The sequence below is a fragment of the Mustela erminea genome, chromosome 15 (assembly GCF_009829155.1).
Source record: "Mustela erminea isolate mMusErm1 chromosome 15, mMusErm1.Pri, whole genome shotgun sequence".
Lineage (NCBI taxonomy): Eukaryota > Metazoa > Chordata > Mammalia > Carnivora > Mustelidae > Mustela > Mustela erminea.
The window spans coordinates 5,461,542-5,605,720 of NC_045628.1; the positions used below are offsets into that span (position 1 = coordinate 5,461,542).

At 44.7% G+C, this 144,179-nt stretch overlaps 2 protein-coding genes across 3 annotated transcripts; both read left to right on the forward strand.

Annotated features, from left to right (window-relative positions):
• The first annotated feature begins 29,240 nt into the window (after positions 1 to 29,240).
• On the forward strand, positions 29,241 to 55,087 carry ARGLU1 (arginine and glutamate rich 1). Of its 2 annotated transcripts, none has more exons than XR_004279098.1 (4): positions 29,241 to 29,835; positions 37,945 to 38,170; positions 39,976 to 40,545; positions 54,217 to 54,250. XR_004279098.1 is itself a non-coding variant. In XM_032314482.1 (4 exons), exons 1-4 carry the CDS (start codon positions 29,489 to 29,491, stop codon positions 54,379 to 54,381), a joined length of 822 nt encoding a protein of 273 aa, XP_032170373.1. In that variant the 5' UTR covers positions 29,243 to 29,488; the 3' UTR covers positions 54,382 to 55,087. The 2 variants fall into 2 exon arrangements, 1 of the variants encoding a protein (XP_032170373.1); XM_032314482.1 differs by having other exon boundaries at positions 29,243 to 29,835; positions 40,462 to 40,545; positions 54,217 to 55,087.
• A 7,350-nt stretch (positions 55,088 to 62,437) lies between these two features.
• On the forward strand, positions 62,438 to 105,648 carry EFNB2 (ephrin B2). The gene is made up of 5 exons (XM_032314423.1): positions 62,438 to 62,932; positions 84,773 to 85,056; positions 100,078 to 100,170; positions 100,906 to 101,019; positions 102,417 to 105,648. Exons 1-5 carry the CDS (start codon positions 62,811 to 62,813, stop codon positions 102,803 to 102,805), a joined length of 1,002 nt encoding a protein of 333 aa, XP_032170314.1. The 5' UTR covers positions 62,438 to 62,810; the 3' UTR covers positions 102,806 to 105,648.
• The last annotated feature ends 38,531 nt before the right edge of the window (positions 105,649 to 144,179 follow it).

Below are 144,179 nucleotides of genomic sequence, written 5' to 3' on the forward strand. Positions count from 1 at the left end.
GTGGGGACCAAGAAGAATATATTCGATTCCCAGGTAATCCACTGTGGGGTCTTTGCGTCCTCATGACCGGTGCTACAGGAAAGCCGACAAACGAAGCCGTCATAGCCGAAGAAGGGTGTTGTAAGCAAACACATAACCCTCTCGGAAATGGAGGTCACTTTACCAGGTAAGCTGCTCGTCCCAGCAGGGGGCCGACGGAGGGGGCAGGCCCCCTGGAACCTGTGACAGAGGAGGAGACGATGACTGTCCGTCATAGTCTCAAGATCAGCTGTAGCGTCTGTATTTGATCCTGCCGTGGGTCAAAGGTCTGTGTCCCCCCAAATTCACAAGTCGAAACCTAACCTTCAGTGTGGTGGTGCTGGGAGGTGAGGCTTTTGGGAGGTGATTATTAAGGATTAGTGCCTTAGAAGAGAGACCCCATGAATAGGATTAGTGCCTCAGAAGAGAGACCCCACAGAGCTCCCCGGGCCCTCCCCTCATATGAGGACACAGTGAGAAGACGGCCGACTGAGAACCAGGACACTCTCACCTGACACTGGATCTGCTGGAGGCTTCATCCTGGACTTCCAGCCTCCAGGACGGTGAGAAGTCGATCTCCCATGTTTATAAGGCCCGTGGTCTATGGGATTCTGTTACAGCAAATCAGATGGGCTAAGACACATCCCACTAACCTTCCTCTTATAATGTCTAAGAAAAGAAATGAAGCAGAGTCTTGAGGAAGCTGTGCCCAGAACCACTCTGTGAAGGTAATGGATACAAGAGCATAAGGAGTGGACTGTCACAGGAGCCGGGAGCCAAGCAGAGCCACCGTCCATCAGCTGAAGAAAGCGGCGCCCAAGTGCATGGCCCTCCCGGGGTGGGGGACAGGGAGCCCCGACTCCATGACCGGTCCAGGAGTGCAGAGGAATAGTAAAGGCCCACCCCGACCTCGGGGTGAGACAACGCCAAAACACCATCCAACTCCAGAGCGCCCCATGAGATCAGAGACTAAGGAAGAGGGGTTAGAAAGAAAAGATACAATAAACATGGAAGCAGGATCCCAGAAACAAGAGAAATTGCTAAAAGGAGAGTGTGCAAGTCTCTGGGGTTTTATTTAATAGAATGCAGTTAGAGGGCCAGAGAGGGCACATGGAAGCAGGTAAACAGGAACTGGACTGGCTTCTGCAGTTGTGAAGTTGGGTGACGGCCATAAGCAGTTTCATTTATAGTCCCTCTACTTGATAGATATTTGAAATATGCCATAGTAAAAAGTTAAAAAACAGAAAGGGAGTGAATATGAGTGACTGTCAATGCCATCTGGGTGGCAAATACAGAAAACCAGGGCGCCTGGGAGGCTCGGGGGGTTAAGTGTCCAATTCTAGATTTCAGCTTGGGTTATGATCTCAGGGTTGTGAGATAGAGCCCCAAGTCGGCTCCATGCTCAGCTCAGAATCTGCGTGTCCCTTTCCCTGCCCCTCCCCCTGGTTTGCGCACATGCTCTGTCTCTAAAATAAATTTTTAAAATCTTAAAAAAATAAAATGAAAGAAAGAAAACCAAGAAACCAAGACTTACCTTTTCCTCATCTCTGCAGCACTGTGCTGGGCACCAGGAATACAGCAGTGAACAAAACAGGTGAATATTCTTGTCCTTTATGAAAATTAGATTCTATTGGGGGGTAGACAGAGAATAATGAAAATAATTAGGACTGGGAAAGTGGCTTCGTGCCGTTCTGTGTTGACCCTGCCTTCCCCTCCCTCCTGAAGAGTACGGATGGAGGCTTGGTGACACGTGACTGGTTCAGGGATCGAGGCAGGACTAGAAAAATATTCTATGAGAGTACCAGCACCACAGATTGCATATACAAGTTCTTCCTGGACCGGGCTGGTAGGCAGCCCCCAACCCAGGGGTAGAGTAAAATAGAAATACAGTCTCCTCCTTCTCAAAGCCAGCAGGAGTTACAGCACAGAAAGAACCATCCAGAGGTCATCCAGAGCCAACCCTGCATTGCACTGGGTGGTTTTCCCTATGGGTTCTAAAACAGGTAACATGACTGTAGCAGTCTCACGCCCTACAACGTGTGCTATTCAAGTTGCCCGGGGCAGACCAGAGTCTCTTTCCCAAGACGGTAGGCTAAAATTCCTTTGTGAGTCATGGACCCTAAACCAACCATTGTCACCAGAGGATACAATACACAGACTGACTGAGGCTAGGTTTTATGCTCCTTTCCTGAGCTGAGGGGGGAGTCTGGCTCAAGGACTAATCACCCACTAGGAATGGCAGGATCTATTTTGACAGTAGAGTCCTCAGGACTTGATGATGAATTTTAAAGAATAGAGCGGTGATTTCCAAAGATGGCACCGCCACTCAGAAGGCAGTTTCGAAAGTCTGTGGGAGTATTTCTGATTGCTACGATTATTAAAGGGGAATGACTGGCACTTAGTGGGCAGAGCGGGGGACGCCGGATATCCTGCCTGACACAGGGCAGCTTGCAAAGAGAAGACAGGCCGGCGACCTGCACAATTTCCATACATCTCACCCAGAATTAAGCCCGAATATAGGCTCTACAACAAGACGAGTTGCAAAGAGATTGGTTTTCCGTGATGCCGTCGCTACCGTGACCCGTATCATAACGAAGAAAATTGTTTTGTTCCTTCACTTACAAATAATAAAGCTGAGCTCATTTACAAGATTACCATACGTCCTCATTTTTCACTTCGGGAGTCACCGTCTGTAAAGTGTCCTGACATGTTATCAACGGACCCACTCCAATTAAGGGTATTTCCCCCATCCTTGTATTTTATGCCCTTGTTGGGGAGAGACCACAGACTCTGAGGCCCCTGCAAGAAATCCCCCCGTGGTCATCAGAGAAGGAGGGGCCTCACACAGTCCACAGGGAAGAGGGGACATCCTGATGGCTCAGCAGAGAGGAAAAGCCGCAGCTGCTGTGAAAAGTTAGCACACATTTGAGGGGGAAGAAAAGCATTTAAAAGAGTATCGGAAATACGCATTTTCAAAAGATTACAGTATCTATTCAGGAAAACATTGAGGTTCTAAAAATAAATCACCCTGCTTGGCCCAAGGAAGCGAAATCCAGGATCTCACTGTCAGTTTTTTGTTTTTAAGATTTTCTTTATTTATTTGAGGGAGAGACAGAGAGAGAGAGCATGAGAGGGGAGAAGGTCAGAGGGAGAAGCAGGCTCTCCGCGGACCCAGGAGCCCGATGTGGGACTCGATCCCAGGACTCAGGGATCATGACCTGAGCCGAAGGCAGTTGCTTAACCAAAACTTTGCTGCCCAGTTACCTTCATTGTTAGTTCTTTAACTTAGAGTACAGGGCATGAAGATCGCGGGCCTGTCAAGGGACTGATTTTTTTTTTTTTTAGTATCCTTGGAATACATCTGGTTTTCCTAAAGCTAGTTTCTAATCTGACAGTGGTTTTTAATCAGTGTCTGCTTGGATCTCTGCTCTTTCCTGCTCCTGAGCTTTCCGTACGGATTGACTTCGGATCTCCCATCTCTTGAATGCAAATGCTTCCCTAGAAGCAGGGGCAAGCGTCTTGCCAGTTCATCGTGGATGGTTAGTGTCTCTGCCAGGGATCTCATTACCTCAAATTCAGTGGCTTAGAAGAACATCGGTCATCTCCCTGCGTGTCTGCACCGGGCCCTGCTTGCGCTGCCTCATCAGGTGATGGGAAGATGAGCACTAGAAGTGGTTGGAATAAAGGGCCATTGAGCCTCCTCCCAACCACAGGAGATCCTTGTAAGAAGGCATCTGCACTAAATGCCTTTTGCATTCTGTACGAGCTTATCTTTCAGAACAGGAGAAGCTTTGTCTTTTTCGCTCCTGTCCCACTTATGTGGAGGCAGAAGTCAGCATCTCTCCACGCTTATAGATCCCAGGAAGCAGAGGCACGAGCTAAAACAAAGAGAATATGAGGCAAATGCGTACGGCCCATCAGAGGGCTGAGTTAAAGAATTCCTTCCTTCAGAATTTTCATTGAATACCTTTCCTGTGCCAGATCTGTGCTGGAGGCTAGTTAAAATTCTAACAGCAAGATACGCTCCCTTGTGTGAAACTAGGTGAGGGGGACAGAAGAACCCAGGCAGAACTTCTTATGTAACTAATTTCAGACACACGATAGACCGACGTCTTGGTCAAGGTTAATTACGAAAGTAGGAACGTTTGACCCAGATGTGGAACGTTTTCCCCGGACATCCGTGATGGGATAGAGGAACGGTCTTACCTCGGGCTGCCGGCAGCAGAGCCTGAGAGAGGATCTCGGTTCAGGAGCTTACGTGGTGATCTTGGGGGAAGGGGAGCACGGGCAGCCGGCCGGGGCAGGAGGAAAGCAAGGCCCGAAGGTGGTTTCCTGGAGACGGGCTCCAGGCTGGCGCCACACGGAGGCCTGGGAGCGGAGCCTGCGCTCAGAGTTTGCCCTAGCGGGAGGCAGAGGCTGTGATTTATACCGCGGGGCCCTTCACTCAGCCACGGGCCGCGGGGATTCAGCAACCAGGCTGTCACTTACGACCTTAAGGACAGCAGGTCCAGCGCTGGGCGGGAGCACACGCCTCCTGAGCGCATTCAGAGAGAACAGAAGAGAGAAACTGAGGCAGCGGGGCTGCGGCTGGGGAGCACCTGCGCTCACAGGGTCTCTAAATGAAAACAGGGACCTGGTATTTCTCCGCTGGCAGGGAGAATCTAATAGAGGGGGAAGTGGTGATGCTGAGAGAAAGGGGAGGGTTGAGGGGCCAGGGGACCAGAAGCCAGGGGCCGGGTGGCAGCTGTGGCCGCAGCGAGGACAGCGCGCCTGCCGGGCCGGGAAGGACCGCACGACTTGGAGCGGGCGGGGTCGGCCACGGGGCGCGCCCTCCAGCCTGCCGCGAGCTCTTCTCCCGACCCGAAGGACGCTCCTGAGCACAGAGTGAGGCTGACGACAGAAACGGCGGGGAGGTCTGAGGACAGAACACGGGGGCAACGGGCACCCGGAGCGCGTGGAGAACGAGAACAACTCGGCTCATAAATAACTTCCTCCACGCGGATGGGTTTTTAGTCGATGTGACACTCCCTGGGGACACGGTCTGAAAGTAAGGACTTCTCGTGTGTTTCCTGTGCCCCAGCCCCTGCTTTCCTTCTGCTACGTTCTCATTCCCGCAAGACCGGGACGCACGTTGGCATCTGTCTCCTAAGTAGCTCCTTCTACCTGCATCTCCTCATGGCCGCGCCCAGCACCTGAGGACAAGCTGGTGTTTCTCGCCTGGACACTCCTGCAGCCTCGTGGTTGGTCTCCTGACGTCCTGCCGGGCCTTCATGCAGTCCATTCTCTCTTCCAAGAGCTGAGGGAGCTTCTCCACACACAGATCTGATCCTGCTGCCCTCACTCGAAACCCTGCAATGGTCCCCACCGCTCTTTGGTGGCCGACCCTCCACAGCCCGCCCCGCCATGTCTGCTTCATGTCACACCTGTCCCTTCATCCTGTCACACCTGTCCCTTCACTCCGTGAGCATGCGAGCTTCCTCTCGGCTTTGCTCAAGAAACCACATACTCTTCCCTCTGAAACACCCTTAGACCTGCCCACGTTGCTCCGGTGACGCCTGCCTCCATTAAGGATGAAAGAGAAGTTAACGAGAAGCGGAAGTTACATTGGGACAAGTAATGTATGTTTAATTGGGGCTCCAGAAGTCACGGGGAGACAGAGAGTAAGGGACAAGAATATTTGGAGACATATTTACTGAGAACTTTCCATGAAGACCTCTCCTCCCCCGCCTCTACGCACATACACACACGTACCCAACACATACAAACCCCATAAATAAAAAGAAACCCATACCTGGACACGTTATAGAAAAAAACAAAGAACAACAATAGCAAAGAGAAAAATATGTTAAAAAAAAAAAAAGAGGAACTGGAAGAAAAAAGACAGATTATCTTTAACAAAGTGGCAGTTGGAGTTTCAGATGATTCCTCAAAGCAACAAGGGAGGCCAGAGGACAGAAAGCGGCACCATCACCCCCTACACACACAGAAGTCGTAGACCAGTGGAAGCGTCTTGGAAGAACAAGGGAGACGTTTTTCGAGGACCGGGAAGCTGCCCCTGGCATCCTAAAGGCAGAAAAGGTGATCCGGATGGAAGGTTCAAGAGGAAAGAAAACATCAGGAGCAAAACGGTTAGCACAGAGCTGGCAACGTGGGGGACAGCAGTGGCGCCGCTGGGAAGAGATGGAATCCTCTGTGTCTTCTTGCTGTTGGGCTGTAGGAGGAAGCTGTCGATTAATGCTAGACTCTGACAATATAAGCATGTGACTGGACTTTTAACATTCCAATCTTTGCATTCAGCTGGACCACCTGCCTCACCTACATTCGATTGCTAAATTAAAGCTTAGCTGGGGAAGGCAAAATTGTGAAACACGAAAGGAACTGTGGAAGATATTTACGACCTCGAAATAAGCAAGCATTTTTTTTTTAAACAAGACACAAAGACCATTTATCATAAAATACAAGATTGATAAATTGGACCATATTAAAATTGAAGACATTTGTTCATAAAAAGATGCCATAAAGAAAGTAAAAATATAAAACATACAGTGGCTGAAGGTATATGTACAATACATATAATATCGTGAATATTACAGGATAAAAAGACTCCCACCATTCAACAGGAAAAGACAACCAAAAAAATGTAAACAAGGAATTTTACAAAAGAACAAACTCAATAATCATTTGAAATGTTTATAAATTTTATTGACATTTGAAATGTCAATAAACATTTGAAAAGACGAATAACCTTATTAGCAATATGGGAAGTGCAAATCAGGGCCGTAATGACCCAGCATTCCATATCCAACAGCTGGAGGAGGAAGAAGTCTGATGATACTAAGGTTGTCAAGAGCACAGAACAGGGGAAATTCTCCTGGAGTTTTTGGGTAATGGACTCTGTAGTGTAAGGACCTATTTAGCCAGAGCGACTCCATCTTGGTCAAAAGCCATTTTGTTGTTTGTGTAGTAAAACTTAAACTGACCCTGCCCCTCCCCACCCCAAGAAACTTACTTAGAAGCAAGTCTGGGAAACCAGTAAAATATGGTCGGTCAGTTCCTGATAACAGAGCCCAGAGTACAAGGACGAGTCAGGCCAGGTGGAGACATCCAATCAGTAAAAGTACACATACTGTCTCCCTAACCACCAAAGAATGTAAACTCCGCCTTTTGGGTGCCAAACTTGAGCGCCAATTCTGACCAGAGTAATAGGTTAGTTCAAACAGCTACTATAGGGTAAATTGTAATTCAATTGGCCACCTGCATATGACCTAACATGACTATGCAACTTTCTCTGTGTATTACAATCTCATTGGTCACCTATGTGTGGCCAGGCTTTTGCTCTATAAAAGGTAATCTGTAGGATGGGGAGGGGTCACTCTCTTCAGAGGTGGCCCTGACCGGTCACTCTGACTTCTAATGCTTAGCATAGAATAGAGCTTTGCATAACTTTCACCTTGTCTCAGTGTCGTTCCCCTGGCCGACCAGTCTAACTTCTAATACTTACCATAAAATAAAGCTTTAAGTAACTTACACTTTGTCTCAGTCTCGTTTCGTTTAATAACGGACCTAACATGTAGAACTACCTTCAGGAAAAGCTGGCAGTATCTAGTTAGCCGAGGAATGGAGAAGCTTATTACCCACCACTTAAATTCCTACAGAACCTCTTACAGTAAGTTACATACAATAATATTCACAGCAGCATGTTTTGTATTAGCAACAAAATAGGGAAAAACTGGAAACAACACACATATCTTTCAACTGCACAAAAGATAAATCGCTTGACTATATTCATGTAATGCCATACTAGACGTGGAACACAATTCAGCTACCCACATCAACACAATAGAAATTCAATAATGTTGAGAAAAAAAAAATCCCCCAAAAAACTAAAAAAGAAAACTAGTTTAAGATGTATACAATATATGTCCTATAAACCAGACGAAGTAGAAAATGTAGTGTAGGGGGACACACAATGTGGGGAAAACTGTAAAGAAAATGATTATCACAAAGTCTAGAAAAAGTGGTTCTTTCCATGGGGGCAAGGATTATATGACTCAGGAACACCCCCCGTAGGGTGTTCAGCTAACTTCAGCTAAGTTGAATAGTTACAGAAGTACATATAGAGTTTTTCAGAAAGTTTTGCTATGGAACAGTAGAGAAATGGTGTTGTAGCTAGACAAGTACGGTAGGTCCTTGAAGATTGTATTTAATTATCTGAGATTTTAAAGATTTTACTTATTTATTTAAGAGAGAGACAGAGCATGTGCACAGAAGTAGGGCTGGAGGGGTCAGAGGGAGAGGGAGAAGCAGACTCCCCACTGAGCAGGGAGCCCTGCGTGGGACTCGATCCCGGGTCCCTGGGATCATAACCTGAGCTGAAGGCAGAGGCTTAACCGACTGAGCTATCGTGGTGCTGAAGGTGGAAAGCAGACAGCCTGCTCAGGTGCCCGTGGGAATGAGCCTACAGAGCAGATGCTCTGAACGGTGCGTAGCAGAGGCAGACGAGCTCGGGAGTACAAGCCTCCAGCAGGTGGGTGGCCAGGCAGGGTGGCCGGGAAGGGGAGGAGCTTGCCCTTGAAGAAGGCGCTGCTGTCTTGCTCTTACAACAGGTGGGAGGGCCAGACGGGTGTGGGGCTTTGAAAGGAAAGAAAGAAAGGAAGGGAAGATGAGGGGCTGTCCATCGAACTTCTTGGACGTCCAGGCTGGAGGCTAAAAGGGAAGCAAGCGGAGAGGAGAGGATATAAGATTTCGAGAAGAGCTGAGACAGTGGGAAACATTTTTGAGAGCGTAGCAGAAGCCTGAGGGAGTGTTGAATGCCCACACAGGGCCTGGGGCCATGAATGTTCCCTGAAAACCCCTGGTGTGTGATTTTCCCAATCGCTGGTAACCTGTGGCAGGCGGAGCTGCAGAAGAGCTGGAGGGCTGGGTCTGTGGCGGAGGCAGGGTCAAGCTCAGGCTCTTCATTTTGTAGCGTTTCCCAAAGTCCGCTCATGCATTCGTCTGTTACTGTTCCTTGAGAGCCCAGCTACCAGGGAGTCCCGATCTCCCCAGTGCCCTTGAAGGTCTTTAGGATGCTTTCTACACCTAGCATTGTGTCACTCACCAAGGTGTGAGGGTTTCACTTAACATCTCATATTAAGTTACTGAACATTAAGGAAAAAAAAAAAAAGCATTCACTCTCACTAGTCACCAAAAACATACAGATCAATGGAAAAGGGAAAACAATGTTTGGCAACCAATTAGAAAACATGAAACAGATAATGCCCAGTGTGGTTAGGAATCAAATGAAACAAACACCACTCACAGCAGACACATTACACACACTATACACACAACACACAACAGATACAACACACACACCATACACACACCACTCACAACAGACATGGTACACACAACACACACCACACACAGAACACATACTACACGACATACACACCACACACACAACACACAATAGACACAATACGCATACCACACATACCACACACAACATAACACACACAACCCACTCACCCCGCACATAATACACACACACAAATATACCACAACACATATACCACATACAACACACAGCAAACATAAGATATATCCTAAGTACACACAATAGACACAACACATATAACATATACACGACCTACATACACACAATACATATAACTGCACAGTACACACTCGCATACACCACACACCATACCACACATACAAAACACACACACATCACACACAGCACAAATCATAGGCATAAAGTAAAAGTAAACACCTAATTCTCTGATCCGAAGTAAGTTATATTCCAGACAAATTACATTTGGTTGGAATATAACTTAATTTATTCATGTTTCTGTCATAAGATATTTGTCTCCATCTGTCACGTCCCCTCCCCCAAGTCTCTGCTGGGCTGGGCGTCCTGCAGAGTCTGTGACAAGGGAAGAAACCAGCGGGAGTGACTGAGCTCACTGTCAGCACTTCCTGCCCTCTCAGCCCGACCTGTCTCATCTGCTGTCACACCTGCCGCCTCCATTGGTTCGCTTCTTCTGAGGTCGCCTTCTTGAAATACGAAGATTCCTGATTCTGCCTTTCTCCTCTAACGCATCCAGTTACCATTTGGCATGGATTGTCTCACTTCGAAAAATGCGCTTATCACTCACCTGATATTGTCCCTTCTCCTAGTCTTTTTTGTTTTTGTATTTATTCTTTATACCTTTGCATTAAAATGACTTTGTTGTCATTCTCTTGGCGTTTAGGTGGGTGGGGTAGGTGGGACTCCTCTGAACTTGAACAAAGTCTCTAAAATAAAGTCTAAATGTGGAAATGACAAAGGGGTCTAGGTAACAGTAATGATGAAACCTATTCCTTCTCATCTGAATAAACTTTTGCCTTTATTCCAACCTCTAAGTTTTTCCCAATAAACACACACAAAAGCATTGACTTGCATATCCACCCCAACCCCCGTGCGCTGCTGAGCTTCTGAGACCAACCAAGGAGAACCACATTTCAAATAAAATGATCTCAGACTCTTGGCAGTAGGAGTGCCCAGCATGATATACAGTCTGTTTAGGCAGAAATAATAATAACTTTCCACACAGATATAAATTGACTCTAAGCATGCATGACTTTGCATTTTAATCCCGTCACTATCGGGCGGAACCAACTTTTATTAGACAAACTTAAGCAGTGGAAAGAAAAGTCAGTTATTTAAAAATGAGCTGGAGTCCCTACTCCTCCAAACAAATAAGAAAATCATAGACTTAAATTTCTGATAGCATCTGGTTTTGCCGCAGCCTTCGGACACCGTGCAGGTGAATCTGTAAAGCAGTATTTCCTGCAGATGAATCTCGAAAGCGACATTTTCTGCCATATGCCAGGCTTTCCAAGGGTGAAGTGACTGTCGGCTTTCCAAAGCTGCTGAGGCTACCACTCCAACTCAGCAATTTCACACCTTCCTCCCTTACCCACTACCCTCCGCTCCCTCTGCAAACACACACGCATTCAGCAATACCAGAAAGATGGTGTGGTGGGCCCATGTCAGAGGTTTTAGTGGTGCTGCTGATAGGAAATGCAAAGGCCTTTTTAAAAAAGCAGAATTGGTGTGAGAAGGGGTAGAGAGTTTCCAGGAAGTTGGAGAGAACAACAACAAACCTTCAGTTTCTTGTTCTGTTTTCTTTTAAAGATGATGGACTTAGGGGCACCTGGGTGGCTCAGTCAGTTAAGTGTCTGCCTTCAGCTCAGGTCAGGATGTCAGGGATCTCATGATCCCGAGTCCCAGGTCTGCTCAGTGGGGAGTCTGCTTCTTCCTCTCCCTCTCCCCCTGCCTTCCCCGCACCGGCTTGTGCTCTCTCTCTCTCTCTCTCTCTCTCAAACAAATCAATAAAATCTTAAAAAAATAAAAAGATGATGGACTTAAATAAGGACTCTGGGCTTCTTCAGCTCTAGCCCCATCGTGGACTCTGAGCAGAATGACTGAGGTCAGGAGCCTTGTCCTTCTTGTCATTGCTTCGTCTGCAGAACCCAGGATGCGTTTTGGTTGGGTGAATAAATAGAACCAGTAAAGGGAAAATAGCTCAGTAATAAGCCTGCATATATACTCTGAAATATTATGTAACACTAAAAAAATGACTTAAATCTATATGCACTGACAGGCAGAAACTCTAAGACATATGGTTAAGGCAAAAAGTTGAAGAAAAAAATATATTTGATAAATATAAGAAAAATTCTAGAGGCTTGTGTGCCAGATGTAATAGATGTTATCTCTGGAAACAGAAAGGCCAAGGAGACCATGTTTCAGCCATATTATTTGAATATTTTTAATAAGAGTGCCTTCACAAATTACTTGGGTAGATAAAAAATAAAGCAAATGATTCCAGTTGCCAACTGATATTTTTGGTTTAGTACTTGTGTAGTAAGCGTCCACATTTTTATTCATCTTTTTAATTTCCTCTTTGCTTTTCATTTTTCTTACTCTATGCTTTAAAAATTAATTTTTAGTAATTCCCATTTGCCCTGGATAACATATTTTTACTGTAACACGTAACATGCCTATTTTTTTGCTTTGATCTCGTGTAATAAACACACACTTAACAAAAATTGAACTATGCTATTTTCAATCTGCATACTTTTTAATTACATATTAGATTTTTCCATGTAAGTATCATAGTTTTATGTCGGGATTCATAATGACTTTATCCTATTCCTTTGCACAGATGTATTAAATTCCTACAGTGCCCTATTTTTAGATATTTATATTGTATTCTAATTTTTAAAATAGCAATTTTAAGAAATATAAGTTTGGATTTGATTAGTTTATGTTTTTTAAAAAGCTATAGTAGTGCCAGTTACTATCCAGAAAAGTTGCACTAATTTAAATTTGTAGTATACAGGAATTCACGTTCCCCTTTTAATACGAGGAAATTAATTTAGCATTTAAAAAAAAATCTTTGTTATATGGTAAGAGGGAAATAGAATCATGTTGTTTTAATGTATCATTCTTTAATTATAAGTAAAAAAAAATGTTAATATTTGTCTAATTCTTTAGAGAAGTACCTGTTCATGGGTATTCATTTTACATACTGGGTTTTCATTTTTCCTACTGATTTATAAGCTCTCTTTATATACTAAGGTTATTAGGTCTTTGCAACATATACCGAAATCTTTTTTACCAAGTTATATAACGTTAAACACTATCTCCAATTTTTTTTTGTCATAAGAAGCTTTAAGTTCTTATTTATTAAAATTAAGTAATATGTTCCCTTATTGGTTTTTCCTTAGGATTATGTTTAAACAATCACCCAGGATACACATGTAAGAAAATATAATTTCTCAAAGCACTGGCATAGTTTTGATTTTTAATCAAAATTTATACTTTAAATACTTAAAGTATAAATTAAAAAAATACACCAGGGTGCAAAAAACATAAAAACATAAATTTAAAACAAATTAAAAACTTTAAATCTCCTGGAATCACTTACTTACTTACTTACTTCATTTATATGCCTACCGGTAGGAAATGATATTTATTTTTTCCTAGGTGGTTAATTATCCTGATACCAGTAGATAAATGTCATTTACTTGTCTACTGTTTTGTGATGCCATTTTCAGTATATGCTAATTTTTTACATAAACCTGAGTCCATTTCTGCATGCTCCTCCCTTCCTTCCTTTCTTCCTTTATTCACTCAGCCAATTTTTCTTGAAGAAATATTGTGTTCTAGGCACACACGATTCAGCAGCACTGAATGAAATGGATGAGACCCCGGCCTTCTTTGATTTCTGTTCAACAAGTATCACAGGCAATGAACAAATGGGGATAAACAGGAAGAGGAGAAACAAAGCCAAGTAAAGCAGTAGAGCAACGGTGTGGACAGGAAGACAGCTATTTTAGCAAAAGTGATCAGAACAGGCCTCTGTGAAGGATGATAACTGAGCAGACGCCTGAAAGAAGCAAAAGGAACATGAAAAATGCAAGGGAGTCCCCCATGTAGTAGAGAAAAAAAAAACCGTGAAAGTCTGGGGGCAGAGGAACGGCAAGTGCAAAGACACTGGGGCAGGATCAGGTTTGGTATTGGGGGGGCAGGAGCACAAAGGCTAAAACTGCTAGATGGAAATCACTGAGCAGAAGTTCAGAGATTTACATGAGGGTCTTTGCAGGCTGTGGGATGAAGAGTCTGTTGCTACAGAGTGTGGTTGGATTTCCATGGCTGAAAAGAGCACCCTCGTGGAGCACTCCCTGGAGGTCAGGCGTGCAGGAACAGGGCTGGGAGGCCAGTTAGGAAGCACCTGGGGTCATTCAAGAGGGACAGAGGCAGCAGTTCTGAGGACAGTTGGGAGTGATCAAACTCAAACGTAGTTATGTTCAAGCTTACGGGACTGGGGGATTTGCTAGATGTAAAAGAAGGGCATTTGGATACCGTAACTGAGGTGCTGAAGACTGAGCTACATCAAAGTTCCAGGGAGGAACATCCAGAGCTTTGTGTTACATATGCTAGGGTTGAAATTCTTTCTCCCTGTCAAGTGGTGGCGTAGAGCAGGTGGTAGGACCTCCCTCAGGAGGAACGTTCCAGCTGGAAATACAAGTCTGGGAGGGTCAGTAGCATTCCAGAGTCTGCAGGGACCCAGGGTCTCCTGAACACAAAGTGTAAACATGAGGCTCAGAGGGCTGGGGAGGGAAGGAGAACACAGAGGAACAGCCAGTGCGGGAGGCCAGGGGATGGGTCCCTGAAGCCCAGAAAGGAAAGTGCTTTACGAAGGAGGGGACATCTGCTCCTTGCAAGCTGCTGAGGAGTGAAATGGGCACTGCAAAAGGACCCTTGGGTTTGGTCATTGGCATGGCCAGAGTTGCTGCAGTGGAGGAACAGGGCTCCCAGCTGGAGAGAGCAGGCGTGAAGACACAGACAAAGGGAAGATAGAAACAGGCATCTGGAGGGGTGCATAGTCATGGAGTTTTGTTTTGTTTTGTTTTGCTTTTTTAATGGGAGCTAACTCAGCATTTTTGTACATTCATGAACTAACTCAGGAGAAAGAAGAAGTTAGCCATGCCAATGAGAGGGGCAAAGGCAGGAACAAGGGAGGATGGGGGTGTCCGTACCCATCACGGGGTTGAGCTGTGTTCAGGGCAAGGACGTTTCTTTCCTTTCTGTTCCATCCCATTTATCTGTGGCTCAAACACTGGCCTAAACCCACTTAGTTCCATAAATCTGTGGAACATTTTAATGTCTGATAAAGCAGGAGAAATCTTGTTAACATTATTTTTAGTCCTCATTTAAAAAATTAACATATGTATTTCCAACTGACCTGTTTTTTCTTTTATTTTTACTTGTATCAAATTCATTTCACTTGAAGTGATCATATATTCATATGGTCCAAAATTCTGAAGTTACAAGAGGCATAGAAATGAAAAAACTCTCCCTTTTGTCAGTGTCTCCCTAATATGCATTTCCCCCCACCTGGAGGCCCACAATGTCACCATCTCTTGAATATTACATCAGAAATATTTTATGCCTGTACACACACTTATATTCCTTCTTTCTCTTTCCTTATTATATAATCAGTGACACAGAGGTCTGCCTGTTGCTTTCTTTACTTAATATAGACCAGAGATTATTTAATACCAGTAACTAAGGAACATTCTCATTCTTAAAAAAAGAATTCTAAAGAAAAAGTCTTATGAGTAAATGGAGAAAGACTCCCTAAGAGAAACAAAGGACCATAAGTAAGAAATGGCATGATTAAATAAACAAACAAACAAATAAGTAAATGGGAAAATCAAACAGAAATGAACATCAATTAGAAGGTCAACAAATGGAGCGCCTGGGTGGCTCAGTGGGTTAAAGCCTCTGCCTTCTGCTCAGGTCACGGTCCCAGGGTTCTGGGATCGAGTCCCGCATCGGGCTCTCTGCTCAGCAGGGAGCCTGCTTCCTCCTCTCTCTCTGCCTGCCTCTCTGCCTACTTGTGATCTCTGCCTGTCAAATAAATAAATAAAATCTTTAAAAGAAAAATACAGGTGAACAAAGGATACGAGATACTCAATAAAAACGGAGAGGAACAGGAGGTAGAAATGAGGAAAGTGAAGAACGGACACTGGAAGTTTAGAACCATCAGAGAGATGATAAAAGAGATGGAAGACTACATCAGAAAACAACGTCTGCGTGGCTAGACGCTCCCTATTTGTAATGACAGTAATCATAGTCACAGTAAAATGGGACATATATTTAAATACATAATTTAAAAGATTTCCCGATGTAAAAGAATGTATGATTTTAAATACCAAAAGCCCACACTGTGTCTGAGAAACTGATGAGAATCTTCAAGGAACATGTGCATCCTAGTGAGGTTACTCAGCCGTGAAGATCAAGACAGACAGCTTTGGGAGGGTGGGCAAAAGGATCGTCTGGCTTCTGGTTATTTCACGACAATGACCAACCCTGAGGACAATGTGGCAGTAACTCTGAAGACAATGAAGCACGAAGGAGAAGATTAAAAACAGTACCAAGAACAAAAAAAGCGCAGGACACAAGGATTTTATTTCCAACCAAGCTGTCCTTCAAACACAGGCGACAGGCACCTTTGAAGTTGCCCACATTCAGAGACCGTGACTCCCAGGAGACATTCCCGAGGAACTCTCTGAGGAGGAATTTCAGTTTACCGGGAGCACTGCTTCGGGACTGGTTCTGAACGGGGTGATAAAGGGCAAGGAGAGCAACGTGCAAGCCACACGTGCTGATGTGGAGGTCACTCGACCAAGGGCCACGTGGGGGATGAGAATGGGAGGGACAGGCAATGCCTTGGTGGTGCCTGGGGTCTGCAGGAGCAGAGTCTACTGCTCAAATATAAATACCGAAAAATATGTAATGACTAACAAAATCAGGCTATAGACGAAAAGAGGGAGGGGGAGATTCAAATGTCATCGATGACGTCTGAAAAATGGGAGGACCAAAAGTGTGGGTAATATTATATTTATACAAGGGTTAAGCGTCTGACTCTTGGTTTCGGCTGGGGTCATGATCTCGGGGTCATGATCTCAGGGTCCTGGGATGGAGCCCTGCATAGAGCCCCACCTCTGGGGATAGGGGTCAATGCTCAGCAGGGAGTTCCCTTGAAGATTCTCTCTTTCTGCCCCTTCCCGCTCTCAAATAATAAATCTTTCAAAAAAATATATTTGTACAAGTAGCCAATAAAATGAGACTAGATACCTTAAATATAAAGACTCTATACCAAAAGCAAAGAAAACAAACCATATAGAGTCTTTTTTTTTAAAAAAAAAGCCCTAGAAACTGAAATATAACTTAAAATAATGGGACAGCACTAATACCAAATGTATGTGTTAATTGTTAATGAAAATAGGATTAAATTGCTTACTAAAAGCGAAAGATCTTCAGGTTTTATCACAAAGCAAAATCCGACTCAACACTGTGCACGAAAGACATACCCCATAAAGGTGATTCAGTTCAGTTAAAGAGATGAGCAAAGTACAGCTAAGTATATACACATAAAAAGAAAACTGTGCTCCTGATGGGAAGTCAGGCAGGTTGGAATTCTGCCCCCAAATCATCAGAAATGACAAGAAGAGCGCTTTGTAATGAACTAAATACCCAGCAGCAACATTCACAGAGAAAAGGTAGGAGACTGAAGGGGAAACAGACACGATCCACCAGCAGGGAGAGATTTTAATTCAACTATAAATGTGTGTCAGATTCACAGGACAATAGGCACCAATAATCAAGACCCAATATATCAGTAAACTGGGGGGAAATATTTTCAGTTATGTCTGAGACAAAGGACTGAGCTTCCTGATATGAAAGAATTCTGAGAAATTGAAGGAAAAAACAAAAAATTTAAAAAGTGGGGGAAAAAAAACATGCGAAGGATGTGGACTGCTCACAGCAACACCAATGCCAATAACCCTTATGCATATGAAATGCCCAACCTCAGCCATGAGAAGAAAACTAGTTCTACAAATTACACTGAGATGCACAATTTCTCACCAAACAGGAAGTAGCTTCTCAACTTTCAAAATATACTGTGCGGGAAAGTGATTCTCTTACAGAGCTGGTGGGACAATCACAATGCTCCCGGTGGAGGCAGCCACGCTGGCAAATCCGGAAGCATTTCTGTCATGTCCGTGGAGTGTGATCAGGAGGCCCCCACATTCACGGGTGCAGCAGGAACTGCCTTGACAGAAAGAAAACCAGGAAGGATGTGCTGTTAGTGTGATGAAATTCAGCGAATAAAAATATAGGTCATCCCATTAAATCTGAATCTCAAATAAACAATGCATTATTTTAGTATACAGATGTCCCCTACAATAAGGAGGTCCCCTGCAGTAATTGTGACATACTCCCAGTATCACTGGTTAGAAATCTGTGGCAAGGCACTTGACACAGGACTTTGGTTAGTGAGGATAGGCCCGCCCTCCCACCCCTGTCCGCTTTTGGGGTTGATAACCACACCAACTGTACTTCGGGGTCTCTGGTGGAGTGGAGGTCCCCACGGTGAGGGGTGGGCCTGAGCAAAGCCACCCCTCAGGAAGCACTGAGGCTGGGCCTGCTGTGAGTACAGACAGCCAGTGAGACCAAGAAGTGGCCTCGGGCACTTGCGATACATGGTGGCCATGTCTGCTGGTAACCATCATAGGAAGGAGAGTTGAAGACTGAGATCAGACACGTTTCTGCTTCATGATAGCTTCCTCTCAGATAAACATCAGACGCACAATTCAAACGAGAACCTCTAAGGTTTTGGCTGGTAAGATGACAACATGAAAAAAATCAGAGCTCTGCGTGGAGCTCTGCAGTGGACCTCCTGTGGCCTCTTCTTCTGCAGTTAAGGATTAAGGAACATGAGTGCCAGGCAGGGTAGGTGTTTTGCTCAACTCAGACAGAAACTGCTGAATGTCCTTAGCTCAATGCCTCCCCATCATCCTTGCATGCCATGTGAAACATTTATTATTCGTAAAAGGTGTTGGGATGGTTTGTACACACACCTGCACACATCTCAGACTCTTGTCAAGAGGTGGAGTCTAGACTCCTCACCTTACTTACATCTGAGTTGACCTTAGTGACTCCCTTGTAAGCAATAGCATGGAGCAGAAGTGAGCAACATGGCTTCACCGGTGAGCAACGCAGGTGAGAAAAGGCTGTCTGGCTTCTGCTACCTTCATTCTTGGGTTGCTGACCTTGGAGCACTGAGCTACCACGAGGCCGCCATGTTGTGAGGAAGCCCAGACCACAGGAGGAGGCCACGTGTAGGTAAGACAGCTGACCACCTCCAAGAAGCACCAGCATTGATGTTTTCTTCCTACTGCTAACAATTATTAGATGGGAAGTGAAGAAGAAAAACTCATTCCTGGTCTCGCTTACCATCACTTGAGGCCAATGAAAGCCAAAATACTGTTTTTGCTTTGGGAAGATAATGAAATAAAACCAGGTTTTGAATTTTAACTTTTGGTAGCATAGAGCCTTCGGGAAACAAATAGAAGGCAATTCCAGGAGGTTGGTCTTTTTTAAAGGCCAGGAGATTTTCAGATGATAAACACTTGATTAGCAATCCAATTCCCAAGCAAATACCCAGGCAATTAATCACAGGTAGACAAGATTTTTCCTGCAGAGAAAATTTTGTTGTTGTTGGAAAATACAGCTTTGCTTTGAAATGTATTTGAAAAGAAAAACAAACCAGGGGCTTCTTTGCTCTAAAGTCCAATATGGCCGATTTAGTTTCATTATGTAAACACGCTTACTTTTTCCTGATTCTCACAAGCAAAATAAACAGTGAAGTGGGGCAAGGCCCTGAGTGGGTCTGAAGTTTTCTCAGCAGCCCCTGAACCTGCCTGATGACAATCCATCCAGAAACATGGAAAACCAAAGAACTGTATTCAATGTTTCTACCACTCTGGCAAACTACCTCAGCTTGGAAGCTTAAGATCACAGAATGTTATTTGCTCACAGTTTTGGAGACTAGCGTCCCCAGTGGAGGTGTAGGCAGAGCCATATTCTCCCGGAAGTCTCAAGCAGAGAAGCCTCCCCTGTCTTTCTAGCTTCTGGTGGTGTCTGTCTGGCAATACTCTGCATCCCTTGAGACGTGGTAGCCTTACTTCTCTCTCTGCCTCTCTCTTCACATGGCTCCTTCTTTGTGCATGTGTCTGTGTTTTCTTCCCATTGCTTATTAGGACACTCATCAGATTGCATTTAGGGCCTCTACTCCATGATGACCCCGTCTTAACCTGATTGTATCTATAAAGATCCTATTTCCAAATAAGGTCACATTGGTGGGTCCCAGAGCTCAGGACTTGAACACATGTTTTTGGGAAATGCCATTCAAATCATAGCAGTGTCCTAAACAAAGATCTAAATAGAGGGCTGCGGCTGTGGGAATGGCAGGATAATTAACTGCAAGACATTCCATGGCTAGAACTTGGATTCAAATCCTGACCAACCAAGAAGCTGTGTGATAGCTATGTATCCCCACAGTCTCAGAGGACTTATATGCAAGTGGGGATTAACTGAGACAGCTGTGGTCCCAGACCAGCAGCCTGGGCATCACCTCGTGAGAAATGCTAAAGTCAAATCCCAGTCTAGACCAACTGAGCTGGAGTTTGCATTTAAACCAAATCTCTAGGTGACTCAGAAGCACAGTGAAGTTTGAGGAGCACTTAACACAGTCCTTAGGATGTAATAGTTTGCCAATAAATGCTACCCCAACCCCAAAACACTATAAAAGCACTTCAATAAAACAGTTGAGTTAAAAAACAAGAGGTGCATAGGGGAAGGAAGAGAAAAATGAAACAAGATGAAATCAGAGAGGGAGACAACTATAAGAGACTCTTAATCATAGGAATCAAACTGAGGGCTGCTGGAGGGGAGCGGTGTGGGGAGATGGGGTAACTGGGTGATGGACCTTAGGGAGGGAATGTGATATAATGGGCACTGGGTGTTGTGTAAGACTGATGCATCACTGAACTCTACCTCTGAAACTAATACTATAATATATGCAAATTAATTGAATTTAAATTAAAAATAACAAGGGTAGGCCATTTTTAAACTGCCCAAAAAGAAATTGGTTGACTAGCAATAATAGGCTGGTAGTGAGATACTATTAGGACTCTGAAAATTTCAAAAAGTATATATTTTTTTAATTTAAGAAAATATTGGTCACACTAAATGGGAAAATGGAATCCAGAAAAGGGAGAGGGTTCAGACACATTTTTCAGACTGTGTTATCTGAGGGGTGCCCAGGTGGCTCAGTCAGTTAAGCATCTGTGTTTAGCTCAAGTCATGATCCGAGAGTCCTGGGATCAAGCTCTGTGTTAGTCTTCCTGCTCAGTGGGGAGTCCGTTTCCTTTCCCTCTACTCCTCCCCCTGCTTGCACATGCTCTCTCTCTTGTGTAAATAGAATCTTAAAAAAAAAAAACACTGTGTATCTGAATGAAATAGTTAATTTGGAGATTACTGGTGTATAATTTTTGTTAGAATTTTGAAAATTATTTAACTGTATAAACCACCACCTCCTCCCACCAAAGTTTGGAAGTCATGTCTCTCCCTCAGAACAACAAAGAAGCTGAACAAACAGAAAATCAATGACTTTTCTTATATTTACCAAAGAAATGAGTTCATGACATAAACCAGCACCCTGAAAACTAGAGAGACAGGTGAATGCAGAGACCACAGACCAGCTGATCTAAAGCAGAAGCTGCTGGAGTCAGAACAGGCAGGAACACATATGTGCTTCAGAAATTGCTGGAAACTGAGGGTGGACTAACTTACAAGTTAAAAGATCCTGGAGGGCCAGTTTAAGCAGGGATCCCCCACATTTTCACAGAGTTTTACTTCTGCACCCCCAAGTGGGTTCTAATGGTGAAGACAAGAGAAAACCCCCCTCATGTCTGGTTGTGTGTGGAGCAGGGGAGTAGCCATTCTGAAATAGCCCACAATAAATGCCTACCTATCAAGAGAAAAGACTTCCCTAGAGCATTCTTGGAGAAAGGAATGTTAGCCAATTCCAGCCAGCCCCCTCTAGCCTCCCCATCTCACCTCAGGGGAAGGAAAATTAGCTGAGAAACTCTTATGAAGGTCACAGACTCAGCAAAACAGTGAGACCTAATTATAGGATTACACAATGATTCCCCTCCCCATCCCCTTAGCACCAAATCAATAAGCTCCCCGTATAATAACAGGGTGTTACAGCTAAATGAACTCTAAGGCTGGCTCTACCTAAGGAGGAGGTCTTAGGGAAACCCAAATACAATGGAGAGACAAAAACCAGGACACTAGAGAAAACTGAAGTCTCTGATAACCTAGAGCCACAGTAAACACAGCCTGATTCCTAGCCAGATAAAAATAAACTTCACATCAAAGGCCTATCTATTCAATTCCTATTACCCAATATATCACATCTAGTTTTTAACAAAAAGTTACAAGTCCTTCCAAAAGGCAAGGAAAAACCAAAATCTGAAGAGACAAAGCAAACTTCAGAACCAGACCCAGATATGGCAGAGATCTGGCGATGATCAGATTGAGGATTTAAAATAATCATAAATGAAGAAGCTAAACACACTAAGAAGAGTAGATAACATGCAGAAACTGACAGGTAATGTAAGCAGAGAGATGGAGACTCAAACTCAAAGGTAATCATAGAAATCAAAATTGTAACCAATGAAAAATGCTTTTAATAGGCCCATTAGTAGACTGGACACAGATGAATAAAGAATCAGTGAGCTTGAAGACATGTCAATAGAAACTTCCCATTGAAATGCAAAGAGAAAAAAGAACGGAAAAAAAATTGAACAAAATATCCAAGAACTGTGGGACAATTACAAAAGGTATAACATAAGCTAATGAGAAATCCAGAAAAAAGAAGTGAGATAAAGAAACAGAAGAAATATTTGAAATAATATAGGCTGACAATTTTCCAATATTATTGACAGAAATTAAACCATGGATTCTAGAAGTTCAAAAAAAAAAAAAAAAAACCAACAACCCCAAAAAGAAGGATGATAAATACCAAAAAATCTATACCTAGGCATATTGTACTGAAACTGCAGAAAACCAAACACAAAGACAAAATCTAGAAAGAAGCCCATTGGAGAAAAAGACATCTCATATATAGAGAAACAAGGACAAGCATTATATCAGACTTCTCATCAAATACCATATAAGCAAGAGAGTGGAAAGAAATACTCAGATTTTTAAAAGCAACAAAACAAAATGAAACAAAAACACCAACTCAGAATTTTGTTCCCAGCAAAATTATCCTTCAAAGGTAAAGGAGAAATAAAGACTTTCTCAGATAAAACCTGAAGGTTTTTGTCATCGGTAGAACTGCACTGCAAGAAATGTGAACGTTTCTTCAAAGAGAAGGAAATAGATAAAGGAGTCAGAAATTCAGATCTATGTAAAGAAAGGACTCCAAGAAGGAATAAAGGAAGACTCTGAGGAAGCTCTTACTGCCAATAGCCACTGAATTTGAACTGAACCCCATGCTCCTGGAAAATAGCAAAGAATAAGAGATATTCCACCCAGATTTTACCTCCTGGGAAATGGCATATTGCAAAAAAACAAAAAACAAACAAAAATAACAACAAAAACAAAACAAAAAACAACAAAAATAACGTCCTCCACATATGACTTAGAGAAGACTCACAACAACCCCTCTCCCCGCCTTAATTATCTAGGACAGGACCAGACATAGACCCTCCAAATTCCCATTCTTTGCCTCATAAATGATCTGACCTGTTTTTTCTTCACTGATCAATGGGAGCAAAATGCTTGTTCATCATCCTTTGGTCCACCCTCAGCCTGAGCCAGATGGCAACCCCTTCTGAGACTAGGTTGACCTCAGACTAAAATATTTTCTAATGTACAATCCAATCAAGCTCCCCTTTCACCCACTCCCCACAAAACAACATCCTTCAATCCTTGTTTATCCCTCTTTATCAAAGAAACCCCTATTTGCCTAACTCTGGAGACACCTGCAGATGTTATGGTCATGACATTCTCCCCATCTCCATCTCCCCCTATTGCAATAGGCTTCATCCCCCACATGCCACACCCCACCCCTTGCAGTAGTTATTTTGAGTAAAGTCTCTCCTTTTTAAGTTCAGACTTGTTTCTTTTATGACATGGAATTTGGTCTCTGTTCTGCTTTGGCTCCATGTTAGAGCTTGTCAATCTCACGCTCTCATCTCTCAGAGATGGGATCTAGTCACTATCCAGTCTGGGCAAATTTCTGGAGGGGCTTTCTTGGCCCTTCTGTGCTCACAACACCAAGACTTTTTATGGCGTTCCTCTTCAGGCATTTGAGCAGAAAGGCAATCTCTGCATCTGTTTCTGTCTGTATGCGTTCTCTTAGTCTGAAGGTTTTTTTTCTTCTTTCTGAATAAAAAATTCCCTATCTGTTTCTTGGGCAAACTTTGTTTTTTTTGTTGTTTTTTGTTTTTTTGTTTTTCATAGAGGTGCACTTACAATTTTACAATTAAGCTTGTCTAGCATAGGGCCTCCTGACAAGACTTTTAGGTGGAGAATTAGAGTAACATTTGTCTAAGGGAAAAAAAAAAGATGGTATGTTTTGTATAGAACAGAACATTTTTAATTGAATCAGAATAGTTGTTGGAAGCTAGAGTTTTGCTGATTTTATTAACCGAACTGGGATTCAATCAGTTTACTCTATATTCAAAGTATGTAACATTCTGTAATTTTCAATTGTCAAAAGCAGTTTAAAAAGAAGCCATGTTTTAGTGTTGCTAGGAGAAACCAGACAATGCATCTCACGATTATTTACTCATTCAGATTAATTTGTTAAATGCCTCTCCTGTGAAAGTCCCATGGCATGATGGGAAAACAGCAGCAAACAAATCGTACGTGGTCCTTCCACCTTGAGAAGCTTGCTAAACAACTCTTCTTCTTTTTTAATTACAAATATGTATAGTTCTGTTAAGAAGAACTAACCTGCTAAGGGGTAAACAGTTGAGGGGGGCAGGGAGGGAGGAGTATGGCTGGGGTGTCAGCTCACGGCAAAGTTAGGCAGAAGACTTCTAAGAAACAACAATGAAAACTAATTGGTTGTTACGTGACCTATGGGGAGATTCGCACCTGGTGCCCGTGACTCTGCCTATACTTGGAAATGTAGGTATGACTCTATAAGCATTTCACACAGTATTTTGCACAAACTACATACTCAATATTCACGACCAGAATAAATGCGGCTTCATCAACATGTTACAGGACACACCTTAGATTTTGAAAAGCTGGCAAAAGGAATTGAGGATTACTAATCTAAGACTTAGGATGAAAGGTATATGTAGGCAGCTCTTTGGCATTTTTTTTTTTTTTAATATTAGGAGATTGTGCTTCAGAATGATCTGCTTCTAAAGGATCTGTTATTTACATTTGGCTATCGTGATTACTCAAAAATGAAGAGAGGGAAGGATTGGAGGAGGTGGGAAATTTAAACAGAAGCTGCAAGCTAAACAAATAAAACCAAAATCACACTCAAAGTAAAATGCACTCAAATCCTCATTATTCAACACGTTTTCAGTGTACATTACCAAGGTTAGCATACTAATCTAGGGGTGTCAGTGAACACAAAGCAGCAAAGGGCTCTAGAATTCAGATTCCAGTGGTGAAGGGAATCCATAAACAAGTAAATAAATAATGAAACAAGGTAGTTCAGGGAGTGTGAATGCTGAGACTTTAATGATATCATAAAGCAGGGGCATGAAATATGTATGCTACTCCCCCATGCTTTCCCTGTACCCTCAGAGAAAACCCCTAGTAATTTGGCTGGGGGCAGGGGGCTTGATGCACTTTTTTTTTTTTTTTTTGGTAGGTCCCCCCGGCCCAGGGGCAACAAAAAGACATGGTTTGAGTGAGATATATATCATCTTTTAAAGTTCCATAAATCAGTAGCATTGTCAACAATAGCCAAACTATTGAGAAAGACCAAAAGTCCATCAACTGATGAATGGATAAAGAAGATATGGTAATTACATATACTATGAACTATTACTCAGCCATCAAAAAGAATGAATCTGACCCTTTGTAACAACATGGATGGAGCTAGTGTATTATGCTAAGTGAAATAAGTCAGTCAGAGAAAGACAAATGCCATATGATCTCACTCATGGGCAATTCAAGAACACAGATGAACATATGGCAAGAGGGAAAAGAAAAAAAGGACGGAGAGAAACAAGCTATAACTGACTCTTAATTATAGAGAATAAACTGAGGGTTGATTAAGGGAGGTGGGAGGGGGATAGGCTGGATGGGTGATGGGGATGAGGGAGGGCACTTGCTATTATGAGCACTGGGTGTTGTCTACAAATGATGAATCACTGAATTCTACTCCTGAAACCAATATTGCACTGTATGTTAACTAAGAAAATTTGAGTTTTAAAAAGTTCTAAAAATGATCTTTAAGCCAACCCCAGAATACATGTCATCTAAATAGATAGTGTGCTTTGCAAGCAATCAGACTAATCTCCATACTCCTCCTCCAACTCTACATCCTTTTATGTAAGATGGAGGTATCATTCACACATAGAAATATAAACACACAGACATATTTTGATAAACAAAAATGAGATTGCAACCTGCACATCCTTCTACAACTTTCCTTTTTCACCTACTGGCTGTAATTATACTATGAACACACTTGCAAATCAGTCCATATAAATCTGTACTGTACTACATTTGTGGATGTATGGCAGATTTCTCATCCTTCCACGTTTCTTTGCAATTGTCTGACATCCAAACAATGCCCCAATGAAAATACTTACCCAACAGTATGTCATACATATTGTGTTATTGTATCTGTGAGACAAATTCTTGGAAGTTAGACTGCCAGCTTATGGGATGTAAAAGCTTAAAATGCTGATAGGCGTGGTTAAATCAACCCTTTGTCACACCACTTTATTAGTAATTTTTAAAAATAATTGTCAGTCTTAAAGGAAAACATACATACACATAAATAATTGTTATTTAAATTTGCATTTGCTTGGTTTTTAGTGAAGTTTAGATTCTTTTATCAGTTTTTTTTTTTAATTGGTTGTATTTCCTTTGTGAATTGCAGGTATACATTCTTTGGTCATTTTTCTATTGAGTTGTCTTTCTCTTATTATTAGGAACTCTTTTTTTTTTTTTAAATATTTTATTTATTTATTTGACAGAGAGAGATCACAAGTAGGCAGAGAGGCAGGCAGAGAGAGAGAGAGGAGGAAGCAGACACCCCGCCAAGCAGAGAGCCCGATGCGGGACTCGATCCCAGGACCCTGAGATCATGACCTGAGCCAAAGGCAGTGGCTTAACCCGCTGAACCACCCAGGCACCCTTTAGGAACTCTTTTTAAAAAACTCTTTATATAGTAGAGATATTAATGCTTTGCTTGCTAAATATTACAAATATGTTCTCCTAAAGTCTCAAATTTTATTTATATGGACAAATACATTAACCTATTCATTTACACCAGTGTTTATCAAACTGTTGCTGGTAGAGTACGTACTGGAGAATCATGTGGCGGGCTTGTTAAAAATGGAGATTCGAGGGCCCAATCACTGTATGAGAAGTTTGGGGATAATACACAGAATTTTGTGTGTCTTATCAAATCTCCAAGTTGTATATCCATTGCTCCTTTGTCTTATTTTTATGTCTTTCATGTTTATTAAAAAAAGCATATGCTTTTGAACACATTTAGATTTCAATCCATCTTAAATTTACCTTTGCTCCTGTTAGGATGCAAACTTTTTAAATTAACTGCATTTTATTTTTAATCTCTTTAATTATAACAACAGTATTTAATAAACCATTTTTTTCCCACTAAAGAATATTCTTTATCATTTAGAGTTTCTCACATTCCTATAGCTTTCAAAAGAAACATGCCTCATTTCTTTCTAAAATATTGTATATTTATAAAGAATTCATAGCATGTAGAAAGACAGTAAAGAGTTTTTTTTTTTTTTTTTAAATCCAACCTGTAGTAGGTTGACTAATGTCCCCCAAAATTCATGTCCACCTTGGACATGTGGTCTTATTTGGAAACAGGGTGTCTGCAGATAATTAAGATGAGGTCATATTGGATTAGGTTGGGTCCTAATTCAATAATTAGTGTCCTTGTAGGAGAACAGACACACAGTCAATGCTCTGTGACGACCGTGACAGAGACTGGAGGCAACCACCGTTTGAGAAGCATGAACAGATCCGCCCCGGCCACACAGCCCCAAAGACCTTAAAAGAACCAAGCTTGCCAACATCTGGATTCAGGACTTCTGGACCCCATAAGTGAGTAAGTTTTTCTTCTTTTATGCCACCAGTTCATGGTGCTCCAGGAAACCAACATATCAACTAATCAGAAATAACTATCTCTAACATTAGATGGGCATCCCACAGGGGGTGTGTGTGTATAAATATCAGACTGACCAAAATGATTTACGTTGTCATGGGGACAGGGCTATACAATCTGCATAATTAAGTTTGTTTTTGTTTTTCCTTGAATGTACCTGAAGAAAACTACTAGATCCGTCCTCCTGTTCCTCTATTTTCCTATTGCCGTGTCAGTATCTTGGTGCCCAGTTTTTGTAAGGCAAATGCTTCCTACCCTTTTTTAAAGGCTCTCCTGATAACTCACAGCCATGCGATCTTCTCTACAAACTGTCACGTCATGTAGTTGGTTGCAACACAGCCCTCGGAGAACTTGGAGCCCTCGGAGAACTTGGGGCTCCGCGGGAACGGCGCCCAGGCTGCGACTTCGCTGCAGAGAGCGCGCGGCATCTCGACCCAAGCGCGCGGCATTTCTCATTCACTCAGCAAGGGCTGCGGGACGGCCCCGCGAGGAGCCCGCGCTTGTTCTCGTTCCTTCCGGTACCCCCTCTTTTCGGCGGCCGTCGTGGATAAAGCCTTTTTTACGCTTTCTTTCTTCATGGGCTGTTACTTGATCGAAAGGGGGATTTCCCATTTTCTTCTTCCCTCTCTCGAGGTCGGCCTTTCACGGCGCCGCGTTAGAACGGGGCGCCGGTGTTCGGGGCTCCCCGTCCTCTCGGGCCAGCCAGGTCTCCTCCTCCGGGGCCCGGCGGTCCGGTCGGCGCAGCACGCAGGGCCCGGAGTCCGCGGCGAGGGCGGCGCGGTCGCCCCGGGATGTGCCCCGCGCTGCCGCACAGACACGCAGCCCCGCGGCCACCTGCTAGCGGCGCGACGCGGGCCACTAACTTCTTCCCCTGCGGGACCTCAGCGTCCCCACCCTCAAACGAGAAGGCAGCACCGGTCAGTAACCGCCAAGCCTTCAGGGCAAGCCCTGGCGCGCGGAGCCCGGGACGGAGCGTCGGCTTCCCCTCGGCGCCGACGTCATCTCGGCGAGCCCCGCGGCCGCGGCGTGCGGCGCGCGCGTCTTCACGGCGCCCGTGAGGAAGCCGAGCGCCCCGAAGCCAGGCAGCCGCTCACGGTCAATCTGACGCCATCTGGGGCTGCGTGACACAAACCCACCCCCTAGAAAATAATGCCGTCAGCCATTTCCTGCTGAAGCACCATTTCATTCCCACCAAAACGGGACGGGCTCATTCTCACGGCGTCGGCATCTCACCGGAAAGCAGACGTGCTCTGAAGCTGAGGTGCGGGACTCCCGCTCCCGACCGCCAGGCTGGCGAGAGCTGGCGAGGGCTGGCGGAAGGAGCCGAGTGCGCTCGGAGGCGCTCGCTCGGCCTTCGGCGACCATCGTCAGGGGGCGGGGCTCGCGTAGCGGCGCGTTCCGCGCGGGGCATTGTGGGAAGGGCGGCCGGTGCTGCCGCGGCTGCCATCTTTGCAACTCCTGGCGTTGCGGCCTTGTCGTTGGAGGCGGCCTTCGTGGCGGCCGTCGACCTAAGCGAGCGATATAAAGTGAGCTGGCTGACAGCTCTCCTTCCCCCGGTCTCGACAGCACGGCCAGCCGGCGTCCGGAGGCGGAAGCGAGGGCGGTGGGACGCGTGCGGGGCCCGAGGCCAGCGGTTAGTCACAGCGTCGCCCGGAAGGATGGGCCGGTCTCGGAGCCGGAGCTCGTCCCGCTCCAAACACACCAAGAGCAGCAAACACAACAAGAAGCGGAGCCGCTCGCGGTCGCGGTCCCGGGACAAGGAGCGCGTGCGGAAGCGCTCCAAGTCCCGGGAGAGCAAGCGAAACCGGCGGCGGGAGTCGCGGTCCCGCTCGCGCTCCACCAACACGGCCGTGTCCCGGCGCGAGCGGGACCGGGAGCGCGCCTCGTCCCCGCCCGACCGCATCGACATCTTCGGGCGCACGGTGAGCAAGCGCAGCAGCCTGGACGAGAAGCAGAAGCGGGAGGAGGAGGAGAAGAAAGCGGAGTTCGAGCGGCAGCGAAAAATGTGAGCGCCCGCGGGGGGAGGGGCGGGGAGGCCGGGGGTGGGGGCCGGCGGGCGGCGGGGCGGCGGGCTCGCAGGAACCCGCCGGGAGGCTGCCCCGCGGCCGAGCGGGAAGCCGCGGCAGCTCAGGCCCACGAGGCGGCCGGGGAGGAGCACGGTGGGGCTTGCGCAGGGCAGGCTCGGAGCGGGGAGCGCGATTTTGGCGCGAGAGGAGCCGAGTGCCGGAAGCAGGGGTGGCGCTGGGAGAGCGGTGCGAGCGGGGCTCGGGCCGGGGAGGGCGGGGTGCGCGCGTGAGACGGCGTGCGGGGCCCCGCGGGCCGGCCGGTGCGGCGCCTGCCCGAGTGCGCCCGCGGGGAGCAGGTCGCCGCCGGCCCGAGCGTTCTCGCACCGAAGCCTCCGTTTGGGACAGGGCTTCCGCGGGAGTAAGGCGCCAGGGGTCCCGCAGGACACCCCCAGATGCCTTTTCTGTTAGTGCATTCCTTTTGTTAAAGATGGTCGCGCTTGCGTTTCTTTTTTTTCGTCGAACCTGCTGGGTGTTTGTTATTTTGTGAGCTGTAGAAACAAAATGCACACACTCGAGACACAAGTACGATGAGTTTCGACACTTGAATGCACCTGCTTAACCACCGTCCCAATCAGAACTCTCTCGCATCCTTATACTTCTTATTTATGTTGCTTTATAAGCCTTTGTGGCAAACTTAAGTGCAATCCTACTGTTCGTTTTCCTTTTTAGTATACTTTTATTTAAAAGGCACTTGCGGGGCACCTGGGTGGCTCAGTGAGTTGAGTCTCTGCCTTTGGCTCAGGTCATGGTCCCCGGGTCCTGGGATCGGGCCCCACATCGGGCTCTCTGCTCGGCAGGGAGTCTGCTTCCCCCACCCCCACCTCGTCTCTCTGCCTGCATCTCTGCCTACTTGTGATCTCTTTCACAGTCCAATAAAAAAAAAAAATAAAAAAAAAATAAAAAAAAAATAAAAGGCACTTGCGTATTTGCTTTTACTTTCACATTGCTCACATATAGAACTTAGTTTAGGGAAAGTCAGCGTCACGGTAAGGTTCCCAGCTTGAAATATAGTTTAGGTAAAAGTATTTTTGAAAGAGTCATCTCTCGGGTATTTTTAGACCCAAGAGTAGGTGCAAATAATTGCAAACTGATCTTTTGGTTTTAAAATGCGGCGTTTTGTTTTGGTGTAAGACCATGGTCCTGTGGTTCTCTGGGTATTCATTTCCCAAAGTTAGTTTGCAAACTTTCCCTCCTTTTAACCAACAGTCTTCTTCAGTTCTTGAATTCATGTGTAGAAAAGTGCACATGAAGCAGGAAAGTTAACTGAATTTAGGATCTTCCTGGGACAGATACATGTGTACTGAGTTGTCTAGGGATTTTAAATTAAAAAAAATTTTTTTTTAAGATTTTATTTATTTATTTGACAGGCAGGGATCCCAAGTAGACAGAGAGGCAGGCAGAGAGAGAGAGGGAAGCAGGCTCCCTGCTGAGCAGAGAGCCCAATGCGGGGCTCCATCCCAGGACCCTGAGATCATAATCTGAGCCAAAGGCAGAGGCTTTAACCCACTGAGGCACCCAGGCGCCCCTAGGGATTTTAAATTCTTATATGTTTGGGTTTGTATTATGTAAATTTTCCAGCAGAGTGTTTCTTTTCTTTTCTTTTCTTTTCTTTTTTTTTTTTAAGATTTTATTTATTTGTCAGAAAGAGAGAGAGAAAGCACACAGGCAGGCAGAGAGGCAGGCTCCCCACAGAGCAAGGAGCCTGATTCGCGACTCAATCCCAGCACCCCGGGATCGTGACCTGAGCTGAAGGCAGCGGTTTAACCCACTGAGCCACCCAGGCGTCCCCAGCAGAGTGTTTCTGAGAAGCAAAGTTAAGAGGCATAGGACTGGAACACTAACAATACTACAGAGGAAGCAGTACCAGGAGAGTTATTTTGCTGCATACCTTTTTCTCTTTATGTACAACTGTTGATATATGTATCTGTATATGAAAACCAAATACAAGTAATTGTTTCACAACCTTGATTGTATGGAATCCAGGGTTTTTGGTCTGGAACAAGATCCTTCGCTGTAAAAATGCAGCTCTCAAATGTCAGCAGATGAATATCTGAAAGATTACTGAAGACATCTCTGAGATAATTTTTCCATTTGAAAACAGATGTCCAAAGAGAAATGATTTGCCATTCACTAGAAAGCTAAGACTTGTGGGAAAAATGAAAGAAACCTGGTATGCAAAGAATAATTAGAAGTGTTTAGCAAGCTACACATGAATAGTAGAGACAAAATACAGGGATTACATGAGATAATTGGGCAGCTGTATAGTTCCAAGTTGACAGAAGGAATGAACTGCCATTAGCATTTATGAAGGGAGGAGGGGGCAGAGCTAGCAGACATCTATACTCTGAATTCCTCTGCGCCATGCAGTAGGTACTCCTTAATTTGGTGTAATGTCTTGGAAATAACAGCGGGAACAATGGAAAGACCTAGGTTTTGGAGCCATGAAAATGGGCATAAGTAGTTGTAGGTCTACAAGTCTCTGTAGATTAGCTCATTATTCAGCTAATAATTTATTGAGCATTTAATAAGTGCCATATACTATCCTAGGTGTTGTTAATATAAAGATAATTGATCCCTGTCCAACAAGCTTTAAAGATTTAGAAGTAGCTACATTATAATACAGTGTGGTAAATTCAGTGATCATCATGTGATCATAAAAAGAGAGATGGTGGATAGGTAGGCACCTTCTAAGCATGGTGGGTGGTAGATAAAGAGAAAATAAGAGAGACTGTCAGGCGAGGCACAGGAAGGTTCCTGTGGGCCACAGTGGAGTCCCCTCCACTCATGGCAGAGTGCAGGAAGGGAGAGGGGAATGGCCCTAAAGAGCGGTTGAACAGTGAACGTCCAGTGGAACAAGGTGTGTAAGGACTAAAATCATGGAGTGACTGGGAGGTACATAGTGGCTGGGAATTACGAGAAGTGTCTTGTGTGCCTAATATTAAGGAGCTTGTGTGGGCTTTTTTTTCTCTCCCAAAAACCTGCACGAAATGCTGTAGGATTGATAACTAGTTGCAGTAAAGCCACATAGGTGTAGTGAGGTGGTGGTTATTGGAATGGAAAAGAGGGACAGGTTTAAGAAACACTTAGTGCAAATAAAACTGGATTGGAACATACGGGAAATAAAACATGAATGTTGGCTCTCATGTTTCTATTGTGGCTGTTGCACCTCAGCTACCAAATGTTTAAGTAACTGTGTGGCAGACGGTTAAAATGTCAGAAACCCGGTGGATGGAAGACAAGGAAAAATCAAGGGGAGCTTCCATTTGTCACTTGCACTGTGGGCTCTTACATCTGGATATGGTGAGGTTATCTCTGGCTGATACGGGAGACTGAGGCCTGGGAGAGGTGTTGGGGAGGAGATGAAATGACCCAGGAAGAGCATGGAGGCAAAAGAGCAGCTGGTTCACAGGACTGAAAGAACCTTAGGGAATGTTTGTTGGAGGAAGACAAGTGCTTCCTGGAAGCAGAGAAGGGATGTCAGGAGAAAGCACCGTGTCCGTGTGCTTGAAGCGATGCAGTGTAAGATGAGAGACCGCGGGACAGCAAAATCAGATTATTCTGTTGGGCTTAACCAATTAGAACGTTTGGTAATACTGGAAACCAAATTGCTTTGCTCTTTATAGTCGTGAGACCTTGAATAAATCATCTGTGAACTTGATTTCTTTTTCCTGAAACGCAGATACAGGTCTTGCTTATTATGAAGATCAGAAAAATACTGCATTTGCAGTATTGAGACGTACTTGGCGCGCAGTGGGTATCAGTAAATAATGTTGGGTCATAAAATTTATGTACATGGAACCAAATCGAGCCTGGTAAATTTAGGAAGTTATGAGTTACATTAATACTGTGAAAGGTAGACCTTAAGCATTAAACCTTTTTTTCCTCATTTTTGAATAGCTAATTCACATGTTTCAAAATTGAGTTCAAAAGTTCTACCTCTCTCCTGTGTACCAGCCATTTCTTATGTATTCTTTTGAGATGCTTTATGAGTGTTGTATTAACTGTGCATGTTGAAAAACACGGGTGGCTGTAAATGACTTGGAGCAAATCAGTAAATGTTAATGGTATAATAATTTACTGTAGCCTGTGATAATCTATGTTTGATTATGCTTAATGTTCAACTGCATGACAGATTAAGAGCCTTCTAAATTAAAGTATCTAAACTGAACTGGGATCTATACGAGTGATTCTCAGAATACTTGAAGAGCTCATCTTGAGAGCAAAGAGCAGCTTTTATGTGCAAATTCAGTATGTGGAACTGTGCCTTTCGGGGAAGTTAGGACTCTAAGACAAAGTATTAGGGCATAAGATCTAGTTGATGTTGATAAAAAATTTTTATGAATTTTTTAAACAACCAATTTGGTAGTTACATCTTCCTTTATGCTTTTGCCTTTCACTTTTGTCCTGGAGAAACAGTGTAGGGTAGTGTGGTGCTTGAGATGATGAGCGTTAGAGTCCACCTAGGTTGGGAGTCATCTCAGCAAAATGCTGTGAGCTGGAGCCCAGCTAAGAAATTGTTCTTTGCCTGAGGACCATCAGAGATGTAATCGATGACATGGTGTATAAAGCTGTTGGCACAGTATTTGGTCCCATGTCAATACCGAATTACAGCTCTTTGCTGATGTTATGAAGCACTTCCTAGAAGTAAGCTCCTAGGGTTGAGTCTGTGTTGAAAAATATTTCTATGTATATTATATTTAAAATAATAATATGGCCAGTTGCTGTATACAAAGTCATACTCCATACTGTATTGCCTGGCCCTTACTGTTTTAATAGTTGACATTTTAAATTGGTTGTGATTGGTGTGTTTAAATTTCCGAAAGCATGGAGAAAATGGGTGCCTAATGTTTTATATACTAGTTCCATTGAAAACGGAAGCTTCATCAGTGGTACAAATTCTTAGTCGGGGAATATATTCAGCAGAGGAGCCTGAGGAAAAGCTTAGGGACCCTAACCATCAAGAGAGTGACAGTTCCTGTGGGGAAGGTTCGCAGGAGCCGGTGGGCAGTGACACTAAATGATACTCTGTGAAGTACTTATGAACAAGTGTTTTTTTCCAAGAAAGCTTCAGGATCTCTTATGAGAGTGAGTCTCAGAGCTACTTTATCATTGATTATGATAATACATTTTTCATCAGTAATGACAGGCTCATTTTTAATTCAGTTGTACATTTTTTTTTTTGTTTGTTTGGTTTTTTACTTAAGGGAGGGGAGAGGGGAATTGAAGCAATACTTTTCAGGGCAGAAACTGAAAAATTTCTGTAAAAAATTTTTTTTCTGATTACTGAAATGGTAATTTTAACTATACTGAGAATAACAGCAACAACAGAAAATCCCATTCTTGATAAACTTGCAGGGGAGCAGTTTTGCTGTGGCGCCCTGACCTTGCCTGTCTCCACGTGGAACCCAGCAGAAAGGCTTAATTACAGTCACGGTGGTATGTCCTGTGGTTCCTCCAGGAACAAAGGGAGATAAGCAGCCTGGTGAGAAACTCCACTAGGCCATTTCTCATCCTCCCCGTCTCCTTGGAGGTTGGGACTTTCCCCTTGCCCTCCCTCAGGCTATAAAACTACTGCGCTGTCCTTAGATGGACTCCTTAGCAGCAGAGCTCCCCACTGCTCCCCACTTTTGTGGTCATCTGGCCCCTCCGGTTTGGTGTCCATGAGTGGGACCAGAGAGAGAGCTCACACTGTGCTGATCTGACTTTTGCAGTAAGTAATAAACTGAATTAATTTATTTAGTCTTTTTTCTCCTTACTAACCAACTCTGGAAATGTGGCCCCATTAGCCGTTGTGCTACTGCTGTTACCTAGGGACTGCTTGAAAAACCCTGAATATGTATCAAGTGTCTTCCATCTTTACCAAATTCCTAAGTTGTTTGGCAGTTTTTCTGATGATAATCTAACCTAAAACCTTCTCCGCTCTTCGCTCTCCTTTTACCTTATATTGAAAGTTTTAGTTGAAACTGTTTGACATTGTCCTTAAGAGTTGAATTGTACCATTTTTGACATTTTAAAATAAAATTTCTTCTTAGGCTTCTTTACATTTACTAATACCATAAGAACCAACTAGCAAAGAAAGTATGTTTGTGGTAGTCCTATATACATCTAAAACTTTGTATTACGTGAACTTAGAGATATATGCAAAAGTAGAGAGAATATTATAAGCCCAATGTGCCCATCATTCCTGTTCAGCAATTATCAGGTTTACTTATTTCAGCTCATATTTCTCTCTTTGGATGAAGTAGAGAAGCCAGAATCTTTATATTTGAAATGTAGTTTAATTTCTTCTGAAATCACTGCCTCATTTCCTTTAGATATTTCTAGCAATTCATTTTAGTGTTGGGAGTAGCTAGCTTTCTCTTTTATTGAGCTGCTATAAATAAAGGCTCCTTGAAACTACCTTAAACTGTATTTTTTTGGAAGTTCAAAAGGAAAAGGAGCATAGTTACATATTAGGCTTTCGTATCTTTTTAGATAAAAATCAGTAATTTAGTGTTGGGAGGAAATATTTAAGAAACAAGCAAGAGTCTTCAGAATGGGTATTGCATATATCTACAACCTAAAATTGTATTCTTTCAAGTAGCTACTATCTCCTTGACAGAAAAACAGATTATAAATGCAGGAACTGAAATGAATCAGAATGTTAGAGACACACTGGTATTAATATGGTATCACTGAGAATAAGTTAACAGAAGTTGAGAATGAAAGCACTTGAGTCAAATTGGCATCAACCCCCCAAAATAGAGTTTAGTTGAAGTGGATTTGGGTGTTTAAAGGTCACTTAGATGCTATAAAGTCTTTACTAAACACGTAAATTGAATGACTGGCTCATACATATTTATGAGTCATCAAAAGATACAAAGGTTACAGTTGTATTTAATTTTGTGGGTTGTGAGAAAGTTGAAAGCATTACTAATAACAAATTGTCTTATTGGGATTTAGATATACTTCCAGAGCCTCTGAATTAATTTAACACAAATTATTGTCTCATCTAGTGCAGTTTAATAGAAAATACAATGTGAGCTACATCTGTAATTTAAGAATTTCCAGTAGCCACATTAAAAAGAAACCAGTGAAATTAATTTTAATATATTCTCAGTTTTTAAGATGTTGTTATTTTAACATGTAACCAAATACAAATAGCTATTAGATTTCTTATACATTTTCTTCATACTGATCTTCAGTTCAGACTAAGCACATGTGACCAAGGAGCTATCATATTGGGTATCAGTGGTATAAAATGTGCATGGTTTACACTGTAGTGCCTTGGTAAATGTCAGTATTTTCAGTGCAGAATTTCGTTTTGAGTAATTAAGTTGTTTTCATAATCTCTAAATGTGATTAAAATAATTAAAACAGTATCATGCTTCTTTGAACTTTTTATTAGAACTGACAATATATTTTCATCCACTTTCCCATCTCTTGAAGAGCTTTTAATTGAAAAATCAATTAACCAAAGAAAGAAAAGGTACAGTAAAAGGTGTTTAGGTTCAGGACCTGAATTAAGTTGGCCTGTATTTTCAGTAAAAGTTAACACTACATTGCCTTAGCAGTCCGAATCTTTTTTAGTCTGTATTTATTTTGATTTTGCTAGTAGAAGTGGGGGAGAGGGGTGAACTTTGTCTGAATAGCTTGCTACATAATACTTTCTTTTGATTTCTGTAGCTTAACCCTCAGACTGAGTGCATTGGCAAATGAGCAAGTCTGTATACTTAACAACAGCTTGTCTTTTCATTATGAAGTTGATACCAAAAAAGTAGATTCTTGTTTCAGATTTACTGTAAGTTTCTAAATGAAAACTAATGAACTAAGCTCCTTTTATATACATACCAGTCATTTTGTACTTAGAAAGTGATAGAAAACAGAAATACTTCATACTTACTTGAATTTCTATATCCCTTAATTTGGGTATCTTCTATTTCCTTGAATGTTGCATGAAAATGAATTATAAAATTTTAAAATTAGGCTGTGTGTTTGACAGATTTATATCTTGTTTTGTTAGGTTTACTTATATTATCTGAGTCATTGTTTTTTCCTTTGTTTGCCAGTCGGCAGCAGGAAATAGAAGAAAAACTCATCGAGGAAGAAACAGCACGAAGAGTGGAAGAATTAGTGGCAAAAAGGGTAGAGGAAGAATTGGAGAAAAGGAAGGATGAAATTGAGCGAGAAGTTCTCCGAAGGGTGGAGGAAGCCAAGCGCATCATGGAAAAGCAGTTGCTCGAAGAACTCGAGCGACAGAGACAAGCTGAGCTTGCAGCCCAAAAAGCCAGAGAGGTAACGCTCGGTCGTTTGGAAAGTAGAGACAGTCCATGGCAAAACTTTCAGTGTTGGGTGTGCCTCCTGCTCAGTTCAGAAAGAGATGGAATACAGACTAATTCCTTTCTCATCTAAACTTAACATTGCTGCGAAAGTTAATTTTTTAGCCTTATTCAGAAGTGCTGACTGATATTTAAAAGTTATTTTCATAAAACGTATTCAAGGATACTTTTTGATTTAATGAAACTGGCTTACATATTTGAGAAGTGTTTGAAACTTTTGCCATGGCTGCAGGACTTACATTCTTTTTTGGGAGGGCGGAGGGAGACAGGGAGTGGTAAAGGGAAAAGGTTAAAATCCGCCTGTGGATGTGTATTCTTCTTCTCTGTGTATCATTCTTACTGCCTAGACTGTGAGAGGCGGTTTGCCTTCAGTCAGATTACAGAGAGCAGGGCCTGACATTGAGTGACAGCACCTGCTTTTGATACATAGGTTTTCTTGCTCTTCTTTTTGTCCTTTTATCCCTCACCCCTACCCTAAATCCTGCTTCAACACAATGGACTAATTCTAGCACTCTGATCATAAGGCCCTCCATTTTCCTAATGTGTTTCAAAGAATCTTTTTAGGAAAAATGTCCAGATTATTCATCCACTTTTTTAGTATCTACTAACAACTCCTTTTTTTCTCTAGAGAGTTATGAAGGAACAGGTTGTCCTTGTCTGGAGTCAAGCTAAACACATGATTTGTTTTATCAGCAGCTGGAGCAGAAGTTGAAAATGTCTTTCTGTGAGACAGTAATTTGCTACTGAAGCTTTATGGCTTATTTGCACTGATTACTCCAGGTTCCTAAAACTTGTTGAAAGTCACTGAAACACTTAAGGCAAATTACTTCACGGCCCTGAGTGTCCCTTGACGTAGTTTGCATAATGAATATGAATTCCATTGGTGTATGCCATAGAAAATCCTGTAGTTCTATTTTCTTGAACTTAAATGTTTGACTCAAAATATGTGTCTCATATCATTGTTAATCTTGGCCTTATTGTGGACAAGTTGGCATCGTATTAAATCTCTCTTATTTTCCAGTAAGCTTAGCTTTTCAAATGCATTTTCCCTTGTGCTGTCTTTAAGTAGATACATGTGTCTGTATTTGGTAGCTATCACAGACTGTGCAATTGAATGTATGAAATTTTATTTATATCAGTGCTTTTGATAATGAAGATAATTTTGGAGTAATGGTGCTATCTTGTAGCGAGTTATTAATCATAGGAAGATTTTTTTCTCTTCGTTTGCTTTTTGTTTCATATTAACAATTTTTTTTTACACGGACACAACCCTCTGACAGTCTTTCCAAATATTAAAATCATTTGAATATGTATGCTGTGATCTGAACACTGCCCAAACCATCAAGCAATCTTCATATAGTTTGCATTATAAAATCTCATTAAATTCTCCAATAAAAAATAAATTACAGAATTTTATTTCCGGACCATGCACCCCCTGGATTCCTGAATCTCAGTTCAGACTGTAGATGACAAGATAAGCTGCCTTTAGAAATTGTCAACATCTGAATGTTAAGTCCATTTTCCCCATGGAAGAGCCCTTAGTTCCATGAAGTATGGATTACCATTTGTATTTTTCACTAACAGTAAATGTATTTTTCTTATTAATTGTTTGCCTTAGGAATGATGAATTACATTTTTTGTTCCTTCTTACCATAAACATCTGCATTCCTCAGCTCAGCCTTCCTTGTATGTTGTTTCTTTATAAATGGTTGAGCTGCTGATGCAGGTATTGCCAAGCTAACAGTACAAATCATTTTAAAGAGGAAGCTGGCGCGTATGGCAGCCGAGGAGCACACTCTGCAGGACACTGGACAAGACAGTAAATATTCAACTTTTAATGCTGATTAAAGGAGTATAGGTAAAGAATACGTAGGTATACATAATTGGTGAGACAAATATTCACTTTATTTATATTTTATATATTATTTTTTTAATTTGGTAAATACTATCCAGTTTTGTAGTTGTCCTTGTTGATTTGTGTGATATTAAAGTATTAGTAATAATTGCCAGGAAACTGTCATTAGGGAGGGTTTAGTCGGTTGCTGTTTGGACTGGGAGGGATGATTTTAAATTTCGTGCTAGCAACAAATTTTAGTGGCTGCACAGTTTATCATTTGTCAGACAGAAGGTAGCTATATAGCTACCCTCTAAGTCAGATCAAAAAAGTTCAGAGGAAGATTAGTAAATATTTATCAGTAAAAATAAACATTTTGTTTTTCTAACATCTTAACATGTCCTCCCCTTTAGGAGGAAGAACGTGCAAAACGTGAGGAGCTAGAGCGAATACTGGAAGAGAATAATCGAAAAATTGCAGAAGCACAAGCCAAACTGGTATGTATGAAGCATACATGAAAACTATTTTATATTTGCTTTATTTTTTCAGATTTTATGGGATGATTTGTGCTCTATGACTGACATATTTCTTGGAGTTTTCAGGGCCCTTTTCAGGGATTTGAGGCAAGAGCCGGAATGGTTGACTAGATTTTAGTAAGTGTCTTCCAGAGGAATCTTACTGGGGCTATCCAGAAATTCTATATATGGAGAAAATTCTAAGATTTGCAGTGGTTTAAGACCGGTTTTCTGGGAGATTTGGACTAACCCCACTCCAAAGTTTTTCTTTTACATTTACACCTAAACAATAAAAACAAAGGTTTTGGAAGTATTTAAACTAAAATGCAGCATTTCACTTCACATTAGTTACCCTGTTTACTAGGTAAAGTAGGTAGCATATGTTTGGTAGTAAGTGTATCAGACTAAAAAGCTCTTTTCCTATTCCAAGTTACAATCTAGCAAGGAATATGGAGACTGAAGTAATTATAACCTGGGAATATAAAAGGTGATTCAGAGCAATTTAAACATTTTAATAAAGAAGCCAATATAAGAATATTGAGTTAGTTTTTTAAAAAACAGAAAAAGAACTAATCTGTTTTTTTCCTCTCAGTTCTGTTTTTTAGTGCTTTCTGAGTTTTTGGTTTGTTTCTTTGTTTTTAGCACAGACTAGCATTTGAAGTGGAGTGAAAAAGTAGAACAAAAATTTTGATGTCATAGGTTTTTCCATTTAAGAGTATATACTTTGAAGCAGTCTCTGTATGATAAAGTAAGCTAGAATTAAAGGACTGTGGATATAAGGAAACCAAAAAACAAAAGGAGAATGGGCTTTGGAAGGAAAAACTTTCTTTTTCCCTTGAAGGTAGCATATAGGAATTCTCTTTCACAGTAAGAATGTAAGTCAGAGATGGAAGGAATTTCTTAGGGTGAATAGGGGATGAGTGCTGTCGAGTGCCCAGGACTAGAGACATGGCCCAGGAGGTAGTCTTGGTTCTAGACATCTTCAGAAGTTTTGTCTAGTTAGAAATGTGTTGAGACTAATACAGTTATAAGAAGACACTTGCTGCCAAGTCAAACTGTTGACTTTGGGGGGTGGGGAGCAAGTTGTAAGCACCAGGTGAATGATTTAGAAAAAAAGAAATTCTAGTGACTGTTGATAAAGGCACTGAAAAAGATCTGAGTTGGGCTAAGTAATTAATTGACACTGAATCCCAAGGAGAGTAGGGGTGAAGGAGAAGGACCATAAGTAATGTGTCCTATAGTTGATACGGTAACTTTTTACATAAACTTAAAACTATGGAGCAATTAATTCTAAAGCATGAGGTTTTAAAAGATAGCATACCCCAGAGAAAAGCCAGTACTGGAAATACCCGAAGCAACTTAGCATGATGACACTACGGATTTTTCGCTGATACTGCTGTCCTGGCTGTTAAAAAGGCTGGCATGAAAATACCTTAAAACCTCTTAAGGTAGGGGACGCCTGGGTGGCTCAGTTGGTTAAGCAGCTGCCTTCGGCTCAGGTCATGATCCCAGCGTCCTGGGATCGAGCCCCGCATCGGGCTCCTTGCTCCGCAGGGAGCCTGCTTCTCCCTCTGACTCTGCCTGCCACTCTGTCTGCCTGTGCTCGCTCTCGCTCGCTCTCTCTCTGACAAATAAATAAATAAAATCTTTTAAAAAAAAAAAAAAACCTCTTAAGGTAGAAAAAGCCCTGTGGATGGTGATGCACTGTGAATGGATGAGGAGTAATTATAAGACATATCACTACATGATCATCAGTTAGTCTGTGATAATACCTTTTTTAGTAATGCTGTATGAGAAGAAAAACTCAGTGTCGGTAGGAAGGAAGGAAGATGGAAAGAAGGAACCTTAATTTGAGTTTGGAAGGTTGAACTTGAAAGGTAAATACAGAGTGGTTTTTAAGGCATGGATATTTCCAGAAAGGAGGAACAGTATAGTTGGTATTTAACATGGTGAATCAGAATTGCCAAGCAGGTGGAACAGAATTCCCCTTAGAGTGTGATAAAAAATTCGTTAGCCTGGTGAGTTCAGTTTTTGGGTCTCCTGGAATGCCAGTGACCTACAGAGCAGAGCTCCTCAACTTGTTAGGTCCTGCCGAGATCCCTTCTGATCTGGGCTGTCTGGTGCCTAGGGGAACTTGGTTGGGCTCTTTATATACCTTTTGGCAGCTTTCTTTGTTTACCGACATGGATCTTAAAATTAAAAATATGACTTCTGTATGTCATTACTGGGAAAAGATTATCAAGCTTACTCTAGAGCAGTGCTTCTTTGCAAGTGGTAGTAATTGGCCAATTTTTGTTCTTGTCTTTTAATCCTAATTTGTCTTAGACCTCTACTTTGCAAAATATAATTAAGATGAGTTACTAGAAAAATGAGGTCAAGTGGCTATAAAAGCTTCTTAAACACTTCTGGTTTCTACATATCTTGTTATAGATCCATTACAGTTTGCAGACTGTTGCTGATTCATGAGCTGTACTTAGACTAGTGGTGTTCTAGAACATTTGAGCTTGATAGAATAGGTTATATAGTGACATTATTTTGACTGCATGTTATCCGTAGACTTTAGTGAAAAGATATCTTGGAGAAACGAAGTTTGAATTTGAGAATATTTGGTAAGGATTTGGACAGAACTCATTTATTTCCTATATATATACTAAAGTTGAAGTTTAAGAAATTATTGTCCACGTTGGAGAAAATTAATTTTTACTTGGTTCTGTTGGCAGTGAGTCATAGGCTTGCAGGGAAAGTGGAGCATCCTTTGTGTTGGAGAAGACAAGGAAATGTTGCTGCATAAAGATGCCAGGCACATATGGAGATTTCTTTAGTTTTTGTTCATTCCTTATCCTCTCGATTTTGAGCAAGTTTGTTTTTATCTTTTTACCTATTTATTAGGAAATATTACATGGTCTATATTGAATGTTCCATTAGAAGAGTAGGTATTTAAGAGAGGAAGGAGAGTGTGCTCGTGTTGGAGGTAGCGTGGGGCTTGTCCTGGTTATGTCGGTAGTGCTCGTTTATCTTGTTGCACCAGCAGTTCCGTTTGCTTTGTGTCATCATAAATATGCCGGAAATGCGGACCGCTTCCTTGTGTGAGGGGAAGAAAGTGATGCATTCTTACTTCTAGAGGGCAAGGGAGGAAGAGGCAGTAGCCAAGCTTAACTATTCACATAATCTGTACTGAGAAGTTACCATGTCTAAAAAGCAATTTGGAAATAAAAATGGACAAGAACTTAAGTTCTCTTGAAGTATTTAATGTATTAATGGTGGAGACAGGGACAATCCCAAGAAAAGTTACAATCCAAGAAAAGTTAAAAGTAATAGGGAAGTATTTGGTAGTGGGATGTGTGGTAATTGGCGTAATTGCCTCAGGGTGGCCTGGGAACCTCCTGGAAAAAACACCCATGAGCCCAACCTCAGTGGCCAGTGAGGAATTGAATTTACAGTGGGTGCAGGAGTGTGAGGAAATGAAGCCTGGCAGAGGCCTTTTGGGGATTTTGTAGAATTAAAGGCAAGAGTGTGTGGGCTCTCCGAGGATGGTGGGCTAGGCGAAGTAATAGCTATGGTGGTAAACCAGATTTCTATGTAGTAAGAAGTTTGTGGGATAAGTAATGGTAGACGCTGTCTGAAAGTAGATTAAAGACAGGTTGGAAAAGATAGTACCCTGGGGGAGATTTCTTAAACAACATAACCATGAAAGAATAATGCAGCAATTTCTTACAAGTCAGTAAAGAAGACTGACTCCCGAATAGAAGAAGTGAAAGATATACATGAGAATTTACACAAGTAGAATGAAGAGTGCTATAATCAATTCTTGAAAATCCATCTCAGTATCCCAGCTTCTGTAGGAAAACTAAGAAGTGACTCCCCCCGCTACACACACACGCTTTTCTTTTTCTGTAGAAGTAAATACCAATAGAAAAGACTTTTTTTTTTCTCATTAGCACCAAGTTTTGGCAAGAATAAGGTATAAAGAGACCTTTTCTATGGTGATGGAGGGAGTGTGTAATGGCCCATAGCCATTTTAGAAAATAGGACTGAATCAGTAAATATCAGCAACCTTAAATCTGGTTCTGAGAATTTATCTTGTGAAAACTGCATCAGATACAAATAAGGTAATACAGAAAAAAATTCTCACCATGTTATTTAGAATAGTGAAAAATTTGCAGGTTTTTACATGACGTATAAGCTGTGCTTACAGTTGGCTTTTCAGTAGTCTAAAAGTATTTGGTAATACAGGGCAAAAGGCTAAAAACAAAATTATGTATACATGATCTTGCTAATTTGAAAAGTATACTTGCACAGTTTAGTAGATGGAAAAATATGCCAGAATGCTTAGTAGTCTCTATTGTGAGGCTTACATGTAACTGTATACTTTTCTCCAGTTCCTATATTTTATACAACTAACATACATCACTTTCATGATCACATAAAAATAATTACAAAAGTAAATATAAACCACTCTTCGATGGACTTATAAGTAGGTCCTTGTGACAAATGTTCACATTGATTGCAGTAATGACGGTAATGAGGACTGCATTAGCTTAGCCACATGGGCTCTCTTGTATGTGAAATTCTTTTCTCTTTTTTTAAAATTTTATTTATTTGAGAAAGAGTGTGGGTGGGGAGGAGATAGAGAAGCAGGGAGCCCAGTGTAGAACTGCATCCCAGGACCTGAGATCATGACCTGAGCCGAAGGCTGACGTTTAACCTACTGAGCCACCCAGGTGCCCCCCCGTATGTAAAATTTTTATGAGGTGTTCCAGACCGAGGGTAGTTTTTGTGCACATTCCAAATTGTTTGTCAGGATGCTTGATTTTATTGGTTCAGTAGGAGGCAAAAGAATATTACTCACTAGACACGTTTTATTCATAACATCAAACAAGAATTAATTCACACGTGGTTTGGCTTGACGGGATTTGGCCTTTTGGCAGATTGGTTTCTAGTTCTGGCTTAGTATTGGCAGTACACAACTATCTTCAAATATTTGAAAGGCCCTTGTTAATACAAGGGAGAATTTAAACTTTTTGAAGAAATGTTAAAAATGATACCTAAAAATTTTTTTGCTCCTCTTTTCCATACAGATTTTTTGTGATGTGTCTGGGAAAAGCCCAGGTATTATTTTGAAATGTGTAAGAATCTTACTTACCCAGAAAGGGAAACAGACTAAGAAAAGTGATAGGAGTTGCTTGGAATTAAATGTCATTTCCGGAGGCTATATCAGTAGAAAATGGCCCTCAGATTATTCACTGGTAAAGGAAGATGGTAGTAAAATGGAACCTGGTTAATTTGCATGTGAATACTTGAACTATAATAAGAGACTGACAATTTCTAATACAGTTATAAAAATTATTACGTTATGATATAAAATTAATTTTAACTGGGAACTTTTGATTTTTTTTTTTTTAAGATTTATTTATTTGAGGGAGTGAGAGAGTATGAGTGCACAGGCTGGAGGGACAGGGAGAGAGAATCCCCAGCAGACTCCATGCTGAGCACAAGAGCCTAATGGGGGCTCGATTTGGTGACCCTGAGAGCATGACTTGAGCAGAAACCAAGAGTTGGACACTTAACTGAGTCATCCACATGCCCTCGAAGTTTTAAAATATATGCAAATCATAAGTCTACAGTGTATTTTTGCTCCTTTAATAATGAAAATAGTTTTCTCCTTACCCACTTACCAAATAGGGGATTTACCATGTTCATCATTCCTTTGAGAAATGAAAAAAAATAGGACCATCTGTAGAAGTTGATTATATGTGAAAAGTGTTCCACAAACTTAAGGTAGATCTCAGTTTGCAATTTAGAAATTTCTCTGGAAAATAACCCCCCCACCAACAAAAAAACCATGTGTTATTATGTCCTGATCTCTGAAATCTGTGAATGTTACCTAATGTGGCCCCAAAAAAGGGTCTTTGCAATTATGATCAAGTTAAAGATCTTGAGTTAATCCCACATTATCCACTGTGCTCTTAATGCCGTCATATGTATCGTTACAAGAAGAAGGCAGAAGGAGATTTTTTTACCACACTGTGCATACAAAAGAGAAGGCTAAAGACAGAGCAGAGAGAGATTTGAAGATTCTGGCCTTGAGGATTGGAGTGATGTGGTCAGAAGACAAGGAATCCAGGCAGCAACCAGGAGCTAGAAGAAGCAAGCAATAGGCTTTCCCCTCAAGCCTCCTGAGGGAGCATAGCCCTGTTGACACTTCAGATTTTGGACCAGTGATCCAGATTTTGAATTTCTAGCCTCCAGAATAATTTTATATTGTTTTGAGCTACATAGTTTGTGGAAATTCGTTGCCTAAAAATCTGGAAGTGGTTTCGAAGTTGGACAGAGGTTGGAAGAGTTCTGAGGCATATGATAGAAAATACCTAGACTGCTTTAAAAAATACTGTCTGTAGAAATACGGACTTCAGAGGTGCTTCTGGTAAGGGCTTAGACAACAAATGAAGATGTTACTGGACGCTAGAAGGGAAAGGAGGTGCTCATTGTCTACTGGTAGAAAACCCAGCTGAACTGTGCCCTACAGCTGTGCAGAAGATGGAGCTTGTAAGGGTTGAAATTGGATATTTAACTGAAGGTATTTCTAAGTAAATATATATATATACTTATATATTCTAAGTAAAGTGTTGCGTACAGCCTGCTTTCCTCTGGTAGTTGATAGTAAAATTCAAGGAGATAAATAGATAAATATAAATAGATAAATAAACTGATAAACTAAAAAGGAATGAGCACTTGATGTTTGGAGGAAATTTCAACCTATCTAGATTACAAAAGATGCTAAAGTTGGTTATTACTGTTAGAAAAACTCTGGAAAGAAGACCAAGGTTATGAGTGGACAGCCATTTGCAAGGGCTGAAGAGATTATGCATGTGACTCATAGGTTCCCTCAGCCACTTTAGCAAATGCCGCGAGTAAATGAGATTATCCAGGAAAGATCGTTGAGGAGCCTCTTGTCTAATGGCCTGCCAGATGTGGGAGACCCACAGTGTTTTCAGGGTTGCTGTATCAGCAGAAACCCTGCCAGCTTGGACTGAAAAGGACAGGAGGACACAGTGATGAAAAGACTGTTAAGATTCCCAGTAGACTTCCATACAGGAAAAGTGACATGAGCACAGAACAGAGAGAGATGTGAAGATGCTGGTCTTGAAGATTGGAGCAATACATGTGGCAAGCCAGGAAGTCCTGGCAGCCGTTAGAAGTTCAGAGGCAAGGAGCACATTCCCTCTGAGAACCTGCAGGAGGAAGGTGGCCCTGTCAACACCCTGATTTTGTTCCAGTAATAATGATTAGGGACTCTGGAATAAATTTCTGTTCTCTTAAGGTATCCAGTTTGTGCAGCTTTGTTACAGTGGCTACAGGAAACTAATACAATCGGAAAGAGAACGGACCTTCTTTACTGCAGTGAGCATATAAAAGTTAAAAGCACAGTATTTAGGACAGTTAACACTGATGTATTTACACATTGTAAGAAACAGGCAAATATGGCATGGCATCAGATGTAAATGTCAATCAGATATTTTAATTTGGGCGCCGGGGTGGCTCAGTGGGTTAAGCCTCTGCCTCAGGTCATGATCTCAGGGTCCTGGGATTGAGCCCCACATCGGGCTCTCTGCTCAGCAGGGAGCCTGCTTCCCCCTTTCTCTCTGCCTGCCTCTCTGCCTGCTTGTGATCTCTGACTGTCAAATAAATAAATAAAATCTTTTTAAAAAAAGATAAATATTTTAATGTGAGGGTGGTGGCTCAAGTCAGTTAAGCTTCTGCCTCTAACTCAGATTAGGATTCTGGGTTCATGGAACCGAACCCTGTGTCAGGCTTCCTGCTCAGTGGGGAGTCTGCTTCTCCCTCTACCCCTGCTGCTCCCCCTGCTTGTGTGCCTGTGCTCTCTCTCTTTCCCTCCTCAAATAAAATCTTTTAAAAACTATTTTAATTTGAAATGAAATGGGGGAGTTATGGAAGGATGTGTAGTCAGTGAGAGGCATGTTTCTAGTTGATGAGATGAAAAGCTCATTTAAGGTTACCTTAATGTATTTTCGGCAACAGTTTTTTTTAAAACTTTTGGATGTTAGTGTATTGGCATCGTATAGGGTGGCTTGAAGGACATTGTCAACCAGAAACCCACTGAAAAACCCATCCGAAGATGGGGCTTGGATTGGTAAGGTGACTGTAGGAACCAAAGAGAGAATGAACTTGGTGAGTGATACAGTGAGAGGAGGAGGAAGGAGGAAGTGGAGGAAAAAGGAAGGGGAGAAGATCTGATCTAGGAACCAGAGATGTCATCTTGCTGACAGCCAAGTGTCAGGAGGCACTTTAGAAACTTCCACAAAAGCGAAAGAACGACCAAGACAAACGGAAGAACTGAGTTGAAAGAGAATTGGGGGTATAGAAGATTAAAAGAGCCACATCTGGATGAGATCATTTTTTGTGAAATTTTAGGACATAAATGATAAAATCCTGAAGGTTTGGGATTGCTCTTTTGGCAGTTTTCCAGAGCTGTCTCCAGACCTCTGGAGGACAGGGATTCTTGTACCGAGGATCCCGTGTCAATCTCAGTTGTCCATTCCTTGTCCTTTCCTTCTTGAAGCCGTGGTCTCCACTTCAGGTAATACTCAATCTCAGGAGATGTCACACTGGGTTGAAGTTCCAAAAATATATTTAAGATTGTAAATATATTTAATAACTGGGCAATTAAATTGAGAAGGAAACGGTCTAGGAAGAGTGGCTGGTGATAGGCATTCTTTTTAGATGGTAGCTACTATCTTATAATGACAGTATGTACTGTAAGAGTTAACTGTCAGAATAACCAAGTTGCCATGGGTAGGGATTGCTTTTTTTAATCCTTTTGTGTGTTACTTTTTTAACCTTGTATATTAATAAGTTTAGAACATTCTACTGATCTGTAGTTTGCTAAGGGTCAGAATTAATTATATCAAATTTCTTTTTAATATTTTTTCATTGCTTACCTGAAGTGGGATATACATTACTCTTGTTATAGAGGGGAGGATGAATCAGAGAATTATAAACGGCAGAGTGGAATAGGTATGTGTCTGGGAAGGTTAAAATGTAGAAACCCACTACTATTTCTGTGTAGCGGCAGGATTTCCTAATTTAATACTTTTCATTCTTTCCTATCGTTTTTGTAATTCCTTCTGATACCAAATACTTCTCTCTTTGTATTTTTAAAACTTTATAAAATTTCATATGTATTTTGAATAGAGGGTAGATTTCCACATCCTTATTTACTGAGAGAAACTGCTGCTAAGGATCACCTTGATGCACAGTATTCTAGAACATGTGAGAAAGAAAAGGCTTAGGAAAGAGTAATTTTTTTAAAGATTTAATTAATTTTTTTGAGAGAGACAGATGGTGAGAGAGAGAGCACAAGTGGGGAGAAAAGGGAGAAGCAGGCTCCTCTCTGAGCGGGGACCCTAATGCAGGCTTAATGCCAGGACCCTGGAATCATGACCCCTGAGTCAGGCAAACAGACACTTAACCAACTGAGACACCCAGGTGCCCCAGAAATGAGTAATTTTAATAAAGGCACTGGGCCCTCTGGGTAAAGGGGGAGTGGGGCAAAAGGTACTGGGAGAGTAAATAGGTCCTTCTGCTAGAATGGTCTAGTTTGCTCTCAGGTATTTCATCTCACCAGTCACTCTTCGGAATGGAGGTGCAAGGTTGAAGGCCCCCTTTGTGAGGGCTCTGGACTCATGGTGTAGGAAGGCCTACCCTAATTTCGTGGCTCTGGTGTGGTGGATGTTAGCTTTTTCTTGGGCCTCCGTGATGTCCATCGTGGAGTCCATGTAACAGAGCTTAGTATTGTCCGTCTGTATGAGTACCCATACACATTACCCCACCCCTGGAATAGTGCTTGCTTTTGCGTACGTTCGAAACAACAGAAGGCTAGAGGAGGAGGAGTGCATGTTTCGCAAGTGGGGTCATCAGGAAGGAAATGGCATGTCAGCTTACAGAGGGAGGCTCAGGTTTAGAAGAATACTTAGCAGAGAAGGTGTAGGTTCAGACCTCACAGACGGATTTTCATCATTTGAGAAAGCACTATATTAAAATAGGCATTGGGTTTTGCTTAGCTAGTCTGTCTTTGCTGTGGTGTAATTGAATAGCATTTATGCTTCGTTTAAAGCTGTAATGGAACAGAATACAAATATTTATACATAAAGACAGGATATATTCACCTGCTCTCTTCATTTTTAAAAATCATTTCATTATCAGGTACTTACAATAGGCACTATATGCTTAACACTAAGGGAGAACCAGAGAAATTCTGGCACCCCTTCCCCACACACACACACACACACACACACACACTCACTCACACTCTTTTATCTCCTGTATTTGTAGACGTCACTGAAATTGAAACTTGCTTTTTCTTTACCCAACTTAAAGTTAATTTCAGTGTAGAATTAGTATTTCCTATCTATGAAGAAAATGACTTTGCTTTAAAAATCTTGCTTGTTTTTAATTTAGGTCATGGGATCGCATCATTCAAATTAATTTTTCAGAAAAATAAGTGGTTATATCTTTTTCCCCATCCACCTACTTTTCATTACCATGTCTAAAGGGTATATTCAGTTATGTTTTTTGTCTTTTTTTTTTAGAGTTTAAAATGCATATTTTAGCAGATATAAATACATGTATTTTTATTCTCCCCTTTTTGCAGAGAAATAGTATACTATATATAGACTGTTTGGGACTTGGTTTTTCTTAACAGTGTAACTTGGGGATTTTTCCATTTCAGTATGTAGTGATTCCTATTTTTTGTTGTGTTTGTTTTAACTACACGGTATTCTATTGTATAGATTTTTCCATAGTTTAGAAGTCCCATGTTGGGGAATATTTGGGTGTTTCCAGTCTTTTGCAAGCTACATTGCTTTAAAAAAACGTTGTTCAATTTTGCATGTATGCAAGTGTTATTTATAGGATCTATTCCGGGAAATTCATTTGCTGGGTAAAAGCATTATGAAGATAGAGCTTTGGTAAGTAGTGCCGAAGTACTCTTCATGAGATAGCAGTGTGTATCTCTGGAATTTGTCAGTGTGATAGTAATTTTAGATTTCTCTTAAGGGTTAGGTGTGATGTTCAGATCCTTCTCAAGGTTCTAACCTGCTTTTCTAAGGGCTGAGTTGGAAGAGTAGGGAAGAGTGAGTCTCAGTGTTAATAGTCATAAGGGTTTCTCAGGCACACGGACACACAGTTAAGATTCTTTACCTTGATTTAATCGCACTTGCCAAACTCTTACCCAAATGTCTGATGATTTGTTACAAGTGGATAAAGGAATTGGCATATGAATTCCTAAAGATGATCAAAGGCAGTTAATTCTTTTCTCTTGTAATTATCAGTGGAAGTCTAAGCGCCAGAGTGGTGGTTTGAAGTGGGTGTACAGGCAAGGCTTCGGTAGGTGGGAGGAACGGCACGAGCAGAGGAGAGGGGGAGGCAAGATAGAAACCAAGCATAATTTGAGAAAGAACAGTGTATAGTGTATATACAGTGAGAGCCGGATTATAGAAAGTCTTAAATAGTTTGCTCGTTTGGGAAGTTAGTCCATATATTGCACATGGTGGAAGTCGCTGGAAGCTTGAGGGCATGGAGGAACAAAATGATGTTCCAAAACGGTGAGACTTGGTAGCATATTCTGTCGGGTGGATGAGGAGACTGGGAACACAGAAATCCCGTGAAGTCTCTGAAGGAGTTGGGCCCCACGCGGGTGCGGTGGCGGTGCAGATGGAGCTGCAGGTGAGACGTCGCGGCGGAAGAGCATGAAGGAGGTGGTGACCGACCGGTTGGCTGTTTGCTCCTGTCAGGGAGGAGGGAGGAGACAGAAGACAGCTGCAGAATATGCGTGGTGGTAGGGAAGGTCATAGAAAGGGCTAATTTATTCTGTGGTTAGGTTTGGGGAATTTGAATCTTGGACATGTTGAACTTTGAAGGTTCCCAGAGGTCTCCCTGATGTGTGTCCAGTAGCTACGCCTGTTAGCCAGCTGTAGCTTAGGGACAAGATCTGAGAGATGGAAGATCTATTTCATCTGTCTGTTGGGTTGTCCATCTTGCCAGCTGACCACATTCCCAGTTTTTTAAAAACTTGGATCTTTATCTTTGACCTTTACTTGGTTACAGTGGATTTTTGCCTTACTGTCTGTCTACCTTTTTGTCTACATCCCCACGATCTTAAAGTAAAACAGACCTCTTTGTGTTATGTTGGTATATAAAGGTCAGGTTTTTGGTTTGTTTTTTTGTAAACATTTTATGTTGCATACCAGAGTCCGTCACCTTTCCTGTCCTCTGCCATAAAGCCTGTAATGCAGTCACATTGAATGTTACTATTTCTGAACAAAAAGCCTATCAGTGGAGATAAACACGAGTGAACAGGTGGAGAGCCTTAATGCTTTGAGTCACCAATGTTTCGTGTTAACGTGGGAGGGGAGAAACTTTTTGAAAGACCTAATTTCAAATGAACAGAAGAATGAATAAAGAGGTCATTAAGCATTGTAGTTCTGACCATCTAGAAAATCATTTTAGTAGAATAGTGGAGATGGAAGCAATGACTTTAAAATCGGACTTTGGGAATAGGAAAGCATTCAGAGGATGCAGTGAATGTTTTTAAATTGAAGGTCAGATAGTGATTTTCCTGAGGTTTAAAACCCCAAATGAGAGCAGGTTTTCTCAACCTTAGGCCTGTTAACATTTAGGGTTAGGTAATTCCTTGTTGTTGGCGGCAGCGGCGTTGGGTGGGGGGGGGGCTGACTTGTGCATTGTCAGATATTTAATAGCATGCCTGTCCTCTGCCCACTAGATGCCAGGAGCCACCCCGCTACCCTCCTCACACATATCCCCCACACCGTTTCTGACATCGAGAATCACCAGCACATGTTGCCTTAATGTTCCTTGAGATGGGAGGGGTGAGAAATAAGGCTGTGGGTGTGGGGGTTGGTGGGGGCAGCAGGGAGAGACTTGATGAGAGGGAGAAGGAGAATTGCCTGAACTTCTTTTTTTGGTGAAGACGGGAAATGTGTATACAATACAGCACAGGAAGAGAGTTGGTTGTGGAAGACTGAAGGAGTTGAAGCCCTGCAGAAGTTAATTATGCCAGTGTCCACTTGAAAGGGAAATAAAAGCATTTTGTAGTCACCTAGGTGAAAAGGGTCTTGAAGTTTTTTCTCTTCAGAGAAAGGGGTCTTTAGTATTTCTTGGTTGTATATTGATAATGTAATGTAGCCCCAGTAGAGATTTTTCTTTTTAAACTCTTTTTATGTTTTTCTAATGATAAATCTGTAGTAATTGATAGATGACCTGCTTTTTGGGTCAATCTATGCCTTTATTCATGATTGAGAATCTCTTCATCTGATGCACTGAAAGTGTCAGTAGGACAAAATCTGTGCTGATCTTAAAACATGATTTTGAAATTGCCATTTTCAAAATAGGTGCTTTTTTTCTGATTTTTCATAATAAAATCGGAAAATGTAGGCAGAATTAATAAGAAGTTCTTTTCTAATTCCTCGTTGTTTTTTCCTTGATCACTTTGTGTGTGACCTTAGGAGGGTTTTATTCAATATACTGTTGTTTGTAAGCGGTCACATGGTCTCCCAGTATTACTATTAGAAGACAAATTCACAGAAGGTTCTAATGTTTACTTTTTACTTTCAGGCTGAAGAGCAGTTGAGAATTGTTGAAGAACAAAGAAAGATTCATGAGGAAAGGATGAAACTAGAACAAGAACGACAACGTCAACAAAAAGAAGAACAAAAAATTATCCTGGGCAAGGGGAAGTCCAGGCCCAAACTGTCCTTCTCACTAAAAACCCAGGATTAAATCGCAAACTGAACTTTTTACAAAGAAAAATGGAAAAACTTTGTATGGTAGCTTCATGTTGAAGTGGTTTTTTTGTTTTGTTTTTGTTTTTTTTGTTTTTTGTTTTGTTTTTTTTTTGTTTGTTTTTTTTTTTTTAATTCGGAAAATCTGGAAAAGTTAGCTTGTTCTAATAGGGGCTATGCTCTGCATTCCTTTTTATCCCCCCCCCTTAAACTTCCATTAAGTCAGATCCTTATCAGATCATTGTTGTCTTCTAGAAAGTGATCTATTTTTCATCTGTTTGGATTCTGTATTAGTGGTCTGAAGAAGAGCAGATCACTTTGTAAACTGGATGGTCTGATAAGGTTTTTACTGACCCATTGACTTCAGAGTTATACTCTGTCTATTACATCATAATGCTGGTTTTGCTGACTTTTTGTTTTTTTATATATTTATAAAAAAAGAAAAAGTTGGAAATTGCATTGGACGCTTCCAGGGTGTTACTGGACCTGTGTGGTGTATTGTTAAACCAGTGTCCTTGTGATACTGTTGCTCTTGATGTTCCTGATACAGGTAAGGAAACAGTTGGTCAGCTCTGGGACAAAATATATATACAGTTCAGTGTGGTCTCTGTTCAGTTTGTTTTTATTTCATTGACAAAATCAAACCAGCATTCCCCATTGTGTAAATAAATGATTTTGCTGAATAAAGTAAAGTCTTAAATTCATATGTTGAAGCAATTTTTTTTAAAATTCTGTTAAGTCTTAAAGAGGGTGGTTTACTTTTTGATGGTCAACAGTTTAGAAATCCTAGAACTGTGCTCTATTTCCTCATTTATACTTTTAAACGTAGGATTTATATGTACATTAAATATACTCCTGGACTAGTATTTAATGGCTATTTTTACAAATACCTAATTTATGCTGCTATGGCAATTAAGACTTCAGTATTACCTGTAAGAAAGACTAAGCACCCAGAAGATTTAAATTCTCAATCCTGTGCCTCTGTTTTAGGATATAAGTATTACTACCACAAATTCTTACTTAATAAAAGACTAGAAAAATGCTTCTAAAAATTTATAGAATCTTAGATTATTTTCCAAGTGGGCCATCAGAAAGAACTTAGCTTTGTACTCTCACAAAAGGCTAAGGTAGTCAAATCCTCTTCATTGTAGGGTGCCTGCACGTTTATTTTCAGGACAAACACATTTAAACTTCTTACCAGTTTTTGTTTTGTTTCTGCATGTGATACCTTATGGATGACTCTTATACACTAGACTCTGCCTCATTTATCTTTACGTATGTTTGTTTTAAGTCTACTGGTATTAAAACATTTATTGAAGAGAGAGATATACCTGAGATGCATAAACATGTCATCAAAGTAGAGAGAATGTTCTCCAGTATTTTTAAGACCATTTGATCACTCTTTCCAAGTGAAACAAAAGCTAATGAGATGACTAACGGTAGATTATTTTGTGTATGCATGCTAAGAAAAATGCTATTGCTTTAGTTTGAGCTCTTCAGCGAGTCTAATTGTGGTAAGGAACAATACTATCAGCTTAAATATCTTTAAAGGTAGAATTTTAAGTAGGCATGAACTGTAGTGAGAACTGCCTTATAAACACAATACCTATTACTCTAAAACAATCACTTTATTTACCTAAAGAATATAGGTTGCTAATGAATCTTTTTTTTAACCTTTAAATAGAGGTTAGCTCTATTTCATGATTTTTTTTTTTCCTAATGTTCCTTTTTTTTTTTGTTTTTTGTTTTTTGGTGCGGATCCATTGTTCTTAGGCTGTGTATTCAAGTTTTGGGAAATGTTTATTTAAAAAATGTTTTGCTCTACAAGTGTTATAAACATTGTATCTAAGAGAGTAGCCTGGACTTAATATCTGAAATCAGCTTATGCGTGCCTTTTAATTTTTAAAGAATCTCTTAACTGCCACATATGGTGTGAAATCGCAGTAAGTTGCTTAGTGACATCGCAGTATCTGCTGTTGAAGACTCGCATCAGATAATGAAATTGTTCCTGTGCCAGGCTACAGGAAAGAGGATGTAATTGTTAATAAAATACACCCAATCTTTTCTGTGCTGCAACAATGTGTAGTAATTTGTTTTCTTCATTTGTTTCCACTGCCTTTGTGTACATATTATAAAAGTTCAAATTCTCTCCCAATTTATTAGCAGTTCAGATGTTCCCTAATTTATTAAATATGCTTTATTCACAAATTGTTTTTTAGGTCATTCTTAATGCATTATAGAATTAACTAATGGCTTTTGTTTATTTTTATTACAGTATTTAAAATATGTAGTTACTGGATTTTTATTGTGGAGTTTGCAGAATTATCAATTGTATAAACAAAACCTTTAAATTAGCTTGGTGTGAGGACTCTTTAATGCTTGCAAAGAGGGGAAGGGGTAAAGATTTACTCTCCAGTTTCCCTTATGAAGATGTAGCAAAGTAGGCTCTGTCTTCAGTTAACTACCCAGTCTTGTAGTTGTGCGTAGGCTATGTCTACAGCTATTTTGTATGGCCACCAGTATTTTAAAATTTTTCAGTGATGTTGTACCTCTTTTTAATTTTCCAGAGTAAAATAAGCATAGAGTGCTGGCTTGTTGAACTCCCACGTATCTTTTCGAATACCTCATCTTCTATCACGCACCCTCCATTTGTCACTTAACTGAAATTTCTCCAAAGCTGTTACTGTTCACTAGAGCTGCTGATTTCAGGTATCTTAACTTTCTGCTCTTTTACACCCAGAACCATCACTTCTGTTTCGGATTACTAGCCATGAGAATTTCTGGAAACAGGATATCTTAATGTTGGAGACTTAACCATTGTCTCCAGGAGTCTTAGGAACACTCAAATGTTATTAATTAGTGAAAGGAGCACTAAAGAGAGAAGGGCCTCAATCTAAGAGTCTTGGATGGGTGTTGAAGCCCAGGCAGGAGGTCTGCTTTCTCTTTGGTTGAATTGGCCACTTAGCCTAGATGCCTTCATCATCTTTGTTATTCCTGCTTTTTTGTTTACTCCTGGTTCTGTTTGTTTTGTTTCGTTTTTAAATGTTCAGTTCTCTGTAATTACAGAGTTGCTACTGCTTCAGTAATCTGGGAGATTTGCATGTGCTAATGCACTGCACGGTACATTTTGAAGCAGATTTGTCGATGGTTTTCAGATGGTGGGATCACATTGTCTGATCTATGATATATTGTATATCTGTAGTTACTAGAGTAACTGATAAGCAGAAGATTGTTCTTTTCCAAAGCATGCAGTGGTTGGATCAGAGGATGTGTGAATAGTTGTATTTTACATATATCTTTGGGCCTATTACTATGAAGCCAGTAAATTAAAGAGTAAAATTTTTAATGGTCCAGCAGTTTCACTCTCACTCAGGAAATTCCTAATGGGGGTGGGGGGCACACTGTGTGTTGTGTTTTGAAGAGTGTCAGTACAGCTGGTGATTTCTAAACCTGGCTTACAGGCATTAGAATAAAATAGGCTTACTATTTTGTATATGTTTGCGTGATTGTTTTCTTCCTCATATTCCAGGCTTATGAAAATGTATGGGTTGAAAAACAACAAGTAGCGGGACGCCTGGGTGGCTCAGTTGGTTAAGCAGCTGCCTTCGGCTCAGGTCACGATCCCAGGGTCCTGGGATCGAGTCCCACATCGGGCTCCTTGCTCGGCAGGGAGCCTGCTTCTCCCTCTGCCTCTGCCTGCCTCTGTCTGCCTGTGCTCGCTCGCGCTCTCTCCCTCTGTCTCTGAAAAATAAATAAAATCTTAAAAAAAAAAAAAGTAGCAAGGAGTTTAAACAGGAATACACAATTGCAGCCTCTTCTGAGTGCTGTTGAATATCTTACTGTATGTATCTTATGATTGCTGTCAGTGATACCCTTATGATATCCCTTATATGTCAGCGGTATCCCTTATATGTTTGAAGCAGAATTTAACTTCTTATAATACTGTGTCTATATTGTCAGTCCAGAAAGTGGGAATCTTACACAGAGAGGTTATAGAGTACTAGTAGTAATGAATGGTAAAACCAAAACTGCACAGCTGTTAACCTGTTTATCTCTAAACTACCTAGACCAATATGGAAGGGTGATTGGAGTTTGGTCCGTTCTCTAAAACCTGTTAGTTTGTAAATAAGGAAATGAGATTTCATGCCAAGTGCTCAAGTTAGCTGGAGCCATAACTGTATTCTTTACACATATGCCGTTTTTGCATTAATATAAAAGCAACGATCGATTATAACGTAGAGATTGAAATGACTGCTGTAGTGGAAAATGGTGGTATTTTAGTTCCATAAGGACTATATTATTACAGTCGATAAGGTCAGTTGGCACCGAACTTCCCAAAGGGAAAAATGTTCTTTTGACCGAGTGTTCAGTGTAGTAATTAATACTGTCCCTACCAAACTTACAAATATAAGTAGATGCTAATTTAAGATGTTTCAGTGTGGAAGCTAAATTGTAGAAGTAGGTGGTGCCAGAGTGTACGGCAAGGTTTACTGAGAGAAGGTTTACTTTACTTCCGTTTTAAAAGGTCTTCCCTTTGAGGAATTTGAGCAGTGTGTTTGCAGAAGAGTTCTAGAAATTTCAGTGACTTATGAAATAAAGTGCATGCAGTGCCAGGAAACATTAGCTACATAGAAAGTTCATGGCTTGGACAACATTTACTCAACATGAAACCAAATTCCAGTAATTTTTCTGTAATGCTACATTTAGATAAGGCTTCTGTTCTTTGTTTTTACAGAAGTTATGTTAAAGATGTCTTTTGAAGTACATCTAAGAATTAATGGATTACTGTACAAGAAACAACCATAAAGACCAAAGCATGCATAGGAATTCAAAGGGTTACAGGAATGACTTTATTAAGGTGCACTTAGAGCAAAATTGGTTGCCATCTTAATTTTTTCAACTGAAATTACCTAGCTTTACATTTGCTACTTCACTATATATTCAAACATTTTAATCAACTTTTATTGACTATATGGAATTCCCCCAATTTTTACTTTCAGAAATTTCCTTAACTTGAGAAACAGTTAAAGTAATTAGCTGAGATAAAACTTCATTTTTTTTTCTTAATGTGTGCGTGAAGCTGTGCTGGTAAAATTACAGATTTTCAGAAATTAGCACGTTTCTCCTGACTATTCAGTCATAAAATGAAGTCCAAATACAAATATGTATTAAACCAATGTAATAGGTTCTTTCTGGTTTGGCATGCATTAAAATTTCAATTTTGTTTTGTACATGCTGATGTAGCAGTTTTTGCCTGGCCTATGTACAGTAGTAGAATGGCTTGAAGAGATGCTTTTAATTACAGTTGCTCCTTGAACAACCTGGGTTTGAACTGTGTGGTTCCATTTACACACAGATTATTTTTTCAATAAATATAATACAGTACTGCAAGTGTATTGCTTTAGATTTTCTCAACATTTTCTTGAGCTTTAAGAATACAGAATATACATATAACAATAAAATATGTGTTGATTGATTTTGTGTTATTGGACAGAGTTCTGTAACAGGCTAGTTAAGTTTTGGGGGAGTCCAAAGTTAAACCGGCATTTTTGACCGGGGCTCATTAATGGGTTGACAGAACTGAACTTGACCATCTCAACAGTAGTGGGACATTTATCATCTTGAAGTTGTTACTGTTGATTTTTTACCTAGTCTTTACAGATAAATGAATCCTTATTTGCTGAAAGTAAATTCATGAATATTCACACTCAAGTTATACAGGAGGAATCTTGGTGTGGGATTTTATTTTTTGGTCAGGTACACAGTTTGTTTAACAGGCCGTTTTTACATGTACATTTACATTTTCCACAAGGCAAAATGCTTTTTGGGTGTGTGAATATCTGATTTACTAAAAATGGAAGCCAGGGTTATTTTCAGACAATGCAAATTTCCTTTATTTCCTCTAGTTTACTTGGAGAGAGGATGTAGGAGCTAAGAGGTCACAACTTAAACTTCACAAAATCAGTTTACCGACTATGAAATGTAGTACTGAGATACTCCGTTTTAGTTCTTGTAGGACATTATTAAGCTACCTTTACATTTCAAATGAATTCCTTAAATGTTTAGGCTTACTAAAACCCACTCCTTTTCACCCTGGTGAGAAAGTTATAAATACCTGCCCCTTCCTGGTGTTTTAGTCCTCATGAGAATCTGGCCATGACTTCAAATCGGTTTTCAATCTTTGAGCCTTTCTTAAAAATTTTCTCAAGTTGGAGGCTTTTTAAAATAGAAATTCGGGAAAATTAAGTTGTTTATTTCTCAAAGATTTACCTGGAATAATACGAATAATGTATTCAGTACTCCCATGCCTTAGTATTTTCCAGCGTGCTAGCAAACTAGTCCTAACAAAATGTCAACACTCCAGTTGAAATGTACATTAGCTTATGTTTAATATTTTCAAAAAGGAATACGTAATAAGTTGTAAAAATCTGGAAACGTTATAAAGAAGAGTGAGAGAAACACTGGTATCTAAATGAGATGTTTTACAATGTATATTCTTTAATTTAGCTTAGTAGATAATATAGCTAAAGAAACACAATTTGTAGGAATACCGTCTGCTTCGTTGGGTTGGAAACATTAAATCCTGGAGTAGACAGCATGTTGTGGGTATACGGTATTCCCCCCCACCCCACCCCCCCCCGCAAAACCGTGAATTGTGCATGACTACTCTGCCTTACTGCCGCCGAATTCTCCGTGCTGCTGGTGAGTTTGGGAGCTTCTGCTATGGACGTTCTGTGCGGTTGTGTTCCTGGGGTTCTGGTTGCCGGTGGGCGGGCCTTGGCGCGCTCGCGCAGCGAGGTCCAGCCGGCCGCTAGTGGGCGCTGTGGGTCCGTGGAAGCCGTCGAAGCGGTGGCGCGCGTCCAAGGCGTTCTTTTGGGCAAGCACTTGCCGAGAACCAGAGTGAGGAATTCCTGCCACCTCTCCACTTGGGCGCTATTTGTCACCGTCACCCCTAAACTCCCGGTCACCTTGGGATGGCGTGAGTGTGCCCCAGAGACCAATTAAGGAGAAGGTCCCGCGGCGGGCCCGGGTGTGCCGGCGACACTCGCGGGGAGCGCCTGGAGGCGCCGCCTTCCCGGGGAGCGGGGAGCGGAGGGTGCGGGGCCGGGACGGCTGCGCCCCGTTGTCGGCAGCCACGTCGCCGGGAGTCGTCTCGCATCTTTCGGCCCCGTTGACTTTTTGGTCAGGCCCCAGCTGAGGTTAGGAACCGAAATCAGGTGTGGAACTCATCGCCCCGAGGCCTACGAGGGGCAGTGAAGGGATGCGCGTGCGGGGGTGTGAGCCCGGCTTGCGACGGAGACGCTCGGCCGAGCGGAGGAAGACCCGCGGGAAACCCACGGCCTTCCGCTCCGCAGGGAAAGTTTCGCCCTCGACGTCCCTCTGCCGAAGTTAGAACACTTGCCGGGCAATGCCGGCGCGTGCTGGGCGCGGGGACAGGTGGCCCCCGGCTGCTCCCGCTCCCCTCCCGGACGTCCCTAACTGTGTCCCAGCCCCGCCGCTGGAGGGGCGCGGTGCACGCGCTGGCCGCCCCCTCCCCTCTTTGGCTGTCCAGGCTGAGCTCCCTTTGCGCCACCGCCCGGGGCCGGGGGCGGGGCTCACCTGTCAGCGGCGCCCCGCCTCGCGGCGCCCAATGCCGGGCGGGGGCGGATGACGGACGGGCCGGCCGCCCAACCGGAGCGCGGCTGCTGGGCGGCGGGCCAATAGGCTGCGCGGTGCGGGGCGGGGCCCCGCGTTTATAGTGCTCTGACAGCGGGCCGGGCGCGCTGACTCTCCTCGGCGGGGACGGCGACGCCGGCCGGAGCTCGGAGCTGCGCGCAGAGAGGGTCCCGGCGCCCTCCCCGCACACAAAGGCCCGTGCGCGTCCGGCGCCCGTGGCGGGGACCGAGCCCCTCCTGCCTGCTCCGCGGGCCGGGAGCTGCGAAGATAGAGGAGGGTCCCGCGCGCCTGGAGGCGCCCCTCGCCGCTCCGCGCCCCGCGCCCCGGGACATGGAACCGCGCCGACGCGGCGCCCGCGCGCTCGGGCCGCTGCCCGCCCCCCTGGATCTATAGTGCGAGGCGGTCCGCTCGGAGCGCAGCGTCCGCCGCCCGCGCGAGTCGTCTTTCTGCCTTTGTGTCCCGGCCGCGCGCCCTCCCTGCAGCCCGCGCCCGGCACCCTGGAGCCGCACGGGAGCCTGCCGTCAGAGCTGCGTCCGGCGCGGCGCCCCGGAGCCCCGAGCCCGCCGCGCCGCCGCGCCCTGCGCGTGCGCTCCCGCCCCGCGCCCTGAGGGCTCCGAGTGGAGCGCCCCCGACTTCGGCGACTGCTGGAGCCGCTCGGCGCGCCCCGGAGCTGCCTGCGGTCTCCCCCTTGTCTGCCCGGAGGATTGGGGCTCCGGCCCGCGCCCAGTGCCTCCGTCGTCCGGAGTGTGCGGAGCTGGGAGCGGCTTGGCCATGGCCGCCAGGAGGGACTCCGTGTGGAAGTACTGCTGGGGAGTTTTGATGGTTTTATGCAGAACTGCGATTTCCAGGTCGATAGTTTTAGAGCCCATCTATTGGAATTCCTCGAACTCCAAGTAAGTGGCGTCCGCGATCCCTCTCGGTCCCCGCCTGGGGTCCGCCGCGTCGCGCCGTCCGGGCGGGAGGAAGGGCTGGGCCGCGGCGCCTCGGATTCTGTTTCTGGAACCCCGGTTTCCCCCACCCCAAGTTCCCTGTCCCCAACCCTCGCCACATTTTACTTGATGGAACTCTTCCCTCGGCTTTCCAGCCGGAGCGCCGGTTCTAAGGGGCGCTCTCCCCCGCTTTCCTTTCCCCACGAGCTCCCGGGCGCTAAGAAAACAAAAAAGAAAGAAAGAATCCCTGACGGCTCGGGTGTCACGTTCGGGAAAGTGTCCGATGGCGATACCTGACCCCTACTTCTTCTCGAGGACGGAGAACATGGCCACAAACAGGGCTGGCCGGCGCGCAGGCGCTGGCGGGCCGCGGAGGGAGGCAGGGATGCTGCGCTCTCGAGGAGCGCCGGAGCGCGGTCGGATCCCTGCCGGCCGGCCGGGGCTGTGAGCCCGGGACAGAGGAGCGCACCCCGGGGAAGGGAGCCTGCGGTCCCCGGCCGCCCGCAGCGCCCCGGAGCCCGCGCGCCTCCGCGCCGCCTGCCCGAGTGTGCGCGGGGAGCTCGCCAGCTTCGCCAGAGAACTCGGGCGGCGAGCCTTCTCCTCCCAGCCGGGGTGACCGGCCTTAGGTCCCTCCCGGAGAGACCTTTGCGCGTCGTCTCCCCCTTTCGTTTCTAAACCTGTGGCCCCGAACTCTGTGGTCCTGCTAGCTGACTTGATTTTAAGGACGCTTTCTTCAAAAGCTTAAGTCCCTGCCCAGTCAGTACAGCTCCTGGAGCCTGGGCAAGAATGGGATCCTTGAATCTGAATTGTTTTTACCAAACAGTGTAGCCAGGAGAAAGCCAGGCCTTGTGGAGATTAACTTTCAGCGTGAGCTACCAAAATAGAATGCACTGAGAATTTAGAAAAGGCGACTCATCCCTAAGCACGTATGGCCATGACGCCTCATTGCTTGCCTATGCATTCAGTGTTGCATCTTAGCTCCTTCTTGGAACACATTTCTAGTTAGATCCAAAAATATTTTACAGAATCATGGAATTTTAGCCTTGGGGAACTTGGAAAAAGTGTGGAGACTTTGGCTGGCTCCTGGAGTAAGCGTTTGAGATGACAAGGAAAACCAGCGGCCTAACTGAAGGCCAGCAAGTTGGCCACGGATTTAGGAGTGCAGAGACGGGGAATTGACTTACAGATCACATTTCAATTAAAGAATTACATCCATTCTTTTAAAAGTGGCAAATCTCAAATTCACCAACATGTTTTACCAAGAATTTCTCAGGATAAGGGCGAGAAACGTCACAGCCGTAAATCGGATTAAACACATTCTTGCATGATGCCGGATGGCACTTTCCAACACGGCTCGCATTTAAAAGTTGCTTAATGCAGCCTTCTTCCGTGCAGCCCGGTCTTGTACGGGCCACTCTTTCCTCGGTGTTAGATTGGTGTTTGCCGAGACAGCAGTTGCGGTGACAGCCTTACGCGGTGGGTCGGGGAGGGTGGGGCACCAGGCGGTGCGGGAAAGCGCCGGGCTTAGACCTGCGTGCGGCCGCGGCGGGACGGGCTAGGCGGGCCGGGAGCCCCGGCTGGGCGGGCCGGGAAAAGGCCAGCCAGTGCTCGCTTTGCGCCTACAGAGGTCACTCTTCCACGCGCAATGCTCGCGGCGCCAGCCCTCACCTCTCCCCCCGGGGCTGTCGGCTCCGCTCCACTTCACACTTTCGCCGACGGACTGTTTGGGGAGGCTGATTCCCGCCGCCCCCTCACCCCCCCCCCCCGCCCTGGTTTAATATTTACGTTTGAATTTTGTTTGAAGACATTCCCATTAATCCATCCATTGGCCAACTCAGCATGTGCAACTCCGTGTTAACCGCTTATGACTGGGTGGTGATCAGGAGGAAGGTTAGAAACACCTACTCGGAAGAAAAGGGACAGCAGTAACTGTTCCCGCCACAGACATCAGTATCCTCTTTTCCTAGTGTATTTGCGGTGGGGGGAGGTGACTGCAGTTTTACTCACGGTCCTGATGAGGAGGGTTTCTCGGTTTTTCTCTGCTGCCGCCGCAGACTTGAAGACCTGCTGGAGGCCTGCGTTCTGGAGAAGCCTGCCTGCACAGATGAGGTTTCTGTTGCCATGATTGCTCCCGTCCTCAAGAGTAGAATTTCTTTTAAAATTCTCATGATAATGGCGTGCCTGGAGGACTGGATAATTTGCCCCTGGAAAAGGTCTACTTAAAAAAGTATGCAGCTGAACGCTAGCTTGAGACATCAGAAAGATTTCTTCCTGGAGGAGTGATATGAAAGAGCCTTTTCTAAGTTGGAGAATGAATAAAAACCCCTAGTGCCAAGGGCTTGTTTTCTTGGGGGAAGTTGCATATTTATTTCCAGTGAAAAGTTTCAGTCCACGAATATGATGTGGCAGGAAGGTGGTCAGAGCAACTGAGGTTTCACACCAGTTCATCCGAACTGTGGAACAATTCATCTGTAATGAAGCCGCCATCAGTAATTAGATTTGTTTCATTCGGAGGTCAGCTTTTTTAGCAGGTGGTCGACGTAGGGAGCAGGAGCAGCTGTTTGGACGCAGGGTCCAGAAAATCCTTTGTAAATTCTCCGTCTCCATAACTCCTTTAATCACACTGTCTGATGCCCCCATCCCTGAGACTCTATGCAGCCATCCGAAGAAGTTCTGGGTCTGAAACGTTAGCAACTACCCTGCCAGGTGGATTACTCCCAGTGCAGCCACGGTCTCCGGCAGTGTGGCCTCAGTTGTGGTCCCTTAGGTTGTTGAGCCCCCCCCCCCTTTTTTCCCCTCTCCCCTTTCAACTCGGCAGAGAATAGCAAAGCCTGGCTTTCATTTCCAATTAACTGATGTAGAATGATTTTTCCAGGCACAATGAATAGTTGCCTCTTCTAAAAAAAATACCCACTTTCGAGTGAACAAGGCTGTGTTGGTATATGGTGCTCTGTAATGAATTACACGGACTTTGTCGGAAATTTCAGCCGAGCAGTAATTCCTTCTGTCTAGGGGTACTGTTCCCTTTGCACCATATACTAGTTAGTTAACAAAGCATTTTGCTTTTCCCAGGTCATTTTTTCCCCTGCCTAATACTGAATTCCTGATATTGATTGACTTGATACAAAAGAATGGCTGGATAAAATCCAGATAACCTATAATACGTGGGCCCCACCACAGTCAGGCTCTGAATAAATACGGACCTGTCAGAGATTGATAAAATAAACTACAATGGATAGTGCTGTTTGAACAGTCCATTCAATACCATATATAAGCCAGCCTGCCTTCCATTGTGTCTGAAATTCTTATTTTTGTAGGTAAACAAATGCACATTCAACACTGATTGAATAGCCCCTTGAACTATGCTCCACAGTTTGCGTTTGGGTTAATCTTGTCGGTTTTAATATAGAGAGAAAAAAAGCACAAAGCACCAGGGGTGGGATTGTTCATCGGTTCCCAACCGCATTCCTCACATTTTGTCAGGATGATAAACTAGAGGTAATGGACTGTCGTTCCACAGGACAACCCAGCCAGGGAGAACACAAAGACGGAGCCGAAGTGATAGCTCACAACATGCTTGGTCGCCTTCTTTTCAGGCGAGAAGAGAATTTATTTGGGAATCGTGTGTCTAGGGACTGCACTTTTTAACCTCGGCAATTATAGCTTCAAGCCTCAGAAACGGGAGCTGGAGGTTAAGATGATTTGTTAAGCACTTGGTTCTAAATCTTTCACAAAGCGTAGCTGTTGACACTTGTCCTACGGATGTAAAGAAATGCAAATGACTGCAAATTTCCTGAACGTTTCTGACTCTCCCAGGCCAAAATAGAAGGACAGGTGAATTAACCATCATCCCCGGACCAGCTAAAAACTGCAGACTGGAATGGCCTCTCCAGATGGAGTGAGCCGCGGCACAGTCAGTATATTTGGATTACTTATTGTAAAACCTCTTGTCTGTAAATTTACTGAGGGAAATCCTTTGGTTGGTGGATCAGTGCGATAATTATCCTCGGAGGGACTTTGCAGTTGGAGCAACTAAACCCGTGGTACCTTGCCTTCCTCTGAAGTGCTCTGGACTCCCAAGAGGTTGAGTGTGACATCTACCTTAGCGTGATGTTTCCCAGAGCGCTTGCCTAATGGGAGACGGTCTGAGAGCCCAGCATGACTGCAGTGATGCGTCAGAGGAATGGGAGTGGCAGGGAAAGGAAATACGGACTAGACCCTCAGCAAAAAGGACATTTCTTTCTTTCTTTCTTTTTTTTTTTTTTAGAAAGGTGATTTTACGAAAACTTTATTCTTAAACTGTTCCATCCCAAAGGAGACAAAAAGCAGCACTCTTGTAAGGAAAATAATGATGAAAATGGTACTCCAGTCTGCCTAGCCTCTGCTTTCCTTAGCTGCTGACATAAAGAGCCTGTTTTTCAGGTCACTTATCATTCATCTACATAGATTTGCTTATGAGCTCAGCCTTTGTGTAGCGGAGTAGAGCTTTAAATAGGAGTGTTCAACTGTTTAAAATATTTTGATTAAAATATGCAGAACCCATAGAAGTATAAGCTTCTCGTCAGGAATTAGCTCTTTCAGGGAAGAGCTCTCCCCCCCACCACCACTTTTTTTTTTTTTTTTTTAAGGGGTGGGATTAGAGTGGGGCTGGGAGAAGGGTGTAAGAGAAGCAAAGAAGGAAGGATGGCGAATAGGACAGTGTTCGAACAGCTTGGAAAAACTCCTGTGGCTTCATTGTCTCTGTAAAGCCAAAGAATACAAAGACATAAGCAACTCAGCCCTTCTCCCATGATGGAAAATGTAAACCGTTGACATGGCCCCCTGTTTAACTTGTTTAATTCTTGTTTTAAATTCAGTGCTACGCTAGCCGTGTGAACTCTGAAGATTTCTTTAGTAATCCATTTTGTAGTTCCGAATCAAAAACAAAGTGAAAGGGTCTGACACAATTTGCTTTTATTTTTAGGCAAATCAACCCTGGTCATAGTTAATAAGGGGATTACAACCCAGACTAGGTCTTTACAGATGTAATGTAAATCAAGGGCAGAGTATAAAGAAACTGATCCCTTTTGATTGAAGTACGGTAAAAAGGCATAGAGAAACTAGCAGCAGTAATCTGATTGTATGGCAATAAAACCACCATTTTCTGTCTTTCAGATAAAAATAATGTGGTAAATCCATGCAGTTCATAAGATGGAAAGGCAGATAAAGGGGGAAGCCATGGCAACATATAGATTAGCTTGATGTTGGAAATGACACGTCTCTGAAAAGGGTGTAGAAGCGAAGCCCTTGCTCTAGGCTGTTGGCTATTATGTGAGAACCACACAGACTTGGAAACTCGGATTAGAAAGTATGAAAGCCCTACTTGTGGCCCGGGATGGTGAAAGCAGGAAAGAAAAGCTGCTCAGTTCTTGCTCATTGGTGGCGGATAATATGGTGAAGGTAGATTTCATTGGCTGCCTTTTTTAGAGGTTGAGATATGGGGCTGATTAAAACTTTAGATCACTGCAGTTGTTAAGGCCTGCAAGATTTTCCTTTTTAACTCCTGGCCTGACAGGGGTAACCATTCTGTAGGATTAGCTGCACTTGGCGGTCCTCGCCTTAATCTGTTTGGGCTTCAGGCAGGGCCATGCTGGGCAGGAACAGAGACCAGAGGGGAAGGTAGGGCTGCAGCTCCCTGCAAAGAAAGAGAGACCTTTGGACTTCAGCCCCGTTTCCGACCCAGGCCATCTCACACCGTGTGGGACAGAAGCAAAGGTAAACAGTACCCATTGTCCACCCCCTCTGCCAGAGAGCCTTTCTCTGAGTTTTGCCCGTCCTGCCCTGGAAAAGAATATATAATAAAATAAATAAAAGGGAGGGGTATTTTGTTTTCATTCCGATCAACAGTAATCCAATATGACCAAACCAGTGGGCTCTATCGAGATGATATTTTCCTTGTTAACGTGAGTCTTAACCTTGGAGTTGAGTGGGATGGGCGCCCTTCGTGTAAAGTCAGGATTAGAAAATGTTAGCACTGCTCGCTTCCAAGTAAAAAAACAAAAAAAAAGCATCGCCATGCCTTGGAATCTTACTGCTTTCTGTCTTGAACAAGCTTGTGAATCAACCGGACTTTTGTCTTTGCCTTCCGCACTCTCCCTTTTAGTCATGACACAAAACGAGCCATTGAAACCATGATTGGGTTCCATGCAGAGTGACATCCGCAATTGGGTCAAGCCAGAAAGGAAATATTTGCTTTCCTGCCTCCTATTTGGCGTTTTAGAAAAGTCTCAGCATTTCTTTGGAAAAGTCTGAAAACTCTTAAGACGCGGACAATACTGAAAGCCACAAACACCCCCAGTGTCTTTCTTGATGGAGTGGATCGGGGAGCTCCCCAGGCTGCTCTCTGAACAGCAACATGGGGCCTCTCTTGACTGACTAGTTCTGTGTCTGAGATCTTCATCGAATCCCCCCGTAGTCGCTGTCAGACCCGTTGCTTTGCTTTGGTTCCTCATTCGCAGCTCATTTGACCCTCTGCTTGGGGCGGGCGTTTATCACCTTCGTAGCCTACTTTTCTGGTCATTACTATGTAGCTTTCATAGATCCAAAACATTTTAAAACGATTGCCATACCCCGTGCCTGCAACTGTACCCCTAATTCAGTAATCTCTATGGAAAGACCAGTTGCACTTGTCTAGATCCACCAAGGAGAAGGGACACCCCCTAATTGACAAGCTGGTCACATCCAAGCACCTTGCATTCTACATTTGACAATGATTGCTAATGGCCCATTCAGCTAAAGTATTTGCTTGTTAACAGGGAACAGAGCATGATAAATGTCCAGCAAGCTTGCGGCCTCCTTCAGCTTTTGAAATGCAGACTGGTGCATATTTATGGCAGGCAAATGACAAAAGAAGCAGCTGAATTGCCCTGGCCTCCAGCTTTCTCCTAGGAACAGGGTTAAAGTGATTAGAGAGAGTGGCAGGGGAGCCCAGCCTCCAGTTTACTGACCATCCGGCAGCCTTCAGCTTCCCTGCCCACCGGCAGAGAAAGCGCACGGAGGTGCGGGAGATAAGGATGGTTGGATCGGGTGCGCCGGGCCAAACGAGGGGATCGGAGATGAAGTGTTTTCCGTGCACCCTGGATGCCAGGTGAGCCTGTTTCTCGCGCTCCCGCAGAGAATCAGCAGTGGCTCTTAATGTCCTTTTTCCTGTATAAACTCAAACGTGTAATTCTAGTTGAAAGCACTTTGGGAGTGGGACTGGTGAGAGCATACTTGCTAAAACAAAACAAAACAAAACAAACAAACAAAAAACCTGAAAACAAAACATAGTAAGAGAACGCTCCATTAAAGAAAAACAAGCTGTTTCTGCCTTTAGTAATTCCCTACGCAGAATATGAGGAAGAAAAAGTGAAGTATTTATAGCCTGCTGTTTTGTTCCTCTAAACGCATGGGTAGGTGAAGGTTCTAACCACGCAGTGGCGGGCAGACATGCGGGATGCTTGGAAGGAAGGACTGGTGATCAACTTTGCTTTGAAAACTTTTTTTTCCCTCAGTCCCATAGATTCTTCATGTTTCTTGTATAACACAATTACATGATCCAGTGTGTTTTCTCAGTTTAAGTTCAGCTGTCTCCTTTAATTACAGACCTTGTATATGGGTCTCCCAGTACTTGCTGGGCAAGTCCCTCTGGCCCCCAAGGCATTCCATGTACTTTTCATATACTGATTCCTTCCAGGTCACACCAGGGTAATGACGAGTGCTGCTCTCGGCTTTGGAACCAATAGAGTCAATGTGTTTGCATTGGAGGAACGGGACTGTGGTTGTTCCTAAGGCTTTGGCTAGTTTGGAGCATGTGAAGGGTGTGTGTGTGTGTGTGTGTGTGTGTGTGTCAAGTCCAACACCTACTTTTGGCTCTAAAGGTCCCTAACCTCTGCCCTATCAGAGGGTCTCAAATGCACCTTTCCCTTTGCAGCATCTTTTCGGCCTCCCAGGTTCCCGCCGAGGACCGGAGGCCCAGCATGACAAAATGTTCCCTAGTCTTGGTCCTTGCTCTTCCTGGCTCACTGTGGCCTGAAAATATTTGTCCTGCACCAGAACTGCCATGCGAGCGGGGCCAGGCCAGTCATGTTCAGTGCTGGGCTCAGAATGGGCCTGCCAAAGAAGTTAGAAAAGGCCAATGTTCACGTAACTACTGGAACTCAATTCGGGGTACATTTTAGATGCAAATAAGCTCCTGGAAGCCCTGAGTCCCCCATTGTCTATGGGAAAATGGATCTTCATTATAATGGACTGTCTAATAAAGTTTACAAATTACCTTAGATGAGTGCCTTCTTGATGACATAGATCCAACATAATTTCTTTAAATCTTTTCTCTGTAATCCCACAGCACTTTAGTTAAATACCTAGGGTGTAGAAAGAACATTATACGCTGCACCATCGTGGTTCATATGCAAGCCCTAATCCGCATCATTGCCCTCCCTGTCCCTAAGAGGCAGGGACAAGAGCTGTTGCATTTTGGCAACCTCTGCCTACTAGCTAGTGATGGCCTACAGTAAGAATCAGTGCAGTGAACACAGTCTAGATGTGGATTCATGGCTGCCTCTGGTGTATTAACATGTCAGCTCTTACTAGAGATCCCCCACCCCTTGCCAGAGCAGTGGCTCTAGAATTTGAGGGCCCAGAATCACCTGGAGGGCTTGTTAAAACAGGGATTTTGCAGGGCCCCACCCCCGAGTTCCAGATTCCTGAGGTCTGGGTGGGACTTGAAATTGACATTGCTGAGGAGCTCTCAGCTGATGCTCTGCCACACAGAGACACACCTTGAGAACCATTGCTCTAAATTAACCCCCGCCCCCCACCGCCTTGGAAACCGCTCAACATTAGCTCATCACCCACTGAGGCTGTTTTGGAATCTCTGAAGGAATCTGTGGTCCTTGCCTTGCTGCGTTCTGCCCCGTTCTTGCCCTGTTGGAGGCCACAGGAGATCGTCTAGGTCACTGAGAGCTGATAAAGCATTGATTTATTCATCCAGCATTTGTCATCTGTGAGGCCCGCTACTAGGCTCAGATAATAGAAAGACGAGCCTCCACCCTCAAGTGACTTAAGTCCTAGGGTGGGGACAGGGAAGGCCCAGGCCTGGTGGAAGTGTGGTCACCTGAAAAACACAGTAAATAAGCCAGTAGTAACATTTCAGCTAAGAGCAGTATGTATGTATGGAGTGTGCGTCTGTAGGCATCTGCGTTATTTCATGCATCTGAGCATAGCGCAGACCCCGCAAATGAGGTGGATAGACCCTGTGGGATAGCTAACCCAGTGATCTCAGCCACTTTTCTGATTATGAGAATTAGCAGTACCAAGGGGTTTTTAAGATGCACACGATGATCATGGAAAGGTCAGACAATTCGGTTTAGCAAAGACAACCAAGTTTAGCAAAGAGTACCTGCTTTGGAATCTGGCTGTTTGAGCCTGATCCCAGTGTAGCTGTTTTTTTTTCCCACTGTGTAACCAGGGGGAGTACCCTCTCTGTCTCAGCTATCCCATCTCTAAAATGGAGGCAGTAGTCTAACAGCACTGAATGAAAGAGTAATAAAATTGTGGTCAGGATTAAAAGAGCTTGGCTCTGTGCTTGACACAATGAAGCAATAAATGTCACCTATTGTTAATAAAATTAATTGAATATTTGTGTGCCTCGCTATGGTTCATTTTGCCTACCATGTACAAAGGCAGAATAAATAAAAATGACATGTTAATGAAGATTACAACGTAGCAGATTCACCTTCTAGAGTTTGTCGCATTGTACTTTGTCCACCTGCCACGCTTCTACTCCTCTTCAAGGCTCCTCTGCTTTTATTTTCCACTCTACTGCAAATTCCATGCTCTCTCCTCTGCTCCCTACCCTTGATGCTACCCGTGATGTCACATTTATAACATCAGAGAAAACAGCTTATCCCCCATGGACTGAGGAGAGCCTGGGCTGAATCCACTTTGTGTGGCCTAGTACCGGGTACAGGAGGAGACCGTGTTATTGAACAGAAACATGACCGCAGTGTGTGGGGGATGGGCAGAGTAGCATCACTTGTGTTAATGTTACATGTTATTTCACCTGCTGGACACAGTTTATTTAACAACACTTAGGGAGCATTTACTGAATGCCAGATGCTACTCTAACAGTTCAAGAAATACTGACTCATTCAGTCTTCATAGTAACCATCTGAGAGGGGTACTTTTATGATTCCTGTAATATCAGTGGGGAAACGAAGGCACATTAATTAACTTGCCCGAAGTCCTATAGTGAATAAGTGGTACGGTCCGCATTTGAACCTGATTACTCTGGTTCTGGAACCCGTCCTCTTAATGCTCTGCCTCTCTCTCTTATGCTATGGCATGGAGTAACTGGAAATCGAATAACTAAATTAAGCATACATACATTCACGGAAAACCATGCATACAAGGTGGGTTAAAAAGAAAAAGTTTGAGGTATAATTTGTTCCTTGTCAGTCATTATTTATAACCTTTCTAATGATGGATATGCTATTCTCGATGGGTTCTTTGAATCTTTGATAACAAGGTTCTACCCAACGGGAACTAGATAGTTATAAAAGTATATAATATTCATGCATTTAGTGAGAATTATTCCTTTGACCATTCACATTTTCCTTTTAAGTGTTTAAATATTTGATGGTTTCTCTGGGAGAGAAAGAGGTCAGATTTTAGAAGAGAGTTGCATTTGGTTAGGTGCTGAGCGTGTGTCAAGCTAAGGAGATAGTATGACATCTTTTTTAGAGTCTAGTCACAATTAAATGCCATTTTATTTTGGATTTTGGGATCCGTGCCAGCTTCCAGCTTGTCAGAGCTGAGAAGACTCAAATCAAGTCCAGGCCTATTTCTACAGCAAACTGGGCTTCTGGCTTCTTGCCTGTGGTTTCATTCAGTATATCCCATCTGGCTTTTGATGTTCTGCAAGTTTGGAGCAGTTTGTTTGAGGAAGCCGGGCAGCCTGAGGTCCTCTGGCCTCCAGAATGCGCCTCTCCGCTTGCCTCTTCCTGGGACTGAGTGTCCCCTTCCCTGTTGACCAAGCAGCGAGCTGGAGGTCTCAGCCAGGTCTTCCTTCCATTTAATTCAGTAGCTGCCTGTTTGAATAACTAAGGAGTATTTCATTTCTGCACATGTTTGTGTCCTGGTGAGGCTCTATCCAGACTGCTTGTGGTGACCGAGCGGGAACTATATGTAACTGTCCTCAGGTACAGGGCACCCCACGCACTTTTCTTAGACACTTTGGGGGATCTGTGTGGAAGTCTCCAGCAAGTCAGGCTTGAGTCTTTGTGATGTCAGCAGGGCAGACCTGACTGTTGTCATGCCCACTTTATTTCTTTCCCTCTCCTCTCTCCTCCTCCCTGGGCTGTCCCAAAGCCACAAGAGGTGCAGGAAAATGTTTCTTGTTACAGGCCCAGAGCAGACTTGTCCCTGACCCTGCTCCCAAGCCTGGGAAGAAGGAAGTGTGCAGGAGGCAGGCATTTAGGTGGTGGTTGTAAAATGATTGCACAGCCTTGTAACTTAGGTTGGCAGGCTTGTGCTCCATTGGCAGGGAGAGTCTGTTCTTACATCAAGAGGAGAACTAAAAGTTCTGCCTCTTCTTCAACTGTCCTTATCAAAGTGTTCATTCTGTAATGACACCGACACCCAAGGAGCACCGGTTCTGTGCAAGGCAGGGGATGGAGGGCTTGGAGTCCAGCAGGGAATACAGCAGGCTCTGTCCCAGGGTCCCAGTCCCACTTGAGGAGCAGGAACTGGACCCCTTTAGTGTGCCTCTTTCTCTTGGTGTTGCTTTCCTCACCAAAGGGGAGAGGTTTTGTTCACCCATAAAACACGGGTGGATTGTTTTTCTAAATGGGCGAGATTCTTTGGCATTAAAAAAAAGGGTGATGATAGGAACGAAAGGAATGGGAAGGCTCAGTAGAAGAAGAGACGCCCAAACTAGACTGTGACATGGCGGTGCATGGAGAGCTCCGCTCCATTGCTTTGCAGGCAGCCCCCTCCCTTGGTGAGTTACATGCACCTTTCAGCTCTGTGACGTCCCACTCAGGCACGTGAGCAAATGGGTCTGCAGGCGTCTACCTGGAGCGGCGAGGGGACAGCCCGCTGGAAGTGCCCCTTCAGTTTCTTCCTATATGAAAGCCACTTTTCTCTCCGTGCCTCACCTGTAAATAACAAGAGTTCCACCTTCCTTTACAGACTCTTGCTAAAAGCACGGTTTGGACAAGACCGTACAGGTGCAAACAAATCACAGTTGGGAAAGAAGCTTGCAGCGTCTCTTGCCTCCGCGGGTTATGAAATCCCTGTTTCGATAATGGGGCTGGCGTGGATGAGCCGGCAGGACAGACGGAGCTGGCCGGAGTGACTCACTTCCCTCTTGTTTCCCACGGGGCCTCCCGGTGCCCCTGCCTTACGCTTTCAGCTCCCCAGTTCGGCCTTATCTGGCTACAAACTTCACTTTTTGGGAAAGTTTTGAGGGGGAAAGGGGGTGTTTAGATCAGTTTCATAAATAAAAACCTCTGTGCTTTGTTTTGAGGTGGGTGGCTGCTTTTCGTTTTTAATTCCACAGCCGAGATGGACTAGACTCTTGGAACCCACGCAAAGAAAATGGTGCTGTCTCTGTGTCACACACCATAAGTCTCTGACTTGTGAATGTGCAGATCGCTTCTCTTTTTTAATTAAGTTTTTTATTTTAATTCTAGTGTAGTTAACTTAGTGTCGTCATTGGTTTTGGGTGTACGACATAGCGACTCAGCGGTTCTGTACCAGGCTCGGTGCTCATCGTGACCCGGGTATGGACACACTTGTTGCAACCTCAGCTTGGCTCTAGGCTCTCCTGTGAACTGGAAGTTTGTATTTCAGTGGAACAGATAAAACTTAAATAACTTGTGTTATTTTCCTCAATGAAAATTTAAACTACAGGATATTACCTTTGACTGTTTTAAAATAAAACTTTCTTCAGCCACCACTGTTTGAGGATTATGTCACAAATAAAACACAAGATTAACATCAAAAGGAGTCCATTTTCATTCAATTGTGCAGCATCATAGGCTGTGAAACTTAATATTATTTTGACTCATACAGTAATTGCAGAATAACATGGAAATGGATTAAGTTTAAATACGCGTGTGCTCCCCAGCTACACACAGACTGTCAGATGCAAGTCGAGGTCATCGGCCAGAGTGAGGCTTCTGGCTCTGCAGATTAGGATTCTACTAATAAAACTATCCTCTAGACTGAAGTTTACAACGTTTTCCAAGTGTGTGCACAGACAAAGAGTCACAAACATGGTCGCGCCTCACCTTGAAAAGTTGCTGAACTGGTTTGCGCACCCATCGGCTTACAGTGCATTTTGCGTTTCTGTGCTTCTCATCTTTCTGGAAAAGATTTTGCTTGTCATTGGCGTGAAGCTTGAAACGTACCGCCCCCGCCCACCGCCTAGCTCTCAGATTTATAACACTTTAATGGTCCCGGATTGTATAGCCTGCTTTTATGCCCCTTTTCTTTTCCTTGAATAAATCAGGTTCATGTTGCTGATGTTATTTGTTTGAGGAAAGTGTGGAAAAAAGGGGCACCTGTGAAAATCAGCGATTGTTCCAGCACCCATACACCTTCGAATTAAAGCAGAAAATGTCAATTAAAGCCTCCAATTACTACCTTATTTCTTGGAGGTTTAAAGCCACTGAGAAGGTAGTGGTACACTGGCTTCAAGTTCTAAGGTAATTACTTGCTACTCCAAGCAGTGGTATCTGGTGACCTAATTCTGTATGAAGCTGACACCCTGTAGCTTTGCCCCATTCTCTCTCTGGTTTCAGAGAAGGTTTGTGCAGAATCTTGTTCTGATGGGGAAGTGCAAAAGGGGGCAGTAAAGTGCTATCCACAAGAAGGAAACTTTCTCCAAATATTTCTCAGGGTTGATATTGCCTATGTCTATTGTGGGCCCTGCTTTTTATTTATTCCCTTTGGAACAAACTCTTCTGTTTGGGCTGCTGTGAGAGGGACAATCTTATTAAGCTGTGGCAGCAAAGTAGCATTCCACAGAAGTGATACAAGCGGAGATTCCTGCTTAGTTATGAAATTCACACAAGTCCTGCTGAAGTCCAGCTTCTGGACTTATTTCTATTCCTTGGGGCACAGGGTGTTTCTGGAAGGAATTTTGGGGCTTCTGTGTTAATGCTCTTCTTGCCCCGTAGAGACGTGGAAGGCCCCCAGTGCACGGTGTGGTTCTGGGTCACGGGTCTGGGCTTATCCAGAGCAACCTGTGTCTTTTGTCAGGAGGTGACCAGAAAGCCCAATCAGCTGCCACGTGCTCCTCCTTCAGAATTTTGGACTAATTTACAAACAGACTGCTCCTTTTCTCTGCAGCCCTTGAGATTTAATTAAAATGAAATAGAAGCATTTTGTGGGAAGAGTACATGTTTTCCAAAATATAGTAAACTCCAAGGGTACTTAGTATAGAGCTCTGGCTTGCAAAGAAACCTATCCTGTGAAAGGACAATGATTTTTGGTGCCAACTGCTAGGGTGAACCTCCTCCTAAAGTTGGCATTCAGATCCCCTGAAACGTTAGCCAACTTCCAGAATTTTCCAGTGCAGTGATTAAACCTAAACTGTATCCATCTCGTAGTTTTCATTTATTTGGATCAATTGGTCGTACGTTAATTACTAGGGTTTGGTGGACTCCAGAGCTGATTTGTTACATAGGCTACAGTTCCAACCACAATAACTTTATTTAGTTACTTTCTAAGGAAATATATAAAAAAAGTTTAAATGTCTACAAGTTTTAAATGCTGATTTTAAAATCAGAATTAGGAAAGATGGCTCAAGAACATGACATTGTTTGTTGTTTGAAGCCGTACACTGAAAAGAATGTTCCATGTGATCACAAAAGCATTTAATATTTATGGTACAAAATTCTGAAAAACACAGAAAGCTAGAAATTGCCCTGGGTCCATCACCATCCAGTATCTGAATGCAGTCGCAGGTAACGGCTCCACATTTGATCATCTGTGTATGTTTTCTGTGTCGTCAGCCAAACAAGTAGAATCCTACCACACATTGTGTCTCTGTGCTTGTTTTCAGTTGAAATTAGCCACCTACTTGCAATAATCATTTACTCCAGTGGAACTTTGAGAAGAAAGGAAAGATTAAAATCCCCATGAAAAAAGTAGCATCTGTGTTGTTTACAAATCTTATTTTGCTCAGCAGGGTTCTCCAGAAGTGCAATATCCCGTGGGGGTCCCCGGTCCCCCAAGGTTACATAGCGGCTGGATTTGTGGTGGTCCTGGTCCTGTTACAGAGCCCCGGGGCCTGTTCTCAGGTGGAAATACCAGATACTGAAAGAGGTTTTATGGAACTAGTAAATGGAAATGGCTCTGGACCTCAACTGACACTTTTTAACATGGGAGCGCTGCCATGGCGTCTGGTTAAAGGTGGTTTACCTGCCCCGGTTGTTTGTTTAGACAAAGACCTGGGTCATTCCTGTCTGTGTCTTCTTCTCATCTCTTTTATTCTCTGTCCGCGTGGTACTTCGCGCTCGGTGCCGCTTACCGAGTTGCTGTGGTGTAGCTGGTGGTCTGGCATGTCTTTCCGTCATTTACCTCCATATAGTCCTTCCCTCAGGGGAACCAGGCCTCCTGTTTTTCATTGTATTTTCACAGACTCTGTCAGCATCAAGGGAGCCCCTCAGCGAGTTGCCCTTTCTTCTAGATTCATTTTGGACAACTTTGAAGAAAAGCATAAGAAGTCATTGAATGTTTGTCCTGAGGGGTAGGTGTCCCAATCAGGGACAAAGGCAAGAGCCGGTAGGGGAGAAGATGGGCCATTGGTGGCGGGGTCGGGAGTGCAGCTGTGAGTTCCGCCTGCACAGTGATCCCTAGGCTGATCTCAGCCACCGACTTCCCGTGGACCCTCGTCCTCCATCTGGCCCAGGTGAGAAGTGGACGGGACACCCGCTGCCCCCATCTGATTTCACAAGCCCCCGCCAGACCTGGTAACACGGTGCTGGTCAACAAAGGAACCCAGACCTCCGGTCGCACGCGTGACATTCTGGTCTGCCGTAGAAAATTGCGTGCTGTGACCTGAGCTCCCAAGTAGCTGTTTTGTACTTTAAATGCGTCATGCAGGGGTTTTTATTTTTATTTATTTTTGTTTTTTAAAGCGTGGATTCCTAGTGTGGATTAAAACATTACAGAGTATCATGTCACATAAGGACTGTATTATAAATAGTTTCTACAATAATGAATATGAAGTTGGAATGTCTAATTTAGATTCTTAGAGATCTAATTTAGATTACTAAATATTAATGTCTAATTTAGGTTATTAGATTGATTCAGAGCATTCCCTGTGGGAAGGGTTAGAGTCTGGTGTGGTGAATAACTTTAAAAAAAAAAAAAAAAAAAACTTGGATTACATTTGATAGGTAATCAGAAGATAAAAACATTCTGGTATCAGATCATTTCATTTCAGGCGGGTTAACTGTTTTATTCCACATTGTTTCTGTATTTGATTCAGAGCACTCACACCCATTGTCCTGCTTGAAAGTGACTCATTGGGGAAAACAGAGGAGTTGCCTGTTTGTATTCAGCAGGCCCCCTCTACTACCATTCTGGGGGGCCCTGCAGTGAGCGGCACGGACCCAGCACCGGCTTCCAGGAAGCAGCCCTCAGCCAAGGTCTCCTGATGGAGAGGAGGGTATGGCTTCTCTCCCAGGACGGCCGCAGGGTGACTGCTCTGCCCCTTGGTAGTCCGGCTCAGAAAGGAAAGTGGCCTGGCTCTGTTTTCTGTCCTCTATAGGACATGAAGCACTGCAGGCCTTCTTTGGGCTTTGTTTGGGATTCCACACCAGCAGACTTTATGAAATGATGCCCATCACTACTCTTTGTTTGGGTAGAGTTTCACAAAAACAACCTCACCTGTGTGGCATGTAATGTAATTCTATGCTCCTTTTGGTTAGAAGACAAATGTTATTTCATCACATAGAAAGAAATCTGTATTTGACCTCCACCGTGGAGAGCCAGGTTAGAAATCTGAAATTAGCCAGTGGTCACCACCGTAATTCTCCCCGGGTGTTGTTTTGTGTCATCTTGTTTTGAATACTTCCTAGGTCGAACAGGATTAAGTGAATTACTAACGATTACAAAATATTCAGGGCATAGTTACACTGTGTAGTCTGACTTACTAAGATCTCTCGGCAATCTTGAGGTAATAAAATCCCAATAGAAAGGACCCAGCTTCAAAAACAGGGTTTTGTCTATGTTTTAAGCCTATGGTTACTGACTTGCTTTTAACATATGGGACACAATCATTTTCCACTCGAAAGTGGTGTTATTAAGAAATTCACCCCGTTTCATTGTCACTTACATTCCAAAATGTTGTCAGAAGACCATCCGTAGCACTATAATTAAAACACAGATCTTACATGGTTGGCTGGTTTCTTCCCCACCTATGGGTTCTCAGCCTCCTGGGGCAAGGTTGGGTTACCAGATGGCTGCCTTTGTGAGCCGTGGTCTCAAGGGACTACTTGTGGAGCAGCCTCCACAGCAGGCACCTGCTTGGCATGGAGTTAGACTCCATGGGATGACTGCAAGCCTGCATGGCCATTCACTTTCTCTTCGTTTTCCTTGACTTCGTGGCTTATCTATGCAAAGCTCAATTTAGAAAAAAAATTGCATTTCACAAAACCAGATTTATGCTCTAATGTGATGCAGTGAGAACTGAAAAGTGTGCAAAGAAAGGGGGCTTTTCCTGTCGTGTCTCCTGTTTGGCACAGCAGGGCTTCATCTGTTTTGCATGTTACGTACGTGTGCAGTGATTAAATCAAGATAATGTGGTGGAAGGGGCCTCTGTCGGTGCTTCGCGGAGAATAAGTTCTCAAAAGCAGCTGTGTGCCCGTTATTAGTGGTTCTGGAGGGGCTGACTGCATTTTGAATGGGAAGGCACCGTAGAAGGCTGCCACACTCCCACATCCTTCCAGAGAGAACGGGTCGGAGGCTCTGTCTGCACTGCTCCTTGCTCTTCAGAAATACCCATCGTGCCTGGAATGACGTCCTAGAAATTCCGTCTCTGCCCTCAGCGCACCCCTGTCCTCCCAACATTAGCTGGGCCCGTCTGCAGAATTCTTCCTTGCCTAAATCTGCAAAATCTATGGCGCATAATTTGACTTAAATTTGTGTATATCTTCCCTTCCATTTGTTCTTTCATATTTTTTCAATGAATGCATTATTTATGAGCATTTACTATCTGTCAGCCCTTAGACATTCAACATTGAACCAGACACATGGGCTCTGCCTGCCCTCAGGGAGCTGGACTACACGCTCCTGACCACGAGCACCTTTCGCCTCTGTCACTCGGGGCATCGAGCACAAAACAGATGCTTTCATCGTTACGCTTGCTTGACTCTCTTTTTGCTCTCATGTTGCCTTAGAAACAGGGTTCTTGGGGAGCAAAGGGGTTTTGGGGGGCTTGACTGTGTGCAGTGGTAATGTAGGCAAGAAATTCTTGATTCAGACTCTCAACTCAGCTACACTCTGTGCTGAAAACTGTAATTTCATCAATCAAACGACTGGTCGCTAACCAGTTTAAATATGTGTTTGCATATTTTTATATACAGTATGTTCTGTGTAAATCGTATGTAAACCAGGTTATATGTAGATATGCATATCTACATTTCTATATATGTATCTTGTGTATCTGTGTATACATATGCTTAAGTAAACCTTTAAAGCACTCAAGTGCTGGGTCTTTTTTTAAGGAATTCTTGAAACAATTATTTTTTCAGGGAAAAGGATCAAACCCTTGCCATGCTCTTTGCCAAAATGTATTCTGAAAAGTAAACAGACACTTTATGGAGCATTTGGAATAGTGGGTTTCATCAAGATTTACTTCTTATGAGCATATCAAATATGCTTATTGAAATTCGAGATTTCTCCTCTCCCCTTTCATTTTGCCAAGCCATCGGATGACTTACCCTCCGCATCCGTCACTCCCCCATCACTGACAGCTGCCACTCTTTACATGATTTGTGCCTTCTGAAAATACAGTCTAAAACATGGTGGTCCTCCTAGCCAGACTGGCCCAGGGGTCGGAGGTTCTTGACCTCAGCCCCATCAGCAGAAGCCGTAACTCAGATTTGGTGAGTGAAGAGACAGCTATAAGCAGTTACTTACATGGCTGGCTGGAAATTCCCATGATCCTTTGGTTAAGCATGAAGGAAAAAAACAAAAAAACAAAAAAACAGAACCAACCCTCTCATGAAGGGAACAGGTTCGAGCAAGCATTCTGAATGAAGAAAGAGCTTGGTGAGCCAGACGTCAGACGCACGGGGTGTGATGTGGGAGAGTTCTGAGATGCGCAGCCATCGCATGCGGCTGGCAGGTCTGATGCATTTGATGCATTTCCTTAAGGAAACTGACTGGATGCACAAGAAAATGGGTCCTTCTGGCTGCCAAGGATCCTGATCTCTAAAGCCTGGGCAAGCCCCTGGAGAAGTGGCCCGGGGGTAAAAGTGGATGGGTGTGAAGGCCAGAGCTTTGAAAGGAGGCAGACACAGGCCCACAGACCTCGGCTGGGGCTTGGGGACACTTCTGACACAGTCTACTGCACGCTGCTCGCTCTGTGCCGGCTCCCAAAGGAGCAGACTGAGAATCAAAAATGTGCGGTGTGGGGAGGGCCCCTGGCAGGGATCGGCCTCTGGTTCTTGGATGCAATGAAGATTTCCTGATAATGTCAAGGAATAAGACACGAGGAAAACATTGTGTTCGGAAGGTGAGCTGCGTAATGGTCACCATGCTTCCTTCATACCCTCCTCCGGGCAACCTGCCCCCACTTCCTAACCCAAAGGACACGGAGAATCACTGTGAGGGGCAGAAGTAAAGACAACAGAAATTCATCCATGAACATTCTGGTTCAGCCCTTCAGATTCTCTCTTAGAACCCAGAGTTGTGTTTTACCTGCAAGAAAGACAGAATGGCCTACGGAGATGACATGGGCAGTCAGGAGGTGGGGGCTGGGAGTTGACTTTTCAAAGCATCTCCCCCAGAAAACTGTATGAATGGCCAAGACAGTCACAGAGAGGCTCTCATGAGTGGTGGTCCTCATTTGTCAAAAGTTTTAGAAATAGCCTTCAAGGGTGCACACTTGGTTGTTTGGAATGTGTCATTCTTATTTAAAAAATCTTCATTTTGAGAAAGACTTTGTTAAATGTGTCTTGTTCACTTTTCTTTCCTTCCCTTCTTTCTGTCTGTCAATGAAATGTCTTATGTCCTTGCTAAAGGAGCTTGGGGGAAAAAAGGGGGGGAACCACACTTTCTTTGGGATTATAAATGACACATTCCCAAAGAAGGTGACAAACCATCATGCGGCATGAATTTTTCCTGCCCTAAAGAGTATTGGTTTTTAATATAAATCTATACTATAATTTGTTATGTTCTGTGATGGTTCATAACAACCTCCTGCACTTTTCAGAAAATTAATACCATTCATTAGCATAAATCATAACCCATTTCCTCAGTCTGGGCTTGAAATTGGAGGTGCCCTATCCTCCAGGAGCTCCCTTGCTCTCTCTCTTCGTGAATGATGACCCGTTAATTGTCATGGCTGGTGGGCTTCCCTGATGAAATGAGGGACTGGATTGGAAGGATTCAGATGTGATGCTTTGTTCTTGGGCTTTAATATTTTAATGAGCCTGCAGGCTTGGCTGCTGACCGAGGGAGGGACTAGATGGGGTTTCTGAGTGTGTTGTTAGTGTTCGCACTTGTGGATGGATGTTCATTAGAAAGCTCTTGTTCCAGTTACTCAGAGAAACTCCCCATTAGGAAAGATCTTTCAGCAGCATGGCAAGCAACTAGGAGAAAGGAGAGGTGGGAAGCTTTTAGCTGTAAGCATTAAGGGGATATTGTATCCGTCATCTTAGTTCTAAAGATTTGTTTCTAAGAATTAATTGGAGCAAATACATCTCAAGGCAGGAAAAAAAAGGTTTGTGGAGCAGGGACAGTGGATGCTGTCCTCGCCCTGGGAGGACTTCTCATCTTGCAGCTGAATCAATAGGACAGGGAGTTATTTCTGGTTATCTTTTATGGGTTTGTAAGACATTTCTTTTGTTCGGTGTAATAAAAAACCCATTGTCTGATCAGTGACTGACTAATTACGATAAGTAATTTGAAACATTCTTGATGAAACTTGTCTGTTAATTAACATCAACAGCAAATGGAAACTAACAGGACAACAAAGTGTTAGCGCACCCACTCTTCTTTGGAATTGACGCCATCTTTCTATGGCGCGTCCAATAAACCAAAGCTGCCGAGGGCTAGAAAAATAACAAACAGGTGTGAAGGTGTGACTCACCACCTAGGAAAAGTTATTGTGAAGTTATACAAAGGAGCACTGAAATATTACAAGCGAGGGGGTGGTAGAAAGGAGTGTCAGGAGGTTGACTGATCCTGTTGCATAGAGTAAGGAGAGAGTGGGGCTTTTTTTCTTTTCTCTTCTCTTCTTTTCTTTTCTTTCCTTTCCTTTCTTTTCTTTTATCTCTTCTCTTCCCTTCTCTTCCCTTTCTTTTCTTTCCTTTTTTTTTCTTTTTTTTTTCTTTCCTTCTTTCTTTCTTTTCTTTCTTTTTCAGAGGCTAATTCCTAAATACATTCATCCCCTGCTGACCTGAACTAAGATACTTTTGGCAAATACAAATGTGGATTTATAAAATTGTACTTTGGAATTATTGACATTGGCTAAATTGTACTTATCATTAAAGATTGTTAATTTTATCAACTCAATGGCTTTTCTTTTTTATGCTTTTTTAGATTTCTACCTGGACAAGGACTGGTACTATATCCACAGATAGGAGACAAATTGGATATTATTTGCCCCAAAGTGGACTCTAAAACTGTTGGCCAGTATGAATATTATAAAGTTTATATGGTTGATAAAGACCAGGCAGACCGATGCACTATTAAGAAGGAAAATACCCCTCTTCTCAACTGTGCCAGACCAGACCAAGATGTAAAATTCACTATCAAGTTTCAAGAGTTCAGCCCTAACCTCTGGGGTCTAGAATTTCAGAAGAACAGAGATTATTACATTATATGTAAGTATAATTTTATTCATTTATCTTATAGAAATTAAAATAAGCTAAATAAGTCTGTATCAATTTTTTAAATTATTTCTGTGGCGAATAATTTGGTGAGAATCTTTGCTGAAAATTGTCCATTTTTTTTTAAGAAACCTTAATTGAATGAGGACCCTGTACCAATATTATTCGATAGTATAAGTACCCAAAGAGGAGAAAACCTCCTAGAGTTTTTATAGTATTGAAATAAATGGATATTTATGAATATACTCAGCATCTCTACTGACAAAACATTTTTAAGGACCACTGGTGAGATCTCATAGGTAAATCTTATGCGATGACTTTTCTCTTCACCCATCCGTCTGTCCATCCGTCCATCTGTTCACTCACGCATTTAGTAATTTAGTATTTACTCTATGACAGAAGCTGTGTGTAAGTGCTAGGGATTGAACGGTGAACAAGGTGGTGTAGTGGTGCCCTTTCCATGTGGAGCCCATAGAGTCAAAGGATAGGGGGTTAGAGGCAAAACAGAGTTACACAGTGACGTGTTAAAACCAGATGTGGAAGTGTAAGACTCGGGTTTGTTCAGTGAATTACCTTATCCTTCCATCTGCGCAATAATATGACACATTGTTGCAGGAAGCAGGTACTAGACACCCTTCGGGTCATATCTGAGCTGTTGCTCCCTTCATGACACGGAGGGCAGAGGGTTCAGGCATCCAAGCACATGCCTGCTAGGAGCCCGCGATGTGTGGGCACAAAGAGAGGGTTGTTCCAGGCCCAGGGTTTTGTCCGAGCGCAGTCTGCGCGATTATTCTCACTCAAGCCATGAAATAGGTTTTCTTTTTCTTTGGTGTAAAACTATGCCCATAACCGGGCAGGAGTGTGCACGTGATGAACCCCGGCGTCGGTTCTTTGGGGGTGCAGAGCTCTGTCTTGGGATCCCAAACCATCTCTTGGTGATCCGGTGGAAATGGCTTTGTCAACCTTCTGGCCGCTCTTGAGAAGGCAAAGTCAGGAATTCACTGGATACTTACTTAGTGCGCAAGAATACCCTGTTTTTTACTACATGAGTTATTAAGGCAAAGACGGTCATAGCTGTCTAATCATCTCATCGTTGTGGCAAACCTGAAACACCAGGGCCTGAAAACCTATTTGGAAGCCAACTTGACACAGAGAGAGTGGCTTAGCAAGAGTCAGTGCCACAGAGAAAGGGAAAGTGGGAAATTAGAGATTTAAAGGAATAATTATCATAAAATGAAAATAAAAGCATTCTGAGGGATGAAACAAGGAGGCGGGATGGTAAAGTGTACAAAATAGTAGACAAATCTTTGAAAATTGAAGATAGCTATTGGGTAAAACCCAGGAAGATACCAGAAGCCTAGTGGCTTGCTTATTTGTTTATTTTAAAGACCTTTTAAGCAAGACTATCTGCCAAGGACACTGATGGGTAGTGCAGGGACCTGATGAATTCCCAAGGAAGGCTGTGCCCCCCTGGGCAGGTGGGAGAGAGCTCCCATGATGCCTTGGGGCAGGTGGTGCTCTAGAGCCCCCCGACGCCTGCGGTTCCCAGCATCTATCCCAAGAACCGTGTGTCCCGCCCAGGTGTGCGAGCCAGCTCTTCCCAGCAGATAAGCCCCAGTCCCAGATTCCATCTTCTTATTTTCATTTATGACTTCATGAAGATGGCTTCATACAGTGTGCATCCCCCCGAGTGCAGGTCGGGTGTTGGGACGCTTCTGAGGTGGGGTGCATCACCTTTGTGTGTAACAGAGCAAGCACTGCGTAACTACGAGGCATCATTATGTGACAGGTGTGTATGTAGAGGCAGGACTTAATTTACAGTTCCAATATTAATCGATACAGCAGCAGCATTTCTTCCTTGTCTTTCTGTAAAAACTCATCATGAGTTTAAGTGGCAGGTAGCCGAGCTCCCCTGACCTCGATAACTTGCCTCAGAGGGACGATTTACTAGGTAAAACCTCACGGTAGCTGGGATAAGAGAATCTTTCTTAAAATAGAGTGTGAAACAGTGAGAGGCTGTTGGAAGGCTGCCGGCCAGGTGAGTGTCCAGGGCTGAAGGCTGGCCAACAACCAGGGGAGACACTTCCCAGACCCTTGAGCGATCCCACCACACCACAGACATAGGCAGACACTATAGGTACCTGGGAAAAGCCAGAAGCTCACTTCTCATGCCCGGCCCCGGCCGGCAGAGCTCACTCACTGACAGACGGCTTTCCCCGGAAAGGAGATGACAGGCGAGCGGAACACGTTTTATAATTGCTTAAAAAGTTAATGCTGACTTTCCATTGCTTCTGCGAGAATTCCAAGATTTTTAGAAGTCTCTAATTTCCACATCGTACAATCACTCACCATACACCCCGGAGTCACACTCGACTTAAAAGAAGACGATTCAAGACGGCATAATGGAGAGCACTCAGACTCACAAATGTATCTCGAACACCTCAGGCCTTCAGCTCACTTGGAGACCGTTAATAATGTGGGTTTGGGAGATGCGGCTAGACACCCTGTATCCCAACTCCGAATCTTCGTTGTCTAAGCACTTTCATCACTAAGAGTATGCGTATTAACATCATCATCCCCGTGCGCTGGCTCCTTGCCGCGGGCAGGAACCAGAGAAGTGACGGTGTGGGGTCATGCTAGCCCCCAATGGGAACAGTCCAGTTTGCCAGTAGTCAGCCCGGGTGCTGGGTAACACCCCAGGGAAACTGATCCCAGAAACAATGGGCCAGCCGCCTGGGGACCTGGGGTCAAGTCCCTTGCCTGCACTTAAGGAGAAACTCACCTTATCTCTTGAATTTTGATTTCTTTTCTAGAAAGCTCTTTTGTCGTTTTTCTTATGGCCAGTGATGGAGGCCTGTAGTTCCAAACCATTCTATGGTTGGATAAATATATCCCGTGTAGGATCTCTTGTTAGTGTGTCTCTTCTCCAGTTGAAATGGATGGAATCTGCTGTGAACTCTAAGACCTTTAATTTGATATACAGTGTTACCAGATTTTTAGAATATAGTCATCATGCTTTGGAGTTTTGGAAGTAAATATTAATTTTTAATTGCAAGTATATTTTTAAACCTACCAAGTATCCACTAAATTCCCTTAGGAAATGACATGACAAAATGATACGCTTCCTCATTAGCTCTTCTCATAGATGATTATTTGCTTTGACATGTGGCAAAATGATATATGTGGGTTTTCTTAATATTTAGAATTGACTTTTTCAAGTGACCTATTTCAGTAATTAGCCTTAGGCCTGATTTGCATCATCAAACTCCTAATCTTAAATGATCCAGAAATAGGGATGTTAGTGCCATTGGGTCTGAAAAAGCCCCCCTCCCCCTTTCTTTATGACCTTCACATTCTTAATTGCCTTAAGAGCATAGTAAGCGTTTATATAACCTACAGGTGTGTTTGTCTTTAAGATTTCAACAAGTTTATGAAGTAACTATCTGTTCTTAAGGGCCCGTTTTCAAGGGAAGCTCAGTAAACACTCCAGTTCACGGAGGGGAGCACTCCAACTGTGTTCTCAGCCTTCGTCCGTGTTTGTGTCAGTGACTTTGCTGGTAGACACTTCCTGTGTGTGGCTTACAGTTTCTTTTCGAGATGGTAACACTGGGCCGAGTGAGTCAGCAGTTTGGGTCTGTCCGCCCTTTGCGACATCCGACCTTATGAAGGGTCGCTTGTGCGACTTCAGCATGGAACCTTGCAAAATACCAACAAAGACATTGTCTTCACTCTACCGAGATTGTGTGAGTCAGAGATGGATGAAAAATGAGTGCCGTTGTGTCAGTACTTTCTAAGTGAACAGTGGCCACAGCTGAGCTCTGTGACAGAGGCGGCCACGGGCACCAGGCCCCTCCCAGTTTAGCCATCTGTAAGTTCTGTGGTATTTTACCTCAAACCCATAGCTGAGTCTTGGACTTCTGGAATAAGTCTGAACGCTATTTCTAACAGTTGTTGGATTAAAGATTGTTTTTTAATGTATGCCTGCCGAACCGACAGTGGGCCTTCCCAAGCTGCCCCTCCCTTTCTTTGCCGTGGGAAGGCTGAACTAGCTTGACTGAGTTATGATTTCCTAGGTCATTGGTTTAGTTCCCCAAAGCAATTTTCTAAAAATCAGAGCATATGAAATTGGAAGCCTCCGCAGTCAGCTTCGCTTTGCTGTTTCTTAGGCATTAAAAAGTTCACTTCTGAGCAAAATTGCAAAATTGCAAAATAAATTAAAATGCTTGCATGCAAATATACAGATATACAAATATAACAAAACGCTATTCTTCAAGAATCAAAACAGAGGAACAGCAGATTTCATTTCCTGCATTTTTGTTAACTATATATGTGTATATGTATATTTTTTAAAACTTATATTCATTAACTTGGGTTTGTTTTCCCTTCATGTTTCCGATTTGCTTATTTCAGGAAGTAGGTCTGACAACTGACAGAAAACATATGGGATGTACTGTAACCTCTCCCCGGCAAGTTGTGGGAGCTTTCGAATAACCTTTCACGTGTAGATTTCTCTTCAGATATATAAGAACGTGTGGCCTGTGTAATGATTATGGGTTTTCTGTCATGAGTTAATTTATATGATAAATGTAGCAAAAGCTTCATTTCCATTAAATTTAATGATAGGACAGTATCAACCTGTTACTTATGTCCCTGACTTTGGGGTGAGGATTTATGTTTTAGACCTGGTATAGAATTGCCAAATTCCAGCATTTAAACTCCTTTCTATTTCTAACCTACAACTGTCCTCTTTGTAATGGAGTTTCCGTCAGACTCTTGGGTGTCTGGACCCTTGTCTACACACACCACTTTGGGTGACAGACAAGCACGGTGGGTGAGAGTCCGGAGTCCGACAGATGGGTTCTTGAGAGTCTTCAAAAAGGAACTTCTCCAGCCTCGGCCTCAAGCTCTTCATCTGTGAACTGGACAAGCTGTCGGGACCTGCCTCAGCAGATCGACATGAGCTTAAGTGGGTGTTACGTGTCAAGTGCTCATTTCCAAGGTTGGCTCCTAATGAGTACAACCACGGGGTCCCCTTGGAGCAGAGCGTGTGAGGTCAGAAGACCAAGGGCAAAGCCATGCCTTCCTGCAAGCTAGCGGGCGGCGAAGATGTACCCACAAAGTGTAATTTATTTGCAAACCATCCATAAAATGAAACTCCAGAGAGTTTACAAGTTTCAGTAAGGCTGCATGACTTAATTATAAGATCTCTGCTCTTTGTCTTAGAGTGTTATAAAAGTTCTTTTGTCCCTGGGCTTCCTCGACCAAGAAACCTGCATTTATATATCTTTTTGTTAGTGGAATTGCCCGAGCTTGTTAGCAGATCCTCCGTAAGACCCGAAAGAGACAGACCGGAAGGAGTGTTCTGTGCATATAATCATATCCCCGCTTGTCCTGTCACCAGCCCTGCCAGAGCTTTTTCATAGTTTCCCAGCACACAAAGGAAACACTGTATTTTTATTGATAATTTCGGCAGCCTCCTAATGTAGTGTATTTTCCCAGAGGAAAAAAAAAATTATGTCAGGGTCGCCTTGTCACTGAGGCTAGCTGGGGAAGAGCATTTCATTAGTCTGATAATTAGAAGTGTTGTTTCTATTATTTTTTAACATAACATGAAGTCCTCCTCTGACGCTACTGTGGGCTCTTTCTGAGTGTAACAGTAAGTCTCCTGGTTGATTTTCCTACGAATAAAGCTTACATTCTTTCCATGGAAGTTACCGTCTCAGTTTCTGCCTAACTGCTTTGGACTGAGAAGCTTCTGACTGACTCTGTTCACACCCAATGGTGTCACCTGGGCAGTAGTGAGAGGCCTGCGGCGCTCTTCCTTATTCCCAAAAGTCACTAAGGAAAGAAGAAGAATGATTTCGTGAAGCGAAGAGAAGACGGGAGGGAAAGACTGAAAACCCTGGGAAATGAGGATTACTTGGGAAAAAAGGAATTCTTTATGAATTGCCCAGAGTAAAACTGCCTTTACAGTTTCATAAGATTCATGCTAATATCTCCAGTGCCTGTATTTATAGCTTTTTTAAAGTTCACTTAGCCTTATAAATAATGGAATAATACTAGAGAATGAGCGAGAAATAGTTTCTTTCTTAATAGCCTTTAATATTCACCTTGAAGATGAAAACTAAAAGCAAAATAAAGCACTTAAAAAAAAATAGCCAAGAGGCACAGACAGACATAAAAGGATCACTTTGAGAAAACTTATTTGTGTAGTTCTTAAGAGTCACACATTTGTTCCTAAAATTCTGAGATCCCAGGCTAGGTGTTTGATGACTTCAAAAGGGAAGTGTTATGGCCTCACATACTCTGTGTCCCCTGGCAGTCTCAGAAACAGGTGGTAGAGAAATTTTTATCACTGTGAGAAAACAAGAACGTAGAAAGTCTGAGAGTTCCTAAATGGCACGTACGGTTCACCCTGCCATGAAATGCAAAGGTCGAGGCTCCAGCCAGGACTGTGGGAGCCCTTAGAGCAGCATCTTCAGCCTGTGACGGTGCCCCTGGGTCACCGAGTGTGCACATGCATCCCTCGTGACATGAAACGTCACGTACATACGTGTTCCGTCCCGTGCGTGGTTTAGTAGAGGGAGTGTGTGTAGCACTCAGGCACACACGTGGTGACATAAAGACTCTCGTGGGTACACACAGCACATACGGAGCAGCACGAAGACGTTCACATGGTTCAGACACTGGTGATCGCTGTGCTTGTCCGAACGCGTCGGGCCTGCACGCTGGTTTGTAGCGTGTGGCCTGGAGCTGACTTAGGGCGTAGCCCCTGGAGCTGAACCAGGTGATCTGGGTCAGGATCAGGAAGGGAGGGGGGGTCCGCGGGGAAAGGGGGTTGTAATCGCAGCGTGTCAGGTCATTTCCTCTCTGCTTTTCGATCTTTTCACCAAGGCCGTGTCTTCATAAGACTCTGTTACTGTGTGTTCTTAAAAAGTTATCAAGTCCTTCAGGCCCCTCAGTGGAACGTGGCTAAATAGCAAAATTGTAAGAATTGTAAATTTCTCAAATACACAAACTGAGGTGATGAGGCTTCCGATTTTCTTAGTCAAATACAAGTGCTACGTTTGGGATGGATGGCTGGACGGAGGGACATATGCACGGATGGGCAGCACTTCGGGCACGAGCGTATTTGATGATGTTACAGGGGAATCAGGTGGTGTGTTACTAACAAGGGTTCTGCTTCGAAAAGGGCTTTTTGAACGAGTGAAGTAGCCCAGTTCCATTGTTCCTGATGTTCAACCAGGAGATGAAGGTATTCTTTTATTGAAGCAAACATGTGGAAAATTGCTCTGGATTCCTAGAGTATAGAATGTGTCCCCTGAATGGAATCGGGTTCATGTGTAGGGCACATTCAGACCAGGCATTTATTGGGGTTACCCCTGGTCTCTGGATGGTCAAAGCCAATAACATCACGTCCATCTAAACTCTCACGCATGGAGAGCGGCGCATTTTCTCCTCTGCAGTGTTACATTGGAAACTGTCAGCAAACATTAATTCAGTCACTAGTGAAGTCTTACCACCCAGAGATGAACCCTGCCTCAGATGGGTATTTTCCACGTCAGTGCTGCGGACGCCCAATTACTGGGCCATTAATATCACTGCAGCGATTAGTGGCCGTAGAATGAGCAAGAAGTTGTGGGACGGGTACCCTCCCCGCCAGGCACTTTCTACTCCGACCCCCTTTGCTATCTAGACCTTTCCGTATCTCCACACAGATATTTTCATGATTAAGACTGTTAAAAAGCCAGGAGTGGGCAGTGGATTGTGGGCTAGAAACCATTCACGCAAACGCTTGCCTCTTCATGATTCAGGATGTTTCAGTGACATATTGTCACAGCCTGTTGACAGGGAAGTCTCCGTTTTACAAATCTGAACACTTAAGTAAGATTAATGTAGACAATAGGGGATGACGTTTTATCTTTAGGACTCTTACATAGTTCTTGCCAAATTTCTTTTCTTTCTTTTTGGCATGAGTTTGGTCATTCCATCGAAGTGGTCATCTGGCCACCTGTTTTTTAAAATGTAATTCTTTTCAGTAGATTTTGGCCCGTATTAAGGTCGACTCTCATGCACTGCTGACCATCACATAGTCAGGATGTTAATTTTGTCTGAATTGCTATAACAATAAGATGAATTGCCTTAAAGCATACTAGATGAAAACTTTTTTTAAAATGAGATCTTACTGAATTTTTTTTTTTACCTAATGAAAGATTCCACCTGCATAAATCATCCTCACTTTTAACCATAAAATCCTAGAAAGGGATGTTTTCCCTCAGTAGAATTCCTTAAAAATTGAGACTCTAAGGCATTGCAAGCAATATTTTCAGGGGAAATAGAGTGAACCACTCTGTAATCAGTGTCCTGCCGTTCGCGTGCCTCTAGGGAAAGAAAAGAGGGACTGGCCACTCATTGCTAGGACTGTTTGATGTTTCTCAGAAAGATGTCACTGCACTGCTGGAGCTTGGTCTTTTGTTGCCCCATATCCCCGTGTGTCCAGCGCACGCGCACACTCACTGCTTCCCACCCCATCTTTTGCAGTCTGGTTGTACGTCATCAGTGACTCCTCAGGACTATGTTATCAAAGGTAACTGTGTCTCTGAGCATCTTTAATGATGGTCACGACCTGCATCTTTGTATACAGTTCCTGATGGCTCAAAGATTTTATGAGTAAGCAGTGATAGAATTTTTTATGCTCTAGATGTGGTGACTGTCACTTTATATTGTTACTATTCTCGCAATAGGTTGGCCTCCCTCAATGTCCCAAGTCTTACGTGATCCACGAAACAGGAGATACAGTGAACATACTGGGCGTTCCATAGAGTAGCCGGTTGTCTACTCCTTCCCCCAAAATTAATACAAAGAGGCGAAGTAATATATGTCATTAAATCTTTTAGTAAACGCACAAAGACAGTTGACTAGACTGTTTCAAGGTTGTTACTCCTCCTCTTATTTCCAAGCTGTCAGCAGAATATCCTATCATTGTTGACGATGAAACTTTGAAAATGAGGAAATGAAATTACACTATCTCACTCCAGAGCATCCATTTATATTTGATACCTGGTATCTTTACTCACGTTTTAATGCTAGAATGCTACAGGGAAGGGCTGAATTGTGACTCCACTTTTAAATTCATTTTTCCAAATCATTCTGTCTAGCAGAGAAACTAATTAATTGTGTTGTGTAGAAGTCACTGGGGCTAAGCCAGTTATTAATTCTTAATGCATGATTTACTGCTTTAAAATTTCAAAACACAACCATAGTGATGTGGTTTTAATTCAAGTGATTCTTCTTATCATACTGAAACAATGTTTCCTTGGCTAAGAAACCCACACATCCTACCTCACTAGTCCCTTATACAGTGTTTAAACTGTGACCTGTTCCCCACACACTAAAATCAGTTAATCCAATGCCAGCAAGGACTATCTCATCAAGGAGAGATTAAAACAAAACAAAAAACCTTTTTGTGGATCTCTATTTCACTTTGAAAATACCTTCCTTTGTATTTTTTCTTTTCCAAATTGAGGCCATTTTCAGAAGCATTTCTACAGCAAAGATAAGGCAAATTTGATATTATGGAATGAAATGCCCTGTGCTTTGAAATAATGCTGATTTTTTTTTTTTAACATCCTCCCAAACAAAAATAATGGAGCCCTGGGAAACTTATGACACATTCCTCATCTCTTACACTATAAATCCACAAAGAAAAACACAAAAAAAGGAGTTAGAAGAAGTCAATTTTTCCTCCTTTTGGCACATGATACAGCAGTTTCTGTCTCAGAAGTTTTTATTAATTACAGAAAAAGGTATTTATTTTTGGCATTCAGTGAACCTTATGATCTCCATGTTTGGAATCTTTCTCCTCAGTCAGTATCTGAAAGGGTACTCATACTCGAGGCATGAAGCTCTGCCCTGAGATCTAGAGACTGAGTCCCTGTTTTCATAGTCCCCACTGGGATATGAGTTGGTGTCCAGGGGTTAAGGACCTAGGTCTTATATTTCCTGGGTTGTACGTTCACAGTAACTGATTGCATTTTTATCAGGTTCCGTTTTCCTACTGGCAGATCTCATTCCATCTTTTTTGGTTTTTTTCTTCCTTTAGACACTCAGGGTTCCTAGCCCTGGTGCAAGGCAAGAACCTAGTTTGTGCGCTATGTTTATTTGAATCTCATGGCTTCCCTTTGCATGTCTCTTGATTCTGCTTCTTTCAGTTCTCAGTTTGTCAGGTGACAGGCTTCTGGTTCTTCTGAGTCGGGGCTGAACTGATGGAGAGAACGATGTGCATGGGAAGACCGGCCCAAAGAAATCAAAATTAGGAGGGCCGGCGTATCATGATGTGGTCGAAGAGAGTAGTGCAGGGAAAGTGACACTGATAGAGAGTTGTCAGAAAATGCTGTTTGTTTCATAATCAAAAAAGAGTAAATATGTCCCATGTAGCTTTAGATAATTTTGGTTTTTATTCTTAACAGTCAACTGAACTCTGGCTTTACTGACCCGATATGCTTATTACCTGTCTCTCTTGGGTTGAGTGCTTTGATGAACTGGATAAAAATATTTGCCTTTGAGTGTCTGTCTGTCACCTGTGCCATCCCCCCGCCCCCCCCCCCCCCCCCCGCTCCCTCCACCCCCCGCTGTGCCCCATTCCAACAAGCTACGTTTTAAAATAGTTTGAAATACCTTCCAGAGTAGGAGTGTAGGAGTGTGTTTTTCATCCTCTCCAGCATAACCAAGAATTTTTCTTCATAGCTTCAGAGTGAAGCTGTGTATTATCCTGGAGAATTTTTTTGTGCTGCCCTCATTCCTGACCTCTTGGCGAATGAGGCCCGTGTACCCGCACAAACCCAGCAGCGAATTCTCCATCTGATTAGCACAGCGGTCCCGATGTGATAGACTGAAAACAGCCCCCCGGGGTGCAGGGCAGTAACAATCAGACGAAGCCATGTTCAAATGCACTATTACTTCCTCTCCGTGGGCACAGTCTAGAAAACACAGCCAGGAAGATTCTTGCCCCTTTAGTCCATTTTATCCACCGGTTCTCTTTTCCATACTCTGATAACCAGCGTAGGATTGCCCGTGAGTCAGAACTGCAGCAAAGTGGAAGTCCGTGTGCACATTCACGGGAAACCACAGATGGTGGCCGGCGCAGTTTTAAGATGTGAAGAACGTCTCAGGCAGTGTGAACTCAGGGTACTTTTTTGCTGAGCAATGATCTCCACCCACTGAAAATCAGGCCTCAGGGGAGCAATCTAGTGATTTTAGTATACTTACGGCATTGCAATTAGATCCCCAAAGCTGAGGCTTTTAAAAGCAGGCCATAAAATGCCCATGTATCTTTATTAAACCTATTTTCTAACTGGATGGAGAAACTTTTCTAGTAATTTTTAATTTTATAAAGTCTCTCTCTCTTTTTTTTTTTTTTTTTTCCTCTAGGCCATGGGGGATAAATGTCTGGGCACTAAAAGCTTAGGTATATCAGTGTTTTGGGGTTTTTTTTTTTTGTTTTTTTCTGTCTCTAAATGATTAAATGCAATTTCATCCATTTAGTCATACTGTAATTGTGGTGGCATTAGCTAACACCGGCAGAGAGACCCAAAGAAAAACTAAGTATAATGAGGTAACAATTTATTTTTACTCTTTCTCTAAGTTAAAAATTCCTAATACATTCAAATCAACCGTAAAAATATTGCAACATTGTCTCCTGAAATGCAAGTAGATTTTTCTCCCCAAGCATGAGCAATTTCTCGTTTTTCAAGCAGGCTGCCACTGTGCCTGTTTGTAAAGCTTCTGGTGACTGGATGTTATGGAAGAAATCAGAAATCAATTGTGGCTTTATTTCAGAGCTCATTGACCCAAGGAGGTGCAGTCAGGATGAGACATCTGTCAGGGTCCTTGGTCAAGGCAGCGACAGGGGGGCCTCAACACTGAGAGCCACACTCCCCACACTCCCTGATGAGGCGGTAGAGGAGGAAGAGTGAGGTAAATTTTCACTGTGGTATCGAAAATAAAATAAGGTCAAGTCCCTCTAAGTGATTTTGAATATGCTCAGAAGTTTACTTTCTGAAGTTTCAGTTAGGTGCTGACGTCTGAAAACCGGGCTTTCTGTGACCACTGGGGTCATTCCTAACAGAGGGCAGGGCAAAAATCTTTCCATGGCAGAACATCTCACTCTATTATGGAGTTTACCCCCTTCTTAAACAACCAGGTCTTGGGGATGGTATGTTAACACTAGTAATGAATTTTTCAGTATCTTCCAGTAAACTTTGCTGCTCCCAAGTTGACTCAAAGGGGAATGAAGCAGAGTCTGGAATGCACATCACAGCGTTTGCCTCCTGGGCGACCCTCCCCCTTCACCCCCACCCCTCCCAAACCGCAGCGGCCTCTGGTGTCCTGAAACCCCAAGAACCGTGCAAAGGCACAAGCTTCCATTTCCCTCTATGCAACTCAGGCCAGAAGGCTTTCTTCCCAGCCCCCTCCCCACCCCTGCCCCCAAAGAATAAAAAAGTTTCAACTGTTAAAGATGCAAAGCAGGTTCATTCTCCTGCTGCACAATTTCTCTCCTCCCGTCTTAGAGTCTGTAGATGCTAAGTTATAGATTGCAATTTTATTTGAATACTTGAGTTCCTTATGTGGGGGGCTTATTTGGACAACATTTAGGGTAAACCAAAAGGAGCTCCGCGTGAAAGAACTGATATTCAGAAAGGGCGTTGACTACAAATTAAAATCAAAAGAAAAAAAAAATCACCCAATGATGCGCTCCTCTGTGCTTGCTTCCAAACTAACAAAGGAGAAGCAGTCAGCACTTTTGAATTCTGTTCCCAGGTGAAGCTTCTTTGCCTTGTCTTATCCTTTTTGGTTCTGGTATTTATTCCTTTATTTATTTATTTTTTCCTTTTATATCTGAATCTCTGACCTTATTACTTCAAGGTTAAAATAAACAAACCTCCATAGCCTCCCCCTTTTCTGAGCACGACCCTTCAGATCTTATTTTTAACATATTTGTTAAGCCGTTAGCTGGAAAAAGTTAGTCATTTCACTGCATTTGGGTGCACTTTTGCATGTGGGTGCATTTATGTGCATATGACTTAGAAAACATGGAGATTCCATTTGAATTAAGTAAACTAAACTTTTGAAGCCATCGGCTAAATAAAGACCTCAGCTTTCTGCATTTTTCTACATGAGAACATTTCCTCATTTTTGAGAAAGATCAACTGAGAACTTGAACTAAGTGAAGATTCTAGCACTCCTCAAAAGGGTGCTTGGTCATAGATAATCACACTGTTTTATGCCTTTAGGAGGCAAAGACACTTCAAAATTTAGGAACCTGCCTAGAGGAGGGAAAAGGGAAAGCGGATGGAGAAATAGGGAGAAAAAAAGATTTTATTAGATTCACAGAGGCATATAAAGTCTCGTTATAGGTACTTGTTTTAAGTCTTCTGCCAGATATTTTCTCAACAATCTACAAGAAGACATTGTCTACTTTTTACCCCCCAAATTATGATGGCAGTGTTGCCCATTTTCCCAGGAGAAACTCAGTGCCAGCATCAGCAGACGAGGGAGGTATGATTGTAAGACTGTAAACTTTAAGGAAACACTCAGATAAGCAAAGAGATATTTATACACACAAGAAGCAGCCATTGTTTTTAAGGGAAACAGTGAAAGTAAAACTGGGTAACTCAAGAACACAAAGACAAGTAAGTAGGTCTCATTTTGCAGCTAGTACAATTATCTGTAGCATGCATATTTCTTCGTGCAGGTAGCCCTTGTTTGCCATTTGGAAAACAACCCGTTAAAAGAATGTCTTCGGATTTATTTTTACCAGAAATGCCGTCCCTGTTTCCATGTTTTGAAAAGTACAGTGTTAGTAGACAAGCCTTGGATAATCCAAGTAGAGAATGACTTACAGTGCAGAAATGTGTGTGAAACACTTCTGTTCCTTGTCCCTTGAACTTTGGAGGAATGAAAATGTCTAGCACTCTGCACCTTCTTTTCTCTTCTGGAACTTGACCTGTAGCTTAAATCCTCTTCCTCAGCAAAGTCCCTGGCAGGCTGTCTTTTCACAGCTTTAGTTACAATGCTAATCAGAGGACACACCATCCTAAGAAGACCAAACAGCAGTGTTTTTCAGTAGACCATAGGCTGTTTTTTTTCAAAAGTACTGAAAATGGCCAAATGCTCCATCCTTTCTCCTCCCCCTCCCTCTTGAAGTGGGAAGCAAATCAGGCTGGTCAGCAGGAGGCCAGTGGCTGCAGGACGCCCTTCTCACACCCCCCAGGGTTGTTGCCCCAGGGCCCTGACCCAGCAGAGGACATGTGTGGTCCCCTCTGTCGGTCAAGTTGTCCTCCAGCAAGTAGCTGGGTTGAAGGGTTTCCCCAAGGTCCTTCTCGGTAGTAAGAACAGACTTGCTATTACTGGTCCAGTACAGAATGATAGAGAGAAACTTCAGAATTTGGAAGGCCTGAGTCTCAGCCGCGTTCTTCATCTCGAATAAGGCTGGGAAAGAAGGAAAGCGGGTGTGGGAGTCTCCTCTTTTAGTGTTTACCGAACTCGGATGCTTGGCACACAGGAGCATCAAGCTAATTGTTCTTGAAGCAGGAAATCTGTAGTCGAGGAAGCAGGTGTTGTGGGATGATTACCACATTTTAAAGTGACTGTATTAACTCTCGTGCTCTTTTGACTTTGACCCTGAAATAGTAGCTTTTTGGATGATGCTGTCCCTTTTATGTACGGACTACCACTAAATCAGTTGGTTCTGAAGGAAGGAGGAAGCGCTTAAGTAAACTTGAAACCAGATAGCATGTGTGCCCAGTGTTGACAGTCTCCATTTTTCTTTCTTTTCTTTTCTTTTTTTTTTTATGTTTGGCTTTCAGCATTCCATACTTTCAGAAAACTTGTGACTAAGAGTGAATTCTTATTTTTCAAATTGTTTTCAGACATTTCATGTTCATGTAAACTTGGCTTATTGATTTCCTGATTTTTTCTTTATTTTTTTGTTTTGTCCATTTTATTTTTAATCAGCTACATCAAATGGGTCTTTGGAGGGCCTGGATAACCAGGAGGGAGGGGTGTGCCAGACAAGAGCCATGAAGATCCTCATGAAAGTTGGACAAGGTAAAGACCATCTGCTGCTTCATGAAGCCACTGTAATCTGGTTCGGCCCCCAGCGAGTGTGGCGCCAATGCCGTTACTACCCGCCTTCACTCCCTCGTAGCTTAGTTTTGAAAGCAAACATTTCTCTGTACCTTGAGCCACTGACAGATTGCCTCAAGTCAATGTAACACACTTCTTTTATTGGAGATTCCTCTAAAAGTTAAGGTCGACCAGCTATGATGTCCATTGCCATCTAACGTATATACTTATATATACACTCTTTTTTCTTCTTAAAAGCAAAACACCTCTTTGATCCAAAAATTAAGATACCCAGAGCGAAAACTAAGTTTCTGCCATTTTGCCCATTTCTGCCTCTTGACTACAGAAGACTTGAGCTCCTGAGCCTTTTCACATACAGATAACCTATGGTGCAGAATTATTCTTCTAATTAGAAATTGGTATAGTAGTCAATCAACTTGCTCGTTTAAATTGAAATGTCATCTGCAATGCTCTGCCTGCCAAATGCAAGAATCCCTATAGTTTGCACAGATGGCCTCAGAATCCAAACCTCTGAAATAACTAGTATAACCGTTTTGTTTTAAAAGGAAAATTATATTCTTGTATGTCACAGCACTTTGCATAAAGAATCTTAACGTTCGTTGCTATTTATGCCTCTTGAGATATATATCCAGAAGCTCCTAGAGCTAGATCGCATTAGACGCCTGGGCTGTAAGTAATCTATTCTTTCTCATATAGATGCGAGTTCCGCTGGGTCCACCAGGCATAATGATCCAACACGACGCCCAGAACTAGAAGCCGGTACAAATGGAAGAAGTTCAACGACAAGTCCCTTTGTCAAACCAAATCCAGGTATAGCAGCATGAGGGGGTGTGGATAGGTCTGTGCGTCCCGGGTGCCTCCGAGCCCAAGAGGTAGAACAGAGTCTGAGCACTTGGACACCAGTGGGGTGAACTTGGAGTTCCCAGAGTCGGTAATCTTTGCTCTCGGTTGGTTGTTATTTATTACGCAGTCAGAACAAAAGAACTCATTCCCACGAAAGGTTCACATTCAGAAGAGCAGAATTCATCAGATGTAGGGACCAATTATGAGCGCCGCTCATTCAGACCAAAGTTATTTTTATTGGTCACACTTAATTGTGCCGGTTGCAACACTAGCTTAGAGCCGATGTTAATGTATATGTAATTAATGTACTAATCCCTCATCTAATTATATCTAATCCACAAAGAGCCCGATTGATCTGCTTCTACATTTTAGGTGGCAGCATCTTAAAATATTGAATAATGCCATGTTTTTCAGGTGGTTATATGGCTGGAATTTTTTTTCGCATTTTCGGTGTAAAATAAAATACCAAAGGGATCCCTGGCCACAGTGTAGAATACCAGGGAAAGCTGGCTGTCATTGAACTTCATTTTCTTCGCAGTCCTTGGACAGCTGGCTGCGTGTTTGTCTGCACGGGGATGACATTTGTGTGTAGCGGTAGCTGGACAGACGTCAGCCATGCCGCATCCGGGGTGCGTGTGCCTGGTTGGTAGTTGTGTGAATCCGGCATCTGCGGCCATGTCCCCCCTCTTTCTGAGCCTCAAGGAGGGAAGTTGTTATTTCTAACTTTCAATGACAAGATGTGTCAAATTCTTGTGACAAACTGATAAATGGATCATATAATGATGCCAGGCGATTTTTTTCGTGCTTAACATTTGGGTTGGCAGCCTGTTCCGTGTGAGAGTTTCTGCCGCCTTCCAAATATATTTTAGGTGTAAATCAAATAATACAAACGAGTTAGGAGTTGAACGTCTTCCCAGGCCCCAGCAGTCCCCGGGCGCTCCCCGGCCGCTGTGCCGGTGGGCAGGGCTCGTCTCCAGAATGCGGGCAGCGTGAGGTTCCCACGAGGCCGGTGCCCGGGAGCGAGGCGAAGAGCAGGGCGCGCGGGGGCAGGAATCACTTGCCCGAACTAGGGGCCTCCTCCTGCGCGGGTCCCCGCCGTAGCTCGCCCCTGGCGCGGGTGGTTGGGAGCAGCAGGCAAGGCTGGACCTGGGTTGCCCGTGCGGATGCCGGAGCCGCGTGGCCGTGGCCGCTGGGGCGGGGCTCTGAGACCGCGAGGGGCGCGAGGGGCGCGGTCGGGGGGGGTCGGGGGCGGGGGGGGGAGGCTGGCGGCCCCCCGCACGGCTGGTGTGGCTTCGCAACCCGCCGGCCACGCTCGGCCCCGCAGTAACCCCTCTGCTCCGTGTCCCTCTCTCCCCGCCGGTCAGGTTCTAGCACAGACGGCAGCAGCGCCGGACATTCCGGGAACAATATCCTCGGTTCCGAAGTGGCCTTATTCGCGGGGATTGCTTCAGGATGCATCATCTTCATCGTCATCATCATCACGCTGGTGGTCCTCCTGCTCAAGTACCGGCGGAGACACCGGAAACACTCGCCGCAGCACACGGCCACGCTGTCGCTCAGCACGCTGGCCACCCCGAAGCGCGGCGGCGGCAACAACGGCTCGGAGCCCAGTGACATTATCATCCCGCTGCGGACTGCGGACAGTGTGTTCTGCCCCCACTACGAGAAGGTCAGCGGCGACTACGGGCACCCCGTGTACATAGTCCAGGAGATGCCCCCCCAGAGCCCTGCGAACATTTACTACAAGGTCTGAGACTCGGCGGTGCCTTGGCTTTCCCGGAGGAAACGTCCTGGCCCGCGGCCGCCCGGGGAGGGTTTGATGACCCCCTGCGCGTCGCCTGGACTGGAGCGCAGCGGGGGAGAGGGAACGCCGCTTCTCGGGAGAGCCCTGTTGAGTTGGACAGCTTCTCTAGTGTGAGCGCCCCGGCCGCGGCGGAGACAGATGCTCGCCGGCCGCGGGGAGCCGAGGGCGCAGAGGGGGCCCCGCTGGGACTGCGGCGCTCGCCTCCCACCCCTCCACCTCCAAGCCATGCGCTGCTGGCACTCGGGCCTGCGGGGAGCCGGGGGAGACCGAGCCTCCCGGGCAGGGCAGGAGTCCCGGGCCACCGCGCCCGGACATGCAGTCCTCTGCCCCGGGCGCTCCTGCTGCGGAGCGTCCGGACTTGACACACAGACCTCGGGCTGGGGGAGGCTTCCGAGAGGTCCAGCTTCCAGTCCTCACCATGGCACCCCGTCCCCCCAGCGCCCCTGCCCGATCTCCGGGGCTCTGCCGTGCTTCCCGGGAGAGCCCCTCTCCCTCTGCACTCTGCATCACTGCTGGAACACTCACGTCTGGGGGTCTCCTGCTCCGCGCACCTGCAGCCACCGCTACCACGGAATGGGTAATACACTTCTAGAAATGGTGTTTGCTAATAAGGCGCCCGAGGCGGGGCCGTGGGCCGCGGAGTTCGCGGAAGGGGGCGGGCTGGGGAAAAGGGCTGTCTGCAGATGCAGTTCCAGGCTGCCGCCTCCGAAGCGGAGTCCAGTCGGGGGGAGCCCCGTGAGTAGCACAGCACTTTGGTTTGGCTGAGATTTTAAGAGGCAAGTAGGAGACACAACACCACTCACAGTGGAGGAGGGTGCCTTTGAAGGAATCCGCCCTGATCGCATGGCAACGTGCAGGAAAACCAGAGTCCTCTTCGCTGGGGAGAACAAAGGGGCATTGTTGGGGGAGGAACAGGCCAGGAGGGAAGGGAACCGTGGGCGCTGATGACGGATTCGGGCAGGACTGTCGTGGTGCCGGCAGTAAGATGTACAGCTTGGAAGCTGTAGGAGAGTCGGTCTGCTTTGGATGAGGTCTAGAGCGGACTCAGCTGCTATCCTGATCACATTTTATTAAACACAGGGAAAGCATTTAGGAGAATAGCAGAGAGCCAAATCTGACCTAGACGTTGAAAAGCCAAAGGTCAAACAGGCTGTAATTCCATCATCATTGATGTTATTGAGGAGTTCTGTTATGTAAAAGGTAGGTCAGAATCCCCGCCCCCTCCCCCCAGTGCCCCTCCCCCACCCCCTCCGCCACGGAGCCTCCCCACACGTTGGTTTTTGGCGGTGCTGTCCTGTCTGCCGCGTGGGCCAGAGGAGGGTACCGAGCGAGGCCACAGCCAGGCTGCTCTGTGTCTGGGCGAAGCACACGGGGAAGCCCTTGGGGTCCTTAGGCGGGAAATCGGTGATGACGTCGAGGGGGAGAAGGAACATAGCACGTATTTATAATAGGGATATAGAACACAAGGGGTAGAAAATGAAAGATTTTTACTAATATATATTTAAGATTGCACACAAATCACGCTAGAGGATGTGAAATTCACTCGTGGCAATTGCGTGGTCCCAACGCCCAGTGCTTAAAAAAGAAAAATCGGACAGCTACTTCTGGGAAGAAGCAGCATCACTCCCCAAACAACAATAACAAGAGTAAATACAAAAATAACCCAGTCCTCTGAAGGCATCTCACGGAACCTAGACTAGGAAATGCAGGCCCCAAACACCAGGAAATGGATGTGACCGAACCATATTTTGAACAGTGGCAAGATGTCCGGGCATTTCTTCCCTGTGTCGTGTTTCCCCTTGCCTTGGGGCTCAAGCTCGAGTGTTCTCTGAAACCCACCGGGTCACGTGGAGGGGCTGCGGCGGCAAGTCCAGCTCCAGGCCCCGCCCCCCACCCTCCTCCCCAGTCCCCTGGCCCCCTCCCTTCTGGGAAACAAAACGAGTAAACAGGAAACCTACTTTTTATGTGCTATGCAAAATAGACATCTTTAACATAGTCCCGTTACCATGGTAACACTTTGCTTTCTGAATTGGGAGAAAAAAAAAATGTAGCAACAGCATTTTAAGGTTCTCAAACCTCCAGTGAATACCGCAAAAACGAGTTGTCACAGAAATTATTCCTTCTCTATTTCCTGAACCTGAAAATGATGTTGGTCCAAAGTGCGTGTGTGTATGTTTGAGTGGGTGAGTGGTTTACGTGTGTACATATATGTATAATATATATCTGCAATATATATTATATATATCTCTATCAGAGTTCTGTGCAGGGTTGCCATGGCGACCAGCCACAGTCCATATGTGATTCGTTCCATCACCCTACCCTCTGCTTTTCGTGCATCCATACAAGAGTTTCTTGTAAGCCATCAAAAATTCACCTTGAGGATGGGGGAGAGGGGCAAGAAGGGAGAAAATGGGAAATAGTCTGATTTTAATGAAATCAAATGTGTGTCTCATCAGTTGGCTACATTTTGGTTAATCGCTAAACTGTGAAATCAGAGAATTGATGAAGAGTTACCTGCAACCAGTTGAAAAGTGTTCTGTGCGTCTGTTTTGTGTCTGGTGCAGAATATGACAATCTACCAACTGTCCCTTTATTTGAAGTTGGTTCAGCTTTGGAAAAGTTACTGTAAATGCCTTGCTTGTATTATCATCCCTAGTCACCTGACTTTGGAATTTGCACCATAATGTTTAAGTGAAGATGCTGTAAATAGGTTCAGATTTTGCTGTATATGGATTTGGGGTGTTACAGTAGCCTTATTCACCTTTTTAATAAAAATACACATGAAAACAAAACAGAAATGGCTTTTCTTACCCAGATTGTGTACATAGAGCAATGTTGGTTTTTTATAAAGTCTAAGCAAGATGTTTTGTATAAAATCTGAATTTTGCAATGTATTTAGCTACAGCTTGTTAAACGGCAGTGTCATTCTCCCCTTTGCACTGTAATGAGGAAAAAATGGTATCAAAGGTTGCCAAATTGCTGCATATTTGTGCCGTAATTATGTACCATGGATATTTATTTAAAATTTCGTTGTCCAATTTGTAAGTAACACAGTATTATGCTTGAGTTATAAATATTTTTTTCTTTCTTCATTTTATTTTACTAGCCTGTCCTAGGTTCTCAGTCTGCTTTACTTCCACATTGCAGTCAGCCCCCAGAAATGAAACCCGTGAGGTAACATTCCACGTCTGTTTCAAACTGAATTTGTTCTTAAAAAAATAAAATATTTTTTTCCTATGGAAAAAGTGCCTTCAAAGTCTTTTCCTTTCCCTCTTTTTTCTTTTTTTTTTCTTTCTTTTTCACTTGTTATTTTAATTTGCTTTTCTACTCCGTTTTCTTTATAATTACAGTTACCCCGGGCCTTCCGCCCATGGGCATTTGTGCGCCCGTTTTTCAAATCAGGACATGCTCGTAGTGCGATTATTAATCTCACAAAGGGCCACGAGCCCATTGGTTTTCCCATAAAACTCAAACTCGCATTTCACAAATAATATTTTATCGTAAGTTTTCATCAAGTCCGGAGCATCCCCACGAGAAACAGTCCCTAGTTTCACCTGGATCACAGCAACTGAGCCGTGATCTCATTCAGGCGAGAGAGCAAAGGGAGGGAGATGCACTTTGTTATCTCAGTGCCGAATTCCAGATTGATCTAGTTCCACTCAAGCAGAGCAGTTTGCCATAGACAGCTTCGTTGGTCTTCATGGAGAAGTCCCAGGAGGAAGGAAAGAAAGTCAGATGTTCTCGGTCAAACTTTAACACTGGTGAAATCATGTTTTGTGATAACTTGGTGCAAGCAAGCGAGAGGGTGGTAACTGGAACCATATTTTCAATGCTGGTCTGTCTGTGCTGGGAAGGTGCCCTGGGCAGGTGAGGACTTGCTCCTGCTCTGGCTGAGACCATCTTCAGACCCGCCCCCCACCTCCCCGAAGAGATCTTCCTCACCCGCAGGTGCCTGCAGGGTAGAACCACAGTCCAAGTGGAAACAGCTGTTGGTTACTAAAAGTTGCTCAGATCTCTGGCTGCATTACCTTGGGCTAGTCCTTACCTTAGGAGGGGGGTACTAAAGGTATTTGGGGGGAGGGGATGAAAAAGGCCCCCATCCCTGGAGCCAGATACTCCAGGCCAGACTGACTTGCTGCCAATCACAGCCCCAGCCCAGTGAAGAATTTGTAGGTTTCAAAAGCCCCCCCAAGTCCCAGGAGGTTCCCATGAAAGGCTGGTTTTGGAAGCAGCGATCTGTGTGGCACCTTCCTGGCAGACTTGTCCTAAAGAAAGGTTTGTGGAATAAATGCTTTTCTTCAAAAAAAAAAAAAAAAAAAGAAAGAAAGAAAGAAAGAAAAAAGAAAGTCTCCAAAAGCCCGCAGTTTCAGGTGATGCTATCTACTCCATCATTTCATTCCATGGCACCTAACTGCCCTATCGCGGCAAATCCAAGCTCCTGGGCCCAGTTTACAGCCGAGTGACTAAGCGGGAGGCTCCACCCTCCAGACCCAGGTCGCTAATGGGCGGTCTGGAAGGAAACAAAAGAAGAGCCAAGTGTTGCATTTTCAGCTGACACTGTGGCCTTTATTGCAAAATAATGACCAAAGACACCATGTCATTGTTCCCACCTAGTGTTTGAAACTAACTTCTCCAAACTGGGTCGGTCAAACTCCATGAAGAAATAAAACACACCCCAGCCATTACCCTTTTCTAATGGGTGAGAAGGAAACACGGAAACTTCTCGCAGAGGAGGTCACACTCAGATGCTTCGCATTTCTCTGTCTGAAGGGTCAGCCTGCTCCTGCAGGGACAGTCCCTGCCTGGGTGGTGAGCTCTCCCCACCGTCTGCGGTCTGCTCCCCTGTAATGTCACTTTCCTTGTTGGTATAAGAGTTGCCCTTTCAAACACTGGGAGAAAGAGTCCCAGTAGAAAGGAGAAAAAAATACATACACGTATCAGTACTGGCTGTCATGCACCTTGCTGTCGGTCTCGGGACCCGACCCAGAGAAGGATCAATCAAAGGCAAAAACCACCCAGAGGAGGAAAAGTCACTTCCCTAATGGGTGTACCAAAGGGTGATTGGCTTGGGTAGTAAATGAGTCTTAGGAGAATCAAAGGACACACAGTGGGTACTGTCCAAAAGACTCCAGCCTGCGTGTTCTGCTGCTTTTGTGTTTCCAGTCGATCTGGGATGACAGTTGTGGTCTTTACACTCTAGATGTGCTTGAAGGCAACTTTTCCATGTTGTAATGGAAGAGTCTTGCCTATTCTCGGTTTTCTAGGTAGAGTCTTGCCTGTTCTTGGTTTCATTTATCGGCGACGGGGGAGAGGTTAAAATAATGTATTTATCTGTAATAAAACATAGCATACCAGGTTGGATCAATTTTTTAGTTATTAAACTCTGCCCCAGAAGCTAGAGAGGCATTCATCTCAAGATGTTTATGCTGTGATACGATCATTAACGAAGTCTCTTCCAACCAGTTCTCCACATGAAGTTAACTATGTTTTTAAAAACAACCAACACCCTCATTAAAAAAAAAAAAAAAATGCCCCTATGTATAAGGACACAGCACAAGAGAAATCATGCCAGCCCAGCTTATGACCAGTCGCAGACACCGCTGAATGTGTTCATTGCAGGGAAGGTGAGCCCTCGCTCGCAGCTCTTTCTGCTGCCCACGGCTCCGTGGTCTTTCCACACATCCCATCACTTTCTGTACAGCCTCGCCTGTAGAGGGAGAGGGCGGACTCCGACACACTGAAGGTCACTTTTAGCTTTAGCTGGATTTGAAGTGAAGATGCCAGCTGAAAGGCTGTACAGAAGTGCCTTGATGTAAGCTCTTTATCCCGGGGTCCCCTGGGGCCGAGCTCTGAAGGGTTATGGGAGTGCACACTCACACCCCGCCGCCTTTGGGCTGCACTTGACCATCTTCCCACCGCCTGCAACAAGTTCACATGTGGGGCTCTGGGCCCTGCTGCCCCCCCCCACCCCTTCCTGGCATGGAAAGAAAATTCAAAAAGGTCCAATAACTAGCAAGGTATACATACTGGTGGAAGGGGGAGCCGTGCTCTTGTGGTTCAGCCTTTTATTCATAATCGCCGAGCAGATCTTTTTTCTTCCTTTACAGATAGTTTCGGACCACTGCAAGCTGGGCCCAGCTTCTACCGAAATACTTCGGGGGAAGCCACCACGGGCCAGGCAGTGGGTGAGGCGTGGGCGGTGGTCTCTGCACCGGCTAGGGAAGCCCACCTTCCCTTCATCTTCCTCCCAGGCTTGAGACTCACTTGCTTGGTATTTGATTCTTTTCACGCTGGTACCTGGAACACATCCTTGTTATGTGTCCCTCCTTTAGAGTTTATACTTCTGCTTCTGTTGTTGCGGGCAAGGAATTGTGTGACTGGAGAAATGTCCTTTAGTTGATAATAGAGCTATTATTCCCCAAGTGCCATTCATACCTAAGAAAATGACTAGAAATGTGTGTGTGTGTGTGTGTGTTGTTTTTAAAGCCATGGTGACTCTATCCTAAAAAGTCCAAGAACAGTAGGAGAGATAAATGTCATCAAAGAAAATTGCTTAAAATCAACTGAGATCTGAAGCCAGACCCAACAAGACCGTCCTTCAGGTGTAGCATTTGTGTTTGGTGGCTTCGTTAACACAACCTACAACAAGACCCAAAAAAGTGGTAGGCATTCATGTCCACTTCGAAGCTCCAGGAAGTGGAGAACTTACAACGAAGTGAAACAAAACAAACGCTACAGGAGGAGGTCCTGGCTTCTTCCATCTGTCACTTGGGTCCCTACGTACCTGGTCTCTCCGTTCTTTATCACCTGGCGACTCCGTAGGTCCCTTAAGATCCTGAGCGCGACGTGAGAGTCTCCCTAACCATTACTTCCAGGCTCTATGTTGTACATGTGTAAAGTAGTGCAGTTCGGATTCCTCTGCATCCTTGTGATGATGTGGAGTGGAGAAAGCCTACAGCCCGAGGCAGCGGGGACACCTCTGTCTGGACTCCTGGCTCCTGGCAGGTCCCCAGGCCAACCACCGCTGCCTCTGCGCCAAGGCCAACCATCGGAATGTGGGGACTTCCTAGGCTTTGACTCAATGACACGTGCCCGGTTCTGAAGTGCAGCTAATAAAAACACAGGTCAAAAAGTACTATCTGGCTCTTCATCGGGGAGTGCGCACAGGTTAGCAAAGGGTGAGGACGGCAGAGGGGCCGGAAGACCATGGCGTCCAGCAGCCTCAGCAGGGCACCTTCGTTCAGACTGGGCCAAGGATTCCAACCGGGAGCTCACGTGGGCAGACTCGGGCTTATCTCCAAGCCTCGAAGCTTCTGCCCAGGGAGTACACACACGGTTGTATCCCACGTGCATCTAGTTAGCACGGCGTGTGTGACGGGCTGTGCACTGAGAATGGGGCTTGGCGACGTGGAAGACAAAATCCCTCCTTATGGAGAGGCTCCGAGTCGGGTCAGCAGCGCTGCTCCTGCACGGAGAACAGCGACACGTCTCGCATGTGCGCAGGAGAGGAAGGACGATTCTAGCGACTGTATGTTTTATTCCGTATAAATAAAACTGTAAGTTTTATTCTGCCTAAAAACGTGGAGTCTGTTAGTAGACTTCTTTCCATCCACCTGCGTCTTCTGTTCCTGCGGGTTAAATTTCTTTCCTTTTAAATCTTTCCTTGCATATATGCCAACGGGCTGCTTAGGAAGCTAAATTTAGTATAACTGCTCTTCCAAACATCCTAGGAGTTTGCCTGAAGTGCCTGCCTCTGGCCTTAAAGGGCAAATCAAAACATTTCCCATTGGTTTCTAGCCCACATTACAATGCGTATGTGTATTTGAAAGGCCGTTTCTTGGCTATAATTGGTAGGTTTCTTGTAGCCAGTTCTGAGGAGAGAATTGCAGAGAGCTTTATGTCTGCTAACAGCAGTTAGCACTGAGCTCAAAAACAGCCAGAAAAAAAAAAAAATGCAGTTTGACCATCTGGGCTGGTTGCCAGAGTGACCCACAAGTTACGTGCAACGTAAGCGCTTCAGACGACCAGACACAGGATTGCTCCTGCAGAAACCCGGGTGTCTGCCTTTCAAGTGTCCTGCTCATGAAGGGGAGAGGAAAGATAAGAAGCTCCTCCTGCCAACCCCCTTAAATATTTTAGATAAAAATAATGACTGTGTTAATCTCACTCCAACGTCACCGAATTTATTCCTCCCCTCCTTCTGGCCAAGGGTCAAGAAAAGACTAGAACACACCATTTTCCAGGAGCGTATGTGTCCGTGGTTCATAGCGTATATAGCAGTCATGGGTAGGTCTGTTCGGAATGTCTCCCAGACGAGGTCGAAACACTGGTCCCCATTGCCAAAGAGGAAGCTACGATTCCCTGTGGCAGACAATGGCAGTGGCAAGCACGCCTCGGTGGCTCCTTCTCTACCGCTCCCTCGCCGCACCGAGGGCTCTGGGTTTTGGTTGCAGGGCATTCCGAGTGTGGGAAACCAATCATAGACTGTGCAAAAAGCAGTGAGCAGGGCTCATAAAGCTTTGTGTGTGGTGAGCACTCACCGGAACGGCAGCGGACCTCACCTCCCGAAGAACGAGGCGCAGGGACACCCTCCTCCCTGAGTCACCGCCACCTCCAGGACTCAAGAGAGAAGGGCTTCGAGTCCGACGGCTTTCATCCCCCTGTGCATTGTTTTTTAAGAGTCTCGTTGTTGCCGACTTTAATAGCAGATTTTGGAAAAGCGCTTCAAATAAGGCAACAGAATTTTTTAAGCAACATCACCAGCCAAGCAGGTACTGTGATTATTGGTCATTAAGCAGTTTAAAGAGTCTGGTTCTGCTTAATAAGGTCCCCCGGCTTTTTATGGGCCTGCACAGAAATTCTTTTGGAGAACTCGTTCCACAGCAAACCATCATCACCACTGTTTTCTGTGATGTGTCTTGATTTCAGATTTTGATGTCTGATTTCTGACATTTTAATACGGCTACTTCTGGATTCCATCTACAGGAACCCTAAGGTGGAAAGACCGGAGATCTGTGAGCCTCTCTGCTCTTAAGTGGTATGCTTTTTGTCACTTTGTTTCACTTTACTTTCCTTAGCTTTTGACTGGGAGAATTTAGAGATAGAGTGCAAGCTGAAAGACCAGAACAACAAGCTGGCATACATCTACCATGTAAATGCGACGGTTAGCCTTTTGTACCTATGTCCGTGCTCTGTGTACACACGGCACACACATACAACACTCCCTCACACACACAATTCTTTTTTTTTTTAATATTTTATTTATTTATTTGACAGACAGAGATCACAAGTAGGCGGAGAGGCAGACAGAGAGAGAGGAAGGGAAGCAGGCTCCATGCTGAGCAGAGAGCCCGATGTGGGGCTCGATCCCAGGACCCTGAGATCATGACCTGAGCCGAAGGCAAAGGCTTTAACCCACTGAGCCACCCAGGTGCCCCCCACACACAATTCTTTAGCTAAGCATTGGAAAGTAGTCACAGACTTCCTGACCCACATCTTAGCATCTAAGAAAAAAGAATCCCCTTCATGTAACCATAATACCATGATCAAGCTTGATGAAAAAAAACCAAGAATTTCATGATATAATCAGTTAGTCTGTTAAATTTATCTCTTTAGCTTTCTTATTTTGGACAAAAATAGTACTATACCTACATCTCATAAAAATGATGTTTCCTTAAAATAACAAAATAAAAATTAAAAAATATATATATATATGTGTGTGTGCATATATACATATATATTTCCATACATATATTTCTATATGTTTCCATATATAGAGATATATATGGTGTATATAGATATATAAATGTAATTCCGTATTTTAACATATATATGTTTCCTTTCCCAGCCCCTCCTTCATCCCTCAAAATAACCATCATAAACAGGTTCTATTTTATCCGTTCAGAAAAATAGTTCTTGCATATAAATTTTAAAAAATTTATACATTTATAAAATTTATACATTCATACAAAAATAAATATACATTTTAAAAATCTCTATAGAGATTACAAGGTACACATTATTTTACAGGATCCTTTTTAAATAAATAATGCGTCTTGGAGATCTTGCTTCATTGGTACATTCAGACCCCCCCTTTTTCACAACTATATAATATGCCACCGTTCTTTTAAATCGTCGCCCACTAGCAAAATTTGGTTTTTAAGCTCCTACACACAATACATCTCGAGGCAGAGACAGCAGAACTCATCAGATAATTTGCATACTCTCTTATTTTTCTCAGCCTCACTTGCAATTAGGTCCAGAGGGTGCAGCTCAAAGACAGTGGGAGCTTGATCGGCCCGGGTCCCAAGTGGAAGTGGGGCAGACCCCCCTGCTGATCTGTGCTGCTTTCCATGCTCTGCAGGAGAGCTCGAATTTCCTTGTTGAGACAGAAGATGGGGAGGATGGTCTGCTATCACAGCATGTGCCTACCCACCGTGATTTATACGTGCTTAACATCTTATGGTATTTTCCCAAGTGTATCCTTCTATAAGCTGAATTCCTAGCGGTGGTGTCGCTGTATAAAAGGGAATGCACATCTGGAGTTCTGATAGATACTGTTCGATTACCTTTGATTTTCTCTTAACTTTTTTTTTCTAGTTTAAATTATAACTTCCACTCCACTCCACTGCCTCTTTTCTCCAGTTTGTTTGCATTTTTACTCTGTGATGTCCTTTAAAACCTGCACGAAGGAAATGGGATGAGGAAGATGGAGAGCAGAAGGGTGTGTTGTCTACACATCAGTGTTCGTTAGTGTATTTGAAATTAACATGGGGCCAGTGTGTGCGGGACCCAGTGTGTGCGGACTCATCCAGACTGTGGTCTTGAGCTGAGATCATGATGCAGGCTTCTATTTCACTTCCTGCAGAGCAGATGCCTTGCTCTAAAGCAAACTTGTATTACTAAGTATCCAGGACATAATGTAACTTTCGACTAGTAAGATTTAGGCAAGTCATTCCCTCATGAATTGCTTTGTTATGGCTTTGTTTTTGCTATGTGCATGTGGACAGGGATCCAGAACCAGTCAGAGGTTGTGCTGATGGTTTTACGGAAGCATTACAAGACATGGGCGTTATATACTGAGCGACTCCCTCAAATGACTCCTCATTTGCCTAAAATATGCTGGGAGCTTAGAAGGAGAAATGGAAAGCACCAAAGATAAAGCTTCTGTTGAAGGAGAATTCGCAGCCTAGTACTTAAACCTTGGTTTTCAAGAGGAACATCTTCTTTTTTAGAAAAAAAGTTGTTTATTAAGAGAAATAAAATTTGGGGAAAACTAAGAGTTGTTCTAAGCATTACGACTCTCAACTAAAGCAGTTCCAGAAACATTGATTTTCCATTTTAAAACAGCACTTCCCGTACCCCAAGCCAGAGGTCCAGATTCCATGACGACTCTTGAGTGAGCCCAAGAATCCTTTTTTTCCCAACAGGCATGCAGGATCGCTGACGAATACACGGCTGATAACAGCTTGATGTTTGCTCTGTCGCGGGCTCCGTGTGTTCAGTGAGGAGGCTTAAACGCTCTACCGTAATTCCAGCCGCCAGATACGGAGGAGCAATGGATATGAGGAGATATGCATGTAGTATATTTTTTTCTTGGTCAATCATTAAAAACTCCTTAGAGCTAGAACTCAAATTTAGAGCTGGAACCCTAGGTCAGGCTGTGTGTGTGGTTGTCCACTGTTCTTGCATGAGGCTCCAAGGTCCGCATCCCTGGTTAGACACCTGCTCTCTCAGCATCCTCAAGGCCCGTCGGGGCCTCACTTGTCTGCGCATAGGAAGGATGGGTCAGAAACAGAGACGCGGCCAACACACCAGGGACTTTATGCCGAGGCTCTAGCAAAGGAGAAGGGTTTGGTTGTTTGGGTTGGATTTCATGCCCCTTGGCTTCATCCTCCCTCCCCACCATCCAGACCTCGAGCCCTGGGGTCTCCCCCAGGAACTGGGCGTGCATTCCTGCAGGCTGAGCCCCTTTCTCCCAGCGCCACACTGCAGAGTCGGCTTTGGCTTGAACCACACCCACTGGGGTCTACCTGGTCAGTATCTCAGCTTCTCTCTGCCACATTTCAACCGTCCACTCTGATGAACAGATTCTAGAGGCTGGAAGGCTTTGCTCAGGAAACACATGGTTTATTTAAACTCGTGCCTTCTGAAGACTATGCTCATTTTTCTTGTTTTTCCCAATAAAATGTCAGCTTGGAGCAAGTCAATAGAGAACTATTTTTTTGGCAATAAAAACTTCTCTGTAACATTCAACCTGTGCCTTCCCTGTCCAGATAAGGCTGGCTCGGGCCTCAGCTCCCCGGACCAGTGAGCACAAGACAAGCAGGATCTGTTTTTCTTTTCTTCGTTCCTCTTTTTCACACCCTGCACACTTCCATTTTTTTCTTATACGCATTGAAGAACTGGGCGAGGCTGTTAATTAGTTCAGCACACACACCATCCGTAGCCAACGGTGAGAACCAAGAGGAGAGAAAATGGAGTCTGTCTCTTCTCTCTCAGGCTCCTCCCCTTTCTCTTTTGCCAATTTCCACAGGCAGGGAAATAGCTCCCAGGGCTCATGTTCTGAGGACGTGAGCCACGGGAGGCTTACACTGAGCATTATCAAAACACATTAGAAAAAGATCAAATTGCAAGGAAGAGCAGGCTTGGCCCGGCCGGGGCCGTCCCCCCCTGAGCTGAGAATCCGGTGGAATGCAGCTCCAAGCAACGGCGCTCCTCAGATCTTTGCTACTTCCTGGGCAAAATCCGCCAGCCGCGGCCCTCCTGCTCGATCCAAACCGTGCAGGGTTTGAAATGTGAAGAAGGTCTTGCAAAAAAACGCCATGCCACCACACCATGGCTGGCTTTCTTTCTTTCTTTCTTTTAAAATGTGATTTTATTTATCTTTTTTTTTTTCAGTGCTCCAAAATTCATTGTACACCACCGCTTTTTTGAAAGAGCGGCACCCCGCGAGTTTGCATTGGAAAGGGATGGCAGTGGGAATCTGCTCCTGCCGCTTCTTCCCGAAGGTTCTTGAGAAGACCACTTAACCTCCCGAGACCTCGGTTTCTTCATCAATGAAAAGAGGTCTATTAACACCCACCTTGAAGAGCTGTTGTGAAGATTAGTGGAAGTAGCACACGTAAACAGTTCTGGAAGATAATAGACACTCCGTAATGATCTGTGCACAGTGCTTCCGTATTTCACATGGCTGATCCGAAGTCTTGGCTTTGTGATAGATTTTGCTTTGACCACACGTGATCCTTGTTGCTGGTTTTTTTCAGCCCATACCTCTTAATGGACATTATGCAGCATTTGCACACATACAACATCTTTAGATGTGTGTCAACAAAAGGGAGAACCATTAGCAGTTTTTTTCCCAGAATAATGAAAGAACAAATTCTGTTTGCCCCTCATGGTTATGCCTCTATTATTTAAGCCAACATATGCTTTATATTAAAGTGCTACTGATTCAGACCCGAAGGGAGACCTTGTCTTCCTTGGTTTGTACCCTGAGTCGACCTCTCACAATGAAAAGGTGCACATCGGGCATCGAGCGTCTCAGTGCTAACGTTCCAGCTCCCCCACCAGCATTCCACGCTGGGGGCTGCGGCTGGAGCACAGAATGTTTCTGCACACAAGGCAGAGAAAGGTGTTGACAAACAGCCACTGAGTTCCGGCATCAGCGGCTTTGTGGTAGGTTTGCTTCCGGACGCAACCACAGGAGTGGAACCCTCCCAGGTTCCAGAGGACCCGGCCATCTTCACAGCGCATGTAGTGAGGGTGCAAATTCTGCTCCAGCTAAATGCTGTCAGCTGGCCTGTGTCCTGTTCCAAATTCCTATTTTGATTCCTAATCCCCAGCACCTCCAGGTGCACCGTACTTGGAAACAGGGTCCTTAAAGAGGAGATCGAGTTAAAGGGAAGCCACTGGGTGGGGGGTGCCTGAGCGGATAGGACTGGTCCTCCTAAGAAGAGGGAATTTGGACACAGACATGCACAAAGGGAAGACGATGTGAAGACGCAGGGAGAAGACGGGCATCTATCTGCAGGTCAGGGACAGAGGCCAGGAACACAATCTTCCCTCCTAGCGCTTGAAAACGAACCAACCCTGCCAACACCTTGACCTCAGACTTGAGCCTCCGGGGCTGTGAGAAAATACGGATCTCTTGCTTAGCCACCCTGTGTCTGGTATTTCGTTACATCAGCTCCAGCCAGCAAGTACACCAAAAATCTGCTGTAATTAGTTATTGGTCTGAAGGAAATTCCTGGACGCCTCGTCACCTGCTTTCTACAACATACGAAGCTGTGAACTTTCGCCGGTATGAGGAAGAAAGATGCTTCAGTAGAAAACCAGACAAGGTCTCGGGCAGGGGCCGGCACATGTTTTCTGTAAAAGGCCAGATAGTAAACCTTCCAGCTTGCTGGCCGTGAGCTCTCCGCGGTGCCGCGCGATCCTGCTGTCGTCGTGGGAAGGCGGCTGTGGACCAGTCAGGGAACAAAGAGGGAGAGGCCGGGTCCCAATAAACTTTCCAGAAGCAGGTGGGAGCCTGCATTTGCGGCCTCCTGGAGTAGAGCACGGCATTCAGCGGAACCCATTCATGCCTTTCTGTGCCTTTGACTGGCTTCCGACTCTGTAAGCCTTAGATGACTGACGGCAATGCAGTGTCGTCTGAAGGAGTTCAGTGGACTTTCCTTCTCGGTTGTGGAAGAGGCTGGTTTTGCCTTCCTCGGCACATTCAGTCATTCCACATTCCTGACATAAGATTGTGTCTTTCCTTTGTTTTTTCTTGAAAGCCGTTTGTTGCCTCTTACCAGTTCCCGTATTAACGTGTAATCTTTAACGGGTGCCCATTTTCATATTGGTTTCAGAGTGAGGATTCGGCCCATTTTTAGACAACGATTGCTTTAACCCTGGTGAAGGGATTATGTCATCCAGGCAGATAAAAACTCTGGCTCTTTTGTCCTACAAAAATGCAGGGAAGCCCAAGTGTATGAAGCAGTGAGTAAGAAGTTTTTGGTTTTTTTTGTTTTTTTTTTTCTATTGTTTGTTTTGTGTTTGTTTAAGGGGGGCGAGAGGGAGGAAGGAGAAGCAGAGGGAGAGGGAGAGAGAGAATCTTAAGCAGGCTCCACGCTCAGCACAGAGCCCGACTGGGCTCAGGATCTCAGGAACCTGAGATCACCACCTGAGCTAAAATCAAGAGTCAGAAGCATAAGTGACGGTGCCACCCAGGTGCCCCAATAATCAAGTTTTGATGTAGTGGGCTGTTTCTTTGTCCTGGTTTGATGGGTGCCAGAGGGACATGGGCAGTCAAACAAAGTGACAAGAGCCTGGAACTCAATGATCTTGGCCCACATTGCAGATGAAACCTTTTTTTTTTTGGTGACCTTGGCAACTCCCGCAATCTCTGCTGTCCTGAGTTTTCTCACCGTAAGGTGGGCGTGATGGTAGTTCCTACCTCGGGAAGTGTTCCAGAAATCATACGAGCCATTCACATGAAAGATTTGATACAGATGCAGCACTTTCTAAGAGCAGGAGAAACCACATGCTGGCTAAGTAAATGCAGGCTGGTATTATTATAAAGACAAGAATGAAGACACAGAGAGTTTGAGGGTGTGTGCAACAAAGCCAGAAAAAGCTTTGCCCTACTCTAAATTTGTCTGGGGGGTAGCATCTCGCCCCTGGAGAGGACAGTGAGCAGGAAAGTGGCATCCTGGCCAAAAGCCTCACATTTTCATATCTCCCAACCTGATAAGAGCCGGGAATTTCCTTGCAAATTTTCTGCCAATGATTCATACTTGCAATTTTTATGATAACTTGGAAACAAAAACACACAGTCACAAAGCCATTCCCACCAAGGGCTGGGGATGGGGACAGGCCATGCTTCTGCTGTACCCAGCACACCAGGAGGAACTGCTGAGTCCAGAAGGCGTGTGAGGGTCAGATTGCGACAGCGGCCTGAAACGATAGGGCTTACGAAGTCAGAAGTTTTGTCTTCTTCAGGGTTGCTTTGGATTTCTTAGCTCAGATCTCTGCTGATTATGAACGCACCCAGTCTGAAAGCACGCTAGTTAGGTCTTAGGTACTTTGTATGCCTGTCTTTGCAGCAATTATTAATTTTGTTTTTTTATTTTTTATTTTTTAAAGATTGAATTTATTTATTTGAAAGAGTCAGTGAGAGAAAGAGCCCCGCCAGCGGGGAGGAGCTGAGGCAGAAGGAGAAGCAGACTCTCCGCTGCGCAGGGAGTCCCAAGTGAGGCTTGATCCTGGGTCTCAGCGGTCATGACCTGAGGCACCCAGAGGCTCCTAATTTTATTTTTTAAATGGTTCTGTTCAAATTCTGCCTCAAAATGTCTGCACATACCAAAATCAAGCTCCACAAATTGCACAATGACCTGCAAGTCTGCGGACATCTAAGCCAGAAGCCTGAGGGATACAGGATGAAGATGGCTCAGCCCATCCCACGACTTCTGGGTCGGTGTCCTTGGGTGCCCAAGGGAGGGTGCAGTCGGGCCTCTGTGAGGGCTGCTGTTCCTGTGACATCCCCCCGGAAGTTACCCCTACAGAGGCTCCCACACAGCTGCCATCCCCACCCCACCCCACCCCAGGTTAGCAAAGGTGATGGTGGACACAGTGTGATCAGGAGGAGCCAGCCATCAAGGGAGGAGGGCGAGAGGATGCCCTGTTGCCACGGCTGCCTCGCGATTGCCATCGGAAGCGACTCACAGGTGTGTGCAGCTTCATCTCTCGGGGGCTGTGTCTAACTCATGCCATGAAGATAATATGCTCCTTTTGCTCTCACCATGAAAGAAGCAGACAGAGAGCTGTTGCTGTGCTCCAGAGGCAGGGGGACCTGATACCTTCGCCCAGACCGGGATCGGGAAGCAGATGGGCATTTCCAGACAAGCTCCAGTTAACTCAGCAAGAGCGCCAGCCCTGGAGATGCTGTCAAGGTCTTTTGATGGTAGCCCAGTTCCACACTATGCCATCACTTAGCACGACCCCACGGCCCTCCCACACCGTACAACCGAATGGAAAGTTTCATGGAACAACAGTTACCATTATTGTACGCTTAAAAAAAAAAATCTAACTCATTACATTATTTCACGATTTCCTCCAACTTCCTGTGGGTCAAAGCCCACAATTTGAAAATCACTGATAGAGGAGTTGTAGGACTCCCCAGGGGAGCTGAGGGTAATATGGGCATTACCTGAAGGAATTAATGAAGTGAGCACTATTCTTGCATCTGCATGGCTACCCTTTAAATCTTGCCTCAGGATGAGTGTGGCTTTCTAACAGTCCGTGCCTCAGTGTTCTTATCTATAAATGAGGGAAGTAAGAGGGCCTGTCTTGCAGGGTCACTGTGATGGTTAGATGGACTAATAACACACATAAAACAATACCATCTACGGTAAGACAGTTAGCTTCTATCGCTGTTGCTGCTGTTGTGTTTATGTAAAGCAGATGTAGTGACCAGTGAAAGATACAGTTTCTATTTATTTACTTTTATTGGGACATAACTGACAGGTAACATTGTATTAGTTTTGGCTATGTAAGGTAATGACTCTATATTTGCATATACAGCAAAACCTACAGTATTCAAAATAATTATTTAATTTCTTAAAAACCATAGCTGAGAATGAAAGTTTTTGCGTCCTTTGACTTCCCGTTTTAGGGCAGGCATGAAAAACTGCAATTATAAGGCATAAGAGAAAATGAGCAGCCCCCACAGGGTTTGTCTTAATAATCTTTGCCGATTACTTGCCATTGACACCATTTCCAAATAATCTATTATCAGGACAACATGCCCAGGGAAGGAATATTGACAAGCCTTTCTTTATTTTAGAGAAACCACCATCTCTGTTATGAAGATCTCCACCAAAGTCTCAATCAACGCTTTTGTTGGGACAGCTAGAGGCTCAATTCTGAGATTGTACTTTGTTAATCACACATGGGGTGGGATCTAGGCTGGTGTCTGAACTCCTTCCAAGACAGGTTTACATCCTAGGTGCATTTCACCCGCCCTCCCCCCCCAACTGAAGGTCTTTTGTTGGTCTTGCTCATGAGTGGCCATGACAGGGGGAGAGGAGAGGGGAACCAGCTCGTGAGAGGAGGGACCCTCTGCACGATAGACAGCAGACAGTACCATCTGCTGGCAACACGGGAAGATGGGGAAACAGAGGGACCCGGACACTGGCCTGCCCGATGCTTGTGTCTATGAGGAGCCGAGTAGTTCCTTGGGAAAAGATCTCTGGAGAACCAGAAGGAGACTGGGCGCCTCAGTTTGATTCAGGCTCTGCTTGCCAAGATGCCAAGGGAGGCATGACTCAGAACATAACACTGCCCCAGAGAGCCCCCAGCCCATCTCTCCCATGATCTCATCAGAGTCCTTCCTGGCCAAGGGACTACAATCAAAGCAATGTACAAAGTAGAAGAATTTTACCAACATCTCTGCTGTCTGGTGAGATCTAACTCCAGTTCAGAAAAGATCCAAGTAAGCCAACCACCAGCCAGGTACCATGTCTGGCTTGCCTCCAAAGGCTCAGCTTTGCCAATGCCGGGCCAGCCACCAGACACCAGCAGCGGAGCCTTCCATGCTGGGGACCCTCTCAGGCAGCGGCCACAGTGGTCCCACCATGGGCAAGGCTGTCACAAAGCAGGGACCTTGGTGGATACTGGGTCACTTAGCAGTAGGAGAACGTGTCTTACAGTTGGTCAGAGCAGAAGAAGGAAAATGGTGATGGTGTCCTGGTCATCCAGAGGAATTTGTTCAGTGCATATCAGACCCTCCTGGAGAACTCTTACACTCACTAAGGGGCATTTAAAGAAGTTTGAAAGGAAGGTAGACTTGTTAGAGAAACCCTGAGTCACGAGCATACCCGGGAGCCCTTTCACCCTCCATGAGCGATCCCAGCAACACGAGTCCTCTTTCCTGTCACCTACAGCTGGAGTTTGACACCCAGGCTGGTTTTATAGACATTATTTAGGGATCTGTGAACTTAAACAGAAAGCAAAACCAAAAAAACCTATACTTTTATACCATCTAATCTCTCTTACATGTGAAATAAAACAAACACAAAACAAGCTCATAGAGGATAGCTTGGTGGTTGCCAGAGGCCAGGGTTGGGGCGGGAGAAATGGGGGAAAAGGATCAATAAAAAACAAAAAACAAAACAAAGAATAACTCCCAGTGCGAACAGAAGCATTTTCTTTTCCTTTCTTTCCTTTTTTTTTTTTTTAATAAAGATTTTATTTATTTATTTGACAGAGAGAGATCACAAGTAGGCAGAGAGGCAGGCAGAGAGAGAGGAGGAAGCAGGCTCCCTGCTGAGCAGAGAGCCCGATGCGGGGCTCGATCCCAGGACCCTGAGATCATGACCTGAGCCAAAGGCAGCAGCTTAACCCACTGAGCCACCCAGGCGCCCCCCCCCCTTTTTTTTTCTTTTTTAAGGATTTTTGTTTATTTGGCAGAGAGAGAGAGAGCGCTCAAGTAGGAAGAACAGCAGGCAGAGGGAGAGGGAGAAGCAGGCTCCCCACTGAGCAGGGAGCCTGATGCGGGGCTCAATCCCAGGACCCTGAGATCATGACCTGAGCCGAAGGCAGAGGCTTAACCCCCTGAGCCACCCAGGTGCCCCCAAACAGAAGCATTTTCATCATCGACTGCACATCTCCCTTCCCAGGATGACTCTAATCCAGCACCACTCTCTACCGAGTTGGCTCAGCTTGGTCAGCAGGTGATTTCTAGAGAGATGGCTAAGTCAGAGAGCAGGGAACAGGAGCTGTGGTGGCCAGGAGTCAGGCCCCAGAAGATGAGTCAAAGCAGAGAAGGAAACTCGAGGATAAGAAGTGGGGACAAGGGGCAGGAATCCATTAGAGTCTGGAGAACCAGACGTCAGGATGAGACCTGGAGCAGAGCACCAGGAGCCTGTAAAGAGAAGCGAGTGTCCCCACCTGGTTAGTTCCCGGGGCTCTGGGCTCAGTGACTCAGCCCAGGCAGGGCCGCCCTCCCCGGGGACACCAGCCTGATTGCAGACTGCTGGCCCCACCCCTGCGGCCCAAAGCCAAACCTCACCTCTGTGATAGGCACTCGGCTTTGTGAGGGAGAAGCCAGGTGCGTGTTCTCAAGAAGGCTGCCTCACAGCCGGGGACACGACTTCTGTGCCCAGGAGAGGCAGTGAAAGAGGGGTTGGTTTTCTATTTAATTAATTAATTATTTATTTTTTTGTATATGAGAGAGAGAGAGAGAGATTGAGAGAGAGACAGAGAACACGAGCTGGAGAAAAGGGTAGGGGGAAGGGAGAAGCAAACGCCCCTCCGAGCAGGGGAGCCCCAAACAGCACTTGATCCCAGGACCCCAGGATCATGACCCCAGCCGAAGGCAGACGCTGAACCAACTGGGCCACCCAGGCATCCTGAAAGAGGGGTTCTTGACCAATTTTTGAGCCGAGGACTCCTTCAGCAATCTGGTGAGGCCCAAGGTCCCTGACAAGGAGCGGAATTGTAAAGCCTATAAACACAAAATACAGAGAGCCCCAAAATATCAAGTCACGGGGATGCACACCTGCAAATGACAGATGCTGTAAAAATTCTCAGGGAGTAAATATCTTGCATTTGGAAAATAAAATAAAATACATAGGACACTCAAGAAACCAATTATAGTGAAATTAAGTTATCAGAGGAAACCAAATATCCTGAAATCTGCTTCTGAAAATACTAGAACCAGCGTGAGGTAGAAGCATGAGTGCCTTCCCATTAGCAGCACGTACGCCGCGCGTTCTTGTGGAGAGAGGTTGGGGAGCTCCCCTGCTTCCCCGAGAGCCGCACGAAGCTCCCGGCGAGACTTCCCTGACTTAGAGTCAAACATCCCAGCTCCCAAATGAAAAACTTTGAGGACGGAAGTTACCACGTGGCAATATTAAAAATGGCTTGAACCGATGGTTGTGGGCACGAGGAGGGGCTTTGCCATCAGACCCGCTGCTGGAATCCTAGCTCAGTCACCACTCGGTGCCCGGAGAGAGAAACAACCCCACCTGCCCTGGCCTCCATTCTTGCTGCTGTCATAAGAGACCCCCGAGGGGCTTCCGAGGAGAGCCCGAGACCTCCTTCGAGGTGCCGGACATGTGGCTGAGCACTTGCTCTGGACCCCCTCTGTCTTACCCCTTTCTTGTCTGCAGTTCAGGGAACTGAGTCCACTGGCTCCAGGGAACAAGAAGGTAAGGGAGTTAGAATTCGCTTAGGAACTCCTCAGTGGCTTCTCTGCAGAAGTGGCCTTAGCCGAACTGTGTTAGAGTGTTCACGGTGAGGACGTCAGCGAGGGTTGGTGGCCTTTAGGAAGCAGAGAGAGAGAGCGTTTGAGGAAAGGACCGGGCCCCAACTGGGGAAGGACCCCCAGTAACTACCGGAGAAGGGTAGGGGCGGGCAGGCCCCCAAATCTGGGAGGGCACTGAAATATTTGAGGACAGAACACCAGAGAGCAGGGCAGAGGAGAAGCTGCGGGGGTCACCGGCTGGAAGGAAGAGGAATTGGATTCTTCAACGAACCTATTTCCTCCGGAAAGAGGGAAAGGGACGCTTGCAAAGAAAACGCACTGACCATTTCTTCTTCAATTCCCTTTAACATATTCAAAGCAAAAGTGTTTCCATTTGACTTTCCTCAAAACAATTCATAAAATGTTAAAAAGTTGGGCACAAACAGAGGGAATGAATCGGAGAGGATCTCCCTGCCCCACAGAGCTTTTTGCTTTCTGAAACCTGCATGGCTGAGCCGTCTGCGCTCACCAGCGGCGCGGACAGAGGGCGGGGTTCTTAGCCGGTCCTGTGTTTTCTTTGCTGTTGAAATCAGGAAGATTTTCTTTGGATCTGCAGGCAGATCTTTTAGATCCAACTCTGGAGGTTGGGTCTAAAAGACTCTTTTCAAAGCCTCACTTCTATGGCACAGAGACAGTACAGTAGAGGAAAGACCGGCTTCCCATAAAGAGCGGGAAGCACAGGACATCCTCATCCTGGAGCAGGAAACTAGACACACGCCTTATGCCTCTTAAAACATTAACTTGGAATGGATCAGAGACATCGTGGAAAAGGCAAAAGTATAAACTGCTCGGACATAACAGGTGGGTGGCTTTGGGTTTGTCAGGGCTGTTTTAGATACAAAACCAAAGGCACGATTCATAAAAGGAATGATTGACAAGCTGGACATCATTAAAAAAAAAAAAAAAAGTTCTGGTTTGTGTAAGACACTGGCAAGAGCACGAAAAGACAAGGCACAGGCTGGGGGACACAGTCCGGGGGACACATTTGAAAAAGGCGCATCTCATACCGGCCCCTTATCCACTACAGGGGAAATCCCTTCACCTTCCCCTCAAATTTGCTCTAAAGCCACAACTACCTTCATAAAAAATAAAGTTTCGGGGCACATGGGTGGCTCAGTCAGTTCAACGTCTGCCTTTGGCTCGGGCTGTGATCCCAGAGTCCCGCATCAGGCTCCATGCTCAGCAGAGACCCTGCCACTCCCTCTGCCCTTCCCCACACTCCCCTGCTCATGCTCACTCTCACGCTCTCTCTCTCTCAAACAAATAAATAACATCTTTAAAACTAAGTACAGTTATATAAAGAACAAACAACAAAATAGAAGTTACGGTCTGTCCTACAATATTCTCCTTGAAATTTCCTTTATTTCTGGCAGTGTATTTAAAATTCTCAAAACCATCTAGGCTCAAAGCTGTAACCAAAAAAACAGCACAAGGAAGCAATCACAGATCCAAAATATGGGACTTTTAAAGGCAAAAGAATGGGAATTTCACATAAGTCAAGAATTTGAAGAAAGCAAGCAAACGAAGAAACGGGGCAGATACCCCAGATGGCACGTGATTTACTAGTCACCGCAGCCAAATATAAGGCATTGACCTTGTTTGGAGCTTGATTTGAACAACCCAACTGTAAAAGGACATTTTTGGGACAGCTGGCGGAAGTTGTTTGTGGATGGGGTGGCAGTAGATGGGGCAAGAGGCATGGGCACTCTGGCGGTCCTCAGGGCATTGTCGTCCCGTAAAGGCATCAGTGTGTTTGTTGGACTCAAAGTGCAGTGATGTGTGCTTCTGGATTTCCTATAAAATACTTGAGCAAAGAAAAAAATGAAAAAAAAAAAAATAAAAAGGTACAGAGGAGGCGAAAAGGACGGAACCTTGATCATTATGAAGTTTCCGTGATGAGTTGGTGGGGTGGTTCACGGCCCAGTTCTATTTGCGAAAGTGTGTGAAAAGTTACATAACACAAATTTTAAAAATTCTTCTTTGATTTTTCCTTTTGTTCCAGTATTTCCTATGTCTTATGAACTCTGACGCCCTAAAACTTGGCCAATAGTCCTCGCCGTTCCGCATTCAGTTCTGGCTTCCTGACCTGTCTGGGCTCCCCTGCCCCGCACCTGTCCGGCTCTCTGCCTGACACGCGCTGGCCACTCTCCTCTTCAAAAGAAGAAAAACGAACCTAAAAGCCAGTCAATCCGAGACTTGTTTTCTGCATGTTGAAGGTTTCTGAAAGAAAAAAAGAAGGACCAAAAAAAAAGAAAGAAAGAAAGAAAGAAGGACGTATTTGTACGCAGAATCTGGAGGGAAAACCTGAAGCCTCACAAGTGGAGTGCTCGCATGAACTTCAGAAACACTCCGAGTCTTGAACTTTCTGGCTTTTTCCTTTCAGCTCTTGAGTCTGTCCGCAGAAGGAGGAGCTAAGTACTTGTCGCAGCTGCGATCGGGGCAGCCTTCATCCGTCCCAGCTTCTCCTTCACCCCCTCCCGGGGGGAGCCCCTGCACTCCCCTCAGGGCTGTGTCTGCGGGGCGGCCCGCAAAACGTGTCTCCTTGAGAGGTGAAGGCTGGGTTTCAAAAGCCCCGTTTGTGCCGAGTCAGAAACACGAGTCTCTCCGCATAGCGAGCTGGGACCGGCTTCCGTGCTGCTGCGGGATCCGGGATCACCATCAGCGTGGTCTCTCCGCAGGCAAATCCCCCCGTGTGGTGGCTCTTCCCTAGCCATGGCCGGTGCCAAGGGCTGGACTGTTGCCGGCAGGTGGCTTTAAGTGAAGGGCCCTGTGCCTTTCATGTGCCGGCACCAAGAACGCCCTGGGCCCAGATTAGGTTTCCAGAAGCGAACGCCCTGGGCCCAGATTAGGTTTCCAGAAGCACCTGTGAATTCTGCCCACACACCTGCAAGGAAAAGGTGTTTTCTGTATGGGATGAGTGAGGATTACTTGCAACCTCCGCTGTGCGTTGATAACGAGTGACAAGAGTCCTTCCCGGTTTCCTAAAGAAAGGGGAGCTTTAAGTGTATCTTGTCAGGTCTCCCAGGCAACATGGAAAAAGAAAATTGAGGAGAATCATGTCGGCATTTTTAGGATCGTTATTCTTTTTGATAATGCATACGTGTTTCTTTGTCTAAAATATATTTGGCCTCGGATCCCAAACGATCTAGGTGTCTACATGATCCTTCCAGAAACAGACATCCAGGGCAAGCGCAGCCAGACCACATCTAAGATCAAGATCGGGACACAGGAGGAAGAGTTTGCAACTTTCCTAGAAAAGTCAGATCTGAACTTGCTTCTCACATTCTTGCCACATCCCATCTGTCCCCGAGGCAGAAGTCTGGGGGATGGTTGGCCTCGTCGGAGCCCCTCCGCCCCTGCTCCCCAGTCCCCTGCTCTCATTCATATATGCTAACTTCTCCTGTTAACTGCTGTGTCTCTTCACAGACCTGGCTGGGTCGCCCCTTGGAGGTGGCTGACGGGTGGCCTCGGCGCCAACCGACAGGCTGGCCAGAGCCGAGTGATCATTGAATGCCCGCAGCGTCACCCAGGACTCGGAGGTGCCTTCTCTGGTTGGCTGATACTTCTGAGGATATCAGCCTGATCTGAGCATCGCGGCCATGCGAACCCCCAGCTTCACGTTGGCAAGGGGGGCTTGCACCTGAGGTTGGCATGTGCCCGAGGCCACTGAAAAGCCGCCTTTTCTCCCATACTCCAGTTCTGACGGGTTCCCGGGTGGAGGAAGGCTTGGATGGTAACCTGGCTCTTTCTGCTGACTTCTTCCCGGGGGAAGCTGGTTTGTCTACTTGGACAATTTAGGGAAAGTTAAAAGAAGATGTTCTCTGTACATCACTCATTGGCTCCCAACGCTTGTTTGGCTTCTAAAAGAACAGATTTGAAAGGCTCCAAAAGGGAAAGGTTTAAGGTAGCCCCCACACCCGCAGAGGGGAGATGCCAGCCCCGGCAAAGGGCAGGTCAGAGGGGTCACTGGTGATAATGGAATTTAAAAACCATTGTGAAGGAGCTGTCAGGCCTGGACACGCTGAGAGGGGGTTGAGCGCAAGCTCCCAGCAATCTGAGGTCCAGAAGTAATGAAATGATGAGTCTATTTCACACAATGGACCTGTCAAGAAAAATAGTGTCGCTTCAGAGGAAGACTTGGAAGCTCTCCTTAGTGGCCTTCAAAGTATCAATTTTCAGGTGCTAAGTGGTAATTAAAGTTAGCAAGTTATAGTAGCATTCAGTGAAATTAGATCACGTCAAAGCCCACAGAAGGGGTCAGGATGAGTGTCTATTCCCAGGGATAGAACATTTCAGCCTAGTTGATATTTACAACACTAGAGAACACTTTTAGGTTGAAAGGGGGAATTCACCTTTTTAGTTCATCCAAATGCTCTGTTCTTGTGGGTTGAAATTTTCCTTAGAGGGAAGGGTCTGCTTTGTTTAATGCTCAGAGAAGTGGTTCATTGTTTCAAAAAAATAATTTCTTCTTTCATTACTTCTTAGCAGTTGCAGAAAAATTCTTCTCCAAATGGACTAATAGGCTTCTTTCATTTGATGATTAAGGCACATAACTTGCATTAATTTGTAGCTATTTTTTTGTTGTTCTTTGTTTTTGCCAAGGTTTCCACAAAGCTCAGAACTATTAGAAGTGTCTTCGGGATAACTACAGGTGAGCCTTAGTTTTTTGGATACAATAATCCCTGAGCCTCTTCATTTGTTAATTTTTATTCTTTTTTTCTTGTTTTGATTGTTTTATGATGTCTGCATTTCTTCTGAATATTTGTTTCAAGAAATAACTGAAAATCGTGAGCCAAAATAATAAATTAAGTAAATCAGTGAAGTAGTCATAAAGTAATACAAATTGAACTGTGGCAGCAGAGTGGGTGCGACCTCCTGCCCGTGAGCCCCTGTTGATGGGAGCTGGGTCCCAGGGGCCAGGCTGGGGTGGGTGTTGACGGGAAGGTTGTTTGTTTTACCAAAGAGTCGGAGGAGAGAGATGAAAGCCAGAGACACAGGAGAGCTGAGGTCACCACAGAGGAGAAGGCGGATCATGCATCAAATGGGAATGACAAGGGAAGGATAAACAGAGATTAGAGGCTGAGGGCGAGGAGGGAGAGCTGTAGCAGAGGGGGTCGGAGACACGGACGCAGCATCCAGGTGCCGGCCAAGGGACACTGGACGGTTTGGGAACTAAATAGCATTAGGCATCCAATTGGGTGTTTCTTTCATGCAGACGGGGAGCAGATGGCATCTGTGTGGGATCCCTACGCTGGCCGGTCAGAAAGGGGCCCCCAGGACTGACAGGAACATCAGCGAGGACATGCAGTGACTGCCTGTCTGTCCTCACATCTGTGAGTCTGGCTGGCGAATGCGGCGGGACAGACTCCGTCTCCTGCAGCTGTTGGCTCCCCCCACCCCAGCCCTGGGACCCTGGGAATACCATTCTCAGAGTCGCCCGATAGAGGAATTTTCAGAGAAACCCTCTGAGTTTCTATGTTTCTATGAGGCATGTTGCCTCATATTTATGAAATAAAAAAGGGAAGAAAACCACTGAAAATGTGTCTGTGGGTTGCACATAGCCCCCAGGCCACCTGTTTGCATCTGAAAATTCCAAGCTGTGTTGGAGAGCTAGGAGAACACAGGCCCCATCCTGGTCTCTGCCACTTGCCCTCTGACCTTGTGTGAGGACCATGGGCTCCCACGGCCACCCGGAAATCCTCTCCATCTGTACCTGTCCCCTGATTTTTATCAGAGCCACCACATGCTTTTCCACGTGTTTGTACCCACTTTGCCCATGTGTATTTGAGGTCCGGGAAGACGGGCACCGTGGTTTACCTTCCTTCGTGTCTCCCTTCGCCCTCACTGGAACTAATCCGGAGCTGGACTGTAGCAAGCACCTGTTGCTTAGCGGATGCGTGTTTGAATTCCCAGAGTGCTCCGAAAACCCCTGACGTGTTTGGTTGGGCAGCTAGATGACTCAGTACTTTCAGAGAGAAACTGGTTGACTGCCGTTGAAGTTTCAGGTACTGATATTCGGCTGTGACGTGTCTGTCCCAGACCCATTCAGGCTGATGCTCAGAACGAGACGGGAGCAAGGGGGTTCCCCACAGCACTGCGGACGGACGGCACACCTGCCACGTATTCGTCTCATGGAATTAAGAGGCATGTGCGATGGTTGAAATGACAGAACTCGATTCGGTCCATTCATGCAATGAGATTGAAACGGGTAAACAGTCACTGAAATGAATAGGATGGCTGTGTATTTCCGTGCGTGGATCTCAAACCCCTACCGCTGAACCCCGGTCAGCACGGTGTAGAATTCTACAGCACAGGGCAATAGTATCCATATGTACACTGGGAAAGCAACACCGTCTAATTCGTGCTTTCCTGTGTGTGTGCATGTGAGTGTGTAGAACACGTGAGGGAAGTACACACACCAGATCCCCATAGCGACCACCTTTGAGGGCGTTGTGGACCGCACTCGGGATGCAGGAGGGAAGGGACAGTTCTCATTATCCAAATGTTTTATTATGTGCTCTAAAAAAAAACTAAACCCAGCAAATGCTGGCTTTTATTGAATCTGGGTAGTAATGGTACTGGTGTTTGCTTTGTTCTTTTGTGGACCTTCCTGAGGGTTTTTGTTTTTGTTTTTGTTTTTTTTTTAATGTAAAAGACAAGTGAGTATAGTTGCAGAAATTCCGCATTTTTGTAATAGTGTCTTTCCTTTGTGTTGCCTCTTCCACCTGTAGTTCTTTCAAAGTAGACTGTTAGGTTTTCTTCCCGAATTTCAGCTTTTCATCTTGGTGTCATCAGAGAGTTTGCTCATATTGGTTCACTGGAACCTATGACTTGCCTTTTTCCCATTGCTGGAAACCTTAGGACTTGAGCCCACGGTCAGGGCCAGCTCACGGTCAGGGCCGGCCAACGCTCAGCGTTCCCTCACCTTGACCCTCAGAGTTACCTGAACTTTATTCCCAAATTACACGGTGTTTACCCCCAAATCCACAGCCACTTTTTAGAGACTGGAGTGAAAGATGTCAAGAGGTGTTAGTTATATTTATCCAGGGCCCAAGTGAAGAAATGATTTCACTCCTGTTCTACCCATCATTCTTCCAACCGTGTAAATTAAGCCACATTCCCAACCTCCCCACCAAGCACACTGTGCAGGAAGATTCTGGGATCCGTGCCAAGAGAGCACCCCCTTGCTTTAGACACGGGCGCCTTCTCAGCAAGCTTTTCCAGCCCCAGGGATGCAGCAGGCTAAGAACCAAGGCTTAAGAGCAACTCGCCACTTTAATAAAAATCTTCGTTTTTTCCCCTCGGTTGAGGTTAGGGAACAACACGCCGTCTGATAAATCTCTGGGTTTTTCTTTCAACTCTTGGCTGTTCTTAGTTTGGCAACACAAAATGAGCATGTCAACGGATGACCCACTTTCTGTAGCTAGTAGGTGACTTTCAGCAACGCCCCACCCATTAAAGTCGGCCGCTAACCCTCTTGGCTTCGAGGTCTCTATCGAAACTGCGGCAGGTTACTAGTCACTTAAGACTCGCAGCAAGGAGGCCAGAAATAAAAAGGAGCCTAATAAAGATGCTTCCTTCACATACTGGTTAGCACTGGGGGACCAAGAGTTAGAAATGCGAGCTGTTGGCTGATGCGGAATCATTTTCCGCTCTGGGTTCCCTTCCCATCAACCGGCAAAGCTGTCTCCATCAGCCGGATCTCATGCAGCCCTGTCTGCGTCAGAGAATCAGAAACTCCCCATGAGCGTCCGAGGCTCTCGAAGTAGCCAGGGCTGTGTCCTTACCAGTCAGGATTGCATCATTGACCCCGTGGTACCATGGGTCCTATTCAGGCACGTGACTTGAGCTGAGATGTCCCCCAGAATCTCAGGGTTCGAATCCAACTGTGAAACCGTCTTCGTCTGACCACACGCTATCGTTTTAGCTTGGAAAGAGGGTTTCCATCCCTGTGTCCTTCAGGCCAATGCGGTGCATCTCTGCCTACTTTGGAAACAGGCTTGGTTACCTCACCCCCAGCCCACCGCCTATGGTCCCCACTTCCCTGGTCATCCTAGCAAGTCAGTGAAAACCCCAACCTGTCCACAGCGAGCATTCTTCCCCAGGTCCCCACTGCCCAGGGGCTAAGGTGTGTGATCATGAACGTGTTATGAAAATCTCTCTGGGCTTCTCCTTCCCATAATATGCTCCTTCCTTGTTTCCCTTCAAACAAATCCCCATTCTGAGTCCTCCATGGCGCTAATGCAATGGTTCGTGCCATTTCCCATTTTAGGGGACATTCTTAGCACCGTTTAATAAGGTGGCCCAACCCCCTTCTTCTCAAAACACTTTCTACTTCAATTTTCACAAAATCCCACATTTTTGCTTTTCTTTCTGTTTCCATTTTAGTTCGACCCCATCCCCTGGTTCACGAGTCTTGCCTCCAACATCGAATGTGGGAGGGCTCATCTTACATTCTTTTCCCTATTTGTACTCCCTGTCTCTAGAAGGTCTAATGCTCTTCTCTTGCTTTAAGAGAGGTTAGACATCTTCACTGAAGCTCTGCCTGTGAGCTAGCTCCTGGCGCATCCAGCCCTCTATCTGACCTCTCTACTCAAGGGACAGTCTTACACATCAATGTGGCTGCACTATAGTATCTAGTTATTTAATCAATAGGCAGCACTGTAAAAGATTTTGTAGATGTCGTGTTACAATCAGTTGACTTTAAGTAAAGCCTATATTGTGGGTGGGCCTTGTCTAATCAGTTGAGGTCCAGAAGAAAAGAAATTGTGGATTCCAGGAAAGCAAGAATTCTGCTCAAGATAGTACCATAGAAATTCTACCTGAGTTTTTAGCCCGCCAACCTGCCCTATGGATTGAATTCCTTGAAAGAAATGTACCTGTCTATGTATCTCTCATTCATTCATGTAGCCATCTACCTCCTTCTGTTCTGTTCTCTGGAGAATCCTGACTGACAAAAGGCTACTTCAGAGTCAGCCTAGCTAGACCCTCACAGCCTGGCTGACCCCCTGCCCTGGGTCCAGTGCCATTGCCCCTCCCCCAGCAGGAGCTGTTCTTTACCCCCCCCCCCCCAACCTCTGCCCTGTCCCAATTTGCCTGGGACAGTCACTTAGGTGTGCTCGTCCTCCACCCTCAAAACTGTTGCTGTTTGGACGATAAATTACACACTCTACTCCACCAGCAAGTTCTGTGATTTGCCCCTAAATTAAGTCCCAAATCCATCTACCTCTCCTCACCTTCTCTCTACTCTAGTCTGTGGAATTATCATCTCCTGCCAGGCTCCTAAGAGAGGCTCCTAATCGCTTTCCCTTCCTCTGTCTTGCTCCCTGACAATCCGATCCACTCAGCAGCCTGCCAAGATGACCTCCACAGACTCAGAGCCGATCAGCTTACCCCTCCTTAAAGTCTTCCAGCTGTCTCCCATTATACTCAGAAAAACAAAACCCAGAATCTTAACCCAAAAGCCCTTCCTGATCGTCATCTGACCACCTGTCGGACCTCGGTTCCGGCCGCTCTTCCTGCGCTCACTAAGCCCAGCCGCCCTGTGTTTCTCCATCCAGCCAAGCTCAGTCCCAGGCCAGGGCTGTGTCCTTGCTTTGACCTCTGCCTAGAACTCTCTTCATCCCCATCTTCCGTGGGTGCTTCCTTCTGGCCTTCCCGGGCTGTTTGAGGCATCTCCCCCTTAAAGTGCCCCTTTCGCTGACGCCCGATGCCTGCTTCCTGCCTCAGCTCCGGGCCCTACTGCATCTGGGGATGGTCCCATGATGCAGCCGTGGTCATGAGACTCGAGGAAGGCTTGGAGAGGTCCCCTGGGAGGCGGACACCACCCGCACTGCTCCTGTGGCCTTCCTCTGCCTGGGGCCTTGGCAGCCTGTCATCTGTCAGTCCATCCTGAAATGGGCATCAACCACATGAATGAATGAATTGAATTGGTGACAAAACGTTATTCCCTCATGTATTAATTGGCTTGCACTCTCCCTGCACAGAGAAAACAGGTAAAAACCAAACAAGATAAACCCCCAATTTAAAAACCTACGGGTGCTTGTGGTCGCTCCTTCAAAAGCAGTAAGTTGTTTCAACTCAGAAATGGTGACCTGCTGTCTCCGCCCCGCACCCCCGTGCCATAGACGGATCCCGTATGCACGTGTCTTCAGCGCCAGCCTGGCCACGGTCCCCCACTCGGCTGGGTAGTGCGGCGACCGCCGGGGGATTCCTGCTCCTGACCCTCACTGGGCTGGCTTAGGCCCTGCTTTCCCCAGAAGGGGGTCCAGGCTGCGTCTCTACAGACCATTGTAACGCTCTCAATCTTTTAGACTCGTCTCTCTTTTTAAAAAAGTGCGGACTTCTGTTTAGAATTTTTGTAAAGGGACAGAAAATGTTTTCTTCCTAAATTTTCCTATTAATTACGGGTGAAAAGCCAGCTAACATGGAAAGTTCCCCCGTCTGGGACCCTCCTGGAGAGCCAGGACAAGGTCGTGTATGACTGGGATGGAAGAGTTCTACGTGATTGTCAGATGAAGCTGAGAGGGAGGTGGGGTCAGACACATCCACTCACTTATTCCTTCTGGGTTCTCAACTTCTAAAAGCAATGCCATCGAACACATAAACAATGAATACCTCTGTCTTCACGCGAGCCTATGGACCCCAGGCCCATAGAATGAGCCTGCCTAAAGCCATCTTACCTCCCCGCCTGAACTTGCTGGGGAACCTGGGACTGGTGAGTCCCACAAGAGAGGAATCAGAATTTGGCTCTGCTCCGACTCTAGCCACTGGGAGGGAAGAACTGCAAAAGCAGACGCCAGCCACGGGCAGATTGGACAGTGGACCCCCTCCTGGCATCATGTGCAGAACACCAGGTGGGTTGCTGTGAAGTGTGTAAACCTGGCGATTCACAGACCTGTACCCCTGGGGATAAAAATACATTATATGTTTATTAAAAAAAAAAAAAAAGAATCCCAGGTGGGTGCTGGAAACACCCGTCCAGCCCCCTGCTGCCTAACCTAGCATTTTACTGCAAGGTTTCCCATCATCGGATGAAAACACCAATTCCCTGAAATTTCTGTCTGAATGAATATTAGATTATATCCTCTGCAGCAAGTAGCTGCATTACATAAGACATATTTGTTAACTTTAATAACCTTAATAAAATCAAGATGCAGAGATCTGTTCCTGGTTCCACTCTTGGAGACAAACTTGTTCAGCGTGAGCACCTCTGGAATAAAGTGACATCAGGCTGCTCAAGGTCATCCTCGGGAGCTGCTGTTGATCTCATTCTGCTGGTGGTCGTGGCTGCGGCCGTCCTAGTGATGACCGACAGAGCTGCTCAGGAAGCAATGGAAGGCCCATGTGATGGTTTGAATTGTGTCCTCCAGTAAGATATTCCCAGAGACCTAACCCTGGTCCTGGTGCATGTGTGGCCTTATTGGGAAATAGGATGTTTGTAGGTACAAACACATCAAGAAGAGGTTGTCAGATGGGCCTTCCTCCAAGACGACAGGTGTCCTGACAAGAAGAGAGAATGTCGTGTGAAGCAAGATCACACGGGAAGAGTGCCACGTGACAGGAGAGGCCGAGAAGGCACATGGTGGCTGCCCATCTGGGAGCACCAAGGACAGGCAGCAACCTCAGATGCTGGAAGAGGCACGGAAGGTAGGAATTCCATCCAGCGTTTAGAGGACCATGGCCCTGCGGACACCTTGACGTTTGGCTTTGGCCCCCAGAACTGTGAGACGATAGATTTCTGCTCTTTTAAGCTGAGCCCTGTGTGGTGCTTTGCAGCCCTGGGAGACTGACCCCGTGTGGTGGGGACAGGAGCGCAGCAGAGTGGCCATGCCCGTAGCCTTGAACATGGGGAGAGAAGAGGGAACGGCTGGAGGTGAGCGCGCCGTGATGCTCACTTTGCCTTATTCCGCAGCCTTGCCCAAGATGAGCGGAGCAGGGAAGCCTCACGGGGAAGTCCGGGACCGGACACGAACAGGGAAGAAATTAGTTCATTCGTTCATCCATTCATTCATCTCCACGAGAGCCAAGCACAGAGCAGGCGTGTTGTCCGTCCTTGTTTCTCTTTGCTTGACTCTCCCTTGGAAACGCAGGCTGGCGCTGGATGGGAACAGGGAGGAGGAAGCCACGGAAGAAAGTGGCTCCCCAAATCGCTTGTCTATCAAGTGTGAAGGGAGCAAAGGCTTCCACAGTGTTGGGAAGTCCACCAAGGGGAGTCAGCCCACAGGAACCCAGGACTCGGAAAAGTCAGTATTGCAAGGTCCGTGGCTTGAGAGAAAGAGCTTTATGAAATGCTCAGTAGAGAAAAACAGGAGGAAAAACAAATTGTCAGCTGTTCTCAGTCAGATGGTTATTTGCACTTAGGTCCTTAATATAGAAGTTTGAAATATAAAGATTTTAATTTTCCCGATGCGTTTATCTTAGACAAACATTTTATTGGACTTGCTTTGGTAGTTGTAGGTTCACAGCAAAATTGAGCAAAGGTAGAGCTTTCCCAGACTGGTCCCACATCCCCACGCGGGTAGCCTAGGCCCCTCCGTAAGAACGTCCCCTCCAAGGGTGCATTTGTTACAGTCCGTGAACCGACTTGGACGGTCATCATCGCCCAGAGTCCGTACTTCACATGAGTGGCCACTCTTGGTGTCAGGCACTCTTTTTTTCTTTTTTCTTTTTTTTTAAAATGGTTTATTTATTACAGAGACAGAGAGAGACAGAGAGAGAGAGAGAGAGAGAGAGAGAGAGAGACAGCATAGGGGGAGGGGCAGAGGGAGAGGGAGAAAGAGACTCTTCCAGCAGATGCCCCTCTGAGCACAGGGCCCAATGTGGGGCTCGATTCCATGACACTGAGATCAGGATCTGAGCCGAAATCAAGAGTCAGACGCTCAACAGACTGAACCATCCAGGCGCCCTATGTTGTGCATTCCATGGTTTGGACAGATGTACAGGGACAGGTTTCTAATACTATGGAGTCAGAAAGAATAGTTTCAATTTCCTAAAAACCTGTGTTCTACGTATTCATTCCTCCTTCTCCCCTGACCCCTGGCAACCACCTGATCTGTTTACTGCCTCCATTGTTTTGCCTTTGCCAGTATTAGATGTTTTAATAGTTTGAACAAGGTAGCAAGCAAGCAATGCGGATCCCCAAAGCAAAGGGAAACTTTTATGTAACAGTTGGTATTATATGAAACAATATTTATTTAAGCTCTGCTCACAAAAAATTTTCATAGTGCAGGATAATGATTTCACAATACCACATGAGAAAGAGATTGTGGCTAAATTTTTAAAATGTGTGTGTGTATTTATGTGTATGGCTAATGAAGATCCGTTTCCTTTTCTAATTATTTTAAATAAACTCGTTTAGAAAGAAGATGTCTGGGATAAAGAAATGCAAAGCTTTCTAAAAGCATCCAAACACCTAGTCTCAAGTTTTTGTGACTTTAATTCGAGACATTTGTACTTGTGGTTAATTTAGACCCATTATGTAAATATTACTTAATCTTATTGTTTTCTGCGTTTCTGCTCAATATTGATTTTCAGATACCAGCACAGATGTTGATTGCTTCCGTAGCTACTTTGTAAAAATTAAACATAAAACTTGAGTACCACAGTAGTTTCACCTACTAGAAGAATGTGTAGAAGGAAATACAAATTCACAAAATAAGTCCCACTGACTTTGGTAAAGTCTAAATAGAAGCATTCTTGTTAAAGAGGACTTAGTGTGACTATCTTCATAGTAAGATCTCCTTACCTGGGGAAAGATCACTTGCAAAGATTTATTTTGAATTTCTCTTTCTTCTTTATTGAAATCTTTGCCATAAAAAAAGATGCTAGTCTAAATTCTAACATTATTATTCCCTTTCTTGGAAGAACAACTATTATATCTTATACTTAATGAGAGCCAGTCTGATTATTAGCTATCTCCTAAAAATTATATCTGAAATGGCATGTGCCATTAGTTTGATTTGCACATAAAAAGTGTTTAAAACCCAAGATCTAACCAAGCACTTATTTGGAAGCTTTTTTGGGGGTACCTTTTGCTGTCCTGAGTTCCACATGATGACCTCACTGTAACATGGTAACATTATTTCCACTATGCATTTTATGAAGAAGTGAAGGCAAGATCAATTATTTGCTGAGTATAACAAAGAGTGTTAGAGCAGGCATTTAAGTTTTCAATTTTCATAATACCAACCCAGAACACTGTCCATATGATACTTATTTTCAAAACTTGTGCGTTGTTGTACTCACAGCTTGTTATTATAAATCTTTTATCACAGATTTACTAAAGCCCCAAAATGGTTATGTTTTTATGTTAGAGAATACATTTTTAAATGCATTTAAATATGATTTTTTTTAGGCCAGAGGATGCATTTTACCAAAAATTACTAAAGCATTCCTTAATTGTTCTGTTTTTCCCTCTCTGATTAATGTGTTTAATGGAACATTATCAAATTAAAATGTTATCATAGGGTTTGGCTAAAAAAAATAAGTAAAATAATAAACAGCAAAGTATTTAGTCATAAGGATATTTTCCAGCTTTTCAGCTGATAAAATAAGTAAGCCTGGAAAGTAGATTAAGAAAATAATCAAAAGTATAAAAATAACAATACACAGAGGAGAAGAATTCAGCATTCCTAGGCCAGCATCGACTCTCCTCTTAGCAAACATCCAGCACAAAAGACAGAGCATTGAGCTGATGCGGGAGGCATCACCGTAGAGTTCACGGCCGGAGTCTGTTGCAACAAACCATTACACCTTGAAAAACAAGTCGGTCTTTTTCCAAAGTGAACCAGCACATCAGGTGAACCCTGCTCAGTGTGCATCCAACACGGGTGCCCCGGTGCCCAGGGCAAGACTCTTTCATTCTTCTTTAATTATCCCAAGTTCAGAAATTTGGGTAGACCACTACTTCCTACGCGACTTTGAAATACTGCTAATGACCATGGAAATTATTAGATGCTACAAAACACTCTTGCACTTGGAAGGGTTTTATAGCCTCGTATCCTGTCTCCTCAAAGCCCCCTAGTATTGGGAGAAACTTCCATTTTTGTGGCACCACTGAGAAGATGGAGCAGGAGGGAATTCAATCCCGGGCTCGAGGTCCATGGTGAGGAGGTACCCAGCAGATCGGTGTCTTGTGGACACGAAGGAGGCCACCAAGCTATCCGGGGAGACAGCCCCTCTGCAGCTGTTGTGGGAGCCCCTGAATCTTCCCACCACACCTGATGGCAGTGAGGGCGTGGTGCTGCCAGGTGGAGGGTTAGTCACAGAAGGGTGACGAAATGGCCATAGAGAGAATCTCAGAATTCCTCAGGAAACAGGGAGGGGCTCGTGCCTCTCCTTGGTTTCACTGGCAGTTTTGGACAAGAACCTTCCTGTCCATGTCCGCCGTCGTGCTGACTCTCTTCCAGAACCATCTCTCTGCATAGCTGGAGGATCCGTCACAGAAACATTCAGCAATGCAGGTGAGCCCCGTCTTCTGTTCCGGCTTTGGAAAGCAGAGCACCACGTAGGGTTTGAAAGGGGGAAAATGCCTCCCCCCTGCCTTCCAGCGGAGCAGAGGTCGTGGCTTTTGTCCAGTTGGGAGAGCCTCCCCAGGCCAAGCCAGCAGCCCGGGCAGGGGGCTGCCGGCCGTGTCACAGACCACTCCTGGGAGAAAGGGGGCTGCCGGCCGTGTCACAGACCACTCCTGGGAGAAAGGGGGCTGCCGGCCGTGTCACAGACCACTCCTGGGAGAAAGCATCGGTCCTTCCCCTTCCCTGGGCTGCGCACGGCCGACGTGTGATGCTTGCGGGGGAATAGATGAGCAACCCCGTGTGTGAACACTTCGCTCCACAGAACCGTGAAGGCCACGTTCAAACCTGCTGATGAGCGGACACCAACAACTCCCAAGAAACTGCGTTAAAGCCTCTTTCTGGACGTTTCGCTAACTTAGCTATCAGATTCCAGCTCTCATTCTAGTTATTTATTTATTTGAGAGACAGCGTGAGCGGGGTGGGGGAGCAGAGGGAGAGGGAGACTCGGCGATGAGCGGGAGCCAGACCCGGGGCTGGATCCCAGCCATGGCCTGAGCCACAATCAAGAGTCAGACACTTGACTGACTGAGCCGCGCAGGCCCCCGTCCCAGCTCCCTGGACAGATTTTTATGGAGAGACTCTGAAGTGGAGCGTTTTTCTAGGTCTTGCAAGGGATAAGTGTTAACAAGAAGGAATCGAGTCTTAAAAAGTTATGTTCAAGTGAGGAAGAGAGGACACGCACAAAACCATAAGGAGCAGAATCGCGAACAGAGTGAGACCTGGCGCGGAGAGCGTTCGTTGCGGGCGCAGCCCCGGCGGGGACGCGCGGGCCCCGGAGCCGGCGCAGGCCCTTTCCCACCTCGGCGGCTCGCCCCATCACAGACCCTCACGGCGACCTGCTGCGGCTGCGGGTCCCCTTTGCCCCGCCTCCCCGAAAGACACGTTTTCCAAAGACAAAGAAGGCGAACGCAGGCCTTAGCTCAGGTGCGAGGCGCTCCTCGAATCGCCTCCAAATCCTTCCCGGGTTGGGATTCTGTTTGCTGAGGCCTGCACGGGGGATTGGGCTCCTCTGTGTTCCTTCAGCCGCGTGCGGGACACGTCAGCCTCACGCGGGGGTCTAGAAGACCCCTCAGGTTCCACATGTCCACAACACGTCAGGGTCTCCCGGGTCCTTCGTCTCAGGAGGAACCTGAAGGGTCAGCCTGTCCGTCCGCTCCTTCCCCGAACCCAGCTCAGCCCCACGCCCTGTCGGTTTGGGCTTCAAGCAATGTCACTTTCCCGTTTCCGTCTTTCCTCCCCGTCACCACAGCCATGGCCCACGCTGTCACCCTCTGTTGCTGGACACCTGAAATCGTCTCCCTGCACCCAGCTGTCTTCTTTGCTTCTTCACACAGTGGCGGGAGGTGGTCAGAAGAGCCATCTGGTGCTGACAGCCCTGTGCCCAAACCCCTCTGGCTTCCCCGCCCGCTTGTAATGGCCCAGCAGGCCCCGAGTCACCCGCCCCTGCTTTCTGCTCAGGACCCACCTCCCTCCCTTCGTCTTTGGCACGTTATGGGTGTTCCAGACACGTTTGCAAAGTGAGACCCTAATACACGGGGGGCGGGGGAGAGTTATCGTAGCTCTACGGTCATTTCACATAGCTAGGCTGAAAAGGCCACAGAAGGATGCTTTGGAAACAATTTTTCCTCCATTTTCCTTCCATCCCTGTTTCCCTTTTCCTGAGTTCCCAGCAAGATACTAGTAGGGTTGAGGGGGTTTGGGTGAGCGAGGGTTAGAGACACCGTGGGTTAAATGTTTTCCCGTTTTCTTAAGCAATGACTTCACGGATTGGCATTTTAACCAGCCCATGTAACCCTTTGTGGCGTGGTGTGCTACATGACTAGACGCTGTGCCTGTCGCTGAGGGACCCATCCTTGAGTCAGAGAGAGAAAAAACGAGTAAAAATGTTTGCAGTGTGGAAAGTCCACAAAAGAGAGGCATGTGCCAGGCGTTGTGGGACCTCAGTGGGGAAGGGGCTTAGTGTTTGGGGGAAGAGCAGAGAAGGCGTCCCAGAGAAGGTGAAGGTCGATCTGGGTCAGAAAGGAGGGAAGTGGGAAGGGGCCGTCCAGGCGGAGGGAACCACGAGGGGCACAGACGCAGGACTCCTGCGTTCCTCGTGCCCGGAGCAGGGCGGCCAGGGACGGGGGGACCCGGCAGCTTGCTGGGGGCTTGGGCTTGGACATTCCCAAGTGCAGTCTGGGGGCAAAGCACCAGGAGATCCTGCTGCATTTTGTAAAACTACATAAGATATTCATGCACGAAGCTTAAAACAAACGTATAATTTAGTCTTCAAGCAGATACCATTTTTCTAAAAAATTCGAGGAAGGGCAAGTGGTAGCAGGTTCCAGAGGTTTAAGAACTGTTGTGAGAGAAAAGCTTAAAACACATTTTTTTCCCCAGGTGGGGAAAGACCATCAGTGTTTTGGATTTCAACAGCCAAACCTGGGGATCTGGCCCTGGGGCCCCAGATTCCTTCCCGGGCCGGAGTGAGAGGTTCTGCTCAGGCAGAGACGCTTCCAGGCTGATCTCAGGATGCAGAGTTTCTGCCAGGCCGTCCTCCAGAAGGACCCTCTGGCTTGGGTTTCCCTTTGCATTGTTCCTTCAAAGCCCACCGGCTGGGTGGGACGTAGCCCCCTCCCCGCCCAGCGTGAAAGTCCGCCCCGGGGGAATCTCTCGCCTGAGCAGGAGGGAAACATTCTGGAACACGGTGCCTCAAAGGGCCCCTTTCCAGTATAGACACAACGAAATGATGCTTGAGTGATCGCACCTATTCCCAAAGGACTAGAAAGGACGCACGCTGCATAGGAGTTTGGTAGACAGTGTAAATGGTGTCTTCCCTACTGATTTTTCCGATGGTTAAAAAACGCATTCTCATTATTAAAACAAATAAAAAAGTAGAGAAATTTGCAATATAAAAAAGTGTGATTTTTCTCAGGACCTCCTCCCCAGAGATGACCACTGCTATGATTAGATATATTTTCTTCAGATTTAAAAAAATAATAATAAATTAAAAAAAATTAAACACATACAAGTTATAACAATTGGTTGTTTTGTTTTTGTTTGTTTGTTTGTTTGTTTTTGTTTTTTAACTAAAAGGGAATCCTTCAACTGGGTTTTGGACTTTTTAAATCATTTATTTATTTATTTTACCCGCTTAAGGAAATCATTCAGAGACCTCTCCGGGTTAGTACATAAGTCACGTTAAGTTCTTTTAGAAACATCTTTAATCTTGTCTAAGTCTTTTGACCTTCATTTGATTTTTTTGTAATGTAGTCAATCAGTAACTGGGGACACCACTAAATCTAATTTTATCCTTCAGATTTTTTTTACATTAAATCAATATCACATTACATTAAATCCTTTTTAAAAGGAGAAATCACTTACAATGTTCTACATTGCAGAATGACCCCAAATAGAAGGGTTTCTGGTGATAAACCAGTCTATATTTATTTTTCAGGGAAAAGATACTTTTTGCTGAGAAATGATTTTTATATTTAAATATTTTTTTTCTTTTTAGATTTTTATATTTGATGGATCTGTTCTTTTTCCTTAGATAATCTCCTTTAAAAAAATAAATAAATAAACGAGTTTGCTGTCCTGGGAGGGTCTCTGATGAGCCCTCCTCTCGTGTCCCTGTGGGAGGAATTGTGAGAGGATTACAAGAAGGTGGTAGAGCGAAGTCCAGAGAGTGCCTCTCATTACGGGAACATATTCCAGTCCCGGAAAGTGTCTTTTCTGAGGACAATTAAAGTTCTGTGCCCTAGAGCCTGTGAGATAGCCATTCTGGGAGACCTCAATGTGTAGGTCTACTAGCAAGAGTTTTTTAAACATAAAAACTAAACAAAAAGACACAACAGTAAATAATCAAATGAAAGGCAAACCCAGAAATTTGTATGTTGCCCTGGGACAGGTAGAAGTGAGTTGTGGTGAGCTGAGTAGCGAGAAGCCAGTGTCGGATCTTGTCCCTCGTGAGTGCCCCCCAGGGGCCCCTGGCTCCCCTCCTCTGTGCTTTAGCATATACTGTTCCCTCTCCCCGACTTCCTTTCCACCTGCCCACCCTTCAGGGTCTAGTGTAGATTTTGTCTCCTTTTGTCCACCTTTTCTGAGAGCCCAGGAAGAATGACCACTATCACGTCTGTGTTCCTGCCGTGCTTTGGGACAACACCTTTTCTTCCATGTGACAGCTTTGTCTCCTCTAGCAGATGGCCGGGGCCTCAAAGACAGCACTATCCCGGGTGCTCCGCCCCATCTGCCTGGTGACAGAGCGCCCCGCCGGGACATGGGAAGGGTTAGCTCCCTCATGTAACACCAGGATAATAACACCCAGCTCCTACTCCCTCTTGGGCATGGAATCATTTCACAAGGTACTTTGTGTTCTTTGGAATAAATATAAATAAAAGCTGTTATTATAGAACATATTTAAACATGTTTCCTCTTTGAACCATGCAATCAGACGGAGGCGGTGTCTCTCTGCTTCTTT

Excerpts from the sequence above, each read along its gene's own strand:
- EFNB2 (XM_032314423.1), top strand. The coding sequence starts at position 62,811 with ATGGCCGCCAGGAGGGACTCCGTGTGGAAGTACTGCTGGGGAGTTTTG. Across the intron at positions 85,057-100,077 it reads CAGAGATTATTACATTATAT|CTACATCAAATGGGTCTTTG; the intron begins GTAAGTATAATT and ends ATTTTTAATCAG. Across the intron at positions 101,020-102,416 it reads CTTTGTCAAACCAAATCCAG|GTTCTAGCACAGACGGCAGC; the intron begins GTATAGCAGCAT and ends CCCGCCGGTCAG.
- ARGLU1 (XM_032314482.1), top strand. The coding sequence starts at position 29,489 with ATGGGCCGGTCTCGGAGCCGGAGCTCGTCCCGCTCCAAACACACCAAG. Across the intron at positions 29,836-37,944 it reads TTCGAGCGGCAGCGAAAAAT|TCGGCAGCAGGAAATAGAAG; the intron begins GTGAGCGCCCGC and ends TTTGTTTGCCAG. Across the intron at positions 40,546-54,216 it reads CAGAAGCACAAGCCAAACTG|GCTGAAGAGCAGTTGAGAAT; the intron begins GTATGTATGAAG and ends TTTTACTTTCAG.